Below are 112,620 nucleotides of genomic sequence, written 5' to 3'. Positions count from 1 at the left end.
AAGGGATAGAAGAATAAATACACCACTTTGGTCAGAGCTGTGATGCAGGCAGGGACCAGGATGGAAAGGACCCAGGAGAGGAGCCCTCCGTAGCCCCATAGGTTTCTGGAACCTGCTCTGACCTGAGATGGGATGAGCCAGCATTAACCAGCTGAGGGTGTGGTCAGGTAGGCAGGATTCTCCAGGCAGATGGCCAGTGGAAGCCAGGGCATGAAGAGGCTGCCTGTCTGCTGCAGGGAAGCTCCTTGTGGCAAGGGCTGCCCACATCCTTTGAGTGCAGGTACAGGGGTAATGGCATAGGAAGAGGCACAAAACACTCAGATGAGAGCTGATGAAGGAGCTGGAAGCTGCTCTGAGTCCTGGCATGGAAAGAAAGCCCCCAAGAAGTCAGAGAAAGTGTGGGACTGCGTGGCCAGCCACAGCCAGTCATAACACTTCAGCCTGCTCCTGAGCCCTAGCACCTGCCCTTCCTCCCTGCCCTCGGTTGTGTTCCCTCTCCTTGACATTCTGAGGAGCAGGGAGTAGCCCCAGATGCACCCACCAGCCCTTGCTCCCTGCATTCCCAGGAATTATAGCTGGGCTCCTCGACCCCACTTTGCCAAGGGTACCTTCTCCCACCATGCAATGCACTGATCCCCACGACAGTGCCAGGTGGTCCAGGGCCCAGATGCACTGAGGACAGCAGCTCAAGGCTCAGGCTGAGCAGGATGCAACACTGGCAGTGTGTGCTCTTGTGGTGCGTCCACCTCAGGCCGCATGACCTCCAGCCAGCCATGCAGGGTGCTGCAAGAGGCGCCCCACTCCTCCCAAGAAGAGAGAGCCTGCGCCTGGCCATGGGGTGGGGGCCACTGAGCCAAAGTCCCCTGCAGGAAGTGATGGAAATGAAGCACCCGGTCAAACACAGGAAAAGGCTTTGCCCTGGTCACTAGCCTTTCGGGTGTGTCTCAGAGCTTTTGCATGCTGTTAATGTCACGCTTCCGCAAGCAGAGAGAGTTCAGACTCTTACCAACACCATGGCCACCCACCCGACCTTCATCTTTCTTGGGCTCCACCCAGGTTCCTTCTGGAAGAGGTCACTGTGTCAAGAACTAGCCAAGGGAGAGTAGGAGGAGACAGGCCATGCTGAGACTCCGAGATCAAAGCGTCAAGAGAACAGCCACAGCACCTTTGGGTGCAGGGCCCTTTGTGACTGCACAGATCACACTCCATGCACGGCCCCTACGTCTGCAAGACATTCAGGTCTCAGGAGGCCACAAGGCTCACCAGGAGGGCACCATGGAACAAGTGCAGTGAGAAACCAGGGCAGAGAGGGTCAGTGCCAGGCCAGGAAGGGTGAGGTGGTGGCAGTGAGGTTGCAGGTGGCCTGAGGCGGCCCCGAGGCTAGAGCTGAAGGGGCCAGCCACAGGAGGATGCAGGCCTGGGCTGGTGGGGGTCACCTGGTGGCTGTTGCCTACTAACCTGGAGCAGGGCCCTGGCTGCCCTGCACACAGCAGCCCTCCCAGGGGTCGCCTGGGCCCGGTAAGCTGCCCTGGAGAGGGGAGCCTTTCCTCCCGTGTGTGTAGTCTCCATAGACTGTCCCTGTGCTGGCTTGCCACACCAGCCCGCACACATCCCATGCCTTCTGTCCTGTGACCATATCTTGACTTGCTTGTGGGCGCCCCTCAGTCCCTGTGGCTTGTGGTGGGCGCCTTTCCCAGGCCTGCTCCAAGCCTATGAGCCCAGGACTGTGGCTGGGTTTCCAGACCACAAGATGTTTTCCCCCAGGGTCACTAAGCTGTGAGCAGAGGCACTGTGGCCACACAGATTGGGGACGCAGGTGAAGAACAGGTTGCTTGGACCCCTGGATCCAGCCAAGCCTAAAGTGCTCACCTCTGCTTTCGCCACAGAGCCAGCATCTGTCATTCTGCTGAAGCTCCCTTTCTTCACTGCAGCTGAGCATCCTGACCACAATGGCAAAGTAGCCCAGGTTGGCCTCGAACTCATGGCGATCCTCTTGCATCAGCCTCCAAAATACTGGAATCACAGACATGTGCCATCATGCCCAGCTGCACTGGGATCCAGCAGTTCATGGCTTGGGTGGTCTACAGGGTCTGTGCAGGACGTGGTCCGCCTGGGCATAATCTATGGAGTCTCATCCTGGTCCCTGGTCTCCAGCCCTGGGCTGTGGCCTTCTTTTACGTCCAGCAGAGGGAGCTCTGGCTCAGGAGTTACCACCCCAAGGCTCACTCCCAGCCCTCCTGTCTGTTTCCTGAGCTGGCAAGCTGGGGGCAGCAGATCAGAGGCAGGGCCGGAGGGCTCGTGCCGCTGAGGTACAGCTGGGCAGTCACCTTCTGGCTGTGCCATAACTTCTGAGCTGCACTACCCTCTGCAGTAACCACCCATCTGCATAGCCACTGCATACCTGACGTTGGGGACGGCGTTTTCAACTTCAGTTTTGATAGAATTCAAACAGGCACAGATAGCTCATCCATGTGTCCCAGAAAACACTACTTAGTCCCCGGGCATTCTTGCTGCAGGGTGGTCTTGACATCCCAGGAGCAAACAGGGCACACCTGTCCCCTAGCCCCTGGGAGTGGATTTGGGGACCCATATCCCCACAGGATTCCAGGAGAGCTGACCTAGTAAGGGTTCGAGCACCCTACGATCCCCTCAACCTGACAGCTCTGCTTCTGCAGGGTGTGGATGAGCAGTATCAGGTTTGTCCCTTGCAGCTGGCACTTCTGCTTCCCCCACTCCCGGGGCCCCCTGTGGCCCAGGAGTGCCAGGATCCAGCTCTTCCTGAGGCCGAGCCCAGCAGTCGCCTGAACCCCCAAGCTGGAGTTTTGGGCCACAAGCTCACAACAGGGTGATCAGTGGACATTTGGGAACAGAATGCCTCTGCCACCTCCCTTTCCCGCCTAGCCCTGGGAGGGGCCCTTGGTGTGTCCCTGCCCCCAACTGGCGCCAGGGCTGGGGGCCGGCCGGGAGGGAGCCAGGCTCAGCAAGCAGCCTGAATAAGCTGGAAAAACCCAGCCAGGCCACATGCACCCAGGAAATACAGCTGACTCAAAGGGCCCACGGCGGGCAGCACTCGAGGAAAAGCTGCCCAGCTGTGTCCCACAACCAGCTAGATTCACACCCCGGCCAGGCCTGTCGGCCGTGGCCTTGCACCTGCCTGCCTTTCTCGAGCACCCCTGCCAGCCTCTTGGGGCTCTGGTGATGATGGCTCCCTCCCTCCCTCCAGGAGCGGGGTTGTCCAGAGCTCTTCCTGTGGCAGGGCAGCTGGGTCCCCAGGCCTGGGAGGCTCCTGGGGGATAGCTTCAGGGACACACTCACCTGGCACCAGCCCTTGCTCCAGGCGCTGGAGCCCCAGGTCTGCTGTGAGGGCTCGGTGTCCTTGTATGGTTCCTGAGCTCACTGTGCTCACCCCCAGCCTCCACCCCCTGGCCCCCACCTCATGGGAACCTGCCACCCTCTGGCTCCACACTTTTCAGTGGCTCTTCAAGATGGCAGCTCAGTAACTGCAGGCATCAGTGGGGAGCCCAGCTTGCAGCTCCCAGTCTGAACAAGGTCACAGACATCACAGGCCACCAAGCAGGACATGCAGACACCCCTGAGGGCCTGAGGGTCCCTGACGTGTGTAGCTAGCAAGCCACCTTAGGGTGCTCTGCTCCTGCCTGCCCAGGCAGTCACTCTACACCACATGTGGACTCCCCTTCCAGGGGTCACACATCTGCCCAGAGCCATGCTGTTCCCAGAGCCCTTGCTCTGGGAACAGAGAAGAGAAGGGGGCAGCTGTGCTACTCCAGCAGGGATGCCTGGGCCCCACCAGGAGAGAGGCGGGGCAGGGCTTGAGGCAGGCACCCAGGCCCCCTGATACAGAGCTCCCATTCCCCACTGTGTGGGCCCTGAGAGCTCCTCCCAGGGGAGGGACCCTGGTGAACAGGCCGGAGTCCTGGGAGGCTCTCCCCACAGAAAGGCAGGGACCACGAGGACCCCAGACCCAGGGAACCCAACGGAGCCTGGGGCAAAGCAGCCCAAGTGGGCTCTGCCTCCCTGGCTGACCTTCTACACTCTGCCTCCCTGGCTGACCTTCAGCTCACAGCAAATCCAGTGTGCCCCCCTGTGCCTCAGTTTCCTCACCTCTGAAATGGCGCCAAGCTCCATGTCTAAATCAGAGGGCAATTGTGAGACCCCATGGGTATCTGCACAATTTGAGTTAGGGCCTTCCCAGAGTCTCTGAAAGCAAAGTAGCATCTAGCTTAAAGAAAAGCTGCCCTTCCCTTATTCCTGGAGCATTCGGACCTCTCCAGGCTGCTTCCACCCTGCCTCTTATTCCAGGTTAATCCCAGCCTTGCCCAGTACACGCCTCCTGAAAAACCTGAGAACAGCTCATCCTAAAGTGCTAATGGCTGGAGAAAAAGTGAAGAGGAAGCGAGGGGTGATGGCTCAGGCATCAGCCTGGAAGACGATGCTTTCTCTGGAGTTTTCTCCCGGGATCCCACCACAGCTGAGAATCTGTCCAGCCAGCCTTTGCACCAGTACTGGGGAGTTCAGCCCAGCCACCCTCAAGATTTCGTTCAAAGGACATCTCGAGCAGCTTTGGTCAGGAATTTGCTCATGTGTGTGCAGCCCCGGGGCAGTGGAAGCTGCCGGGAAGATGTGCCCAGAAAGAAGTCCTCACCTGGGCCTCACGTGGGCTGCTGTCACTCACGGTGGGGCACCATCACCCACCTAGCCGGCTTCAGCCACCCATGAGAGCAAGAACTCACTCCCCTGGCCGCATCAGCAAAGCCCTGTGAATCTGGGGCCAGCGAGACCCGGAGTCTTCCTCCCCACCTTCCAGCAGGCCCCTCCTGAGGAACTGGGTGGTCAAGTCTCACCGGACAAGCGGTCACAGTGGGCCCTCCAGGTTCCCGTGGGGCCTCCTCATCCTAAAAGCCAAGGTGCAACGCAGGCAAAGAGCACACTACATGAGTAGCCCCACCTGGAGGACGTCTGGAAGGACACAGCAGGACGGAAACGGCAGTGCCCGTCCTGGGGAGGGGCTGGCCGTGTGCGCCGTGTCCGAGCCGAAGTCAGTGTAGGTTCAGGACAGTGGAGCAGTGACAGGCCCCACACCCATGGTGCGTCCAGATGCATGCTGGTGCCACCCACAGACGTAGTCCCCGATGTAGCTTTAACCTCTGTATTCTCAGTGTTCCTGAGCTTTCTGAAATGAGCGTGTAACCCCTATCTTTGGCTCTCTGCTTTTTAAAGGCCGAAGCACGCATGGATAGTTCCAGCTTCCGGAACTATCCACATTTGGCAAAGTCTGCAATGCCTGCCTGGCCTCTCCCTCTTTTGTCCCTCTCGGTGTGGGGTGCGGAAGCTCCCAGAAGGGCAGCCCTGGTGGTGCCTCTGTCCGGTGGTCAGCTCAAGGTGCAACTCCTGCCACTCGGCCCCAAGAGGGACCTTCCTTCCACTTTGAAGTTAGGAAAGTGGTTGGAGTGTGCAATGTTCTAAAGTAATCAAAACCACGTCTCTTGTCCCAGCCCCAAATACACAGGGGACAGGCCCCTCCCTGCCCCTCAAAGGTCCCCAGATGGTGAAGTTGGGAGATGGTGCAGGTTATAACCTGACCCCTGCTGTACCCTAGCAAAAAAGAGCTTCTTTTTATATTTGTATTATACCAAAATACCTGTAACGTGGCCCTACTGGTACTGTTTTGTATGCGTTTTCTCCCCTTCTGGGTGACCTAATTGATATGTTAATCAATGCTCTCCCCTGTAAAGAATTGTGAATCGCTAGGAACCTAACCTAATTGATATGTTAACCATTGTTGCCCTCTTCAAATAACAGATGTGGTGCTAAAATAAGCCAACAAAAGATTGTTAATTACTGCTAGACTACCCTGTCCTCCACTAAGGAAAATATTTCCTTAGCAGATTTCCTGATCCACGCCCATAACCCCTTACTTTGTAAACTGTGATATGTACATAAAGGCTGCAAGCTTTGAGGGCGACACACAGCTTTTTCAACTTAAACTGCACCGTGTCACTGGGCCCAGGATAAAATAAATCAGCGCTGCTTTTTAAAAATATGTTTTTGCCCCATTTTTCGAACTCGAGTTTGGGGGGCTCATTTGTGGATTACAAGAACCCCCACAAGTAAGGATAGGTTCAGGCAGAGGAAAACCCACCAGGCTGAGGCGGCAGCTTCAGGGGTGGGTGCTAAAGTGGTTGCCTTAGTCCACTTTTTTGTCCCTGTGACTAAATACCCAAGAGAAACAACCTGGAGCTCATTTGGTTTAGGGTTTCAGTCCATGCCTGGCCGGGGCCACTGTGTAGCAGGTAGAAGCACCGTGGTGGCAGAGTGCGGATGGAGGAAAGCCACTCACTTGTAGCAGTCAGGAAACAAGGAAAACAAGGGAGCCCAAGAGAAAGCGGCTGAGGTCGGGCCCCACTCCCTCACCTGGGGCCACCTTCATGGCTGCCACCTCCCAGCCAAGGCAGCACTTGGTGTCTCATTGATGGATTAGCCAGGGTCACGCCAGGGATTAAGACACCAGTAAATGAGTCTTTGCGGGGGCCAAAGGTCACTGGGAACTCTACCTGACCCAAGAGAACCAGGCACTTCACAGAGGACTAGAGAGGTCAGAGAGGGAAAACAGCCCGGCGACCTTTAACCCATTCTGGACCAACACACGGGGGAGCTCCTCCTGGGCCCTGCCTAGCTACTTGCGTGCTTTTAAAACTTCCCGCAATTGCTGAGCGGCTGGCCCGAGCAGCTTTGTCTGCATCTTCCCCACACTCTGGTCCTGGCCTGGGACCCAGTGCTGTTCTCAGAGCCTGGAAGGGCCCAGCGCAGGCAGCTGGTTCTAGCCACAACTCTGTGTCTATTCACAGTGGCTCCAGCCTCTGAGAGAAGACGATCTAAGGGTCTTGCAGGGAGCAGGGCAACATCAGGGCTGAGCAGCAGGCACAGAGGCAGGATGTTCGCTCAGGGCTTGGACAAGCTAAGCCCCCACAAATGGACCTTGTGACACCCTGCTGCAGAGGGCACATGACCCAGCTGTCACCCTGGTCCCTTCCAGAAAGGGCTAGGCCCCCTGGACACTCCCTCATGCAGGCAGGACATCTGTGGCAGGACAGAGGCCACTGCTGTTCCCAGGGAGGGCCAGGGCTGACCCCTGAGGCAGGCCAGCTGGGCACGCTTGGGCACATTCCAGGGCTGGCTGTAATCTCTGTGGCAGGCCCAGCCAGGCCTGGTGTTCTCTCATGGGGCCTGAGGGCAGGACCAAGTGCTTGTGCTATAACCCAGAGCTGGGCCACTGGGCAGCCAGCAATGACCTTGGGCAAGACCAGCGTGGATGTCCCTGTCAGTGCTCCTGTGTCCTACACCAGGACCATGTGGACGGGCAGATCCTGGGCCAGCTAAGCCCCCTGACAGAGCAGGATGAGGAGGAGGGCACAGGGGCCACATCGCCTGCAGAGCCTGCCTTCCCTGGGATGGGCTCTGAGGAGCTGCGGCTGGCCTCCTTCTACAACTGGCCACTGGCCACTGGGGTTCAGCCCGAGCTACTGGCTGCTGCTGGCTTCTTTCACACAGGTGAGTCCTGGGTTGGGGAAGTCCTTCCCACTGAGGGCCAGCTGCTATTCCAGCCCCTCCCAGCCCCAGGACCCTGCCCATCCCCATGCAGGGGGTCTGGCCAATGAAGAGTGGGATCCTATAATCCCTCCATGGTCACGCCCTGGTGCCTACCCTGCTAGGCTCACTGTGATGAGAACCCGTGTACACAGGGGAGGGGGTGCTCTGGCCCTGGCCAGGGGCTTCTCATCGTGTGGGGTTTGGGGGCTTGGTGGTTGCACATGGCTCAGGTGGGTATGTAGGACACAGGCTGCTCCAGGGTCTGCAGTACCATCAGGGCCTGCGCCACGTCCCAGGGCAGCAGAGTCAGGGGACAAAATCAGCATGTGGGCAAGAGCTCAGCTTTAGGCACCTCCCATGGGCCTCTCTGACACTGGGCTAGGCTCAGGTCTGACTCTGCACAAAGCCCCTCCGGTGCCCGTTCCAGTCGCCCACACTGGGTGGCAGCATGGTCAGGCTGGAATGCAGGTGTGGCTCTGCTCCTTCCTAGCTGCAGGGCACGGTAGCAGGGTCCAGCAGACCCTGTGTGGGAGTCCTCGTGTGGGTACTGTCTGCAAGAGGCCAGGATGGCCACCAAGTGGGAGGTTCAGTGGCAGGGTGGCTTGGGGGCCACCGTGACCAGGGACCTCTCTGAGGCCAGTGGGTGGAGGTGGGGAGATTCGGGGTCTGGGTGTCTGCTGTGGGCTGTGACCTTTGCTTCACAGGGGGCAGGGCCCACAGAGGGGAATTGCCAGGGGGAAGCCAAGGGAGGAAGTGAGCCCCTAAAGCCAAGTCTGTGCTAGGATGTCAGTTAGGGACACCCCTTTCCTCCCACCACTGGAAATCCATCCTGAGGACCCTGAAGTCACCTAGAGGACCCCCAGGCTCCCAGGCTTCTTGGACTACCTGCTCTGTGAATGATGCCAAGGCAGGCTGGACCCCATCCTGAACATCCTTCCACTCACCTGGCACATGCCCCAGAAGCTGTCCCCATTGCTCTTTACAACAAATGAGGTGCCATGAAGTCACATGCTAGGGCCCTGGGGCACCCTCCTTCCCTCCCTGGTTGATTTTCTGGCTGAAAAGACACCCATTCCTGCTGGGCCCCCAACCCATCCCAGCTTCTACAGCATGGGAGGGGTCGCCCTAGGGCTGCTGGCCCATGCAGGGCTCCTGCATGCATAGGGGCTGGGGGCAGCTTCTCTGCCACACGCAGGCCAGCAGGACAAGGTGAGGTGCTTCTTCTGCTACGGTGGGCTACAGAGCTGGGAGCACGGGGACGACCCCTGGACTGAGCACGCCAAGTGGTTTCCCAGGTAACCACCCCTGAGGGTCCAATCCAGGGCTTGGGCAGGGAAGGGCCTCAGGACCATTAGGTAAGACCAGGACTGGCCCACCTTCGGTCACTTGAGGACAACAGGCTTTCCCAACCCACGTGTCACGTGATCCCCCTCCCTGAAGGGCTGTGAGGGAGATTCTGCTACCAGGCCTCTCCTGATGCTCAGGGCCTGCCTCCCAGCCAGTGGGAACCCCGACAGCTCGGCCTCAGGCCCAAAGGCCTGCTCCAGCTTGCAGTTGGCAGTGGGGCCCTAACTGTGGGACTCAAATCTACTTGTCAGGTGCCAGTTCCTGCTCCAGTCCAAAGGAAGGGGCTTTGTCCACAGCGTCCAAGAAGCCTATTCCCCACTGCTCAGCTCCTGGGTGAGTCTCTCTCCTTGGGGCTCTGGCGGTCAGAGACTCCCCTCACACGTCTGTTTACCCAAGAACGGTGTCTCCTAACAGGACCGATGGGAAGAACCAGAAGATGCAGCCCCTGCTTCCCCCACAGGTGAGAGCCCTGGGGCACAGCCCGTGCTGATCCCTTGGGTACCTGCAGGTGTAGTTCTCCTGTGATGGGGAGCCTCTCAGTCTAAGAGGAAGATGCAGACCTCAGGCGGGTGCTGATGGAGCCCACTAGCAGCTCTGCCCTCTCCTGCTTTCTGCCTTGCAGATGCCAGGGGCAGGCAGGAGTGGTCAGCATGGGAGCAGGACCCAGATGTTCCCATCAGCACATCTGCATCACTGCTAGGGGCTGGCCTGCTTCAGGAAGAAGACAGGGACCAGGCGGAAACGGCCAGAGGTACTTCCACCCCTTGGGACGCTGTCCTCTTCCTGTCTCTCTCCTTGCCCACCCCCTGTGCACAGCCTGTCACCACCACACACACACACACACACACACCCTGCCCCCAGCATGCGGCATCTGCGGCTGCTGCCTTAGGGGCTGGATGGGCCAGAGGGACAGAAACCTTGGTGCTCCCTCCAGAAAGCCTCCAGCCTCGTTTGTCCTGCGTTGGGGGAGCAAGTTGTGTCATTCTGCTTTCCTGGTTATAAGTGGACCTGGCAGGCTGCCAGACCTGTCCCTAGGCTGGGCCTTGTTTCTCCTCGGGGCAAGGCCTCGAGTCTGTTCCTAACTACCCACAGCTTCTGTCCATGGGGCCCCTGAGCCACTCCCACCTAGAAGAGAGATCTGGCCTGAAGATAGTGGGTAGCCAAGCAGAGCCGAGATCCACCTGGGGCAGAGACAGGGTGGGTCCAGCCTCCCGCGTCTGGGGCAGGTCAGGAGGCAGGGACACTGGGCACCTGTAGGGGCTGGTGGATACCAGCCTCCCACCAGCCATGCAGAAAGGGGGGCCCATGTCACAAGCCTGTGCCCCCTGAGCACCCTGGTGGGTTCTCCAGCCCCAGGAGCTGGGGATGTGCAGGAGCAGCTGCGGCGGCTGCAGGAGGAGAGGAGGTGCAAGGTGTGCCTGGACCGCCCTGTGTCAGTTGTCTTCGTGCCATGCGGCCACCTGGTCTGCGCAGAGTGCGCCCCCAGCCTGCAGCTGTGCCCCATCTGCAGGGCGCCCATCCGCAGCTGTGTGCGCACATTCCTGTCCTAGGCCAGGTGAGCATCTCCTGCAGGCCCAGATGTGAGCTGAGTCCGTCCCTCCTCTTAGTGCAGAGGTCCTGTCCAGCAGTGACCAAGGGCTGACACCCCCTGCCCAGGTGGGCACCGATGGGTCAGCCAGGCCAAGAGGAAGTCTGTGGAGGAACAGAAGGTGCAGTGGGGCTGCCCGAGCTCCAGACCTGCACCCTAGACCTTAGCAGGGCCAGATGGGACTTCATGGATGGGGCCATGCCAACCTGTTGTTGCAAAAGTTATTGCTGGGGACCCCTGTATGTGCTGAGGGACAGGAGCCATGGCTTCTCAGGGCTCTCAAAAGCCAGTGTACCCTCAAGATGCATTTGAGAACTTTTTGTTCCTGAGAGCCTGGCCGAAGCTCAGGGGACAAGCCCTCGGGAGCCTGGCCTCACCCGTGCCTTCTGCTCTCCCTCTAGATGCTGCAGCTGGCCAGGTGGGCCACTGGGTGGGAATCCTGGCCTCAGCCTGTCCCAGACCACACAAGGTATCTGCTGAGGACAGTGGATACGTCATCCACCATGGCCCAGCCCTGACTCCTCGGCCACAGGCCAGTGTGGAGGAGGACGCCTGCTGGGCCTGGGAATGGCTTTACTGGCGCTGCTTGTGTGTGTGTGTGTGTGTGTGTGTGTGTGTGTGTGTGTGTACGCGTGCGTGTTCCACTGCGGGTTGACCCCATGGCCTTTGCACTTAGCTACACCCTCAGTCCTTTTAAAAAATATATATATTTTTAAATTTGGAGGCAGGGTCTTACTGAGTCACCCAGACTGGGCTTGAACTTGTGATCCTCCCAGGCTGCCGGGATTACAGGCATGCACCACCCCGCCTGGCGGGTTTGGATACTTGTGAAAATAAATATGGTAAAGCGTTTCCTCGGATGGTGCTCAGTTCTGCTTGGGTTCTGGAAACCAGCGTCCTCAGTCCCTCCCCCCACAGCGGGGCAGCACCCCCACTCCGGGCTGCTCCCCACACGGTCTCCTCTCCCTGCTTCCCTACCCACCCTGCCCATGTCCTGCTGCCGTTGGACACTCCTGGGACCCTGCTTCTGACGCCCCGTGCCACTGAGCTCCACCGCGCAGGCAAGGTTGGGCTGTGGCCACGTGCTTTTATTCACCTCCAGGACTGTTTGCCCAGGATCACTCTGAGCGATGCCACCTGTGTCACAAGAGCCTCAGGCTGTGCAGTGCCCGGCAGTCTTCTGTGCCGGGCCTCGGCCTGGGAGCAGTAGGGCTGCCTCTCTGAGCACGGCCAGCCGTCATCAAACTCCACTCCTGTGAGGCTGGAGAGCGCGTGAGGCGGGGCAGTGCAGGGTCCAACAAATCCCCAAAGGTCGGGGGTGGGGGGGCTTGTGGCCCTCCTGGTGGGGCTGCCCCTTCCCTGGCAGCAGGGCCACAGCTGGTGGGTCCGGCCAACCACAGGCAGGACACACAAGGAGGGGGCTCCTCAGAAAACCATCCCGGCCTGCTGTGGATGGAGCTGACATCCCAGCACTGGCCAAGGAGACTGGGAATGTGGTTTTCTGGTTTTCTCTTCATTTTCTTTTGTGTCTTTTCTCCCTCTTTTCTCTTTTTTTTTTTGAAAAAGGAGACTATGAACTCGTTCCTCTTTTTTGCCCGCCCTGCCCTGGCTGGCGTTCAGGGCGACATGAGCACGCACTGGTGTCACACACAGAGCACAGGGCGGGCAGGAGGCAGCACGGGTCCTGGCTGATGGGCTCCAGGGCGTGGCTGAAGCAGGAGGTCCCGAGGGCAGGGTTAGTGGCCACCTCACTTACGCAGGCCTGCAGGAAGACAGTCAGGAAGGCTGCATCCCTCCTCTGGAGAACTCGAAATGCAAATGTCTTCCTGGCCTTTGGCAAAAAGGGGCCAGGTACAAGGAGCTGGGCTCTTGCTTCCCGGGGACAGACTGGGCTCTGACTTCTGCTCACTCGGGCCAAAGAAGACATGGCAACAAGATTGGGGCCAAAGGGCCAATCTGAAAAGAAGGGGCTCGCCTGGTCCCCCTGCCCACCCAGGCTCCCCACTGTAGGAAAACCCCAAGGCTATGCTGTCAGCAAGCTCTGCCAGGCCCAGCCTCAGCCCAGGCTCCAGGCAGCTACCCACCCCTTTACCCGTGGTCAACGCTGTGGCTGCCCGGCTCAGGACGTGTGAGAGGCCCCTGTCCTCCTGAGGTCTTTACTTCCTCACTTGTTTGTCCTGGGAGCTGGATTCTGGCTACCTCCGATGACCCCGGGCCATGGCAGGCCTTTACTCACAGGAGGGCTAGAGGCTGCCAAGTGGGCAGCCAGGGGACACCACAGAAGGCCTGGGCAGCTGGGAGAGGCCATGCTCCTCACTAAAGAACCGCTCAATTCCTTTTCTGATTCTGAAATCTAGAACTGCTCTGGACAGGGCAGGGTGGCAGCCAAGACTACATCAGAGGGTGGGCTATGAGCCTGGCCATCCCACCCCAGGCTGGGGTCTGCAGAGCCACCAGCACGACCTTCTAGAAAAGAGGTCTGGTCCTCCAAAGGTAGAACACCGATGTTTCCCGCTGCAGTGGGCCCTGGAGAATCACTCAGTCATCCTCCTGGGAAATGACTTGTCACACGCACACACCCCGACCTGGGACTCAACCCCCCACAGAGGCTGTCACTGCTGGGCTCCAAGCTTGGGAAGAAGGCGGAGTCCTGGGGCTGCCTGGTAACTAATCCTGGTTACTAACTCAGTCTTGCTAACTAATTCAGCCAGACATGAGGTTGAGCTTAGAAATAGGAGGCAAGCCAATGACAGATGCAAGAATGGATGGACAAATGGCACACAGACAGACAAACAGACGGACGCCTGATGAGACTACTCAAGGAGGGCAGCCTCGTGCTGTGAATGCCCCATGGGCCAGACTGGCCACGGAGCAGGCTCAGCAGGCCATACTTACAACTGCGCCTGCTTGCACAGGAGCTTGGGTGGCTTTTCATTAACATGATACAGAGGAAATGGATCAAATCCACCAATGAAATCAACTGAAAGAAATCAAGACCCAAATAATAGAAACCCCAAACAATGGAAGAGATGGCAGAACAGAAAGAGAGCCCAATGGGAAACACTCCCCCACCCACCAGAGCAACAGGCAGCCCACAGGTAGGGGGGACAAGCCCCGCCCCAAACTGGGCCCAGGTCTGGTCTCAGACCCTGGGAGGAACCTCGCTGGGGCAATGATTGTGCATGGTCTCCTGGCTGGGAAATCGGAAAGCCTCACCGTTCCAGCGGGGGGACGGGCAGAGGGGACAGCCCAGGACGGGCTGCACCACTCCTGCCAGGCTCCTCCATTCGTCCTCCCCTCATGTCCACATTGCCTGCCCCTTGTGGCCACCTGTCCCATACAGTGGCAGGACTCACTGGGCAAAGTGAGCGCACTTCTGAGCCCAGGGCCGACTCCTGCCTCACAGTGTTCCTCACGCGTCAGTGTGCAGCCCCTTGTCTGCTCCCGACGATGGCCTGTGTTGGCCCACGCAGCACAGGGGCTGAAGGCTGCTAGGGCAGAGTCAACCACCGACTCCCAGACACAGGGTGCTCTGAATTTTCATTCAGACCCTGGCAAAGGCTCCACCCGAGCAGTGCCCACCCCTGGCCTGACCTGGCCTTTCTCTGTGGGGGCCTCCTGAGAGGCAGGAGCCTTACCACGTCTTGGGGCAAATGGGAAGTTGGAAAGGGTTCCCACGTGGAGGAAAAAGGATGCCTCCAGTGGGCCTCCTCCTACCAAGCGCCTGATGGGAACATCTGTGGCCAGCAGGACAGGTGGCTTGTGCCCCTGAGGGCTCAGACCTTCCTCGTTGGGCTGCTTCAGTCACGAGGACAGGTCTGGTGCCAGTGGACAGCAGCCCATGAGCTGAGCCGGGAGTCCATGGTACAGAGTCCGCCCAGGCTCTGGACTGTTCCTGCTCTGCTCAGGCCTGCGGCAGGGAGCAAAGGCCGCTGCTGGCATGGGCACACTGCTGAAAGGGGCCTCTGGCCCCACAGCATGGGACCCTAGAGCTGTCCCCTGACTGGCTAATGCTCCCACCCCCACAGATGTGGCCCACACAGATATCAGCTGGAGGCGTGGCTGCACTTACAGCTGTCCTCTTCCTCCATGAGCATGCTGACCACGTAGCAGCTGTAGACAAAGCCCAGGAGCTGGAAGACATCGAGAGCCAGCAGTGAGGCTGTGAGGCACGCTCACTGGGGCGCCATCGAGGGTGTGTGTGGCAGCACCAAGGCCCTGCTTCGCTGGGGCCTCAGTTTCTTCCTCTGTGAAATGGAACCGCAGATGGATCTGCATGGCCTCCTAAGTCCCTGCTCCAGGCAGCACCTGCTTCTCCCTCCGACCCACTCAGTGAGGACAATGGGATGGTGCCTGTGGTGTAAATGAGCCCCAAGTGAGGCTCCAGGGCACGGGGTCAGGCCAGCATTATACCCCTGTACAGTGCAGGGTGTCCTGAGCCACTGCAGATGCGGGGCTCCAGCACAAATGGGACAGGCTGTGACCCACACATGCACACAGCTCAGGAGATCCCAAGCAGGCCTCAGGTGACAGGGACACTTAGGCTGATGGACAGGGCAGGGAGCAGCCAGAGCCCAGTGTCATAACAGGACAGCAAACTGCACGGCATCACGATAGCTGACCAGGTCACCCTAGTGGGATCTCAGAGGCCACCTCAGCCCAGCTTGTCATGAGAGAAGCACACAGAATGTGGAAGTGTTGAGAGGTCCCAGAGCAGCCGAGGTCTGGTGTGGTGGCCCTCAGCCCAGGAGGGAGGTCAGGCCCATGCCCACTGGGCAATGTCCTACAACCTGCCCCTGGCCCACAGGAGCTTGGCTGGCAGTGTGGACAGATGCAGTTTCTGACTGGGTTGGCCAGTGGGGAGCCTAGAAGGTAACTGGAAGGAGACGCAGACCACATGCCTGGCCACTTTCCTGCAGGGCTGCCCCTGCCCAGCACAGCTCCTGGGGTTGGTGGCCCTCGGTTCCCACATCCCACCAGGCCCAAGGCGCTGTGACAACACAGAGCCTCAGCTTCATAACCACCCCATCCTTCCCCCACGCCAGCCACAGGCTCCGTCTGCCTCACCACCTCCCCAAGGACTCGGGACACACAGGAAAGACACTGGAAGGGGTGCTGGCTGGGGATCTTGGAAAGAGAAGAGGTGTCCTCAGGGGCACCACAGCCAGCGGAGCACCCGCTAGGCAGGAACACAGAGAAAGGTGGCCACACTGGGGACTGCACAACTGAGGGCCGTCAGAAGGAAGCAGGACTTCCTGGGTGCCGATCTGGCCCCTCCACTAAGCAGCACTAGGCCTTAGGGAATTCGCTTGCAGTCATGAGAGCTGCAGTACCAGGGCACCAGGCCCGACCACCATGGTTGCTGTCATGAGAGAAGCACACAGAATGTGGAAGTGGTGCCTGGAGAGGCCAAGTCTTGCAAGGTCTGGTCTCGGCCAGCCTGCGGCACCAGCGCCAACCCCACTGAGGTCCGGGAGGCACAGCCCGGCCTTGCCTTCTCCCCAGGAGATGAGAGCTTCTGAGCTGGGGCCCCCAGCGCTCCTGCAGCTCTGGGAGTAGGACTCTCCGTGCCCACTAGGGCAGCACAAGTCCACCAGGCCACCTTAGGAACAAATGTGTTGCAACAGGGCTCACTGTGCAGCCACACTAGCCCGGCTGGGGTCTCTGCCCCTCTCCCAGCCCAGCTGACATCTGCCTCGAAGGTGGCCAGGCTTCTCCCTCCCTGCCTGTGCTGCCCCTGGAGCTGGAGATACAGGAGCCTCTGTGAGGACCCCCAGCCTGCTTCCCTCACGCCCTGGATGCGGCTGTTTTGGCCTGCCTCCCACCCACAGCAGCAGCAGGAGGCCAGGGTGAAGCCTGAGGTGTGTGTTCAGCTGGGAGCCACAATACCTAACCTGCTGGGAGGAGCAAGAGGGAGGCTAGTTCCTCCACACGCAGCAAAGGCTCAGCCCCAAGTGGGGCAGGCTAAGGCCCCGGTGCCTTGTACCCTCTCTGTTTCCTCATCGCCCTTCCTGACGCTCCCCACTCACCGCCACCAGGATCTGCAGGCTGCTGTGCAGGGCCTCCACGTGGCCAGGCTCCAAGGAACAGCCAGTGCTGGACACCAGGGCCTGGCCATGCAGCGGCCTGAGTCCAGCTGGGGATGCTCCCTCATGCAGACAGCCCGGCCCATGTTCTTGCCACCAGGAGCGGTGCCTGGAGAGGTTGAAGGTCAGGAGCCCACTGTCCTGAGGGCAAGAGGGCAGGACTGGTCAGTGCAGAGGAGGGCAAGGGTGCTTCCCATCAGCACAGGTTCCAGCCCTCAGCCCTCGTACCCCGGGTTTTGGGAGGCTTCCTGTACCTGCAGACCTAGGGTCACTCTCACAGTGACCCTGCCCCCAAGTCTCCAGCCAGAGCTGGGCTTGTACACACACTCAGCTTCCTTAGCCTCCCCCTGCAGCTCCTGTGTGGCCCCACAAACCAGGGCTAGTCTGTCCTGCTGGGCATCGGTGTTGGTAGTGGTCAGAGCAGACAGCAGCAGGAGCCCCAGGCCACCCTGGGCCCCAGGGCCCTGTGCAAGGTGCCTGGAGCAGCTGGCTCACCCTGAGGTTCGCCCAAACAGGCGACCACAGATGGCCAGGACAGGAGACGCACTCGGTTACGGAAGGCAGAGCCCACTCTCCGCACCCTGGCCCTGCTCAGCCTTTCCAGTTTCTTTTCCGCATGCTTCTACCAAGCCGGCCTCTCCCTCCACACCGTGAGGCCTGGGCTCCAAGGTCTCCCCCTCCAGGAAGGCTTTGTGGTGTGCTTCGCAGCCAGAGGCCCCAACCTGCCTGCTGTCCCCACAGCAGCCGGTCCACACCTTCCACCGACCATAAATCACTTTCTCACTTTACTGGCACCAACTTGGCCAGGGAGGTCTCAGTGTTGGAGACAGAGCCATGCACTGCCCAAGTCCCCTCCACTACAGAGAGGCGCACAGTGAGCAAACACACACACACACACACACACACCCCTAGTGTCACATGGTGACCAGGCCAGGGGTCCCCGCTGACAGGTCTGTTTGCAGCCCCCTCCCGTCTTTACTCACCCTTGAGAGGCCCCCCACTTCCAGGTAGAAGCAGATGATAAAGACATTCCAGGTGACCCAGACGGCTGCCCACACGACGTACTAAAGAGATGAGAGAGGAGAGGGGAAGAAGGTGAGCCCTGCGGTCAGCTACCTGCTTTTATATAGCCCCTTGGAGATCCACAGCAGGGTCTGGGGCTCCTGGAGCCTGGGGCACTCAGCTCAGAGACTTCCTCGAGCCTTGCAGTGCCCTCAGAAGCACCATCTTCCAGAATTCCAGGTGTCCAGGCTGGAGGAAGTCTGAGCCGAGGTCTGGATCAATATGTGTTCTGGTGGCTTTGAGGGGAGCAGGCCAGGACAGTGACAGGGGACACCCCATCCTGGTCACCACCCACAGTGGACTTACCACCATGATGTAGCGCGGCCGGTACTGGATGGTGCCAAAGAGCCCCAGGATGACCACGACACTGTGCACAAAGTTGGCCAGGATGGGTGCCCACTGGTAGCCCAGGAAGTCAAATACCTGCCTTTCCAGAATGGTGACCTAGAAGCAGGAGGGAAGTGAAGGCCAGCGACCCTAAAGGAGGCCTCAAACCTCCCCGCCAGGCCTGAGGTCCAGGATCCCTTAGGTCCAGGTCTCTCTCCTAACTGCCCCCTCTGGCTCTATTAGAGGAGCTTTGTCAGCCACACTACAAACTCCTGCTTAACTCTCACAGACACAGAGGACCTGCTGCTTTTCTCTTCTAATGAAAATCTCCAAGTAAAGTCAGGCATAGAAGCATATATGTATAACTACAGCACTCAGGAGGCTGAGGCAGGAGGAACCTCACAAGCCAAGGCCAGCTCAGACTACATAGGGAGACCTTGTCTCAAAAAACAAAGAAAAAATGAACAAACAAACAGAACCAATCAAAAAATACTCCAAATATATTTGGGAGGCCCTGAGTGTCACCACTGGAGCAACCCTCCCCGTCCGCAGCTCTAAATTCCAGGTGGCAGGGGCAGATAAACAGGAGGCACCAGCCCACACATGACGCTCAGGTGCTCCAGGGCAGCAGAGACCCGACTCCCCCCATGGCGCTGGGCCTACTGTCTCCAGCTCTGTAGCTGCCTGGGGGACAGTGAACCTAGGTGAGGTGTCTATGCACAGACAGGCTGGCTGCACCTCCATTTCCGGTACACTCAGGAGACCTCTGAGGGCTCTGCAGACACTGCCCTTTGGGGAGGTAGACAGAGGGACCAAGAGGAGGGAAGGAGGAGTCCAAGGGGTGCAGGGTTTTATACCTCGGGGAGATGAACTGATTTAGCAAAGCCAGGACACTGAAGCATCCATCCATCTATCTATCCACTCACCCATCCATCCATTCACCCTCCACCCATCCACCCACCCATCTGTTCATCCATCCATCCATCCACCCACCCACCCATCCATTCATCCATCCATCCACCCACCCACCCATCCATTCATCCACCCATCCATCCATTCACCCACCCATCCATTCATCCATCCACCCACCCACCCATCCATTCATCCACCTATCCATCCACTCATCCATCCATCCATCCATCCATCCCACCCACCCATCCATCCATTCACCCATCCATCCATTCACCCACCCATCCATTCATCCATCCACCCACCCACCCATCCATTCATCCATCCATCCACCCACCCACCCATCCATTCATCCACCCATCCATCCATTCACCCACCCATCCATTCATCCATCCACCCACCCACCCATCCATTCATCCACCTATCCATCCACTCATCCATCCATCCATCCATCCATCCCACCCACCCATCCATTCATCCACCTATCCATCCACTCATCCATCCATCCATCCATCCCACCCACCCATCCATCCATTCACCCATCCATCCATTCACCCACCCATCCATTCATCCATCCACCCACCCACCCATCCATCCATCCATCCACCCATCCATCCATTCACCCATCCATCCATTCATCTACCCATCCATTCATCCATCCATTCACCCATCCATCCATTCATCTACCCATCCATTCATCCATCCTCCCACCCACCCATCCATTCATCCATCCATCCATTCATCCATCCATCCATCCATCCATTCATCCATCCATCCATTCATATCCATCCATCCATCTGTTCATTCGTTCATCCATCCACTCAAGCCATCTTTCACCAGGCTCCCCATCCATGAGCTACGACACAGACAGCAATGGAAAACACCACTAGACCCACCTTTGGAGGCTGCTTTTGGGAGAGAAAGCTGTGTCCAGCAAGGGCTGGAAGGGGCTGGCCACATCCAGGAGGGACAGTAGGGCCAAGGGCAGCATTCCCCAGGTGCTGGGGACTCCGGCTCCAGTGCTAGGAGACACTGGGACAGCTAGAGATGGTCCCCAAGCCAGCATGATATCTGGTGCTCTCAGGAAAAAGTCTCATGGCTGCTGAGGGGTCCCCGAGATGGGCTGAGATCCAGCACTGGCCGGGATGGGCGGCAGCCAGAGCAGGGAGAGCAGAGGTAAGGGGCAGCCCCTCCAACATGGTCTCATGGCGCAGTGGCTGGGGGCGGAGCTGCCTGCAGTCACAGGGTCAGCAGGCTGCAGGCATCCACCCCAAGCAGAATACTGAATCCTTCCTGCCAGCTCCACTCCACTGTTCTAGGCTGCATCCTCCAGCCCAGGAAGCAGCTGCCACGGGGACACCTCTAGCCACAGCCCAGAGCCCAGAGCCCAGGGTTCATTTGCAGGAAGTCTCAGGAGGAGCCTGCAGAGGCTGGGACTCCTGGAGACCACGGAGACAGCTGGAGGGCCTGCTGGGTGGAACAGCAGGGGCACAACTGCTGCCAGCACCAGGTCCTTCCAGGGGACTCAGTTTTCTTGGAAGCCATACCTTCCAGTCACAGAGAGCTCAAACCCACACATCCAGCCTCTCCTCAGTGGCTCTGGCTGTCAGGGGTGGAAGTACAGCTCACGTAGGTTCCCCGGGCTGAAGACACCTGTATTCTCACCCTCCCCAGGGCAGGGTAAGCCCTGGTGGTGCATACTGCAGCTGGAGCAGCTCCTGGGGGGCAAGGCCTTGTACATTCCCTAGCTTAGTGCCAGCCAGGCAGCACCTCTGTCTTGTTCTACCCACACTGGTGCCTCTGCCATCCTGGGTGGAATTGCGCCCACAGCAGCTCTGCCCCCACAGGTGCTCTCCCTAGGCTGAATGGAGCGTGGAGGGTTCCCTCTCTGTCCCCCACTCTTACAGCATCCAAGTCTCCAGCAGGGAGCCTCAGAGCAGGAGCCACACCCAGGGAGGAGAGAGAGGGGACAATTCCCCCTAAGGGACAGGGAGTCGGTGCTCTGGCCTCCCGATGAAGCCTGCTGTGTCCTTCCTCAAAGCATCACTAACAGGAGCACACAGAAGGGACCATAGGGGAGCTCTCTCATGTCCCAAGAAGCAGGTGAGCCTCCCTCAGTAGTCTCAAGCACAAGGAACTGGAAGTCATAACCTCGCCATGGCAGGAAGGCAGGGAGAAGCCACCCTGGCGAAGGTAGGGTCTTCCTGCCCGTTGACCCCAGAGAGAAGCAGAGAGGTGCCGTCAGGTAGATTCAGAATGACCCAGGCCACCCAGGATGAAAAGAGCCAGGCAGAGAAGCATCCCTAGGAAGCCTCAGAGGCTCCCCCAGAAGATGATGGGAACGCTGACTCTGAGTACCCCACACCACACAAGGAGAGGACGCTGAGGCGGTGAAGGGCCGGGCTTGGCCACTCACTCAGCAGGCTGGGGGGCCATAGAGGCCCTGAGCAGGGTCTGTGCACCACCCATCACCTCTTAGACATGGTTCAGCCGGCTCGGCTCTTAGCCTGGGTCGGGAAGTCCCTGCAGCTGCTGAGACAGGGCCCGGTCGTCACACTCACCCCCCTGCTCATGGTGGGACTTGGAACAGCCCAGATGAGAGTCCATCTGGATCTCTGGCTTCCCACAGACATGGGGCACGCAGGGCCCTGTGACCCTGCAGGGCACGCAGACATGGGGCTGGGCCCTGTGCTCCAGCACCACTGGCTCTGCAGGGAAAGCCTGGGCCTGCACAGCGGCCGGTGAGAGGAAACAAGGCCTTGCACTCCATGGACATCCTGCCCGGCCCTTGCAAGCTAGCCCCAATGGTCTTCTGCATCCTAAGGACCAGGCTGTCTGTCCAGCTTCCGCTCAGAAGTGACCAGAGGGCTTGTCTGGGAAGAATGTGGAACCTGCGTGTGCATTAAAGTATAGAGCACAGTGTGCACAGGCATGTGAGTGTGCATGTACACATGTGTAAACAGATGCCTGAGGAAGAGGCAGACTGACGCACCATGTTGGGTCACGGGGACTGTGGAGCTTCTTTGCCCTGCTGTCCCCAGATGTTCTGTCATGTGGTGGTGTTTATACTTTTTCTGAGGGAAAGATTCTTTCCGCAAGCCACTGAATCCCAGCAGGTCGCCCCTCCTCAAACTCAGGCCCATCCCGACAGCTGGGCCTGGAATGTGGGTTTGGGACCCATGACTTTGACCCAGATGGGGGTGGTGTTCAGCAGAGCCAGGACCACACAGCCTGGTGGCCAGCTGAGCAAGGATGCCACTGCTCAGCATGGGCCCTGGATCTCAGCCACTCGAGGGGAAGTGCTGCTGGGCCTCCTTAGGCAGCAGCTGGCTCCACTGCTGATGGGCCCTCCAGACTGGCCCCCAGGGCAGTCTCAGCCTGGCCTGGTCTGGATCCAGGGCCTTTGCACAATGAGCTTTCAGGGAGCAGGTGTCACTAAGGCCCACAGCCCTGGGCCACAGGCCTACATCCTACATCTATGGCCCTGTCACCCCCAGATCCACCTGCCTGCTGCCCCTGCTTGCCTCAGCCAAGCAGACCCTCAGATGACTCCCTCTCAAGCCCAGTGCTCCTTCCCCAGTGCCCTACGCAGCTGCCTTTCTCCCAGACCACTGCCTGGGAAAGCCCAGTGGCTCTGGCTCCGTGTCCCAGCAGACGAGGCCAAGTAGCTCTGGTCTCCAGCCAAGGGCCCCATTCTTGGCAGGCAAAGCCCCTTCTCTTTCATGGACCAGGCACCTCAGTCAGTTCCCAGCTTGCCTTCCAGGTCCTCCCCAGCTCCCGGCACCAAGAGCCCTTGTAAAGGACAAGCCCTGGGCGTGATGGACCTGTGGAAGGACTGGTGTCCACCCTCGCAATCCCACCCCCTACCAAGGTTGGCACACCAGCCCCTGCTCTGCGCTGTCCAGCACCTGCACCAGGGAGGAGACCTCAAGCTGCCGTGACCAAGCTCCCCAACACCTGCCCCTCAGGAGGTGGCAGCTCCACAGCTCTAAATGTCCTGACCCATGGCCACCTCGAACAAAGCCCCGAGTGGTGGGGTGTGTCAGTTCTGACTGGTTCAAGGGGGTTGAGGGATATAGAGGTCACCCCAGGACACCCACATGGGCAAGGCAGGGGCCTAGGACTTCAGGCCCGGGCTTCCTCGGAGGAGGCTGCAGAGGCAGTGAGCATCACAGTAAGCCACAGCTCAGAGGTCATGGGTCTTGACAGCCGCTGACTGTCACTGCCAATAGGAAGCAGAGGAAGTGGGACACTGCCCATGGGTCCAAGCTGGCAGCTCTCTAGTGCAGCTGGAAACACCATGGCTGGGAGAGACACCTGGGACCTACAGCATCCATCGGCAGTACATGGTAGCAGCAAGGATCCTCCATGCCTGCCCTGGGCAGTCACACGGTGACCTGCGCATTGCTGGGCAGCACTAACCAAGGCCAGAGAGCATCTTCGAATGCTTCATTGCTTCTTGGCCCAGAATGAGCCTCCTACATCTGGAGCACCCTCCCTGAGGGCTGGGCTCTGCTGGTCCCTTCCCCACAGCAGAGGAGACCTTGCACAGAAGTTTGTCCATTGTACTCATTTTGGGCAAAGAAAACAGCATCTTCTTGCCTCTGTGCCCCGAGCCTGTGAAGCAGCCATGAGCAGGATGGACTCAGCCTTGACCCCGGCCGGCCTCTACTGACCGGCTGCACCATGCCACTGAGGGGTCAGACCCCAGGGATCCCATAAGTGGGGAGGTTCTGCAGGCCCAGATGGGTGTGGCTTGGAGACTCCAGGGCACAGGTGTGACGGGGAGGGGTGTGGGACCCCGGGGCAGGGATGAGTGTGAGCGAGAAACTGGAGGGGGCGGACAGGACCTATGGGACCTGCACATAAGTTGGATTCACTCACACACAGCTGGCTAATCCCGAGCCCCAGGGCTCCCCTCTCCCCAGAGGACATTACTCACAGCAGGGGTGCCCACCCTGCCTGTGCCCCACCATGAGGATCAGAGGATGGGAGGATGAAGATGGCCCCAGCCCATCCCTGGGGCACCCGAGGGCCCACTTGGCTTCCCCTGGCACTGTCAAAGGAAGCCGCAGACAGGTACTGGGACCAGCTGCATACAGCCTCAGGGTGGCCTCAGGAATGGAGACCTGAAGCCTAGGGGTGTCCCAGAAGTGGGGTTCCGTGCTGGGCCCTTCCTGTCACTTGGCGTCCTTGAGGCTGAGTTAGGCAGGCGATGGAGAGCAGGAGGTCCTGCCAGGCCCAGCCCCAAACCCCTTCATGGGCCCCAACTCCCTGGGCACAGCAGAGGGAGGTCTGGGAACGGCTGAGCAGGCCTGGATGGCTCAGAATGGTCGAAGTTCACACTATTCTTTCAGGAGAGATGCTTGGGCCCTTTGTCCTGTAACTTAGTAACAAGAAAACTCTCCTGCTCCTCCAAAAAAGAGAGCTCTGCTCCTCAAGACACACCCCTAGCTTTCCCCTGCCCCACACTCGCAGACAGTGTACAGAGTGGTGGGTGGCAGTGACCAGCTTCCTCCCAAGGCAGGAAGGGATGGCCCCAACTTCCAGCTGGGCCAAGACAGCCTTTGACAGCTCCCGCTGCACTGGCCCTATGCTCCCTACGCTAACAGCAAGGGGACAGATCTGCCCAGGCTCTGGCTTGCACCCTCTCCCCAGGAAGCCCTGTGCCCTCCAGCCAAGATGACTCTTCCCTCTTGGGGCCAACCAGATTTCCAAGTGTCTGTCCAGAATGTCCATCTGTCTTTGGTCCACAGCAGACAAAACTAGCAATGTGACCCAACCTGACCGCTCCACACCTCAGGGCCACATCCTTCTCGGGCTCCTATTCTAGTTGAACACCTGTTTCTCTAGCCTGTACCCCAGCCCACATCTCAACCAATGGAGAGCATCTTCATACCAAACGCAACACAGGAAAACCAGTTAGCAGCCCCCCAAATCCACTGCACTTCCTCTCGCCTAGGCTGAGGCAGGCTCCAAGCCTCTGCATCAGCAGGGCTCATTTCTGCCCTCCCCTGTGGTACAGGGTATGTGACCAGACATTGGAGCCCCTCTGAGAGACAAACCCTGCAGGGTCCCAGGGCCCCCAAGCCAGGCCTCTGACTTGAAGGGGGGACTCAGCACCTGTGCTGCTCCACACCGCACAGCCAGGTTGCTCAAGTTTTCTCTTTAAAACTTCTTAGAAACAGCCATTCCTTGTCTGCACCCTCTAGCTCCATAAGGAGAAGCAGAGGCGGCCAGCTGAGCCCAGGGCCCACCCCAGCCTTGGAGACAACAAAGCAGCATTTCCTTTTTAAGACCGGATCCAGCGCCCATTAGCATCCTCTGGGCCTTCCAGGCTTAGGCAATCCACCTTTGTCCAACCCCCTCCTCCCAGGGCAGCCAGCACAAGGTCCAGGTTTCTGGTCCCCGGGGATCCAGACTGACTCAAGGACCGTAGAAAGTTGGCCAAGTGGCACCAAGTTCTCTGACAAAGCTCTGACCCAGGGGCCAGGGCATCTCCAGGCACGAAGATGTGGGCACAGCCCTGGGAACCCGGCTCGCCCTTTCTCATCTCCCTCCAGGACCAGGACCCTCCCACGCAGCTGGGGCAGGGCACTCCCACTCCCGAGCACACCCCCTCCTCAAGGCGCATCGCAGGCACGGGACTTGCTGCCCTTTCTGCATCTGGGGCTGCTTTGGCAAAGCTCCTGGCGCACACTCGTCACATGCACCTTTGGACACTTGTGGGCAAGGCACACAACAGGGTCCCTCGCTGACTGCGCGCGCCCACGGGACTTGTGACGCGGCCCGCCGAGGGTCGCCCCTGCCGAACGGCTTTTGTCCTGGACAAGGCCCTCCAGCTACTCCCTGGCACCTGTCCCCGCAGCTCGGGACGCAGCGGCGGGGTTCCTCGCTTCGCACAGGCGGGGCCGGGTGCCCGCTGCCGAAGCAGGTCCGAACCATCGATTCCGGAGCTCCCCGAGCTGGCGCGGAACCGCGGGCCCTGACCCGGCACTCACCAGCTGCAAAGTGCAGAGCGCGAGGAGCGTGCAGCGGCCAGAACACGAGCCCATGCTGTCCACGCCGCCACCGGTTTGCACCCGAGCCGGGTGGGCGCGCCCACTCCCCAGGCCCGCCCCATAGACCCCGCCCCACTCCGGCTCCGCCCCGGCCAGCGGGTCAGCCGCAGACCCCCAACCCCTCCAGCTGACAGCTGCACCCGCTCCACTCACCCCTTAGCACTGAGCAGCCCCTGGGGCTTTGGCAAGAATGGGGCTTGGACCGCTCCTTAAAGCGGCGATGAAGCGGCTGTCGGGCTGCATAGGGCAGTGGGGTGCTCAGAGGCTCCGACAGGATCTGCTGCGAGTGGTGCCTGAGACTGCCCTGGGTCCCTCCAGGAGGACCCCCCATGCCTCCCCATGCCCTGCCCCCATCACCGCAGGCGCACTGGGCATCATCATCTCTGCCCCGACCCAGAGCAGTGCACTGGCTGGGCCCCCTGCCACGTCATGAATCTCTTGGAGCAGCCCTCTCTGGTTTGGTTGATGCCCACAGGGTCCACAGAGCAGCATGGAGGGCAGATGTGGGGGCGGGCAGGGTGAGGAAGGGCCCTCAAAACCTCAGACGGAGGCCCTCTGACAGAGTGCTCAGTTGCTGTTCTTCAATTGGGCAGTCAGAGGTGGGGTGTAGGCAGTGGCACACAGATGCCATCAGAGTCCCCTAGCCTTTGCTCCAGCGTAAGGGGTGGGGACATCATGTGCCTGTGTCTCTGGGCAGCATCACGGACATGTTGGCCACTCTGGCCCCGGATGGTAGAGTGCCTCTGTCTTCCACCGCTGCAGACGTCCCCCGACATGAACATGTGTCCACTGGGATGGCCCCTCACTGTGTAGGAGGCAGGCTCACCACATCAAAAGCCAGATAATCACCAAGTTCCCTTCCTCGGGAATGTCTGAAAGTTGCGTCATTTGTAACTCTGAGTCTTACGTTCCTTGGATACATACATGTAGTGTAGAGCAAAGAAAAAGAAACACACAAAGGCTGTGAATAAACCACTTTCACTTTTACAGGTACCTTAAATGGCGGCGCAGGCCAGGGAGCACTGCTCCAGCCATCTGTTTGCCTGTACGCGTTCCTCAGGTGAGGTCCACTTGCGTCCATGGAAGTCAGCACCCCAGGACTCACTGCAGCATGTATGCAGTGCTGGGTGGCACAGGCGGGCTGGCAGTGTCACACTCCCCGGGTGTGTTCTCACATGGCCACTGGCAATCACACGTGGGCAGTGGCCTTTGCTGCACAGCCACAGGAGGGAGGAGGCGACACCCTGCCGTCTACCTCTCTGCCTCTGGCTGCCAAGGTGGCCAAGCTCATGTCTGAGTGCTGGGCAGCAGGGTGGTGGCAAGCATAATGTGGTCCCTTCTGAGAGTTTGTGTGGCCCATGCCTGCGTCCTCCTGGTCACTGGCCGGGGGGGCCCAGCTTGTGTGTTTGCTGGTTCTCCTGACAGACAGCTGGCAGCCTTGGGCTCTGGTGCTTTGCAATTCCATGGTCCTGGTGAGGCCTCTGCTAGGCACTCCAGGCCTCTCCCACTGGGTGAGGCAGATTCCTGCTGACAGGAGAACAGACACACTCAGGAAACAGAGAGCTCGTCCGGAGACACACCAGGGCCCAAGAGGCCAGGGCCTCCGCCTTGGGCCAGTTAGTTCACCTGTGGAGCCTGGCTTCTCAGAGCCAAAGCAGAGGCCTGGCATAGAAGGTTTCTGGGCTTGATGTGGAGCTCAGATCACTTAGGCATGAGGAAAGAGCAGACTGAAACTTAGGGGAACAGGGTCTGTGCAGTATCCCTCATTTACCTGACAGCATGACTGCACGGCCCAGCCCTGTCCAGCCCCTCCACAACACCCCACCATTCCACCCATCTCCTGCTCCCCACCGGGCAAGCCCTGTGGTCTGGTGACAGCAGTGGTGAATATGTAGGGATGAAAAATTAATGATGCTGTGGTCACAGGGGCTGGACGTGCAGGACCAACATACATCGGTCTACTTGTCCACTGACCACCGAGGCTGGGGATCTTGTCTGATCCTCAGTTTTAGGGAGATCACACCCTTAAGAGGAAGATGAGGAGGAGGAGTCAGAGGAGACAAAGGTGGTAAGAATAATAAGGGTCAAAACAGGATGTGACATTCGAGGTGCCAGAGTTCTGCAAACTGCAGGCGTGGGCCTCCCTGGGTTCCGGTACAGGCATGGGCTCTTCCCACACAGGCACGGAGATCACAGGCTATTAGGACAATGTACAGAGCGCAACCCAAGCCACCTGACACTGGCTGATGCCACAAATGGAAACAGACACCAGACAAGGGCCATGCAAACATGGGCAATGACAGGCAATACCAGGGCCTTTCGAGGACGTCTAACGGCAGGACTGGCTGGCCACACTCGAGACACTGGGCTGAGTCCTGGAAGCCTGGACGGACTCCCTGCAGGAAGCCTGCAGCAGAAGAAGGCCCCACTGCCTGAGGCCCTGCAGGAGGACAAAGCACACACCCTCCAAGCAGGTCCACCAGTGCTCCCAAGAGCCTCTCTGGGGACCCTGCGGGCTGGGAGCTGTCCAGGATGTTTTAAAAATTCTCTTTTGAAACTTCTTTACTATTAGCAACTCAGGGATCAAAGAGGAAAGGCAGTGTCAGGCAAGGCTGGTGTTTCTTTCTTAAGCACTTGGTTCCTTAAACAAACTGGAAAAAAAAAATCAAAGCGATTAACAGCTGGGCGCAGGCCTGTTTATGTCCGCCCTCTCTGAGGGCCACTGCCCAGCCCTCCCTGGTTCCCTACCTAGTCCTCCCTCTCCTGTGCCAATGATTCCCCAATGTCACAGAAAGAGAGTGTTTCCACTGCTGTAACAGGACATCTGCCCCAGGTCATTTATAAAGAACAGACTGTTTCCTACCATTCTGGATCTTGGGAAGTTCACAATCAAGGCACCAGCGGGTCTGGTGTCTGGTGAGGGCTGTTCTAGCTCTACGGGAGTGCCTATTATTGAGTCCTTGCTGGAGGAGAGCAGGAGAGCCCACTTCAGCCTGGAGCCTTTTGCAAGAGGGCAGATGGCACTTGAAAGCTAGAGCCCCGAGACTCATCTGCCCCTGAAGCCACATCTCTGAGCGCCTTCAGGTGGGGGTTCCCATTCAGCATGTACACTGAAGGGGTCCACAGCTCTCACCACAGCAGGGAGTCCGTGGGAAGACTCCTCCAGCCAGGGCTCCCGCTTCGGAAGCACAGTAAATATCTAGCATTTGGCATAGTCTCCCTACCTCCATTGCTGAAGTTGTGCAGGTGAAGAAACCCCGAGACACCCTCCCTCAGTGTCTGCTCGGAGTCGCTAGACAGGGCCATTCCCAGTCCCTGCAGGAGCCACAGAAGGGTGCCCAGCCCTCTTCCTCTTCTTACCTACTGCAGTTTGTTTTTTTTTAATCGGTACCGGGGATCAAACTCACAACCATACGCTTGCAAGGCAGGTGCTTATGCCACTGAGCTAAATCCCCAGCCCCTCCTCCTGCAGTTTTACAAGAGTCTTTGAAAGAAGGCACTGTCTGCGCTCCTATTTTACAGATGAGCAAACTGAGGCTTGGGCATAAGTGACTTTCCTGTAGCCTGTAAATGGAGGAGATAGGATTTGACTCCAGGTCTCTGCAACCTCACAGCTGGGCTCGGGGGACGGAGCTTTGGTGCTTGAAGGAAATTCCTGGGTGCCCAGGCTGTGGGCATGGGAGGGCTTTGAGAGGAGGGTCCCAGGATAGTCAGTGGCCAGCTAGCACCCTGGCCATCCCAGTACACTTGCTGGAAGGAGAAGCGGCCCGCCTGGGGCTGCAGCAGTCAAATCAGTGTGGCTGCCTGGCCTGCAGTTCTCGTGGCTGATCGCAGCTCCAGTGGACTCCTTGTTTTGATGTGCTGCATACTGCCCAGTCCTCTTACAGCCTGGCCCTCAGGGTGTCCACCGTCAGCTTTCCTGAGTCTCCTCTGACTGACCTGGGTGGCCCTCCACAGACTCCTCCTGGGCTCTAGCCCTGTGTCTGCGATTGATGCAGTCCCCAGCACTGCGTCCAGGGCTCTGCTCCCTCCCAGACCTCACTCCAGCCTGACCTCCACTGTGAGCCAGCCCTGGACACCAGCAGTTTGGCATCTTCCTGCTGCCCCTGAGGGGCTCCACTCTGGTCACACCCAGCTCCGAGCTCAGGGCTCCTATGTTCCTGTCTGCTTCTCTTCCTTGGTCCTCCCTGTCCCACCGAAAGCAAGTCCCACCGAAAGCAAGCCCCACCTTCGGCAGAATCTGACACCCTGTCTGACACCCTCTCCCCCTCCAGCTCCATGCTGAGCTCCTGCCTCCCCTGACAAAGGTGCAGCTGCCTCACCTGTCACTGTACTGCCTGCCTTCGTCCCGGCAGCGGTCCAGGGAGCAGAGGGTGTTGAACTGGAGGCCTCGGTGGCTCCCTGAGCACTCAGAATGAGACATCCACGTGACACACCTGGCACCACACCGGATGTACATGCACAGCTGCACCCCCTGGGCCGGTGCTTTCACCCAGCCCCACCCCAGCAGCGTGCACCTCGTCGACATCTCTGGAGGAAGTAGCAGCCCAGTCTGAGAGGCCTGCAGACATGGACAGAGACCTGCCCACCCATCATCAGCATCTGGCCCACCCTGTTGGCAGCTCTGCTGGCCCCAGGAGGGGGGCCTTCCCACCTTCAGGAACCCCAATGGTGCCCTCAGGCGACCCACTGAGGCGAGTCCCCCATACAGCATCTGGCATCTGCTCCCCAACTCAGTCCATTCTTGCTGTCGAGGCTTGAACCTTGCCACCATCCCCGCAATGACCCAGGCCCAGGAGTGGAATCGAGAGGCTTATGGGGGGTGCTTCTGTACAGGACCCTCACAAAAGACAGCAGGAGGGTAGGCCTGAGCCAGCCCGGGGACGAGGGCCCAGGGGAGCTGACGGGACTCCCGCAGCTAGAGGGAAGAAGAGTGTGAGGAGCCTTCAGGGGCTGCAGGGCCTGGCAGCAGGGCAGCAGGGGTGGGGCCAAGACCAGGCCAGAATCCAAGTTCCCCAAGGCCTCCAGTGCCGCCTGTAGGACTGGCCTTCATTCCGTGGGTGGACTACGTGGTCTTGGGGTGTGGTGGAGAGGAAGTTGTCCACACAGCACTCGGGAGGAGGGTGTCGGAGCGCTAGGGGCACAGTGGTTCTGCCCCAAGGAACTGGCTCCGGTCCTCACGGCACTCAGATGAGTGTGTGACTGAGCATGATGCCCTCCCTGCCTCTTTGGGTTTGGTCTCCCTCCTCTGAGCTTCCTGCCTCTGGGCTTGAAGGGAGCATGAAAACAAGCCGACCGGGGAGAGTGCTCTGCCCACACACAGTGCGGACACAAAATCACCAGCTCTCCCACCCAGAACCACTCAAGGTGGCTTGGGGCCTTTTCCAGAAGACCCACCTGACCTGGCAGGTCGACATTGGTGATGGTGAGGGTTTGGGACATAAAGCAGAGCTCTCTTTCCTGCACTGAGACGCTGGCTCCTGTCCCAAGAAGGACAACTCTGTGGGCCCACTCAGAGGCGGCAGGCCTAGGGCAGGCTCTCTGGAGGCACAGCCTGGGTGGGGATTCCTGTGTTAGGGTTCAGTGGAGGTGCTCAGCTCAGTGCGCCCAGGCTGCTGCAACAGGACACTATAGAGCAGGTGGCTTGTAGGCCTGGAGCCTGGAAGTCCAGGTCAAGGTGCCAGCGGGTTCACGGTATGCGGAGGGCCTGCTGCCTAACACTGGTCTGTTCCCTGTGTCCTCTGGACCGGCTGAGGTGAGGGAGTGCCCTGAGGCCCTTTTACAATGGCACTGATCTCTTCATCCTGAAGGCCCTACCTTCTAACATTGTCTCTTTGGGGGTTAGCATTCAACAAAATAAATTCTGGGAGGACAGAGGGGGCGCTCAGGAGGAAGGTGGGTGTGACACAGGTCAGGCAAAGGCAGGGGGAGGCCAAGAGGGGCTTGTGGCTCGAGGGCAGCAGCTCTGGAGCTTGAGACACCAGGGGTCAACCCCACCCACTGAGGGAGATCCCTTGTGCCCCCATCCGTCATCCACTGGGTACAGTCTGGGGGGAACGTGGCCCCAAGGCCACAGGAACCACTCTGGAAAAGGAGGTGCTGTGAGCTGTAGATGTCAGTGGATCCACATCTAGGGTGGGCGCACTGCTGAGCAAGGGGTCTGGGTGGGCAATGCAGCATCCACTGTGCCAAGAAACTCTGCCCAGGAGCCAGCACTTGCCCACAGGTATCTGCCTCTTGTCCTCCAGGATTCCTGCGTTGGGATTTGCCACATGGTGCACATGCAGCTGGGGAAACATAACAGAAGGTCAGGGGTGGGAACAGAGGGTTACCAATACGTTTGTCTCTGGACTGTGGGTCCTAATCACCGGGTCCTGGCATGGGGAGGCTAGCTCTTCCCCCTGGCCCAATGGTTTCCTCCTCAGGCCATGCCAATTCCTGTTTCCCCATGCCACTAGGCACTTCCTTTTGTTGTACATACATGCAGGAGGCTGCAAGGCCAGGGGCCTAGGCCACTTCCATCCTGCTGGCTCGCTGTACACACGGCCCCAGGTGCACCCTAAGATGCAGGTCCCAAACCCTGCAGCTGTCCTGAACCCTCTACACCTCTCTCATCTGCTGCAATGTTGTCCTCCTAGCAGCTGTCAGAAGGCAGCAGGAACTGTTGCTGATGAGGTCTCACATGGGCCTAACCGCACCCTGGAGCCAGCAAGTGCCACACACTCACTGAATGCTCAGAAGAGATGCCTCTAAACAGCAGGCTGAGGTTATTGGGGTCCTGGCCCAAACCCAACAGGCAGATGTTTTCAGGATGCACTCACTGTCCAAGGGAAGGCTGAAGGCTCTGACACCTGGGCCTGGCTGATACAGAGCAGCCTTCCTCCAAAAGGGGGAGATGCCCTGACTGGGAGGGGAGCAGCCCGGCCCCGGACCCACAGCTGGGCTGGGTTAGGGACTAAGCTCCTTCCCGTCTGCCTGGGAGGAAACAGAGAGTGACTTCCCGTGCCTTCAGTGTGACTGCAGATGGCTTCTGTCCAGGGTGTACAGTGTAAAAAGAGCAGACAAGCCTAGTGCTCTTCAGCCAATCTGGTAATGCTTGTTACACGGCACTCTAGCAAGGCTGACCAGGGCCTGGGGTAGGCGAGGCCAGGGGCTACATCCTGTGCTCCTCCGTCAGCGTCAGGACCATGTACCTTGTCCACATCTAAGCCACAGGCCTAGCAGCTGTGCAATGTGGACATGGCGGGACCTGCTCACAGGGCATCCTGGGCAGATTCCTGCCCTCAGTATACCTGTCTGCCCCTGTGTCACTGTCACTGTGCTGAAGGAGACTCACTATGACAAACCTGAGCCAGGCATGTAACCATACACGCAAGCCCCGCATACCCCAAACGCACACAAACCCACACTTTGCATGTGCCCACGCACAACAGGCTGGCCTCGCCGGCCCTGCACAGCAGCCCTTGCTGAGAGCCGCCTGCTCCCCTGGACTGGGCTGGCCTGGCTGTGGAGCAGGGTTACTGAGAGCCTGTGCCCAAGGCCATATCCACTTCCTCTGTTATTCTTTTGGGATGAAACACTGAGTTCTGACCTCCAGGACCCCGTACTGGGTTTCCCTGTGCAGAGGACATGCCTGGCCCCAGGCCTACATGCCCTGCTACTCTGAGAAGGACACAGCAGACTGCTGGGTGTGAACCTTGGGCTTCACATGCACCTCAGGCCGGCCTTGAACTTGTGCTTCAGCCCCAGATGCTGGGATTACAGGTGTGAGTCACCACACCCCTGTACTGCCTTTTTGATTTGGAACAAATTGACAAATTTTTCTGTACCTGATTACTTATCTGAGCAATGAGCTGCTACCATAAAAATGTGTACAGCTACTGCAGGTTAAACAAGAACTTCTGTCAAGCCCAAGACCTCAACTCTAGCTGGTACGCAGGTAGTAGCCAGCACTCAGGAAGGAGAGGCTTCGGTTCACGGTGGGGAAGATGAGTCCAGGGAGAGGAAGCACTTCTCTGTGTCCACGGTGAGTGCAATGCAATGCCATCTGGCTAATAGCACCCCTTCCCAGCTCCTCGTGGCCACTTACTCTGGCGACCATTATTCCTTGCTCCTATTATTCCATTTGGTGTCACAAGCAGCACTCAAGAGCCTCAGGGTGGAAATCACAGTAATGATCACATTACTATAACTGAAAATTAATGAGTTTCCCACAGCTCTGAAAGAAAACAAAATTATCTGGGTATTTTAGGAGGAGTGATAAAATGTTTCAATTGCAGCTCCATGTTCTGCACTGTACACTACTCTACTGCTGATTCCTTGTCACCCGCCCCCGTGTGAGCCTTCAGACTGTACAGGGAGCCGCAGCTGTGGAAGCTGAGGCTGCAGGCTTGCCCTGACTTTGAGAGGGCCGTATCTCTGCCTCCATGCCCGGCACCTGTTCTCGGAAAGTCCCAGTCCCAGACCGCCAATGCTGAAGGGCTGCGTGATGCAATAGCACCACGAGTTCTCTGCTTTATGATCACAAAATTGGAAGGAGCCTCCCTAGCTGGTTATTAAATGCCAGAAGCTGGCACCACCTGTGCCCTTACTAGAAATGCCTTTTTCTCTTTCACTTTCTCATCCTTAGAAAACTTAGAAATGACCTGTGTCCAATAGGTAAGTGGATAAACCAACGTGGCATATTTATTCAGTGGAATTCTACTTCACAGTAAGAAGCAGTAAGTTATTAATACATAACATGAATCAATCTCAAAAACATTATGTTGTATTGTCTCAGTAAAATAAAATAAAATAAAATAAAAGGGCTGGAGACGCAGCTCAGTGTGACGGCCCTGGGTTTGATCCCCAGTGACAGTGCCCTCGTGAAAGAAGCTATTTTAAAACACCTTTCAGTGATTATACTTTATAAAGCTTCAGGTCAGACAGAAGGTGGATAAAGAGGCGGAAACCCCACCAGGGCGATTTTCAGGGACTCTAACACTGGCTGTGATGAAGGTCCCAGGGGCTGCGCATTTGCCAAAACTCATCGAACCGCTGATACCTAAAAGTGGTCACTCTAGGTCATTCCAAAAATTACAGACAAGTGAAGAATAACACGGAAAGGCACAAAGTGAATGCAAAACCCAACATCGCTTGCAGTTAACCTCCAGGCAATCACCGTCACAGCTCACGGGAGCCCACGGTCACACCTGGCTCCCCCGGGCGGAGCGAGGCAGCACTTAGGGCCCAAGCTGAGCGAGAGCTTATTGCCACATTTTCGGCACACCGCGTGCCAGGTCCCGATCTGCCCGCTGCCTGGCTGTCTCTGTACGCCTAGTCGGAAGGGCGGTGGCCCCGACAGCGGCCGCCGGACGAACCCGGCCGCCGGGCTCCGGGTCGCAGGCGGAAGTCCCGCCCCGCCGCCTCCCGTGATGCCGTGCGAAGGGTGACGTAGCCGGAAGCTGCTGGCGGCTGGTGGGCGCCCCGCATTCCCGGTGCAGCCCGGCGGCTCCCTGCTGGAACGTGGCCTAATCGCCACCGACCCCGACCCCAGCCCCGCCCGGCGGCCCTGTCCGCCTCCTGCCAGGTGAGCGCGCGGCTCGGCGCCCCGACGCCGCCTGACTCCGCTGCGATGCCGGCGCCCCCCGGGCCCAGCCGCGTCCCCAGCCCTTAGCCTGTGTCCCCGCGAGCTCCCGGCGGTGTCGCGTAAGCCTCCCAGCCTTGCTGCCCCGCGAGACCCCTCTCCATGTGAGGCCGCCCTCGTCCCACTCGGGATCGAGAGTCGCCCACTAGTTAGCACCCTCTGCCCGAGCTCGTGCGGACACAGACGCGGCCCGGCACAGTCCACTCATCGCCTGGGATCCCACGGCTTCCACCCCTCTGGAGGAGGAAAGGGTTGTTCAGAGTCTCACAGGCTCGGCTTGCTTTCTCGTTTCCGTTTCGTCCTTTGACGTGGGTGATTGTTTTAAGGGAGGGAGGGAAAGACACAAAGACAAGACTTTTAGCACTTTTTTCATTTTACCAGTGTTTAGAACTGTGCACCTTGTCTGCCCTGTTAAACAACTCCAAGCTGAGAAATCATTCTGCTCATTTATCTTAAGTCTCTTATTCCTGTCATGCGCAGTTAGTGATGGCAGCAAAGGGGCCCCTAACTGTTGGTCCAGGGGATAAGGTAGCTCTTAGGTGTGCTTTGGCATCTGTTTCTGGGGCCTTGTCATCCCTTTCAAAGTCAAGAAATAATCTGTTCTTTAGAATGAGCACCATGTTCTTAGACATGGGTTAGTTGAGTGCCTCATTAGACAGTTCTGAGAAAGACAATTATTTCTCCCTATTAACCTTTAAATAGCCCAGGACTAAGCAGTGTCCTGAAATGTCCCTTTAGGTCTCAGAGATTGAGAATGCCCCAAGTTAAAAAACAAATGTTTTGTGGTCTGACAAGTGACTTAGTGAACTTAGTAAAAGTGAACGCATTTGCTTCTTCACACAGGGAGAAAGGAACATTTTTACCATCTGGGTTCCAGGTGTTGAGTTGCTGGACTGTTTTTCAACATAAAATAATATTTACACTCTTTTGGTTAAGATGCATTTGCTTTCATGTTATGAAACTTAACATTTCCAATCACTGAACACCTGACAGTCACCACACAGGAAAGTTCCTGTGGATCTAAGTCAAGTCCTTTACTCTCCGCGCTTTTTCTTTGTCCAGTAATTCAGCGAATATTTCACACATTTAGAATTCAGAGCAGCTTCGCAGGGTCTTGACTTGCTTTGCCTCTGTCCTGTTAACAAGGTCACGGCCCCTTTGGGCAAGCTCAGCACCATGGGAGGTTGGGCTGAGAGAGCAGCGCTGGTCCCTGACCACTGTCCCCCTACCCCAGTGTCACAGGCCCTCCTGTGGCCGCCTTGAAGAGAATGGTGGGAAACTCAGAGCGGCTCCAGCATCTGTGTGTTTATCGTTTTCAACCCAGTAAGTAGATACTTAGTGTGATTACAATATTCCGGCTGAATGAGTCAGTGTAAGTCTGACCGCTGCAGGCAGGAATAAGCATTCAGGCGTCCACCCCAACATGTGGTTTCAGGGCACTGTCCTGGCAGAGAATTACGGAGTGGAAGGGAGCCTGGGGTGAACTTTTGATTTTGTTTCCTGCAAATACAGGAAACAAATATTTCCTAATTTCAAATAGCTGTGTTAATAAGCGGGGACAGAAGGTTTGGTATGTGGAGGATCTGCATTCTTCTCAGTGAATACCTTATTTTTGCAGACTTAATATTTAAAGTGACTGAGCCTGGTGGCACATGGCTGTAATCCTGGCACTCTGAGAGGCTGAGACAGGAGGATCACAAATTCAGGCCTAATCTGAGCAATTTACTAAGTTAGTGAAGACTTGTCTCAGAATTAAAATAAGGATTGAGGGTGTAGTTTAATGCGAAGGCCCTGGGCGCAGTCCCCAGTACTGTGATGATGATGATGGTGATGATGGTAGTATAGTATACAGGGTTTTCTGATTGTTTTAATCACTCTTCACACAAGGCTTCACCTAACTGAAGGGAAAAGCCAATCTAAGCAGTCGTCTTTAGCACAGCAGCAGAGTAGCAAGGTGAGAACACTGAAGGTGTCAACAGTGCAGCTGCGTGTAACTTCCGTCCCCTCCTCGGTGCTCCTGTACTGTCCCTGTTTCGCTGCTCTGAGAATTGGCTGGGGCCACACACGGGTCTGCCTGAGAGGTGGATGAGCTCTGGAGAGGTGACCCCTCCACCCAGCTGGGGGTTGGCAGGGCAGTAGTGACCCTGACCTGCAGGCCCTGCCTACAGCCCAGGCCCAGAAGTGCTGGGCCTTGCAGAACTCAATGAAAGTTAATGTATGTCTGACACTGCTGTTGGTACTGTCCTCTTCCTCTAGCTTTGATTTTCCTGGTTGTGAATTAAATGGGTCTCCAGTTGAAGTTGACTTTGCTACAGTTGCTAGTTCTATAAAGAAATGAATAACTTTCCAGCTCGAGCCTTTTGCTGCTGCCCCCATCAGTGTCTCCATAGATCTGGTGGTTTGGAGGCCACGTCCCTGTCCTACAGCAGTCTCACCATCTATTATTTCTGTCCCTCAGGATGACCCCACCGAGGACCTGCCTGCAGATCCTCCAGCAGTCTGGCTTCTTTGCACCATCAGTCAGGGACACCTCTTTGCCCAACTCACAGGCTGGAGCCCCAAGCCCCTGGCATGGTTCCCTTTCAAATAGAGTCACATTTAACAGGGCATTTGTGTGTGTTTTGTAAAGACCACCCCTTGTGGTAAGAGAGGCCTTTTTGTGAACCGTGGAGTCTTGGAGGTACTCAGTACTTAAGGAGTGTGGATGTTACCAGTTATTTCTTGGTATCCCTAAGCTCCGCCCTGGCATGGCCTGGGGCACGGCCGAGGGTAGAGAGCAGGAACCTCAGTCAGTGCACTGTTACACTGTGCCTCCCAAGGGACTCCTTCAGGGTCCTCAGAGTTACCACTCTGTAGTGTAGTTGAGCACCTGTGTATCTACTTATAATCCATCTGTGAGCTTAATGGTTTGTTTTCCTCCTTTGCAGCAGCATGGCCAGCCCAAGGACCAGGAAAGTTCTCAAAGAAGTCAGAGTGCAAGATGAGAACAATGTGAGCCTGCACCTTGGTGGCTTGGGGTGACCTACGGACTCTGGGCCACTCTCTGAGTGGCTGGCCAATAGCTCTGCCTGGTGTCATGGGTGCTCTCTGATGTGGGTGCAGGGAGCATGGTTCCTCCTGCGGTGCTCAGGCTGCATCTGCATCATCCTCCTTGGGAAGGTTTATGATGTGGGGCTGTCCTCCTGTACCCCAGTTTCCAGGGGTCAACCGACCCCACCTCCCTTGGCCACCTAGGCAGCCCTGCTGTGCTTGTTGGTGCTGGTTCTCTCCTCAGGCCTCGCATGTGCTGCCTTCCTTCCTCTGTAGGTGTCCCCTTTTGGGGACACCACTTGGGTCTTTGGGGTTTAGTTCTGGCCTGAGCACCTGGTGAATCGAGTGTGGCCTTTTGCAGGTTTGTTTTGAGTGTGGTGCCTTCAACCCTCAGTGGGTCAGCGTGACCTATGGCATTTGGATCTGTCTGGAGTGCTCTGGGAAACACCGCGGGCTTGGGGTGCATCTCAGGTCAGTGTCCTGCTGCTTGGCCCCTGGGATTTTGTCTGACTGCGCATCTGTGTTACAGTGGGCACCTGTCCCCACAGCACTGTCTCACCAGGGGCTACTTCCCTCCCTACCAGGCAACTCCCCCTCCAGTGCCACTGTGGCAGGGCTGGTCAGCCCTGGGCTGTCCAGCCTCCCTGTAGCCTCCTTTGGCTTCCGTCTCGCTGCAGGAAGCACTGTGTGCAGTTCACAGTGCACCCCAGCTAGGGAGGCTGCTGGTCTGCAGGCACTCGGTAACCAGGCGTCCCTCTCCTTCTCAGCTTTGTACGCTCTGTTACGATGGACAAGTGGAAGGACATCGAGCTCGAGAAGATGAAGGCTGGCGGCAATGCCAAGTTCCGAGCGTTCCTGGAGTCCCAGGAGGATTACGACCCCTGCTGGTCCCTGCAGGACAAGTACAACAGCAAGGCCGCGGCGCTCTTCAGGGACAAGGTGAAAAGGGCCCGGCGTGCTCTTTGCAGTGTCTAGGCTGTGCCACCTGCTCATGGTGGCTAGAACGTAGCTTTGGTGGCACTGAGGTTGAGAATGGGCGTAGTTCGGGTATAAGCAAGGATGTGAGACCCTTGCCCCATCCAGAGCATACTCTTCCTCCTGCCCGAAGGGGGCCACGTGCCCTGTAATTAACTGAAGGGATGGAACTGATCACTCACACATCTTGGCTGCAGCGCCTCTGAGACTCTGGCAAGCCTGCTGGTTTGGGGCCAGATGAATGCATCCCTGAGCACTGGAGGCTTGAGCCACACTGATTCCAAGCTCTCCCACCCTGTCACTCATCACAAGCACCGTGAGGGCCAGGGAGCAGCTGCAGGGTGCTGGCATGTGAGGTTGAGCACCATGAGGGGCCAGGGTGTGCATCCTAACGGTCTCCTGTCCCCTTGTCAGGTTGCCACTCTGGCTGAAGGCAGAGAATGGTCTCTGGAGTCGTCGCCTGCCCAGAACTGGACCCCACCTCAGCCCAAGATACTGGCACCAACTGCCCACCGGTAGTTACACCCCCAATGGTCCTGCTGACCCTGACCTTACCTGGAGCTCAGGACCTCAAAGATGCTTCATGTCCCTTACAATTGTGGAAGTGACTCCAACAGAGTTGTCCCCAAAATCAGCTTTTTAAACCTGCTGGAACAGTACACGGTTTTGGAGCAAATTCACCCAGTGCATTGCACCCCGCTCGGGCAGGTTTGGCACGTCTCCCTCCTATGCCTCACGCAGCCATGGGAGTGGTAGCAGGTGGCATGCGGATAGGTGCCGATCGTCCTGTAGTCGCAAGTCCCACTGTGGGACTGTCCTGTGTGGGTGAACAGGGCACAGGCAGTCACGGGTACCCTGGGTGCCAGCGTGACCTTGCTTCTCTACAGGACCCGTCAGGAGGCCCTCGACTGTTGGTGGCCTCAGCTTGTTCCCCGGCTCAGGGCCTCCTGCTTTTCCCAGCTAGCAGGTCACATTCTGTCTACTGGTCTTACTGGGACTTCAGCCGCTGAGCCCAGGCATCCTGTAGGGCAGAGCTGGTCCCCGGCTTGACCCTGGTGCCTTCCGGGTCAGTGGGAAGGGCCTTCACACCAGGACACGTGATTCAGTTGGTGTCACTGGGCCATGTGCTAGGTTGCAGCCCACTGCCTCCCACTCCTGGTGTTGCCCACGCTGACCTTTGCTCTCCATTTCAGACCCTCTGGCCAGCCACAGAATGCGACTGCCTCTGCTGACAAGGCTTTTGAAGACTGGCTGAATGATGACCTTGGCTCCTACCAAGGGTGAGGCAGCACCGCACGTGTCTGGGGGCTACTTGGGCAGGCCACCCGGCAGTTTAGGGGAAAAGGACAGGCCTGCGTCTTTCTGAGGACGATGCAGAGCCAAAGTGCGTGTTTGTGTGTAAGGTGCCCACCGCCAGCCCCGGCCAGCTAAGTGTAAATTAGGAATCATGTACCAGCCTGGCCCGTGAATGAGTTTTTATCCCTAAATCCTTCAGATTAAGTTGTGTTGGTGCTTCCTCCAGAAACCCTGCCTACGGGGACCCTCTGGAAGTATGGCAGGGGGCTTCTTACTGTGCGTGCCCATGACTTGTGTGGGGTCAGCATGGCTGGGAGGTGAGGGGCCAGGGTCGGGGCTGAGTAGGAGCAGTGAAATTCAGGCAGCGGCTTCTGTCTGTCTGTCTGTCCTTCCCTCTCAGGGCCCAGGAGAACCGCTATGTGGGGTTTGGGAACACAGTGCCCCCACAGAAGAGAGAAGATGACTTCCTTAACAACGCCATGTCGTCCCTGTATTCGGTAGGACCCCTGTGGCAGGTGCCCCTGAACCCAGGCAGGGCGGCCCTCCATGGCCTGTTCTGATGGGTCTGATTACAGGCTCGTCTCTCTATCCTCAGTGGAATTTTCTCCTAAAAATATGGTTTCAATTATTTAGATCCCAAATATATTACAAAATACATATTTTGAATTTAACAAGGTGCATTCTTTCAGAGAACTGAAGGTTTCCTATGGGACAGCCTAGGGGTGCTGCCTGGCGAGAACCCAGCCTCCCTGAGTCATGTGGGAGGGGCAGGGGATGAGGTGTGGGTGCGGACGCAGGGTGGGGAGCAGACAGGCCTGGCAGCGTGCACTCTGTGTGCCTGCCTGCTTCCAGGGCCACTGTTTCTGCCCGGTGCCTGGAAGGCCAAGGTCAGCTGTTCCGGCTGTGACAGTCCAGGCCGGCTGTTGATTATAGGAATACAATTTGTCGACTATGCTTTTTCTCCCCCTTTTACATGATTTTTAAAAAAATTTTGTCAAAATTTGCTTTTTTGCAACTCAGATTTCTTCCCAGTGTATTTCCCTTTGGACATGTCTGTAGTGCGGAATGATTGCAGTTCCCGGGGAGTGGTCCGGGTCCGCAGCACGCCTTGACTCCTTTCCATCCCTCCCCTGCCACCCTTCCTCACTCTTCCAACTCTTGGTTCCTTTCCCATTCGCAAAAGGTCTGTTTCCAGTTTTCACTTGAGTTCTTTTTTCCACCCCTTTTCCTCTCCTCCCTCCCGCCATCAACACTTCCTCTTCCCAGTTGGGAAAGATCTTCTTACTTTCATTATCTATATTTTAGGTTTCTTATGTAAGAGAAACCATTTTTTTAAGTTGCTTTTTTCCCCCATGAGCTGTCATATGCTATAATCCCAGCTGTGTGGGAGGCTGAGGCAAGAAGATTGCAAGTTGGAGGCTAACCTGAACAATTTAGCAAGACCGTCTTTTAAAAAAGGGTTAAATTTTCTTTTTTTTAAAACATAAGCCAGGTGTGTACACACCTGCAGTTCCAGCACTTGGGAGGCTGAGGCAGGAAGTTTACTGGGGGTTCAGGTCAGCCCAGACTATATAGTAAGAATCTGTCCCAGACAAAGCTTAAAAAAGGGTTGGAGGCCACTGGGGACACAGCTTAGTGGAAGAGCACCCCGGGTTCAGTCCCCAGCTCAGTTTGTTCAGTGAACTTTGGAAGGCCTAGGAGAAAACCTTGGACCCCCAAGAAAGCCTGTGACCCCATTCACCCCACCAACTGCTCCTCAGAGAGGGGAGAATGCAGAGGAGAGTGGGGCTGGCGCGCAGCGGCCTGCTGGGCCCCTGGAGGCACTGCCTGCCAAGCAGCCAGTTTCTTTGTGGCAGCCTGCCCTGGCAGGGTGGGCGTGGGAGAGGCGGGGGCCAGGCTCATTCTCTAGCGGCAGGAGCCGTGGGGGCTATTCCAGGCAGAGCATGGTGCCCGAGGGACCTGGGCATTGCCAGAACTGCTTCCTCCTCTGTTGCCTCCTCAGGGCTGGAGCAGCTTCACCACCGGAGCAAGCAAGTTTGCCTCTGCAGCTAAGGAAGGTGTAAGTAACCTCACAGTGCATGCTGGCTGCTGCTGGCTTGGGCCATGGGAGACAGAGGTACCAAGGGTCCTGTGGGTTCTCACTTCCCCAGTAGAGTGGCCCAAAGCCTTGGGAACCACAGAACAACCCAGGCATTCTTTTTTTTTTTTTTTTTTTGGTCTTTTTCCTTTTTATTGGTACCAGGGATCGAACTCACGACTGCCTGTTTGCAAGGCAGGTACTTATGCCACTGAGCTAAATCCCCAGCCCCCAACCCAGGCATTCTTGCTGTGGTCCTAGATTTTCTAGGATTACCTCCTTGCAGAGGTTTACCTGCCCTTTTGTGTGAGGCAGATGTGATCCTGATCGAGCCCCAAACTTCTGCTCTCACCCCTGAGTAGGCTGTAGGTGCCTCTGGGTCTTCGGTGTAGTGTCAGGCTTTTCTTTCTGGCCTTTGCTTGAAAGACAGACTCAGGGGTTCAGTTGGGACGGATGATGCCGTCCAGGAAGAGTATGGCCTGAGCAGTGATCTGACAGGCACTAAAGGGAAGGAAGTGGGCTGAACCCAACACGGTCCCAGACGAGGAGCAGGCCCTGGAGAGGGCGCCTGGGCTGGGCAGGTGGCCATGGTGCTGAGAGGAGCAGGGACAGAGGTGGCGTGGCCAGAGCCAGAGCCAGCTGGAAGCCACGGGGTGGGTGGCTCTTTCCCATGCACTGCAGTCTCCTGCTGCAGCTGCTATTGTCTTTATGAGGCTGAGGCCCTGGATGTCCCCAGGTACCTGTCCCCAGGCTTTGCTCTGTCCTTGCTGCAAGGGATATGCAGGGCACCAAGCTGCCACCACAGTGGGACAGAGCAGAGCTAGGATGGGGGAAGGCCCACTGAAGACAGCGTGGGGGTAGCTGCCAGGCCTGGCATACAGTCTGGAGGGTAGACCTGGCTCTGATCTTGCCCAGCCTCGGTGTGGCCCGGGTATACTCCATTCCCCAGCAGTGCCTGGGGCTAGGTGTTTACGCCAAACCAGGCCTTGCTGCAGTCTCTGGGCATCGTGGAGATGCCGAGTTTGTGCTGTCATTGCGGGTGGCTATCTGGAAATGGTGCTGGGACCAGACCCATCCTAGCTCAGCAGAGATGGAGCTTAGTGGTCAGGTTAAAGATTATTGACTGGCCAGGCATGGTGGCGCACTCCTGTAATCCCAGTACTTGGGAGGCTGAGGTAGGAGGATCATTGTGAGTTCAAGACCAGCCTGGGTCTTGCTACAAAGTGAGCTCAAGGCCAGCTTGAACTGCGTAGGGAGACCCTGTCTCAAAAAGACCAAAAAAAAGTTCATTGGCTAAAGTGCTCTTTGTGTTTCCTTTCAGGCTACAAAGTTTGGATCCCAAGCAAGTCAAAAGGTAAAAAAGAGAAGCTATTTTCCCACCCCTGGTTCTAGGGATTGGACACAGGGCCTTCACACTGAGCTGTGTCCCCAGTGTGAATAATTTTTTTTTTAAGTTTAAGGGCAGTGTCTCAATTTGCCTTGGCGGGGCTTGCACTTGTAATCTACTTGTAATCCTGTTGCCTCAGCCTCCCACAGAGCTGAGTGGGGTTATAGGTGTGCAGCAACACACCCAGAAAAAGAGGAGTTTTCTCCTGGTGTTTTAAAACTCTTGGACCAGGGTGTCGCTCAGCAGCACAGCACCTGACTGACAAGCATCCTAGCCGAGCAGTTTGATTTCCGGTACCAAAAAAACCCACTCTTGTGAGTGTGTGATGCCACGTGCAGTGTTGGAAGCTCCCTAGGTCATTTGCTGGGGACCTGAGGGTCCCTTAGCACGCATCTGTGTGGCCCTTGCAGTGCCTCACAGGAGGCTGCCCATGTAGGCCTCCTCGTTCCTGGGCAGCTAGTGCAGGGTGTGGCCCTGGGCAGCTGGCCTGGCTGGGCATGGCCGCCTGGCCACAGGAGGTGGACCCCAGCCATTCCCCAGGGTGACGTGATCTCTTGGATGCAGTAGCAGGCTGTGATTGTGGTGTTTCTTTTTTCCTCAAAACCTTGTATGTCCCCGGCATTGCCTTGAGTTGCGTGAGACTTGTCAGGGCTGTGCCGTGCCGTGGGAAGGTGCTCAGAGCCGCCCTTGTGCCCCGAATGGGGAAGGGCAGCTTGCACACGGCCCCTTCACCCTGCGATGCCCCATCCACTCCCACAGGGCTTTTCGCCCTGCACACCAGTAGCTGCCCACCCTGGGGACCCTTGCCTGGCTTGTCCCAGAGCCTCTGTCTGGCCGAGTCACACTTGCTGGTTATGGAATGGGGTGAGTTTGGAGCAGGCTGGTTAGAGGTCTGGTGGTGTCCATCTGCGATGCCATTAGCCAGAGTTCAGCCAAGGGGTGCATTCTCAGGTGTTTCCTGGTTGCTAAACACTGCTCCTGCCACTTTGCTCTCTCTCTCTGCTAACCTGTGTCCGTGCCATCTGGGTCAAGTTTTGGGGTTACAAGCAGCAGCCAGAGCCGGTAAAGCCCGTGTCTACCGGTGCATGCTGCCTCTGCCCACGCCTACCCTGCGTGCCTGCCGTCCTCTTAAGCTGTGTCCACACCGTCTCTGCCTGCGCTTCCAGGGCCTGTGGAACAAGGTGCACTGGCTGGGCCAGGCAGAGCCCCGAGAAAGGGGCCGCTTGGCAGCATTCTGATTTTATGGCTTAATCACCTCAAATCAGATAATCCAGGAGAGTTTCATCCTGATGGGGATTGTGCTTCCTGTGTTGTGGAATTCGTCCCCTTAAAATCTCTGTTTTCCCTTCCTTGAGAACATGTGACACCCCAGGTACCATGCAGCCTTATGGCTGTCTCCCCAGCTGCATGGTGCCCCAGGACAGGCCGGGGCCTCTCTGCCCTCTGCCCTGCCTTTGTGCCCCTTCCCTCCCTGCGGGACCCGGTGCCTGTGCCTGGGAGGAGCCAGTAGGGTCGACCCTGCTGCCCCTGTTCACTGGCTGACTTCTGGTGGGTGGCCAGGCCAGAAGGGCTGTGGGCAGCTCCCTTCCTGGCGCAGGCCGGTCCTTCTCGAAGGCTGCCTCTTTCTGCTGTCACCTGTGCCCTCCTGTGGCCCGTGGCCTGCTTCCCTGTGTGCCGTGCCCTGCCGCCTTCCCATCTGTGGCAAAGCTCGTGCTGCTCTGTGCTGACCATATGCAGTGAGATTGCTGCCCCGGGCCTCACACAGCGTCCCTCCCCACAGGCTTCAGAGTTGGGCCACAGCCTGAACGAGAATGTCCTCAAGCCTGCGCAGGAGAAGGTATGGGCAGCCGCAGTGGCCACCTGGTTCTGGGGGAGCAGCTGTGTGCCGGGGGCATTGTGCCACTCTGCACTCACCTCAGTGAGATGGCTGAGCTCCTACCCACTGTCTCCCAGCCCACCCTGCCTCTGCCCAACATGCTGGCAGCCTGACCTCAGAGAAGGCGCGAGCAGGGCAGAAACCAGCCTGCGGGTGCCCCTCCACAAAGGAGGTAGCTGACCCGGCCCGGGGAGCCCAACCCAGGCAGGAGACGCTTCTTGAGGAAGGATGGGGCCCACAGTCAGGATGCCAAAGCCAGTGTTGGGGTCATAGGTAGTTTCTGTCTGTGGTACTGGGAATGAACCCGCGGCCTTCATACCAAGCTACATCCCCTGCTCTTCTTTACATTTTGGGACAGGATTTTGCTAAGTTACTGAGTTGCTCTGTCTGGACTCAATAACCTCCTCCTGCCTCAGCCTCCCAGCCTACAATCCTGCTGGGATTGTAGGTGTGTGGTACTAAGCCTGGTTTATTGCCATTTTGTAGGGATTTGGTGTGACGGGTGCCTCCCTGGCAGTTGTGTTAGGGATTTCACATCTGAGGTCACTGTTCTCTGAAGCTTTAATCTCCTAACAGTGCCCTTTCAATCCATGCAGGTGAAGGAGGGAAAGATTTTTGAGGATGTGTCCACTGGGGTCTCTCATTTGGCGTCCAAGGTAGGGCAGGCCGGGCCTGCCGTGCGGGTACAGCCAGAGCCAGTCTCCATATTCCAGCTCCGTGGCTGGGCGCCGGCCAGGAGGATGCCCAGGAGCCTATGGCTCCCAAGGGCTCGGCCAGCTGTGTTGGCGGCTGCTGCCCTCCAATTGCCTGAATGCATGAGGAATATGGAAACAGCTTGGCTGTGGGGACTTGGCAGCCACTAACCTGTCGTGCTCCTTTCCCTATTCTCGCTTGCTGCCTGTGGGCCTTCCCGAGGTAAGTGCTGGTACTGGTCCTTGGCTGGACTGACTGGGGTGTGTGGTGTCCCGTGCGCAGCGCGAGGTGGCCTGGGTGGGGCAGCGCACTGGGCACCTCCTGTCGGCTGTGTAAAGATGAGGCCTGTGCCAGCCAGTGGCAGCCACTGGCAGGAGTATGTGTTCATGCTGCCCCGCAGTGCAGCAGCGGCTCGCTCTGTGCAGGGGAGCTGTGGGGAAAGTGGGGTGCCGCTGATGGAAGCCCAAGCGTGGGCGCCTCACACATGGCCCGGGCACCACTGCTGCATTGCTCTGCGTGCACCTGTGCCTCGGGCTCCTCAGTGTCACCCAGGTCCCAGCAGGACTGTGTGCGGTTGGGTTTGGGGTGAAGGCAGAGGCCCACATGGGAGTAGCCCTGCCCAGCCTCTCTCGTCTCCATCCAGGTCCAGGGAGCCAGCAGTAAGGGATGGCGGGACGTCACTACCTTCTTCTCTGGGAAAGCAGAAGAGCCCTCAGACAGGTACTGTACCCCGCCCGGGAGCCCTTGCAGCTCTCCCCTAGGCTGAAAGGCCGTCGTGTCCCTCGCCCAGGATCCCCAACCCAGTGTCCTGCCTTTGTGTGGGTGTGGTGTGCAGTGGCCTTTGCCTGGGGCCACTTGCCTGCATCTCACCCCTGACCGGTGCAGCCCCTGCTCATAGGCAGACAGCCACATTCTCCTTCTTGTGTCTGTCTGGTGGCTGACGGCTGAGGCGGCAGGAGACCATCCGAGTCCTTGCTGGCCAGCCCTGTGGTGCCCTGGGCCCTCTGCAGAGCCTCACCCGAGGCTAGGTTTCCCCTGCTCCAGAAGAGGACCAGTTCCCACCTGGTGGCTTGGCCCCAAGAATGTGGGTGGGGGTGCCAGGCAGGACCTGTCCTTTAACCTGTCTAGGTGCAAGCATGATGAAGCCACGGGGTGGGAGGCGGTGGCCACGCTTTGGGGTGTGGGCTTCCAGGAGAGGGCTGAGCTCACAGCATGCGTGGTTCTCCACACCCCTGAAACCTGAGCATGCTGCATCTTGGGGGCAGTGCCCGCATGACTGTGCAGTTTGTGACATCTGTTAAGTGTCTCCCTCTCTCTATGAAAAGACCTGTCGAGGGCCAGAGCTACCAGAACAGCGGCAGGGATGACTTCCAGAACAACACCATAGACCAAAGCTTCTGGGAGACCTTTGGGAGCGCCGAGCCTTCCAAGACCAAGTCCCCGAGCAGCGACAGCTGGACCTGCGCAGACGCCTCGACGGGCAGAAGGAGCTCGGACAGCTGGGACGTGTGGGGCTCAGGCTCCGCGTCCAACAACAAGAACAGCAACAGTGACGGCTGGGAGAGCTGGGAAGGCACAGGCGGGGAGGGCAGGGCCAAGGCCCCCAAGAAGGTGGCACCATCTGCGGCTGTTGACGAGGGCTGGGACAACCAGAACTGGTAGTGCCCACGGCATCCCACCCAGCCCCACGGGGCAGCTGCTGTGTGTGTGCTCTGCCCCCTCCACCCCTCCTTCCATCCAAACCCAGCCAGAGAAGTGGCTGCAGTGCCAGGAGGGCGTCCAGGTGCCACCTGCTCCGAGCCGCCTGGCCGCACCCTCCAGCCATGTAGGGTGCCGAACCCAGGACCTGGGTCCCCATGCAGCCCTGAAGATGCAACAGTCCTCAGGATGGGAGGCCGTCTGGAGGGCCTGGAGGTGGCCAGGCCCAGAGCAGGGGCCTCAGCCGCAGGCAGTGCTCTCAGCAGTGCCCCACATCTGTTTCTGTGAAATGTGTTTCTAACTTTAAAGAGTTGAGCCAGCTGTTTTTTTCTTTTTGAAGAAGATGCCTGAAGTCTTAAAAGTGGAAATGCTGAAAACAGTACCAGAGCTCGGCCTGCTGTCGGACCTCTTCCCTCAGCCCATTTCCGTGGCTCATGCTGTGAAATTCGCCACTACCACCTGTGGCTTTCCTGGGGCCGTCCCTCTCTTTCTCTGGATGAACTTCACAGCCTGTGGCTCCGGCCTTCTGATGCAGAGCTGATCTCAGCACTTGACTCTGCCCTCACAGAAACAAGGACACGGGAGGGAGCAGAGTGTATCTGCCTGTCCCATGCCAGGGCAGGGCCTGCTGGGGAGGGTGGACATGAGGCGGGGACTCCTAGGCTACTTTGGGGTTCAGGGTGGCCTTCCTGGAGCTGCTCCCTAGCTAGAGGGCTCCTAGCGGTTGGGGCCTGTGGTGGCCAGGCCCTAACTGAGGCCGAGCCCTGCAAGGGTCAGACAGGCAGCGCCACACCTGCAGTCGGTCCCTCCGGGCACTGTCTTCTCGAGCCTGGCGCTCGGGTCTTGCTGACCATGCGGAGCCCTCAAGGCTCTGAACCTGCTGGCCCCTGTGCAGCGTGGGCTTCTTGGACCGTGGGTCATTAGTGTCTTGTGGGTGCCACTGCCTGTGATGCCAGCAAATCTGACCGCCTTCCCCCAGGATCCAGTGAGCATGCTGCCACAGCATAGCTGGAGGGTGTGTGGGACCCCCTGCCTGCAGCTACCCCATGTGCCCTCAGTGTGACCAGCAGTGCATGCACCTGAAGTGCCTGTGTGGTTTGTGTGTGGTGAGCTCGCGCCCCTCTACTGCTGTACTCCACTGGAGCCCCTCAGCCCTGTGTTCGTCCTGCCTCGGGGCTCAGCTAGCTACAGATGGGACAGGCCTCACTAGGTGCCACCCCCAGGGCTTCATCCTTTTAGGTGGTCATGTACCCTGCAGTGTCCAGACCTCAGGAAGAGGCAACTCCTGGGGCTCTGTCCTGGAAGGTCAGGTTGGAACTCGGCAAGAAGAGCCACAGGACTCAGAGCCCGTAGAGTTCTCAGCAAAGAGCCCAAGAGGCCTCAGCTGGCATGGACATAGCCGCTTAGTGGATCACAGGGCTTGGGGAGAAGGGACGGAGCTCGCTGGACCAGATGGGTGGTATGCAGTGCCAGCACTCGATTCCCACAGTGCCAGTCTGCAGGGCCTGGCCTGGCTGGCCTGAAGCTGCGCGTATGCACACATGAGGTCATGCACACACACACAGTGAGCTCCAGGCCTGCCCAGGTGCAGCCAGATCCAGGAATCCTTGGCAGAGGGTGTGGCCTGAGCAGTGCCAGATTCCTGGTCCTGTGCACAGGCACTGCTGAGCAGCCTCCCAGTGAAATGCATGGGCACACATCAGTCACCTAGTAACCCAAGGGGCCACAGCAGGCACTCCTGCCCCCTGAGGTCCAGTAGCTATGGCTGTCAGCCCTGTGGAAAGGTCCGCTGCTCCTGCGTGCCTTTCCAGGGTCCTTGGTACTGCATAACCCACCAAGGGCTGAGCAGCTTTGGGTAGCCATGGTCAAGGGTAGTACAGGACATACAGCAGGATGTGGGGCGCACAGGGGCCTCTGCTCAGGTCCCAGGCTGGCAGGAGGTAGCTCTAGGCACACACACCCGGGGCATGGGTGACAGGAAAGCTCTCCAGAGATGATTCTGATCCTGCATGGGGCAGTGACAGGAAGGGTGCTGAGGGCATCTCGGCCATGTCCCCATGTCCAGGGTGATCTTAGCCTGGTGGACCCTGTGCTGTCTCTGTAGCCCCAAAAGGGCATCCTGTCTTGGGTAAACACAGATGCTGGCCCCAGGCCCAGACCCAATGTGGTTCCCGAATCCCTTTGACTAAAGCCTGGTCTTACCCTCTGGCGGAGAGGGTGGAGTGAACCGCTTTAGCTCCACAGGACCCTGCTGACCACTCCAGGGCCCGCAGGAAGTGTCCACACTCAAACTGGCCTCTGCAGTTTGTCCCAAGGCACTGGCATGCCCAGTAGACTCCTCAAGGCCAGCACTGGCCCTGCCCTTTCAGGATCTTTTCTTAAGACTACAGTGCCGAGGATCCTCCTGGTAGCCCTTGACACACTATTGCAGCGGTGTCATCAGTCCTGGCCAGAACTCCTACGGTGACCCATTGTCACAAAGGGCCCGTGTTGCCTCCGACCCTAGCACCAGCCTGTGTCTGTGAACTGTGGCCGCACACACATCCCCGGTGACTGCTGAGCTGGTGTCCATCGGGAGGGGCAGCCCAAGCGGCAGGACTGTGCTCTCCTCCCTCAGAGTGCACCACGGATCAGCTGCTAGGCCCACCGGAGGTACCAGGATGCCAGGAGCCACACAGCCCTTTCAGGTGTCTCCCAGCAAGTGCAGTACCCCAGACCCTGGGAGTCCAGCTCAGGGGAGAGCATCTCACGTACCCCAGCAGTTGCCCAGAACAGGCAGAATGGGGCTCTGTCCCCAAGGCCACACAGTAGGGTGGTCTGAGGGGCAGGGATGGTGGTTCTACTGCTTGAGCCCTGCTGGGTTCCTCAATGAGGCTGGGGCCAAGGCAGGGCCAGTGTGAGGTGGGTGGGGCCTTATTTGGTGCTTGGGGCTGCATGGGGATGATCTGGGTCCAGTGGGGTACAGCCAGGTGGAGGCTAGATGGAGCCTGTGGAGGGTCGGGAACTGTGCTGGCTGGGTTGGAACAGTTGCCACCTCACTGTCCCAGGTAAGGAGTGTGGAATGGGCCAAAGCCGGGGGACAGCAGATTTGGGGTCCTAGAAGTCAAGGCTGTGAGGTAGGTGAGATCCAGGTGCTGCTGCAGGCTGCTCATGCTGCATAGACTGCAGCTCCGTGCCTGGGGCTGCATAGAAGGCCTTTGTCTCCCAGCAGCACTTCCTGTAGGCTCCTCTTAGGGACAGACCCTCTGGATGTGAGGAATAAAGGTTCTTGGCCCAGCTGTCTCCTGTAGGACTTACAGCCTAGTGTAGTGGGGTCCCCCCTGCTGGGACCACTGTGTGCCATTCTTAGCCCTGCCAAGTACAGCAGGGGAGGAGCCAAGGAATGGGCGGGGCAGGGACGGAAGGAGAGGGGCCTCATGAGCCTTGGCTCCCTTGGCCACAGCTCTAGAGTGGGCCAAAGGGCCCCATTGGCGAGCGGCACTGTCCTTGGAGGCACTGTCCTTGGAGCGGGAGGTTGGCGACTCATCTGCGGGCTTGCCAGGTAGAAGAGGGCCCAGAGGAGCCACTCAGGTCTTGCCCTGAGGACAACCTTGACCTTTCAAAGAGGTTGAGCCAGGAGCTGAGCTCCTGTGGGCTGCAGGAGCAGGACACACAGGACCAGGGTGCAGTGAAAGAGCTGCGCTGCCCCGTGCTGTCTCTGACGGGTGGGGGTCTCACTGCCCTGCCATGAAGCCGGGAGGGTGTTGTGTAGTAGAGGGGCTTGTGCTTGCAGCTCTGACCACAGAGGAGGGGTGAGTCAGGAGGGTGCAGGGTCCAGGGAGAGTGCTGCGGCGCTCACCTGGTACCTCTGGTGGACCTAGCAGCTGATCATGGTGCACTCTTCCAGGCTGCCTGTGCCTGGGGCTCCTGGCCTTGGCTCATTGCTGGACCAGCACAGGGGAGTTGACCTGAACTCCTGGTAACCTTCCCACTGGGTGGGCTCCTCCTTGGGGGAAGGGCTGGACCCCTGGCAGGCAGTTCAAGCATACAGCTGAAAGGGTGGGGCCCTCTGGGTTGAGAGGTGGGAGTCCGCATAGTGGGCAAGGGCCCTGGAGGTCTTGAAGACTCTGGAATCCCACTGAGGGGCCATGGGCTGCACTCAGCCTCTGCTTGGCACAGAGGAGCTTGGGGTCTGGGGTGGGCCTGCACCAGGGGTGGACCAGGGACTTGGTCTGTACTAGGCACCACCTGTGTTGTGCCTGAGTCTTGAGACCGTGGAGTCGCTCCCTGACCTGGCTGTGTCCATTATTGGAGAGATCAGGGGGCCCCCAGTGTGACCCCAGGATCCTCCGACAGTGGGCCAGGTCCAGCCTGGACCCTGGTAGGCTGCTCTGTCTCCAGCCTGTCCACCTGTTGGCTTGGGGAACCCCCACCATCTGTCACCTGGGTTGGCCAGCCCCTGGCCTTGGCATAACCTGACACGGGGAGGCAGTGAGGTTTCAGTGAGACAGAAGCCACCACTGGCAGTCTGGGCTGAGCTCAAAAGAGCTTTACCACAAGCAGAGCCTGAGGCCCCGGGTGGGCAGAGATGAGGTGCTGTGGCCCCTTCTTTCATAGGCCGCACAACATGAAACTCCAGGGCCACCCCGACCTCTGCCTCTGGCTGTGGCTGGGTGCTGTCTTGGCACATGGGCAGGGACAAGGTAAGCAATGGGTTCTGGGGGCAGCGGCCCTGGGGGTTGGATGCCCACCGATCCAGAGCTGCCCTAGTGAAGCTGCAGACAGGCAGGCAGAGCGAAGGAGCCATCTGGCCTCCGAGCCATCCTCATGGCTTCCGGCGTGACCTCATCCTTGTAGTCTTCCCTTCTGCTCGGTCACCCGTGAATACTTCCCCCAGCCGGAGGTAGCGGCCCTCCCAGTCCCGCTGTCTGCAGGGCAGCTCAGCTTCTGTTTGCCTCCCTTGCCTGCAGGAAGCCTCTGTGGGCGACTCGGGCCTCATGGCTGGATTGGGGGCGCCCACGGAGGGCTGTGCAGCAGACCTTGCCCTGGTGACACTGCTCAGGTAGACCCTGGGAGGGGCTTCCTGCCAAGGGGAGCCAGCCATCCACGCCTGTCACGATCTGGCTTCCCTCTTTGGTGCATGTCTCCATGCAGCAGCTTTGCTCTTGGTGGAACCTCCTCCCTGTCAATCTGTGTGTCTGAGTCACCTCCAGGGGCTGGCACTGTCTGGATTATGAATACCTCTCCCACTATGTAGCCCTCAGAGTGGCAGGTCCCTGGGCCAGGTCCAGCCTGGACCCTGGCAGTCTGTTCTGTCTCCAGTCTGTCCTCCAGTCTGTCCAGCCCCCCTACCTGTCACCTGGGTCGGCCAGCCCCTGGCCTTGGCATAACCTGACAGGGGAGGCAGTGAGGTTTCAGTGAGATGGAAGCCACCACTGGCAGTCTGGGCTGAGCTCAAAGGGGTTCTACCACGGGCAGAGCCAACTGCATTTCTCCCTGGCCAGGGTGCAGCATGCCAAGGGCTGCCGGGCCACTGGTGCCCCCTGGGTCTGTGGAACCCAAGAAGGGCTGAGGTAGCTGCAGCAGGGGCCAGGGAGCGGGCACCACGGGGCTCTTCCCAAAGCCCCCACCCCAGCATGTCAGGCCAGAGCAGAGAAACAGAGGGCTCTTCATGGGAGGGAGTGGGGACCTTGCCCACATCTGGCTCTGCAAAGCCCCCGCCTGTCCCCAGCACATTCCAGCCTTTCAGCGGGCTCCTCTCAGAGCAGCTGGGCCCCATCCGGAGCTGCACAGCTGCTTCCGCCTCTGAATGGCTCCTTGTGTCTGTTGCAGCCATCCCAGCCCCGCTCTCACCCTGTACCCCAGCTCACAGTGGAGTGGCCAGAAGAGACCCCTCTCTGTCCCCATTCCCAAAATAGCTGCCCATTACAGAGCCTCCAGAGGTCAGGCTCAGGCCCCACTTTGCCCTGCTCCTCCCAGCTGGCTGAGGGCAGCACCTCGCCTCTCACCACAGCAGCCCCCCAGATGAGGGCTAAGGCTGCACACACACAGCGACGCACATGTGGCCACCATGTGCACGTGCTTTCTGCCAGGGTGGCCTGGAGATGGCAGCCTAGTGTTGTGGAGGTGGCAGAGAGGGGCTGCAGTGGCCCCACAGCTTTTCCACTTCTAGCTGGGAAAGCCGAGGCCCTGGCAGGTTGGCAGCCCTGTGCCCATACTGCCTGCCCTGCGAGCGCTGGCTGCCTTGGCCCCAGGCTGACTGCCCAGGCATGAGGAAGCCCCTGGACTGGAATGAGGCATCCTCTCACGGACGCTGCCCTGTGGCGCTGTCACCAAGGACCCTGAGGAGGGGCACATTCCCCGTCCACACAGGCTCACCTTTCCTAGACACCAGGGCCTCCCCCAGTGTCACACCGGGTCATGCTTCTTCAGAGTCCCAGGCCCCAACTGTGCTTCTCAGCCTTGGGACAGGTCCTGGGGCCCCAGCTGGCTGGGATGGGGGGGCATCACGCTGGGTGCGTGGAGTCCATCCTGACACTTTGCGCTGGTGTGCAGGAGGTGGCCGGCTGAGGCTGGCAGTGCTGCCTGAGGACCGGCTGCAGATGAAGTGGCGGGAGCCTCGGGGTGGTGGCCTGGGCTACCTGGTGCAGGTGACGCCCACGGCAGGTAAGGCTCCTGGGCTGGCCGCTCCCGGCGGTTCCCCAGCTGTGTGCCACAGCCTGCAGCCCAGCATCCCCTCGGGCGCAGCTCTGCGCTCCTTTTCCTTCCTTCTGGTCTTTGTGTTTGTCTATACTGCTCAGTAACTGCACTCCTGCCGGGGTGGTGAGTGGACACAACAGACCTCGGTTCCTTCTTCACCCTTTCCCTCCGCTTCCTGTCTCTAGGAAATGGGAAGGATCCCATTCACAAAAGGTCTGTTTCTGTTTCCTGTTATCTAGCTTTTATTTTCCTTCTGTTTTCTTTGGGCAGGGGTGTTGTTTTGTTTTTTGTTTTTTTGGGGTGGTTTTGAGATGGGATCTGACTGTTGTTCAAACTGACCGTGAACTCATTATGTAGCCAGGGTGGTCTCAATCTCATAGGGAGCCTCCTGCCTCAGCCTCCTGAGTGCTGGGATTTCAGGCACGCGCCAGACACCTGGCCTATTTTGCTCCTTAACGACTTGTGCTTTAGATGTCTCATAATAAGGGAAACCATGCAGTATTTAAGCTTTTGGACCTGAATTGTTCTCACTTAGTTAACATGGTCTCCAGGTGCATCCATTTCCCCACAGATGACTCAGGTTTGCCCTCCTTACAGCACTGTGCCCCAGTGTGTGAGTACTGCCTCTCTTTGTCCACTCACCCAATGGAGGACGCTCAGGCAGGTGGCTTTCGTGGTTGTCAATGAGCTCTGTTGCTGTGAACACGGGCGTGCGTGTGTCTCTTAGGGGTGACTCCTGAGCCTGGTGTGTGCAGCTTTGAGCGAGCCAAGTCCTCTCCAGAGATAGACAGTGTTCAGATCTCTACAGTTCCGGTCAGGTTTGCTAAGTCGGTTTCTCCTAGGAATTTGTATTTCAGATGACTTGGTGTAAACTGCCCTGTTACTTTGATTTTCTGAACATCTGTGAGGTCGGTGGTTATGCCCCCTTTTGTTCCTGGTTACTTGAATCGTGTCTGTTTTTATTATCAGCAGTTTAGAGGTTTATCTATTTTATCAGTCTTCTAATAAAGCTCCTTTTGGCTTTGTTAAGGCATTCATTATCTGGCTTGATTTCATCAATTTTGTCTTTTTATTTCCTTTTACTCTCATTGGATTTAGCTTTCTATCCTCACAGTTGATTATTTTTTATTTTTTCCTGTTTTCAGTTTCGGTTTTCTGAGGCTCAGTCTCAGCGCAGGGCCCAGGCTGGCCCCGAACTTGTGGCTGCGCACGCTGGCAGCGGCGTCTTCCCAGCAGGGAGGGGAGCCCTGCTCTCACTTCCCTGCGTCTTCCCTTGTTTTCTGCCTGCGGTAGTGTTTGCAGTAAGCAGCTTTTCCATTCTTAGGCCCTTAACCTTTCTCTGTTCTAAGCGGCACAACTGGGCATTGTTTTTCCATCAGCAAAATCTTTGTCTTTTAACTGAAATGTTTTATCCATTTATATCAGCAAAATTAGTGACCCAAGTTTAATCTACAATCTTCCTGCTTGTTTTCTTTTTGTGCTACTTGTTATAAATTTTTGTTTTCTCCTTTTTTGTCTTCTGAGCTGACTTTTATGGAAAAATTTAAACACACGCAGAGGAGACAGCTCCGTGTCATGAAGCCTACATTAGCAGAGATTTAACGTCAATGGCTACCAGCATATGGCGAGACTGCTTCACGTCTCTCTGCCCACCCCGTCCATGTGTTGTATTAAAAGCAAGTCCTAGACACCATCAGATCCTGTCTGTAACCATTTCAGTATGTTTCTCTAAAAGACTAAAAAGTGACCTCACTACACTCATTAAATATTTAGTTGCCTTTACATTTCTGGGCTCTTTGTGATTGACTGGTGTGAATTGGGATCCTGAAAGAGCTGGCTCTTCTCCTTCCTTTGTTCCTGTGTCTGTGGCAACTGTTTTTCCTCTGTCCCTCTCCCTTGAGCTTTACTTACTGAAGAAACAAGAGGCTCACATTCTTGTCTGAAGTGGGGGCTTCCTCCTACAGGGCAGCCAGGTCCCGGCAGCCTGGTCAGACTCAGCTGTGTGTTTGTGACAGGTCTTCCTCAGTGGCACTGGGTCGCCCCTGCTGTGCCCGGCAGGGGTACTTGTGTAGTCTGCTGTGTCCTTTTGTGCAAAGATAGGAGTGGTCAGTGCGTGTTGTGTCCCCAGCTTGTCGGGCATGTGTTCACCGGCCCTTCCTCAGTGACCACGCTGGTGGATGTAAGAACTCGTAACACATGTTCCAGCATCCAGTGCCGCGTCTGCATCAGATTTTGCAGAGCACTTTTGTTATCGGAGTCAGTTGTCAGAGACAGATCTGTGTGGGGCGCACATCCCAGTCCATTTGCTTCACTGCTGTGCAGCCCACAGACGGGTGCTGGTGAACGTGGACCCTTGAGCTTCCAGGAGCTGGAGTCCCAGAGCCCGGCGTCAGTCCTGGGGGCACTGCGGCTGTGTGGGAGCACGGTGGGCAGAAACAAGACAAAGAGGAAAAGCGGGGTGAAGCTCCTGGTACCAAGACATGTCCCATGTCCCCAGTGACAGTGTTAACCCGTTCCCAAGGTGGCGCCCTGGTACCCTGGCCACCTCGTCATGCTCAGCGCGACTCACACGTGTCTGGTCCGGAGTGGGGGAGACAGGGGTCTAAATCTGGTCCTGTCGCTGCTTAGCGGTGTGGCCAGTCCTTAGGGCCCCTGGTTCCACACCTACAGAGTGGGGTATTGAGGCTGTGAACCTCATGGTACACATGTGTGCAGCCTGGGGCTGGTACTAGGTGTAAACCTGCCTCACCGGCTCTGTGTGCTCCGAGAGCAGCGGGCCTTCCTGCCCGTGTCTCCCCGCCCCAACCAAGCTGGTACAGGGCGGAGGCCTGCTTCCCTGCACTGCACAGGGTGGGCCCAGAGGAGAAGCCTCGTGTCTGATGCTGGCGCCCTGGCTCCATCCTCTGAGGGTCCTCTTGGGAACCACTGCTGAGCACTCAAATCCGTCTCTGTCTTTTTTTTTTTTTTTTTTTTTGTCTTCTTCCTTTTTATCAATACCGGGGATTGAACTCACGACTGCCTGCTTGCAAGGCAGGCACTTATGCCACTGAGCTAAACCTACACACACGCACACACACACACACACCCGTCTCTGTCTTTAGATGGTAGAGCTGCACAGCCCCATGGAGGCCCTGGGGAGTGTGAGAAAGCACACTTCCTGCCAGGGGCCCCAATCATCAGCTCCTGGTTCTCTTTCTTTCCTCTGACCTCAAGGTGAAGAAACGGGGAAGACCTGAGACACTTGTCCTGTGCGTGTGTGCACACACACATGCACATGAACATGCATGTGTACCCATGCTGGCAGCCCTAATAGCTCTCTCACCCACCCCAGGAGACTCAGAGCAGGAAGTGATGTTGACCACCAAGACCACCAAGGCCACAGTCGGGGGCCTGAACCCCTCCAAAGGCTACACCTTGCAGATATTTGAGCTCACCAGCTCCGAGCCCATCCTGCTGGCGCGGAGGGATTTCATGAGTGAGTCCTCGGTTCTCCCCACCCCAGCCAGGGTGGGTGTGAGTGACCAATCTGGGCGGGGCTGGGCATTGGGTTCAGGTCCCAGCTCGCACACAAGTGTCCTGGGGTCTTATTTCCTGCCCACCTCCCTGGAACCTATAGCTGTGCCCCGGGCATTGATGGAGCCAGGGCCCTCAGTCCCTTTCCTGACGGCCCTGCCTTCTCTTTGCAGTTGAGGATCTGAAGAGCAGGAGCGGCCAGAGGCCCCTGGGGGCAGCCCTGAAGCCCACCCTGTACCATATGGGGGCCCCGAACCCCAGGCAGACACCTGAGCCTAGAGGCACCTTTGTCCCAAGCCAAGAGCCTCCCATCCTTGGTGGAGCAGGGCGGAGTGAGAGTGAGCTGCGGAGAGGAGGGGCACCCAGAGCTTCGTGGGCCTCCTGCCCTGTAGCCAGGAAGTCCTTGTTCACAGCTGACCTCATGCTCCGCAGCTTTAACTCAGGCTGGACTCTCGGCCCCCAGGTCCCTCCAGCCAGGCACTGGGGAGCCCCAGCCTGGGTATGGGAGGTGAGAAGTCACAGCTGTGACCCCGCTCCTCTTTCCAGGAGCCCCCGGCACAGGTGGGGAGCAGCTGGAGGAGCCCACTCAGCAGACCCTAGACCCGACAAGACAGAGCCATACAGTGGCCCCTGCTGGAGGGAGAGAGGAGCCAGGTGAGGGGCTGCTCTGTCCTCGATGACTTTACTTCCTCTTCAGATTAGGGTCCCCAAAGAGGTCCCTGCTTTCTCCACCAGACCTGGAGCCAAAAGAGCCGCCACTGTCCCCAGGCGTGGGCACTGGCCCTCTCAGGAGAGGGCCTCAAGGACAGGGCGGATCCTCTTTCTCCGGGTGAGGAGGTTGTCTGAGCCCAGGTTGCCCTTGCCGCTCTGACCAGGCTCGAGAGTCACTCTGGTACTAAGGAGCGGTGTGCACAGATATGGGGGTGTTGCCCGGGTCAGGGGATTGGGGGTGTGGTCTCCAAACAGCTCCAGGACATCAGGACATGGAAGCTGCAGCCAGGAGCTGCTAGGCAGCCCCAGCCCCTCCCCACCTCTGTCTAAAGTGGTCTCAGAAGTGAACCCTACCCAGGGCTGCTGGGCCTGTGGGGGGAGGTTGCTTGGCCGGGGAGGCAATGCTGTGCTGCTGGTGGCCTGTGTACCTGGCAGGCAGCTACTGAGGGCACATGTAGCCCCTGAAGCCAAGGCTGGCAACACCCCACTTTTGGGAACACCAGAGAGGCTGAGTCCATTGATGAGAGTCTATTTGGGATTTTCTAAGCCTGGGGGACCCGATGTCCTCAGGGTCCCTGTTCCCCAAAGAGCAGACCCCAGCTACCAAACCCTGGGAGGTGGTCCTTTGGGACCAGGCCCAGAGTGGCCCAGAGGACTGTGGAGGCCGTGGCCCTTCACCTGCCCCACTGCTTGCCTGCCCAGTTGGCACCCAGTTCCGCTGCACACCTCCTGTGCCTGCCGACATGGTCTTCCTAGTGGACGGATCCTGGAGCATCGGCCACAGCCACTTCCAGCTAGTCAAAGACTTTCTGGCCAGCGTCATCTCACCCTTTGAAATTGGGCCAGGTCAGGTCCAAGTAGGTGGGTACCGAACCCAGCAGCTCCTCCGGAGAAGGGCTGGGAAGTATGGCAGCCTCTTGGGGCTCATCACGCAGCCAGACGGAAAGATCCCTGCTGACCCAACCCATGTGGTCTGCATGGGTCTGCAGCTGTCCCTGCCCCAGCCAGGGCTGCTCGCCTGGTGTGCTGGAATAGGGGCCCCTCTGGGCTCCGAAGGACCAGGCTGCTGTCGGCAGCTGTGTGCAGTGTGGCCCTGGGCAGTCTCAAGTAAAGCCCGACCCTGGAAACTGAGCCCAGCACCCGGCCCTCCCCCAGGCCTGACTCAGTACAGCGGAGACCCCCAGACCGAGTGGGACCTGAACTCCTTCCACACCAGGGCGGAGGTGCTGGCTGCTGTGCGCAGCCTTCAATACAAGGGAGGAAACACATTCACAGGTTCGTGTCCTCCCTGCCCTCAAGGGTCTGGCTGTGCAGAAGCCCCGCTGCTTCCTGCTGCCCAACCTTCCTAAGCCCCTGTGGGACCTGAAAGCCCGCATGAGGCTGCAGAGACGGAGCCTAAGCTGCAGCCCCACAGAGGCCAAACCACCCCGTGTGTTTCAAAGGAAAAGTACAGGCCTCTGCTGGGACCCAGCTGACAGCAAGTAGCTCCTCCCACTGTGTGCCTTGCCCTCCCCAGGGGGCTGCCAGCCTCAGAGGTGTCCCCCAGGGGGCTGGGTGTGGCCTTCCCTGGTCACAAGTACTCCCGAGAGTGGAAGAGCCATCCCTGACCCCCAGCTGGCAGCCAGCTCTGTTGGTGGTAGACAGAGACCCCAGTACAGAGCTGAGCAGAGGCCCCGAGGTGGTGGTGCAGGTCACTGCCTGTCACTTGGTTCCTGCTCCCAAGGCCTGGCCCTGCACCACGTGATGGGGCAGAACCTGAAGCCTGCATCGGGGCTCCGTCTGAAGGCAGCCCACCTGCTGATCCTGGTGACGGATGGCAAGTCCCAGGATGACGTGCTCACGGCCGCACGTGTCCTCAAAGGCCTGGACATCGAGGTCTTCACCGTGGGTGAGCCCCATACAGGCCTTGGTTCTGGGTAGGTCCTTGCAGCCCGTGGGCTCTGGACAGCAGATGGGCGTTTGTACCTGTGTTCCCCTCACCAGGTGGCAGGTGGTGCTTGGCCTCGGAGCCAGGACAGCTGCACGTGGGGCCAGCCACCTGCCTGGCACCAGCGTGCCTGCTCCTTGTCACATGTGTCAGTTTTTGGCATCATCTGCTGAACCCCCCAACCCAGCTGCTCCTGTGCCCCTTAGGCTGGTCCCTGCCGGGCCACTGCCCCTTTGCCTCCTGTGTCTGGCAAGTCTCTTGCCTCCAGGCCATGGGCACACTTGATGTACAAGCCACTCATCAGTTCTGTCCCCCAGCAGGAGCCCTAGATTTCGGGGTGTCCGGGGATCTCCCAGACATCCTCACCCACAAGCCCTCCATCCAGCACCCACGTGGCCACCTGGCCTAGCGTGGCTCAAGCACGTGGGCCTCCCTTGGCCCTAGGCCCTCTCTCACAGGCTCTTGGGCACTCAGCAGCCCACCCCACAGTCCTGTTTGTGAGTAGGATGAGGGTGCACACGGGGCTGGCTGCACACCTGCCACTCTCCACCTGAGCAGGTGTGAAGAATGCCGACGAGGCTGAGCTGAAGCTCCTGGCATCCCAGCCGCAGGACATCACCGTCCACAACGTGCTGGACTTCCCTCAGCTGGCCACGCTCGCTGGCCTACTCAGCCGCCTCATCTGCCAGAAGATCCAAGGCTGGAGCCTGAGCAGGGCCGCCGGTGAGGGAGCAGGGATGCTGCCAGGCCTGCCCAGCACTTGGGACAGAGGGACACGGAAGCTGGGGCTCCTGCGTGGCACGCTTCGAGGGTCTGCCTGGCCTCCACGGGTCTGCAAGCTGAGCTGGGGCCCAGACCACCACTTTCCACCCGCAACCACCCTGGCCCCAGCTGCTCCAGCCCTGGATGCCCTCCCCATGTGCACCAGCCTGGTGCTGGGCCAGGTCACCCCCTCCAGCATCCGTGTGTCCTGGACCCCGGCTCCTCAGCCACCCCTCGAGTATCTCATTGTGTGGTGGCCTTCCAGGGGTGGCGCCCGCCAGGAAGTGAGTGGCACCAGCTTCTCTGGCTTGGGGGACCCTGCTGGGTTCACCCACACAGAGCCAGGGCAGCTGCAGGAACCCGGCCAGCCACACCTTGGGAAGGGCTCTGAGAATTGTAGCTGTGTTGGGATTACAGGCCCACGTAGCCAGGTCACCCTGAGAAAGGACGGCTGGAGTGGAGACAGGGCAGGGGTGCATGTGGGCACCATGGGGCAGAGCAGGCCAGAGGAGGTGGCCGAGGGCTGAGGCCCAGGGAGGTGGCCTTGACAGGACAGGTAGCCACGTGGCTGGCTGTGTTGATTGTCCCACCCACCTGCGCCTCAGCAGGTGCCACTGTGCTTGGTGGTAGACTGCACCAGTGCGGAGACACACATGGCCCCAAACCCCTCAGGGAACAGTGCCCTGCTCTGTGCCCTGCCCAGTCTGGGTGCTGTTTCAGGTGGTGGTGGAAGGCTCTGCTGCATCCGTAGAGCTTCAGAACCTGACCGCCAGCACTGAGTACCTGGTGTCAGTACTGCCCGTCTATGAGGGCGGGGTCGGCAAGGGTCTTCGTGGCCTGGCAACCACAGGTGGGTGGGTGTTGGTGGTCCCTGCCCTGCCCTCCCTTCAGGGCCTGGCACCAGCCATCTCTGACCATCCCTGTCTCTCTGACCCTGGGTGTCCTCTTCTGACCACAGCATCCACCCCTGCCTGGCCCATGGCCGAGGTCACTGCCCCAAGCCCCGGAATATCTCTGTGGCTCTGTCCGGTGCCACCTGGCTCACCCATTCACAGTGGCCATGCAGAAGCTGGCCACCATGCATTCCAAACTGTATGACCATCTCCTCGGTCCACTGTGGATCTCTCTGGTCCTGAAGGACGCTCTGTTCTCCTCCATCCCCAGGGGGGCGCTGTACACCCCTTTGTCCCCAGAAAAGCACTCTGCACCCCTTCAGTGTCCCCAGCCCCTTGCCCAGCCCTGCTCCCCTCTCTGGGTCTGCCATGTTGTCATAGCAACAGCATCATGTGGTCTTTGTGGGGCTCTTTTCACCCCCTGTGGCTATGTCCTTCCTACTGTGGGCACATGCCCTGGTAGATACAGGGGCTCGACTTCTCTAGAACTGTGGGCCAGGACAGGGTCCCTGTGAAGCTGGGGAAAGCGGCTCAGGACCTGCCCTCCCCTGGGCGAGTGCCACCCTCTGCTAGTCCTTCCTTAGAGGACACCACGCATACGGTCAGGTGCTGGGAAGTCCTTGCAAAGCATGAACAGGGCTACCTTGCTCACGGTGTGACTTCTGTGTGTGCTACACCCTCAAAGTGCCCCTAATGGTTGCTCCTCCCCAGCACCCCTTCTTCCGCCCCGCACACTGACTCTGGCTGCAGCTACACCCAGGACCCTCCACCTCACCTGGTCGCCCTCAGCTGGGGCCACCCAGTACCTGGTGCGGTGCTTACCAGCCTCTCCCAAGGTCCAGGAAGAGGGAAGAGAGGTGTGTGGCCTGGGAGGGAGACGGGTCGGGACAGATGGGGTGGGGCAGATCGGGCCCTGACCTGTCCCTCCAGGTGCGGGTGGGGCGGCCTGAGGTGCTGCTGGACAGCCTGGAGCCAGACAGGGACTACAAGGTCTTGGTGCAAAGCCTGCGAGGGCCAGAGGCCAGCGAGGCCCGGGGCATCCATGCCAGAACGTGTGAGTGCCTGCCCAGCTCCTGACCCCACGGCTGGCACCCTGTGCTGTTTCCTAAACCTTCCATGGGTGGGCTCCTGCATCCTGCCCTAGCACTGCCTGGCTGCTCCCCAGCATCAGGCAGGGCAGAAGGGAGCGTCAGCTCCAAGGTCTTGCTCTGCTCCACAGCCGCCCTGGCCCCGCCAGGACCCCTGGGCTTCTCGGATGTGAGCCACGACTCGGCCCTGGTAACCTGGGGGGATACTCCACGGCCTGCACACCTGTTCAGAGTCAGCTATGTCTCAAGCGACGGTGGCCACTCAGGACAGGTGAGGGCGGGGACTTCTGGGCTGTGGGTCCCAAGGGACTCCCATAGTCAGTGTCCCAGAGCCCAGGGGAGCCTCAGTGCCCCATGTAGCCCCTGCCCTGGCCTCTCTCTGGGCTGGTGGGGCACAGGGTCAGCATCACCCCAGCCGGTAGAGTGCTTGCTCGGGAGTCCTGGGGCGAGACAGAGGCATAGGAGAGCAGACGCATGGAGAGCAGTGCCTTGGGGTCACAGGCGCTCCTGGTGTGAGGCCCAATCCGGTGCAAGAGCTGGTGGGGCGTGGGGAAGGGAGCTGTCCTGGGCTCCCCTGGTCAACCCTGTTTCCTCTGTTTGGGGCTCATGCGGTCCTAGCTGCAGGTACTGGGCCTGAGTCTCTTCCCAGCAGGGGCTCCGGTGCCCAATGTGTCTGCCTGTGCCCCCTGCCCCACAGAAAGAGGTCCCTGGGAATGCCACCTCGGCCACCCTGGGCCCGCTCTCCTCCTCCACCACTTACACCGTGCAAGTCACCTCCCTCTATTCCGGAGGCGTGTCCTCCACACTGACCGGCCATGTGATCACAGGTGAGTGGGAGGTAGGCGGGGCTGGCCCAGGGTGGGCTGCACCTTCTGTCCAGCCACGCAGTTTGGGTCCACTTGTATGTGGTAGCTCTGCCCTGAGCCAGGATTGAGCCAGGTGGACAGGAGGACAGGAGGACAGGAGCCAGGGCTGCTTGTCTCAGGGCTGCCCTCCCCCACCCCCGGCTCTGCCTCCTGCCTCCATCTTCCAGGGAAAGCACCCAGCCCGAGCCAGCTGTCTGTGACAGAGCTGCCCGGTGACTCGGTCAGGCTGACGTGGGCAGCCTCGGCCCCGTCTGGTGTGCTTGTCTACCAGATCAAGTGGACACCCCTGGGAGAGGGGAAGGCCCATGAGGTGAGGATAAGGGTGGGCAAAGGGATGGTTGAGCCTCAGGGGAGACCTGCCAAACCCCGGCCCCTGGCTGGACCAGGGGTCAGGCCCCGCTTGTGCCCACCCAGACCTGTGTCTTGAGGTCACCTGCCCATCCATAGTCTGGGATCAGGTCTCCATCAAGGCCGTGTGTGAGCTGGGCAGATCCCAAATCCTCCTCTTCCAGGTCTCTGTCCCAGGCGTTCTCAGCACTGCTGTCCTGTCCGGCCTGGGGCAGCACTCGGAGTATGAGATCACCATCCTGGCCTACTATAGGGACGGGACCCGAAGCGACCCTGTCACCCTGCACTACACGCCCGGTAGGCATCGCTTCCTCCACCTTGCTGAGCTTGGGCAGGCTCAGCCCAAGGGGGGCCCCAGATTCACCCAGCTTTGCAGGCCTAGAAACTCAGACTCCCAGAACCGCTGGCGGATAGACCCCTCAAGTCTCAAGGTCTCCTGGCCTTGATAGCCCATGCAAGTTTCCTGGGTCCGGATGACATGGCATGGCTGACACAGGCTCTAGGTGGAGGCAGGTCAGGTGGAAGGGCCCGCAGGGGCACAGTACAGCAGTAGACAGGGCCCGGTGTAGGGTGGCACAGCCTGTGGCAGTGCAGGGTGCGGAGCGTGGCGCAGGGCTGCTTGCCTTGTCCTCGGGTCCCTAGGGTGCCCCTTTATGCCAGCCCTGAGCCCCACACTGCTTGTACTGTTGTCCAGCTTCAGTGAGCAGGAGCCCCCCCTCGGGCCTGGCCCTGTCCTCAGAGACCCCCAACAGCCTGCACGTCAGCTGGACACCCCCAGGCGGCCCTGTTCTCCACTACCGGCTCACTTATGCACCAGCCTCGGGCTCAGGACCTGAGAAATCGGTGAGTCTGAGAAGCTGGAAGCTGCTGGCTTCAGGGCCCAGCGGGTGAGTCGTGGCCTGCCCTGTCTGCCAGGGCTCCTGTCCCCCTGTGGGGAGACAGACAGGCCAGGGGAGCCCAGCTTCACAGTGAGCGACACCCCAGCATAGCGACTCAGGCAATCCCTGCCCTCCAGATCTCTGTGCCAGGCCCCAGGAGCCATGCCACGCTGCCTGACCTGCTGGCTGCCACCAAGTACAGGGTCCTGGTCTCAGCTGTCTATGGCACAGGGCTGAGTGAGGCAGTGTCTGCCACAGGCCGAACAGGTAAGCAGACGCCAGGCCCCAGAGCCAGTCCTGTGCCAGGCCGTGCCAGGCCCGGCCAGGCCCCAGCAGCCTGACTCAGGCACCTCCAGCAGGGTTTTGGGGGATGCTGGGGAAGAGGCTGGGGCCATCTATACCCTCAGTCACTGCTTGGCCACCGCCCGCAGGTTTCCCCATGGAACCTCTGTGGTCTGGGTGCCAGCCGAGGTCAGGCAGGCCCATGGCACCCGGACAGCACCACCCCTGAGGTGCCCTAGCCCAGGCCCTGCCCCCACACCCCTCACTGTGGAGCTGGAGTAGAGGCTGGATCACCAAGGTCCGGGATGACTGGGACCAGGCTGCCTGCCCTCGGTGCTGCCAGCGCCCGGTGCATCTCCCCCGGCTGGAGCACCCCTCCGGACTGGGGCCCAGCTGTCGGTGATTCTCTGCTGTTTCTCACCATCCACAGCCTCCTGCCCCTCAGAGTGGACTCTCAGAAAGCTGAGTCCCCTGCCCCGCATCACCTGGCATCGCCTAGCTGGGGACGGTGCTCACCAAGTGGACAGCCACCAGGGGGCGGCCATTCCTGCCACTGCCTGCATAGTCAGTGGTCTGGCAGTGGAGCTAGCAGCATGCCCAGCCCAGGCTGCATGCAGGCGCCCCCCTTTCCCTGCACCCAGGAGGCTCCCTGCCCTGCTGTAGAGGCCGTGTCTCACCTGTAGCACTCACAGAGCCCTTGGTGTTGGCCCTGGACTTGGGAGAGGCAGGCCATTCCTGTCTCCTTCGCAGAGTGTGGGGACTATAGGCCTTGCGTGCAGGCATAGGCAGGGTGGCATAGGCCCAGCCATGCCCGCGCAGGAAGACAGGCATTTTCCGTGACGTGACCCTCCTCGGGTGGCCAGTGGGCTTGAGGTGGCTCACGTGGCCTCTGTCTCCTCACAGCAGCCTGCCCGGCCCTGCCCCAGAACAGCTCCCTTCCAGGTAGGTCTGGGTACCTGGGGCAGCTGTGTCCTGTCCTCTGCTGCCCTGTCTCTCTTGGGCTCTTCCTAGTGTGCAGGAGCCCAGGGTGCTGTGACCAGGGCCTGACATAGTATGCCAGGGTGTGGCCTGTAGCTTCTTGGCTGGCCCCAAGAGACTGGCAGAGCCACTGTACCCTGCCCTGGGGACTGAGGCTTATCTGAGGCAGAGTGGGGTCCTGTCCTTCTGGCCTTGGCAGGCTCACTGCTGACCAGGCACTGAGGTGTGAGGTGCTGAGGCTGGAGGTCTCCATTATGCTTTGTGAGAGCTCAGCTCTCCTCAGAGAGGCTGGAGGGAAGGTCCCTGGCTTGAGGAGCTTAGTCTGCCCAGCAAGGCCAGTGTCCAAGGGTACAGGGCAGGTCCAGGCCATGGAGGGTTCACAGGCCACGTGGGCTGCCTGTGGGAGCAGCAAGGTCTCGGGGGGGGGGATGCAGGCTTGGAGCAGAGCAGGCAGAGCAAGATGCTGAGGGTCAGCTCCCTGGGACAAGGGGCAGCAGCTGCCCTGCGCGGCCTGGGCTCTGGGCATCTGAGCAGGGCTGCCTGCCAGGGGTTCCCTCCTGGGCCTCCCTTGCTGGGCCATTTGGTAAAGCGGTTTCCCCAGTGTCAGGACTGGGGCCAAGGGACAGGGCTTCGCATGGCCAGTGCAGGGCTGGGTTCTGCCTTGTAGCCCCCATGCTCCACCCCTCCCTGCCCAGGCTGCCCCTTCCTCCCACTGCCCACAGCCCCCCAAATCTGAGTCTCCACCCCGTTCCTCCCCTTCCTCCTGCCTGATTATCCCTGGTCACCCTTCCCTGTCCTGCCAGGGTTTGACCTGATGGTGGCCTTTGGCCTGGTGTGGAAGGAGTATGCCTCCATTCGAGGTGTGGCCATGGAGCCCTCCACCTGGGGTCCGACCCCAACCTTCACACTCTTCAAGGATGCTCAGCTGACACGGCGGGCCAGGTGCGAGAGGCGGGGGGCTGCAGGTGGGCTGTGTGGGACCAGGGGACAGAGGTGGATGGGGGAGGAGCCCGGTGCGGCCCCTGTGACTCCTCAGGCCCAGGAGCCCTGGACATCACTCAACAAATCTCAGCCTGGCCTCCGCCTCATGCTCTGGAGATTCTCGTTTTACAGACACCTGAACCCTCAGACTTAGGACATGGCCGCCCATGGGGCACTTCTGCAGTTGTACCCCGGTCTTTCTCCTGCATGTCCCAGGGTCACTCGTGCCAGAGTGCTGCGTGGTTGCAGGTCTGCTGACCAGCTGTGCTTTTGCTGTCTGTGGTCACGGGGCGACTCAGCCCCTGTCCTCAGCTCATAGTGACAGCTCCGGAGTGGCTGTGAGAGCACTTAGGAACACAGGCCTCTGACAGCCTCCATCCCACTTACTGGACAGTCAGATCACAAAGCCAGCCGACCTGCAGTAGACACAGCTCAGACTCATGGCAAGCACAGGGGCTCGCCCTGCAGACCCCAAAGGACTGAGACGAAGCCACAAAGTGAAAATGAGTCTTGAGGCCTCCTGGGGCCGTGGGGCGTGTGTGGATGGGGCGAGAGCTGGCTCTCCTTGTGCAGTGGAAGGGGAGGTGCCTGGAGACCTCATGTGGCGTCCGTCCCTCTTCTGTGCCTCCAGAACTGGGGGACCAGGGACACTGGCAGAGAGGCTGCTAGCTGGGAAGGGGACACGACAGGCCCCAGAGAACCATCCACACCTCCAGGGAGGGGAGCTGAAGCAGAGGCAGCCAGGGGCCTTCCTGTCACAGGGTTCAGGTTTATGCAAGGCCCTTAGGGTTGATCTGTTCTTTTTTTTAAAAAAGTGATCTAATTAAGTTTTTCTAAATTTAAATTTACATTTACATTGGTGCATAAAAGCTTGCATTGTACTGTGGAGAGTCTCGATCCCTTGCTATAGTACGCACTAGGAAGTGTGTAAATCAGCGTAAACATGCCTGTCTCCTCCAGCACTTACCAATCTTACCGTGAAACCAAAATCCCTTTTTGTCTGTGATGTGGAAGGCGGGTGGTCCCCTACCCTGCTGCAGGAGCACCCCGGAGCCTGCTGCTCCACCTCGCTGGCCTTAGGCCCCAACCAGCCTGTCCCCTCCCTCCCTGCCCTCTGTTCCCAGCGCTGGTCGCTGGTCATCACCACTCTGCTCTCCTCCCAGGAGACCGACCTTTGAACTCTGCTGGGTTTGCTCCCACAGGCCTGTCTCTCTGACCTGGGGAAGGTCCCCTGCTGTCCATGTGGGGGCGCCCCTTCTTCTCCCGGCCCTGTCCTGCTCTGCTGTGGGCGAGTGCCGCATTTTCTCTCCCCTTCCTCCGCTGCCAGCCCTTGGGCTCAGGTCTTGGTCTTGTGCTGTGAAGGCAGAGTCCGCTGCACCTGCCAGCATCACATCCGGGTGCCAAATCTCAGAGTCGCTCAGTCGTCCCCTCTAAGCCTTTGAGGCTCCTCCATCCTATTTCCACGGTGACCGGACCACTTGCCTTCCCACCAGCTGAGCAGGGGCCCTTTCTCCACCCGCACGGTCACTTTCTGCTTCTTGCTAACAGCCTCCTGCGGCGCGTGGCCTCCCTCCCCTCTGTGGCTCTGCCTTGCATTTGCCGGGGGCTCAGTGAGGCTGAGCTCTGCTCCTCTGCGTGCAAGTCCTGAGAAAGGTCTGTGTGGGCTGGGCGGTCTCGCCACGGAGCGTGTCTGGTACCTATGTCAGGCATGGCATTTTCCCGCTGAACCATGACCCCCTTCGATTTCCTTCTGCCCCTCAGCATCTGTCCCCACTGTCCTGTGGCAGTCCTGCTGCCCAGGCTCAGGCCTGGCTGCCATCCTGTGGCCTGGCGGATGCCCAGAGCCCAGGCCGCGCAGGGCATCGTCCCTGTGCCTGTCTCCCTGCTCCTGTCCCTGGCTTTGCTGTGAGGACGTGCAGTGCTCTTTCCCTCAGTTGTCCTGGACGGCTGTTATGGATTAAAAACTGGTGTAACTTAACACTAGCAGAATTGAATCAGCATGGTGCTGAGCGTAGATGTTCCACCTGAGGAAAGCTGCCAGCGTAGAGACGTGGAGAAGACAAGCGAAGTGTTGTGGGTTTCTCTAAGCGTTGCTGTTTGAACCATTGGTTCTCCTGGAGGAGCTCATCATGACTAGGCTCCCCAGTGTGAGTTTGACCATTGTCATACGAGGAGCTTGGGGCCTATGTGTCGCTGAGGATGGCTGTGGTGCTTTTCAGGGCAGCCCTGGTCTTTGTTGTGAGTGTGATTTCTTGGCTCCAGTGTAGAACCCTCAGCCTACCAGCACAGCTCCTTCACCCCACTGGCATAGACTTTGGAGCTTCTACCGCTGACCTTTGGGCCTTCCCAGGACACCCGTAAAACAAACTGGCATGAGTCCTTCTTGTGAGCTCTAGACCTCCAGGTGGACTCCTGGGAGGCATTGTCATGGGCTCTAGGTTTTCACCTGGACTCATGCAAGACATTGTTGTGGGATCCAGGCCCTTGGCTGGATATTCTGTGTCTTTGGTGTTGTGGACAGATTTCCTGTACTTTCTTGTGTTTAACTGTGTGTGACCATCATAATATAAATTTTGTGTCCTGATTCTAATTCTTCTCCTCACAACCTCTGACTACAACAGTGACTGACCCTTCCCAGGGCCTACAGTGTGAGTGGTGCTTCGCATTTGTCTGTTGGCTGGCATACAGTAACCATACACTGTGATGGTCACTGTGAAGGGGACCCTGGCTAACCATAGGGGGGCCCAGAAGGCTCTCTGAGGAGGCAGAGAGTAAGAGCCATGGGGAAAGGGAGATCAGTAGGCAGGAAGAGCATATACCAAGGCCCTGGGGTCAATGTGCTTAAAGAATTGCAGGCATGTACCTGAGCTGGGGTTTTCTGGATCTTTGTTTTTATCCTAAAAGCAAATGCAGGCCAAAGAGGAAGCTGCAGTCCAAGGGGAACAACTTGGCTGGGTGGCCCCAGGGGCCAATTCCTGCCCCTCCCTACCCCTTGGTGAACCTAGATCAGCAGGGCAAGGATCTTCACACCTCCTCTGGTATCAGACATGCATGGATGGTGAAGCAGCTCCTCAGGGCAGAGCTGTGTCGGCTTGGGCTGCTGATCCCAGGGTGACCAGGGACCCCCGGGGGTGTCCTCATCCAGCACCTTTCCATCCACACAGAGGCCTTTGCGGTCCTGCCCTTGGGTTAGAGGTCCCCCAGCACTTCTTGCTGAAGCCAGTGCTGGGGGGAGTGGCTGTGCCTTACATCTCTGATGTTACTCCTGGAGAAACTGAGGCACAGAGACTGCAGCTTGGCCTCAAAATCCTGTGCTCTGTAGCACCCAGTCCCTGCTCAGGAGAGGACAGCCTGTGCCCTTCTAGCAGCTGGGGATGCCCCACGGCCAAGGCTGTGGCCGGCCTGTGTGCGGGGCGCAGGGCTCCCTCCCGCCCCAGGCCCCGTTGCTCACACCCTCCCCCGGCCCACAGCGACGTCCACCCAGCTGCGCTGCCGGCAGAACACACCATCGTCTTCCTTCTGCGCCTGATCCCGGAGACACCCCGTGAGGCCTTCGCGCTGTGGCAGATCACAGCCGAGGACTTCCAGCCTGTCCTTGGGGTTCTCCTGGATGGTATGTAGCCCAGGGTCACCCTTGGTGGCAGGGAGGGAGGGGGCCAGGGTCACCCTATCCCGCACATGGTGTGGGAGTCAGGCTCTGACGGTGCGGGGTCGCCAGTGTAGGCACCGTGCTGTGCGGGCATCCGGCAGGGACCATGGAGGGTGTGGGGAGGCGCTGCACCCTCAGGGTGGCCCCTGGACCTGGTGGGAGCCCTGGCCGGGCCTGTACCGTCCACGCTCTGTCTGTCCCTTTTCTCGGGCTCTGGAACCGCTCTCACCTGCTCTTGTCCCCCCTGGCAGCTGGCAGGAAGTCACTGACTTACTTCCACCACAACCCCAGGGCAGCCCTGCAGGAGGTCACCTTTGACCTGCAGGAGATGAAGAAGATTTTCTTCGGGAGCTTCCACAAGGTCAGCCGTCCGCCTGAGCCCGTGGGCCCTGCGCTGTGCCGTCCCCTCGTACACAGTGTCCTCCTCTGCTGCACCAGATCCCAGCCCTGAGCCCCCTTTGCCCCAGCTATTCCACTATACGTGGGCCAATCCAGCCTCTCTGTGGGGGAGGCACCTGTGGCAGGCATCACTGAGAAGCCGAGGCCAGCACCGTGTCCCCAGGACCCAGAGATGAGGCGAAGAGCAGGATCGCAGCCCCACCCCAGGTGTGGGCCCATGGCCCGCGTGTTTGGGTCCAGACCCAGCAGCCAGGACAGTGCCAACTATGGCTGGGGCAGCAGGGGACCCCTGTGGTATCCTGGCAGGTACACGTGGCAGTGGGCCGCTCCAAGGTCCGGCTCTACGTGGACTGCCGGAAGGTGGCTGAGAGGCCCATTGGAGAGGCTGGCAGCTCACCTGTCTCTGGCTTTGTCACCCTGGGGCGACTGGCCAAGGCCCAGGGGCCCCGGAGCAGCTCGGCCGCAGTGAGTCTAGGTCTTGTCCTGCAGGGTGTGTGGGTCTGTCCCATGGCCTGCGTGGGGCTGACCTGCTCCCCGTGTCAGTTCCAGCTCCAGGTGCTGCAGATCATGTGTGGCGACACGTGGGCAGATGAGGACAGGTGCTGCGAGCTCCCCGCCTCTGTGAGTGCTGCAAGGCCAGGAAGGGGTGCAGTCAGCAGAGCTGGAACTCCAGGGCTGCTGGGACCCAGAGGCCAGTGCTGGGTCCTTGCCGGGTCCTCGAGTGCCAGCGTTGGTTCTGGCCATGGGTGCCTGGGAGGGAGTAAGGGGGCACTCTCATCCTGCCTGGGGCTCCCAGGGCTGCTTATGCACACAGGGCATAGCGCCCATGCCAGGTGTGGGTCGGTTTCCCTGGAGCCAGCATCCTCTCTGTATGGAGCCCTGGTCAGAAGGACCAGGGGATGGTCCCCGCAATGCAAGGTCTTCTTTCTCCTAGAGAGACAAAGAGACATGCTCAGTCTTCTCTTCTGCCTGTCCCTGTTCCTCTGACACCCGCGGGCCTCCAGGGCCCCAAGGCCCTCCGGTGAGTCCCACAGTTGTCCCCTGGTGGGGTCCAGCTGGCCTATGGCTGCCATGGCAACATAAGGCAGCCCTCTAGCAGGAGCCCAGGCCTAGCCCTCCCTGGGCCCACTGCATGGAAGACACCTGTGTGTCTGCTCCCTTCTGTGTCCCCACCAGCAATCAAGCCAGGCCCGTCCTCCCTACCAGACCTCCCTCTCCCAGCCAGGGTCCTACCTTCAAGGCAGGCACCCCTCTCCCTGCCTGGTGTGGAACCTGCATTTTCCATGAGTCCCTGACAGGATGGGGCCTCCAGGACTGTGTTACACAGCCTGGCCGGAGAAGCAGCCCTGCCCATGACTTGTGCTGGGTGCTTCCGATGGCTGTGTAGCCACGGGCCCTTCCTGCCAGGCTCTCCAGTTCCTAGGGCCTGGTGAGAGGTGGGACCCAAGATGCTCAGACTGGCCTGCCATGGGCACCTGTGCCACCTAGCCAAGTTCCCCAAGGGCCCCTCTGTCAGGGTGCTCCCTGAGTGGGTGTCCCTAGGTCTCCCCATACAGCATGCCAGGGACTAAACCAGATCTGCCTGAGTCTAGCATATGCCAGCTGGAGGGAAAAGGAGCCTGAGTGTCCCCTCCTTTGGAAGTCCCTTCCCCAGCCACAGGGACAGAGGCCAGGGCTGGGCAAGGCTAGAGGGTAGGGGAGCCTTGGGGGAGCTGAGGGTTAGGGCGGGTTTGGGGCTCAGTCCTGCATGTGCCTTCCCAGGGCCTCCCAGGGAGCAGCGGTGTCCCAGGACGGCAGGGCCTCCCAGGGCCTAAGGTGAGTTGGCTGCCAGTGAGGGTGGAAGGGCGCCCTAGACTCCAGGGAAATTGGGGATTGTCAGGGCTCTCCCTCACCACGGGATGCTGGCCCTTCGCCTGGTGTTCAGAGGATGCCCCCTCCCACCACCCTGCCCTGTGCAGGGTCTTCCCCACAGGCTGAGTGGGACGAGGCTGGGGGAGCTGAGTCACTGCCCAGTGGTAGCCCGGGCTGCCTGCTCTAAAGCCACGTGTTCCTCCACTCTGGACACGTGCTGAGGAGGCCAAGCTCACAGAGCAGCTTCACCCAGGCTGAACGTCCACACATGGGGCCGGGCATGCCTGGGACCCAGGCCTAGCTCTGCAGAGAGGGAAGTCTGTGTCCTCAGCAATGACAGAAACACCTCACTAAGTGACGATGCTGCCTGGGCCACGTGTCCTGAAGCGGCCCAGAGGCTGCAGAGCCACCGGTTGTCAGGTGCAGTGGGGCTGCCAGCTAGTCTGCTTCCGGGCGGGGCGTGCATGTGGTTCCCCTGCTGCAGGTGGCCCCTGCGCACGGTGCCGAGCTGGCCCTTCAGAGGGGACACACAGCACTGTCAGCCACTGCCACCCTTGCACCTTGTGAGCTCTGGGTCCTCCGACCCTGCCCTGTGGTGGCTCCTGCTGCGTGGGATCGCTGTTCTCAGGGAAGGGTGCGCCACACCCGCCATTTGGTGTCCTGGTCCTCCGTGCAGACCTCGCTGCACTGTCCTCTGGGGCTCGAGAGTCGTGCAGCAGCTTTGAGAGGCCTTCCGCATTCTGGGGCGGGAAGTTCTCTCCCAGGCCTCGCAGGGCCTCGCCCTCGTACCTGAGGAAGGGGAGGGCAGGCAGCAGCTCTTCCCAGATACCCCACGGCCCCACTGGGCTGCTGAGGAGCTGGCTGTCTTCACCGTGTCCCTCTTTCCCTTGTGTGCTCTGTCCTACCACGATGTGTCCATCTCACATGCGAGGACCTCACCCACATCCAGCCTTCTGAACCTGCAGCGTTCATGTGGCTGGGTGCCCTCAACTGCAGATGGAAAATATTTGGGAAAAACGTACAAACCTTTTCTTCCCGACCACTGTGGAGCAGTAATCACTGTGTACTTAGCACACACACTGTGCCAGGAATACGTCACTCAGAGATGATTTAGGCCCATGGGGCGTCTGGCAGGGCTGGGCGACACCATGCCACTTCACACATCACCACCGCACCTTCTCCTGTCTCCTCCTCCTCTGCCCCACACGAGGGCTTGGAACTCACCAGACAGCCGCGGCGCAGATTCCGGCCTGTGCCGGCTGAGCAGCCGTGCCCAGCTCCGCCTGCCGAGCGGAGAGCAGACGTGGAAAGGAAACAGATATATTTTGTCACATGATAGTAAAACCCACTTAGCCTTAATTTATTATGAGATTTAAAGATCAGGAACGGATGTTAAGTAAGATTTAGTGCTCGCGCAACAGTTGTGGACACAGGAAAATGGTTTCCTCTCCGACCGTTTGCTATTAATTTGGCCTGTCCCTGGATGCCCGCTGTTCTCGCAGCCGATGAAAACCAGCTCTATCGCTGGTCCTTCACCCCTCGCCATGCAGCTCGCGGCACACTCTGCCAGCTGGCATCTTATTTGCAGTTGCGTAGCTGCGGAGTTGGGAATGGTGACCGGCGTAATTCAAAAACAATTGGAAGTGTGTCTCCCCAGCTTCACACAATTTAAGCAGTGTTGGTGTCATTGGTTCCTCAGATTCGGATTTCCAGTGAAATCTGAGTGTGGTGTTTTTTGGGGTTCAGCGTTTAAGGGACGCCTTCCTGTTTCTGTGTGATTGGCCTGTAGAGCTCCTGCCCCTCTTCAGGAGCCTGCCCAGCGTCCTGGGGGCAGTGGGTAGCCCTGGCCTCACTTTGACTCTGTCCTTGCTCCTTGGGGGCCCTGGAGGGGCAGCCTGCTCTGTGGATGCAGTCACACCCTGCCCCCCAGGGCGGGCCTGGGGCCACCTCTGAGCTCTGGCTACAGCACCTTGTGGCCTGGGTCCCAGAGCCACACAGCAAGTCAGAGGGCTGGAGGGCTGGCAGTGAATAGGAAGGGGCATGGGGCCAGGGGGGCTTCTTAATCCCCCACTTGTGTCTCTAGGGAGAGCCAGGGCCACCAGGACAGACAGGACCTGAGGGCCCTGGAGGACAGCAGGGGTCACCAGGGACCCAGGGCCGTACAATCCAAGGGCCTGTGGTAGGTGCTGCCTCACCCCCACCCCCACCCCACCCCACCCCTCCTGTCTGCCCTCCCTCGATCTGCTGAGCCCACGTTCCCCTCCAGGGTCCACCAGGAGTCAAAGGCGAGAAGGGAGACCACGGACTCCCAGGCTTGCAGGTAGCGTGGGCTGGGCCACATAAGGGCAGGGCTGCGTGGTACCCCTCCTCCAGGTACGACTATGGGCCCTGTCTGGTCCACACCTGCTGCCTGGCCTTTCTTCCCTTTCAGGGCCACCCTGGCCAGCGAGGTGCTCCTGGGAGAGTTGGCCTCCAGGGACCAAAGGTACTGGCTCTGACCGCAAAGGCACCCATGGGTGGGTGAGAAGTGGGGAGAGAAGGGGGCGTGGCTCTTCCTGCTCTGTCTGCCCTAAGCACCTGCATCCTGGTAGGAGGGAGGGAGCCCCAACTGGCACCAGGCCAGGTGCCATCACTGCCTGGGGTTGGGTGAGGGCAGCAGCTCAGGGCCTGTGGCTTGCAGAGCCTGGGGCAGGTGTGTGGCCGCCTTCTCTGTGAGCGTGCCCAGCATGTCCTTCTCTTACCAGGGAATGAGAGGACTGGAGGGGCCCGCAGGCCTGCCTGGACCCCCTGGCCCCAGGGTAGGCACTGATTCTCCTGTGCCCTCGCCGGCATCCCTGAGGCTCCTTGGGGCTGGGCAGCCATCCAGGGAAGAAGGGACTGATGCTGCCTGCCGTGTCCAGCCATCCCTGGAAATGACCTGGAGGAGGCTTTGTGCCTGCTGGAAGCGTCTCCAGGGCTCTATGTCTGGGCCTGGAGCATAATCCTGTGGAGATGCAGCACTCACACGGCCTCGACGACACTCCTGTACCCCAACTTTGTGGGGCAGCAGTATAGGGCTCCTGCTTGGGCCAGCCTGGTGGGGCCAGGCTGTCTGTGGGGACAGCTCCCTGCTGCCTCCACCTGCTGTGAGATGAGCCCAAGTCTGGCCAGCTGTGCTAGAGGCGGAGGGCTCTGCCCTTGGAAGGGGGTCTCAGGATCGCAGCCAAGGCACAGCTGGCATCTTCAGGTTGTCCTTGGGGGTGGTTATGCCCCCAGGAGCCAGCAACTTGGATACCCAAAAGCTCCAACAGACAGCTGGCTGGGGATGGGAGGTTCTCCCTGGGCCCTGAGCGAGGGTGGTGAGGCTCTGCCCAGGTGAGGAGTATGTGGGGTACACCCTTGGCTCTGGGCAGGGGTACAGGACCTGGACTGGGCTGGGGAGGTTGAGGGCAGCTAAAGTTGAGCTCAGGGCTCTGGCCTCAGTTGAGCAGCAGGACCCAGGCTACTCAGGAACCAGAACCACAGGGGCAGACTCGCCAAGGCCCCAGCTGAGCCCAGGCTACCATTTTCTGCAGGGGTTCCAGGGCTTGGCAGGAGCCAGGGGCACCAATGGGGAGCGAGGGCCACCCGGGGCTGTGGGACCCACGGTAAGTCCCCTCTCTAACCAGCCAGCCAAGGGTACAGCAACCTGCTGTGTCCAGGCTGACTTCCTGCTCCCACCATTCCTGCAAGTTGGGGGTCTCCAGCAACTTCGCAGGTCCCAAGGTCCAGTCCCTGCTGCAGGACATCAAGCCTGATTTGCCTGCTCTGGGGTGCAGCAAGGGGCTCATGCTCGTAGGATCTGAGAATCCAGGCCTGGGCTTTGGCCTCACTGCTGGCTGGGTCCTACTCACCAGCCATGCACCAGAGCTGGGGTTGCCAGTGGGTCCAGTGCCTGGACTCAGGCCCTGTTGCATCTGCCACGGCCTCTGGGTCACTGGGTTTCCTCCTCTGCCTCCTGCTGCAGGGGCTGCCAGGACCCAAAGGAGAGCGAGGCGAGAAGGTGGGTGCAGTTGAGCATCTGGGGCTGTGGCCCAGCTCTGGTGGTCGGGCCTCCCCGGGTGATGCCAGTCACAGGTCCCAAAGCCTTGTCCTCCCTCCAGGGTGAGCCTCAGTCCCTCGCCACCATCTTCCAGCTGGTGAGCCAGGCGTGCGAGTCAGCCATCCAGAGTGAGTGGGGCCCCGCCCACCAGCCCACCATCCTCGTCTGTCGGGCAGGGTCCTGCTCAGGCTGGACTGCCTCTCCTACAGCGCACATGCTCAAGCTGGACTCCTTCCTGCACGAGAAAGCCAGGCCCCCAATGCCCATCATGGCAGAGATGGCAGAGCCAGGCAGGCCTGGGCCCCTAGGGATCCCCAGGCTGCAAAGCAAGGCCTCACTTCCTGGAGACCAGGGATCAGGGTACCATCGCCTGGAGCATCAAGGTCAGGCTGCCTGCTCTTGGGCGGGCCTCCAGGGTGGGGATGGGTGTGTGCGTGTGTGCATGCGACTTTTCTCAGGAATTGGGTGAATCCCACTGTAGCCAGAAAGTGTCTCGGGAGCAGGGAAGGTACAGGGAGCCACAGGGGCCCCACCAGAGGAGCCTGCCCTGCCTGCCCCCTGGGCCAGCTGAGGCCTAGAGGCCTGGCGTGCTGCTGTCCTGAGCTCTTAGCCCTGCTGAGGTCCAGGCCTGCTACCCCTCTGGTCAGAGCAGGGTCCCAGGAAAGCAAAGCTGTGGCTGCCGCCCCTCTGGTCTTGGCACATCCCCTCTCCTCTCAGGCAAGCCTGTAGCCGTCAGCCAGCCAGGAAGCCCTGGGCTGCGGGGAAGTTGGGCCCCAGGATCCCCGGAGGTGACAGGTGAGTCTGTCATAGCACCCACCGAGGGTCACACACATTCAGGAAGGAGGAGTGACCAGGTGGGGACACACAGAGGGTGCAATGATCACTCCACAGCAGGAAGTGCCTGGCTCCCACAGGAGAGGACCAGGGTGGGGTCCTGAGAGAGGCCAGCAGCAGGGTAGGAGCAGGGCCAACCTGTGAGCCACAGAACGTGAGGAGCAGAGGCGGTGAGGGACCATGGGTCCTTGGGAGCTGGCGATGGGAAGGAAGGCCTTGACCAGGCTTAGCCCTGCAGGGAGGGTGCAGCCCAGGGGCACCCCATAGCATAGGGACATCCAGCCCAGGTGTGAGGCAGCTCTGCTGAGGCCTCAGGGGCCTTTCTGGGAGCCTACAATGTCCCGAGGCTAGGAGGTGGGCCCATGGCACCAGGGGACCCTGTACTTCCTCCACAAGGACTGCTGTGTAAACAGTCTCCGGGGACCACTTCCTGGAGAACAGAGGAACAGGGCAGAGGTGGATGCAGGGTGGGGGGGGCAGAGCTTCATCCTGTCCAGTTCTGAGCCAGAGGGTGCTGAGGAGAAGACGTGGCCAGCACAGCCACAGAGAAGGCCGAGGAGGGAAAGTGTGTGGATAAGGCGGGTGGCCCACCCTCGTAGGTGGGGGACACTGCCTGCAGGAGCCCAGGGTGGGCAGCAGGCCAACCAGAGATGAGCAGGCCATGCCATGCCTGCGCTGGGACCTCAGCTCTCAGAAAGCCTGAGTCGACGGTGCAGGCGGCATCCTCAGCTGGCATCCAGCTTCTCGGACCCCCTAGTTTCACCTGCCCCTCTCTCCCAACAGGATGTCCCCCATGCTGCCCCAAGTGACCCTGCGCCTTCTGCCCGCACCTCCCCCGGCTCTGTCTGGACTGGGAAGGAGCATGTCCTGCAGAACCAAGAACAAGTCCCCAGGAGGACAGCGGTGGGGGGGGGGGGACGACACAAGGGGTAAAGCATACACCGAACTCTGTACTCAGCAGCATTACCAAGTCAAATAAACTGAGATGGCTCATCAGACAGTGCCGTTGGTGCCACTGCGGGCGGGGTCTTCACACCTGCTCAGTGTCACTTTCAGCTCACACACGACACCGTCTGGGTTTTTAGCTCCTTCCTCAGAGCCCAACTGAATTCTATGCCACCCCTCACCAGGGACAGCTGGTGGCTCACCTGCTTACCCTGTCACCAGCACCCACCAGCATGCTGTCAGCCCTGTCACCAGCACGCTGGCCAGCACACCAGCCAATGTCCTCCACCCTCCAGGTTCCTGTCCCACCAGGGCTACAGTCCAGGCTTCCTTCTTGTCAACCCCAGAATGCAACAGCTTCCTGCCATGCCCATCCCAGGGCCTTTGCACACACGGTGCCTTCTACCACGCTCCTCCCCAGGTGCTCATGGTTACCAACAGTATCCCTACCGTACAGCAGTGCCCCCACCCTGCCCCAGCGTCCCTTTGCATCTGGGTGTGTGCAGGGCTTTACTCCCACTTTGTCCCTACCCAGGTCCAGATTCCTGTGTGAGTGACGCCGTCGCTCACAGGCTCAGCCTCTGCACTGGGCTCCTTGTCCTCAGGCTCTCAGAAAGCAGTGCCTGTGCCTGCTGTGCTCCATGGCATGTCTGCCCTGGCCCCTCCCCAACACTTGTGGACCCCATGAGGGCCAAGAGCCAGGACAGAGCACCCTGCGACTCCGCCAGCCTCAGCCAACACAGCACATCCCAGCACGGCACGGCTCACTCTCTGCCGACAGCTCTCAGGTCTGCAGGCCCCACCAGCCAGTCACAGACCGGAGGAGATGCATGACATTCAGATGGGCTTGGCCCAAGGGACCATGAAGCATCAGGCTGGTCAGTGTCACAGCTCGCACATCTGGAAGCTGTGGTAGCTTGTGTGCAGCGTCACACATGGTCACTGAGAGTAGTGACCCACGCAGGCCACTGGCTTGTGTCTGAGACCTGCACAGCAGGGTTCAGGGTCCAGCTAGTGACGTGGCTTGGTTGGGCAACTCTGTCTCTCCAAAACATTTTATGGCTTCTCCAGCAGCGGAACAGCTGCACTACACCGAGCCCCAGGACATTCACAGCCCTGGGAGCCTTGCCATGGAGGCTGGGGTGTGACGGAGGGGAGACCCAGGTCAGCTTAGCGAACTGGGCTGACAGCCAGACGAGGCTGCTTGCAAGTGCTGGAGGTGGGTCACCCCACAAGGCCTGAGGGCTAGGGCTGTCGCCCCCCACCTTCCAGAGCCTGGGACAGCCAGCCAGGACCCAGCTAGAGCTGAGTGTGGAAGGCGCTGCCGCAGTGCCAAGAGCTGGCCACTGGGAGGCCGCAAGCTCAGGAAAAATTCAAAGGCCAGTGCCTGAGACAGGAGGGGAAGGGGACGATGTTGGGGTCCACCACAGCCCCACCAGCCACGCCTGGCCAGCATGCTGGAACAGAGAACATGCAGCGGGTGGGTCAGCGTAAGAAGAAGGTAGAACCGCTGACGGGATGGGGAAGATCACAGAGTGCTAGGAGCCACCCGGGGCCAGCAGATCTACAGACAAGTTCAGGTCTCATCAGCTGGGCAGGTTTTAGAAAACTCCCAAAGACACTTGGCAACAAGAGAGCCACTTTGCAAGGGGCCTACGCTTCCCACTCGCCTCCAAAAGGCAAGGATGGGGTTTGACACATCTGGGAACCTTCTGTGGCCAGGCACAGTGCGCACACCTGCAATCCAGGACCCTGGGAGGCCAAGGTAGAGGCTCTGCAAGTTCAAGCCCAGCTATGGCATGACCTAGTGAGACCCTCTCTCAAAAAACTTATAAAAGAAAAGAAAAGAGGGCTGGGACGCTGCTCAGTGCAGGCCCTAGGTTCAAACCCTCATACTGAAAAAAAAAAAAAAACAAAAACGAACCTCCTGTAAAGTATGTAGTACTCGGAATGGGCACATGTGTGCCTGCACGTGTGCGTCCCTGTGACATTAATCCTCAAGAAGCTGTTACAATAGGACAGCTGCTTCCTCTTGAAATCACACACGTGCGTGTGCACACACACATGCATTTACACACACCCGTGCGTGTGTGGTAGTGTCATCCAGGTTTAGGGGAGGGGCTGGCAAGGTGAAACTGAAGTATCTGAGAGGAAAAATACAGATGGAGACAAACCGAGCAGTCTACACCACACCGAGATGTACCCATGGTCTCCTCAGCCCGTTCACCTTAAAAAATCATGAAGTGCCAAAGACGAGGAGGGATGTTGGTAACGCAAAGCCAGAGACCGCAGGTATAAATAAAGGAAGCCAGCCAACAAAGGAAAGATAAGTCAGTAAGGAGGCCCAGGAGAGAGGTGGACACCGCTAACATCACTGAGCTGCAGCGGCAGGCCTGAGAAATCTCCAGAAGCTTGAGGGTTTGAAGAGTAGGAAATGGGCGCAGCATACCCACAGGACAAGGAGGGACTCCGCGGGCGAAGGGATGCGGCCTGACTGTTTTAGTGAGCATTAATTAGAGAGAGATTTATAATTGCAGATTAAAAGGCCTCCGACACCGCCAAACAGGACAGATTCACAAATGCACTTATGCACTGGGGGTCGGGGCCAAATGCTCCCAGGGAACCTGGCCGAGCCTGGGAACGGGGCTGGCGTCAGCAGACCAAGGGCAGCGAACAGCACTGGGTTCAAAAGCACCCAGCAGAGTTACCACCTAAGTGACCGGGAAACACTGTGTGAGCATCACAGGGCGGCAGGTGGGGGACCCCTTCCCAGGTGGGGGGTCCTGGTGCTGAGGTCAGCATGGCCAGAGCAGCCAGGCCCTCTCCGTCTGCAGGGGCCAGTACTGAGACGCTGGGCTGTCCCAACAAGGCGGACGCAAGGGCAGTGAGGGGAGCTTCTCTGGACCAATTCAGTGAGCCCTGGAGAAACGTTAAGTATTTAAGTCAGGGGGCTGGGGATTTAGCTCAGCGGCATAAGCGCCTGCCTTGCAAGCAGGCAGTCGTGAGTTCGATCCCTGGTACCGATAAAAACAAAAAAGACCAAAAAAAATGTGGAAAAAAAAAGTATTTAAGTCAGGAGCAGCCACAGGAGTATAAAAACAGATGAGCAAAGCTGACTAGGTCAAATGTTCTTCTTCAGAGGGGGCATAACAGAGACAGAGACAGCCCAGGGCCGGGGATCCAGCTCAGGGATACAGCGCCTGCCTGGCCAGTGCGAGGTCCTGAGTGTGAGTCCCAGTACCAAAAGAGGAAAGAGATGGCTCAAGTATTTGCCAGAGTAGCAGAATCTGTAACAAATGTGCGCTTTGCTTACTGAGAGAACTTCCAGCTCCCAGCCACAATGGAGTAATTAATCCTGGACCCAGAACCACCCAAACGTAAAATAAATCCACGAGGCACTCAGTGTTCAGCATTTCACAGGAAAGGACAGTGTTTTTAAGAAACGGACACAAAACAGTGTCTGAAGAGCAAAGCATGAGGTACCCACAGCCTACCCCATACCCGAGCTAACACCACAGAGAAAACCACACGTTCTAGAGGAAACACAGGACACGCACTGCTTTGGGAGGGGCAGCGATTCTTAGTCGGGGACACGGCAACAATAAAAGGGAAAGAAGTATCTCATTGAAATGAAAGGCTTTTCTCTGAAAGACATCATTAGGAAGACAAAGAGGATCCTCTCGGTAGAGGAAGGACTCCTGCTGCCTCTCTGCTGACAGCCTCCTGCCCAGATGGACAAAACTGGGAAAATACTGGGGGGGAGGCCTCCCCTAGGACAGTGCTGGGGGGCACACTGGTCATCAGGGAAGTCAGTCGTCCCCTGTCTGGGACAGCTTAATATTAAAAAGACCAAAGCCACCAAGTGGGGGGAGAACAGCTCGGCAGGGCTTGGGAACGATCAGAATGGAACCACTGTGACACCTGGTGATTCCACTGGGTATTCACCTAAAAGAAATGAAACCAGGTTTCCACAGAGTCTCATACGCAAGTGTTTGTGGCACCTGCCTCCGTGGGGCTCACGGTGAAAGCCTTCTGAGTGTCCATCAGCGAGTGACCACTTGCACATGCGCCTTCCGCATGGGTCCGAATCACAGGTAGTGATGTGGCCGGAGAAGGAGCCTCTAAAACACCCACAAACAGACTCTGCAATCAAAACTGGGCACAGAGGGACAGGAAAGAGCTCTGGGGTGGTTGAAAGGCTCTGAACTTCCTCAGCTCTGTCTGCAGGAAGCCCGCGTGCTGTGCAGGACACGGAAGGTAAAGGTGAGGAGGAGAAGGCGGACCACGCGGACACCACTGAAAGAAAGCCGGCCATGCAGCTGTCAGAAAAGGTGGACTGTGCAACACAGGAAGCTCCTGGGGGCACAGAGAAGCAGCCCATCAAGGGGACACAGCTGACCATCAAGCATGAGAAGCAAAAGCCATCAGAACAGGGATAAGGGCAGATCCACAGTCATCCTTGGGGACATGGGCTCCCCCTCAGGAATCCACAGAAAGGACAGGAAGCCATCAAGGGAAGAGAAGACCCGATACTTCTGTCACCTAACGGGCCTGGCCAGCATTTCCAAAATGAAACAAATTCAAGTGTATTTGGGACATTGACCAAGACGGCGCATTTGCAGAGACCAAAGACACGTGCGGCAAATTCAAAGGGACTGGATCAAACAGGCTGCTTCTCTGACTATCAAGGAACCAAATTAAAATCAATTGTGAAGATGGGAAAACCTACAAAATGAGAAGAGGCGTTTTATAGAAAAGAGCACAGCCCAATAAACATGTGCCAGGGTGCCCATCAGCAGTTAAAAGTGTTACCCAGATCCAGGGCAGTTAAGCGCAGTGTAAGCCACAGTCCACCAAGGGCACCAATCAGAGCCCTGGTATGGAGGGTGCGGGGAAGGAGGGGACAGAGGGCTTCTCCCGGATACCACCACTCTGAAAAACTGTTTGACGGCAGCTAACCAAGCTGACGCCATGTGCCTCCTGCAACCGAGCCACCTGCCCCTGGGTCTGAAGCAGGCACAGCAACACCCCCCACGGCAGCTCCACCTTGGACCACCCTCATGTCCGGCTCCAGAATGGAGTAACGGGTGACACACAGAGAGCCCAGCTACATGCAGCAGCCCAAACAGGATGATGGAAAGGAGCTGGCACAAGAGTGCACCCTGAGGGACCCACACTTGCACCCCAAGGCAGAGCTTGTTGGATGCTGGGGAGAGGCCCCGGGCACCAGCAACAGGAGCGGTCCGCTCTGAAAGTCGGCAGCCATCGTGCTGCGGAGAAGTCACACGTACTGTGTGCACGTGACCCCAAAGACAGGCAAATACCAAGAAATGTCAGCGGGATTAGGGTAATGGAAGAGCCCGCTACAGATGGTGAGAGTGCAAACGGCGGGGTAATCACATGGAAGCATTTTTGCATTATCTCCTAAAACCCAGTGCAAACCCCACAGCTGAACAAGTCTGTGCCAGGTATTGCACCTGAAGCAAGGCACTTCCAACTGTGACTCAAGAAATCAACCTGGTAGACTGCAACCAGTATTTTTCTGTAGGTTGAAATGAAAGAGAGTAGAATTTAAAATGCCAGAGCACAGTGCATGCATGCAGGTTGTAACCTGCGCTGTGCACGCAGCGGGCGTATTTCAGGGACTGAAAACCTGGTGCAAGGAAAAGCCAGACAGCAAGAGACTCAGCTGTGTGACTGTCGCTTGCTCATCTGGGAGACCAGCTGGACAGGGCATGGACACACAAAGTGGTCTCACACCAGCACAACTTGCTCCATGTGAGCTGCATCCAGCGTGCTCCACTCACATCTGTCTCGGACACAGAGTAACTGGACTTTCACACATTTGCAGTAGGAAAGCACAGGCATTCAGCCACTGTGGGGTACAGAGAAGCTACATCTGGCTCGGGGACAAGCCGTCCACACAGGACCCAGGACAGCTCCAGCTATGTGCGCACCAGTCTTTGTAAGGGAGAGTGGCAGACTCTGGAAAGGCCACACTGTTTCCTGAGAGGAGTGGCCTGGCCTGTCGGGCAAGGCCGGGGGGAGGAGGGCAGAGCACCAGGTTGGTCAAGAGGTGCAAGGGGACCAGGAGGCTGGGCAGGACAGAGGAATCAGTGTGGGGGGCAGTGTGGACACTGCAGCATGTGCTGAGCAGGGAGGCGGTCTCCAGGGGCTGGCAGGGCCCCAATGGCTGGTATGGGTCTGGAGCACGGCGGAGGTACAGCCCTGGAGGCACCTGCCTGTGCCCCTGGGAATCGGCCAGCTCATGGGTCTGAAAAGCCCCCTCGATCTCAGAATGTTAAAATGTACAGAAAATAAAGAGATGTGATTACACACAAGAGCAACGGGGACCTGCGCGCAGAGAGACGGACACACAGCACCTGGATCCACAATGACGGTGACAGAAAGCAAAGCCCACAGGTAGACACGCTGCGACTCGGTTTATTCAGACAGAACACTGCTTGGCAACAAAGAACCGAAATGCAGCACGACAGGGAACTACGATCACACAACACAGATGGATGTCAACATTGTCACACTGAATGGAAAAAGCCACCCACCCAGGGTTCTGACGTGCCATCTGTGTCCATGGCGTGCAGGGCCCAGTGCTGCCAGGCTCAGGTGGTCACGTCAGAGCTGCTGCTGGCTGGGAGGGGAGGGACAGAGGCACGGAGGCACTAGGAGGCCAGGGCAGGGCCCGTGCTCTTTCTTAACACTCACTAGCCTGAAGGTCTCTGCTCATGCATTTTGCCACAAACTTTTCAAAAGTACAGCTCAACATGGGGGGGGGTGATATGGGAACCTGGGGGTGAGGACACAGCTGCTTTCTCCTCTTTCCTAGAGTCTCTAGGTAGCAGCAGAGCTGCCTGGCAACAGTGCCCTGGCTACTCACTTCTTCTGACCCAGAAAAGAACATCTGCAGCTGCCCTGCCCAGGGGCGCCACAGCTGCCACACATCTGTCAGCCGGATCTGCTTATGCAACTCGGATCTTGGAGCTCATGTCAGAAATCTGCAGTCTCCATCCTCCTCTCAGCCTGCATCCCAACCCCAAGCGATGTGAACTCACCTACCCAGGGTCTCTGGTAACATCCTGGGGGCCCTGCTGGGGGCAGGCTGGGGTGGCTGGCACCAGTGCAGACCTTGTTGAGCAGGTGGGGCCTCAGTGTCCTGGGACAGTGCAGAGGCCTGGGGATGCCCAGGACTTGGGGCTTAGGCCTCTGCATCCCTCTGCTGGCATGAGACTCGGGATGCCTTTTCACAGGGATTCTGGGGGTGTCTGCAGGTGGGAGGGTATGGGTGGCACTAGCCCCAAGTGGCTCCCCCATCCTGACATCACTGTCCAGCAGAGACCAGCAACTTTGGGTGGCAGCTGCCGCACAGACTAGTGTGTGGCGTGTGCCAACTCCAGGCTAGGTTCTTTCCTCAGTTCTCCCAAGCACCTCCTGCCCAAGCTGGGACTTCAGCTCAGGCATAGGGAGCAGGGGCACCCCTGGCTAGTGGGCGCCCATGGAGGGGCAGGGCTGGGGCCACTGCACAGGAAGACATTTCCCATCCTGGCCCCCGGGCACTTGGGATAGCTGTCTGGTGGGGACACCACCTCAGCCCACACACTTCTGGACAAGCCAGGCAACTGGGTAAGTCCATGTCTTCGTCTCAGGCCCTGGCCTGTCTGGAAGTCCCAGGGGTCCCCATCCCATGCAGCAGCTCTGGCTCCTATGCAATGTCCCAGGTTGCACTGAGGGGGACTGTGGCCTGACCACAGCGACTGTAACAGGAAACCCCTTTACAGTCCGTCAGGCCCTAGGGGTGGCTGGGGATGTAAACAGTGGGGGTGTCAGAGGAGAGCCCCAAGGGTTGACTGCTCAGGGTCCTCCCATACAGGGAAAGCCCAAAGCATAGATGCCCATGGGATGCTGGGCTCACTGGACCTCTGAGACGTGCTCACCACGGGTCCCTGAAGCTGGACACTCGGGGCTGGACGTGGCTTCTGCATGGGGTTCCTCAGCATGGCGCTTGGTTCTCAATAACAGCCCCCGAGATGAAGAGAATGCACCAGGTCTCCCTGGTGGGCTGGGTGGGGTGACGTCAGCACAGTATGGGAAGCTGTCTGGGTGCTGGACCCCATGGTGACAAGGGAAAGGGCACAGAGAGGGGAAGAGCCTCACGGCCTGTGGCAGGACGATCCCGGGAATCTGGGAGGCTCAGGCAAGCATGGGATGTCTAAAGTTCAGGAAGGACATGTCATCTGCTCTGGAGAAACTTTAATGGGCTTAGCCAGGACACAGGACTACCCTGTGGACAGAAGGGTCACTGCAACCCCTCCCTGGCCACTGCGTGACCAGAACCAGCCCCGAAATCCAGCTCCCTTGGGAGGCAGTGTCTCTTTCCAAGGTTGTCTCACAGCATGTACGGAAGATGGGGACAAACAGCAAGTGGTGTGGCCCATAGAACTGGGGGCTCAGGAACAAGCAGGCCCAGCCACGCTGCGTCCTGGAGGTGCGTGGGCCACACCAGCTCCAGCCCTAGATCATGCCAGCCAGCCAGGGTGGCAGGAACAGGCCCACGGTGCCCAGCAGGCAGACCATGATGAACATCCAGAGGAAGATGCGGTCGATGACCATGGCCACGTACTTCCAGTCCTCCTTGACCTGCAGACACAGACTCCGAGTCACTCCCTGCCTCAGCCTCACAGGTGACCAGATAACGTTCTAGAAGCTGGGGCTCCAAGGGCAGATTCTCAGGTCCCACCTGGTGTACACCCGCATGCTCACTTACACAGCCACCTGCACGTGTGCACACACACCTGTGCACACACCTGCACCGAAGTGATGGGTGGGGCGGGAGCACGTCAGAATGACCGTCCAGCTAACCCTGGAGAAGCCAGTACTTCAGCTCAGTGTGGCTGCTGCAGGCAAGGCCCACACAGAGAAGCTGTGAGGAGCAGCCAGGGCATGCGGGCTGCACACAAGACACTCATGTGGGGTCCCTGGATTCAGATGGAGCAACACTCCCTGACACTCTGCAGGAGACTGGGGGCTCAAACTGTGCCCAGCTTTTACCAACCTGGCAGGCTGCCTGAGAACAAAGGAGGCAGAAACCAGCTGCTTGGGAGGGCTGCATGGCTGCCTGATGACATCTGTCCTCACCTGGCTAAAGCTGGGGGAGACACCATGGAGGCCAAGTCTACCTCCCCAGTGCACAGATGGCAAGAGCATGGCCCGGGGAGCTGATGCATGCCCAGGCTGTGAGGGAGTGGTCAGGGGCTGCTGGGTAACACACCAACTCCCCAGGAGGAAGCCCCATGGCAAGGGAGGTCCCAAGAGCCTGGGCTGCCACCTGACTCCTGCCCTGGGTGGATGCTCACAGCTCAGCGTATGCAGGACCTGGAGCAGGTCTGAGCAGGGCAGGCTGCTGAGTGACAACTCCACGGCAATAGACGTGCCGTCAGGGCAGAGGGTGGGCTGTGGCAGAAGCCATGCGTGAAGCCCCATCTGCCTGTTCCATCCCCACAAGGACTGTCCTGTGAAACACAGAACATGGAGGCGCGAGCAATGAAAGGAGGGGGCCCCAGCTGCACCTCTGTGAGAGCAGACCCCAGCCCAGGTACCTGCCTCTGCTAGGGGCTAATGCAGGGCAGCTCCTTCCCCCAGAGGGACCCCAGAGCAAAGATCCAGGGGAGACTGATGCATTGTCCTCACCAGGCCTGGGGCTTGCAAGTCCCTGGCAGACACCACTGCACATGGCCCTGGCCTCGCCCCACTCTGCAGCCCATGGCTGCTGCAGTCCCCTGCTCCAGCATCCATCCTGCATGGTAGTCAGCTGTCAGGAAGAGGGTGGGACAGCACCCAGGCTTGACTGGAGTGGCCTTTGGGATGGACCCTGGGAGCCAGCAGGTTGATGGACAGGGGTGGCCGGGAGAGGAGGCAGCAGGCACCAGCTCCAGCCAGCAGAGGGATGAGCAGGGCTGGCAGGCCTGGGACAGGGACAGAGGTTAGTGTTCCTGTGTAGGGCACCTGCCCTGATTTTTCAAAGCGAGCTCAGGCATCCTGATGGTTCTAAAACAAAGCTACATGGCTGTGTTGCTTTCAGAATGCCTTAGTGTGAATGTAGTCACTTCTAAATAAAAACCTCTCTGGGATCCAGTTCTGGGAGAGGCAGGGCAGCAGGACTGCTGGGCTCCTTCTGACGACCTTGAACTCTTCCCCTGTGCCCGGCGCTCGGCCCACCCTAAGATGAACCAGGCTGCAGACTAGAGCCTCCCTGCTGTCCAGGGACCTACTGCCAGTGTTGCCCACCAGAATCAGAACCAGGTCAGCATTAGCGGGTCAGCATGGAGAGGGCCCTCAAGCTGCAGCTCCCCTGCTCCAAGCTGACAACAAGCCAGGCTGATAAAGATTTTGATTAAACTTCTGATGGTATCAGTGGTACTCACTGGCTGTTACAGTTTGTGTCTGAGTGTCCCCCAAAGCCTCATGCAGTCATGGGGAGCGGGCTTTTTACAGGTGGCTGAATCTACAGTTAGTGATCAGTTTAGGGTCCAACGCTGGGATTATGGGTGTGAACACTTGACAGCCCTCGGGCGGGCAGCCTGCATATGCTTTAAGGGACAGAGAGTGGCTTGTCCCGTCTCTCTCCTCTCTCTCACTGCTTTTGCTGTCTTCTACCACCATGAACTGCTGCCTTCTGCCATGTGCCACCCTGCCTTGGAGTCAGCTAGTTATGGGCTGAACCCTCCACAACGGATTTTGTCTTGGCAAGAAGAGAAAAATAACTGAGCCAGCAGCCCACCACACGTGCCTCAGGAGCTGCAGCAAGGCAGGTTCCAGGGCTGGCACCTCCCAGGCAGGTCTGCACAACCCAGAACTTTCTGGAAAACTCCCATATAGGTTCACAAATTCTCAAGAGTCAGCAGGTTGACTCCAAGGGGCCACAATCTACTCCCTGGGGTGTGGGCACAGCTCCCCTTCGGCTCCAGGAAGCAAGCATCTGACTGCTGGGGGCCCTCGGGTTGGGGAAGGAAGCTGGCAAGAAGCCAAGGGTCCCTGGGAGGGACTGCGGCAGCAGGAACTGTGGCAGGCACCAGGCCAGGGCAAGGTCACTGTGAAAGGCAGTCACTGGCTCTGTGGAGATGGTGCAGCTGACACGGTAGGGGCCACTGAGTGGGACCTGACCTCCCCACTCCTGACCTGGCCTCCAGGTCTTCCCTCGCCCCGCCTGGCCCCCCAGCAGGCAGATGCTACAGCAGTGCAGCCAGAATCCCTGCCAGCCCCACGGAGCCCTGAGCCCCAGGCTATCTGAGCCATGACCCCAGCCCTCGAGGCCCCCAGTGAGAAAGGTTGGCAAATATCACAGAAGGAAAGAAGGGCAACACTGGTGGCAGGCAGAGGCTGAGGCAGTGCTAGCCCAGAGCTGGGTCCACTGCCTGCGGGAGCCTAAGCTGCTTGCCTGCCTCAGATCAGGTGGCCAGGATTCTCAGAGGACACAGCTGAGCCTCCACCACCAACAGGCTCACATTGAGCGGGAAGAGAAGGTAGGGTGGGTCCCCAACCTGGGACCTGGTCTCCGGAGTCCCCAGGTCCCCATGACTGTGCAGCTTCTCTCCCTGGCTCTGCCATGTGTGTTCGTGTCCAGACCCCAACTTTTTCCTCTGGGCAGCCTTGGAGATTGTCCAGCCATGCCCTTGGCCTCTGTCAGCCCCATTCCAGTCGTAGGCCCCAACACCTTGTCCACCCAGGCAGGAGCTCATCCCCACAGCTATGTGAGCCAGAAACACCTGTGTTCAGGGAAGGCGCAAGTGGACCCAGCCCTGTCACTGAGGCGAGGGTTCTGGGAGAGTCTGAAGTCAACAATAGCCTGACCACTTCAGGAGACCTGTGCTAAACGCTGCTGCTGGGCGCCACCTCCACTCTGCCACCCAACCTCCTAAGGCATAGCATCTTGGTCCTCCACCGTCCACCAGCTACTCTGGACACCTCTGTGTCCCATGGGGCAGTGACCCATGGGGCTGCCAGCCAGAAGCCACACTGTGTACTCAGAGCTGAGCAGCTGGGATCTTAGTCTCAGCCAGAGACAGAGAGCATCTGCTCATCCCTCTGAGCCAGGTGCCTCTTGGACACAGCCACAGGGCCAGGACTCACCGAGAAATCTGAGTCTTCTGCCTTCAGGTGATCGGCGATGTACTGGACACCCTCCACTGCACGAGTCAGGGCTGGTGACAGGGGTAGGTGCCGGGGTGGCACTTTGGTGCTGTGGGCCTTGAGCACAGTGATCGGGGACACCACAGGCGGCTCCTTCTTGCATGTGCACTTGCACGGAGAGGGCTGCTCTGGTGGCAGCTCGGCTGAGTGTGCCTTTGGAGAGGTCGGGGAGACAGCCGTTGGGCTGTCAGCCTGGGAGGCAGCGCCATCCCGGGGACCACAGTACTGGATGCTTCGAGACCGGCACCGGATGCCGCTCTCTGCTGCTTTATGGGGACTGGACATGTGCTGAGCGCTCAGGGACCTGGCTTTGGTGAGCCCCAAGGCCCCAGTGCTGCTGGGTGGGGGACAGGAGCTAGGCAAGGGGCAGGGGCTTCCCTTCTTGGCCCCTGAGGGCTGCAGCACAGGGGCCTGACTGGAGGGCGACGTGCCAGGAGGCTGGGATTCTTCCGGTGTCTCCGCAGGGACACCAACTGACAGGGTAGGAGATGGGCCTGGACTTCGAGAGCTGCTCAGGATGTTGGGCTCCTCCTCGGGCTCGGGCCAGAAGCGTGGGGTGCTGGCCATCTTGTGCATGGACTCGATGAGCCGTCGGCAGTTGTCCTTGACCACAGACGGCCGCTGCATGAAGAGCAGGCGGGGCACGATGTCCAGGAAAACCCTGCGCACCCAGGCGGGCATGGTGTGTGTGCGCGGCGAGCGGTGGTGCACGTTGAGCACGAAGACGGTGATGATGATGGACAGCGTGACGAAGATCATGGTGAAGAGCAGGTACTCGCCGATGAGCGGGATGACCAGCGAGGTGGACGGGATGATCTCGGTGATGAGCAGCAGGAAGACGGTGAGTGACAGCAGCACGGAGATGCACAGCGTGATCTTCTCTCCGCAGTCGGATGGCAGGTAGAAGACGAGGACCGTGAGGCAGGAGATGAGCAGGCAGGGAATGATGAGGTTGATGGTGTAGAAGAGCGGCAGGCGCCGGATGATGAAGGCGTACGTGATGTCGGGGTAGATCTCGGCGCAGCACTCGTATTTCCGCGTGTTGTAGGTGCCCACGGCGTCCACGATGACCCACTCCCCACTCTCCCAGAAGTCCAGCTGATCCACACGGCTGTGCATGCTCACCAGGTCGATCTTGGCCTTGTCGTAGGTCCAGGATCCAAACTTCATGGTGCAGTTCTGCTGGTCGAAGGGGAAGAAGGTGACGTCGATGCTGCAGGAGCTCTTGTAGATGGCGGGGGGTGTCCACTGCACCCGCCCATCATGGAACAGGTGGGCCTTGGTCAGGTGGGTGACTGCAAAGTCCCCGTCTGCACTGCACAGGAAGGAGAGGGGCAGGTGAGGCCCATGCACACCCGCACCCGACATCCTCCCACACACCTGCACGCCAACATTTCACCAGGAAGGCCTGGGGCCTCAGGGGCAGAGCATGGGGCTCCGGGGATTGGGGTGCGTGGCCATGGGTACCTCGGTTATCACCTGAGTTGAGGCATGTGGTTCAGAGAACGCAAAAGACGCAGCCGTGCCAGCCACACCACGCTGTCACTCCTGCTGGTGATGGCTGTCAACTCCCACAGTGGGACCCAGGACCAGTCTCCTGCTCATGCTTCCATGGCTCCTGGCATCCCCCCACCACGCACACCTCTGAAGGTGCCCAGATGCAGCAATGCCTTTGCCTTTGAGGCACCCAGACACCACAGGGACCCCACCTGACAACCCCTTCTGCTGGCTGACACTTGAGAGTCACAACCACTGGGTGCCAGGTCCTCCTTGGCACCAGCTCTCCTAGGCACTAAGGCACAGCCTGGAGGTCACAGGATGGGGCTGTGTTCTGTCCACTGGATGCAGGTGTCCACTGGGAAGGGCTGGGAACACCCTCTGGGCCCATGACCCAAAGCCCATGCACACTACTGCCTTGGGAGGCAGGTGACAGGCCACCTGTGACACATGCACAACACGCCCTAAACACCATGCAACGAAGCTTCATCAGGCACTGCCATGTGTTCTGCAGGTGCCATCAGCCCATCAAGGGCCTCGGCAGGGACCAGGGGAATGGACAGGCCCACTGCCCTCAGCAGGGCTGTCCGTCCCATCCGTGGGAGCCCAGACTCAGCACGACAACCAGCTCCACTGGGAAGTGTGCTTGCTCCCCCGCAGCCCCCAGAGACTGAGGCTGCCTCCCTGAGCACAGGGTGAGGGCACTGAGCCCCAGATGCAGGCATAGTGCTGGACAGCACAAACGAGCTGCCTGCTTCGAGGGTCTCTGGCCTCTCCCTGTGCTTTGAGGGTGTTATCATTCCATCCCCAGGCCAGGATCCTGTTCCTCAAGCCCCTCTGCCAGAGGGCAGAGCCCCAACCCTGGCCCCTGGGCTTCACAGTGATGTGTGTGCCCCCTGCGCCTGCTGTGGAAACTCGGGGTGCCGGCTGCAGCCCCAGGAAGCCCTCCCTGCTGCTGTGCAGGCTCTGCCCCCTCCACAGTGTTGTCTCCTGAAGGGGAAGACCATGATGCCACTGTGCCCTGTGCAATCTGGGCTCTAGTGTTCCACTCTCCAGGCCTCCGTTTCCCCACAAGGCCTGGTCTGGCAGCCACAGAGTGGCAGGGGAAGCAGCGGAAGCCTGAGGCCTGCTGGACAGGCCCCGCCAGCTCAGTCCAACCACTGAGGAAGTGTTAATGAGTGCTTGAGGCCCGGTTAACTTTCCCATTAACTGTACCAGCAGTGCTGTGCTGGGCCCGGCACCACGGTGCAGGACAGCCCTGAGCCACACACAGCCTCCTGCGCTGCGTCACCGAGATGCTCTGCACATCCCTTCTCTCACTCTGTCGCCAGGACTCAGCCTGAAAGCCAGCACCTTTTACGGTTCCCAGGCAGAAGAGGCCCAAGTGGACCCGACACCAGCCCCCACTATCAGGTCCTGACCAGTCATGGGCAGAGGCAGGGGACGAGCAGCAGCCCAAGGTCACCAAGCCCGAGTCCCAAGGTCTCCCTGGCAGGCCCTGCCCAGGCCCAAAAACATCCTGGGCTTGCCTGGCTCTGCACACCACGCATCCCAATGAGGCTCCTGGGCCGCAGGCAGGCTGGCTCTGTGAGAAGCGAGGCCCCCTTGGGGTGGTGCGGAGCGGAGGCGGATCCTGCCACACATCTCAGCCACTGTGCTCCTCTCTCCCAGCCCCATCTCTCCAAAACTCAAAGCCTCAGCCCTCAGGCAAAAGCTCAGTGCTTCTCTCGCGACAGCGAGTGCGTGAATCCCGCGTTCAGTAAACATTCTGCAGTGGGGCACTGAGCTCACTTGAAGCAGTACCCAGCCGGGGGCATGGTATCTCGATTCAGATCCCCACCCACTGGACTCTGCTGCCCCCACCAGGCAGCTCGCCCTGCCAGCCTAGTCCGCGGCCTTCCGCCTTCTGCACAGGGCACTGCCTTGAGCTCGAGGGGGCTGCATCTGAGACTTTCCCACGTGGACTGCCTCAGGAAAGAGAGGAACTCCTGGGACGCAGGGCAGCTTTGTCCTGCCCCGCATGCTCTGGGCACTATTGAGGCCCCATAGCTGTGCAGAGGGGCTGGAGGAGCCCGAAGAGCTCCTAGCACACTGCACAGCAGTTCTTGATTCTCTATTCTTCTGCAAGTGCCCAGAGCACGGCCCCTCCAGAGCTATGGGACAACCCTGCCCTCAGACTAGCAGCTTCTAGGGAGCGGCAGGCAACCAGCCTGACAAGCCCCCAGACGAGCTCAGAGGTTTCCAGGCCCACATTGCTCCCCATCATCCCGGGCACTTAGGGCAAGAACATGTGGATCCAGCTGCCTGACTCAGACTGTGAGCCTGTTCTAGACCAGCCTGGTCCTGCTGCAGCAGGAGACCTTCTGCCCGCCCACTCCCACCAGGCCAGTTGCCCTGGGAAAACTGCACCATGCTGGGGGAGTGGGCTGGGCTCATGGTTTGGACTGGACAGTTGCCAAGGGCAGAGCTTCCACTCCACAGGAAGAGCAGTAGCCACAATTCCCACTCACCGCTGGCCGTTTTCCCTTAATGCGTCCCGGAGAACCTTCCCAGCCCTTTCACATGCCAAGGCTGCAGCCATTACTGGACTCAATTAAGTAGGAGGGGAGCCCAATCATTCCTAATCAAATAGGGACGTTTGTAGGTCAGATGGATACCCTGGGGCCTGGAGGGGGCTGTGGGCAGATGGCCAGGGCCAGGAGGACAAGGGGCTTCTGTTTCCTTTATCTGTAAGTGCTGCAAGAGCCGCCACCAGCCGGGACCTGCATTGAATAGCTGTCCCTGGGAGGATTCAGTTTACAAAGAGCTGGCCACTGCGCCTCAAGGACCAAGGGCACAGACGTGCTGCTGAGGGCCCACAGGACAAATGGGAGAGGCCACACCCTGCCACAGCCAATCCCTGGAAATGCCACACTGGCTCCCAGCTACAACAAACCGTCTTCAGGACAGATCTCAGCTCGGTTCTCAGAAGGTGACAACAGCCTGCTTCACCTGACAGCATGGTGCACCCCAATCGCCAGCAGGCACGGTGCCAGCCACCCTGGTGCCCACCCAGAGCACCCTGTGGCTTCATGCTTTCTCCAGAAGGTGGATTTCAGCAGGCACAAAAATCACTACAGTAGAAGGGAAGCAGCCTATGAGCATGTGAGCCCGTGAGCTCACACAAGTGTGGACAGGGCAGGGGTGTGATGCCCTTTCCTGCCCACGGGAAGAAGGCTGGCAGAGACCAAGAGGAGAGCCCTTGGCATCAGGCTGCTGCGGGCAGGCAGGACCCAGGCCCTCTGGCTCTGACCATTCAGAGCTCAGTCCCCCAATATCCTTGAACTCTGCCCTGCCCGGGACCCCTACCACAGACACTGGACTCTCCCTGCAGGGCTGAGGCCCAGCCCTAGCCCACCTGGCCCCACAGGCTCACTTGTTATAGAGAACGATGTCCGGTCGCCAGATGAGCTCAGAGGGAATGCGGATGGAGGTGACGTTCTCGTAGTCCCTGGGGTCCCAGCGTAGCTTGTAGTCGTGCCACTCCTGGGCAGGACAGACAGCCGTGGGTGAGAGGGGCTCAGGGAGAAGGCAGGGGCAGGGCAGGCCCTCCACTCACCTGCTTCACCCACACGTTTGTGGTCATCATCTGGTTCTTCTCATCCTGGGAAACCAGCGAGAAGGCAGCTTGGATCTCAGAGAAAGTAACCACCTTGCCGCAGAGGCAACCAAGCCCAGAATCGTGGCCCAAGTGGATGTGGGGGGCGGGGGACGGGAGCCGCACGTTTCCAGAAAGAAACTGGGGACAAGTTCTGCTGACTCCATTGACCTCCCCAGCCACTGTTGGTTGAGCTCCTTCCCAGTGCTGTGAGCCCCATGCTGCCCCCCCCGCCAGCTTCGGGGGAGGTCGCTGGAGCCAGTCACTCTCCACAGGACGCAGAGCACAGAGTCTGCTGTCTGGTCTCTGTGCAGCGGCCGCCCTGTGCTGCCTATACAACCTCCACCCCACATGACAAGGTCCCTGCACATTCCCGAGTGACTTGGTCCCACGTCGGGAAGCTGGAAGTGAAGAGAGCCTTTCCCACCCCCACTGGGGCTCCAGGATCCTCAGAATACACCGCACGGTGGCTGTGCCAGGCCCTTCTGTGAGGCATCTCTCTCCTGTGGTCAGCTGTCACTCCCCAGTGTCCTTGGAGCCAGCGCCCGTGTCACTGAGACTTCACCAGGTCAGGAAACCACCGGGGATTCCATGGCCTGCTCGGCAGCTGGCACCAGGGTGTGAACTCACACATGCACCACACCAGCCCCCCTCCCAGACAGACACCCAGGAGGCCCAGGAGCAGGCACCAGGGCTGGCACAGGCAGGGTGGGCCAGATGCAGCGAGGCCTCTTTCCCCACAGACTCAGTCTCGGGCTCCAGACAGGGCCCATGGTGTCCGCACACACAGTACCAGTGCTCACTCATGACCTCTAGTGCTGGGAGCCTCAGCCCTCACTGGGGTCTCGGCTGTGCTCTAGGCCTTGAGGTCTCCTGACAAACCTGGATGCTGTGGCCTTAGGGGAGCGTCAGGGATTCCGGATAGGCTTGGCTAGGAACCCAGGCAGTGTGGCAGGCCGGGAGCCGGGAAGAGCAGCCAGCGGCGGCCTCCTCCAGCCCCCACTTTGCAGCCATGTTTGCAAACCTCAGCAGGGTAGACGGAGCACACACATCTTGCATTGTCCTCTGGCTGGGCTCCAGCCAGGGACACTGCAGGAACATTCAAGGGCCAGCTCTGGGACACTACACAGGCACGAGTCTGAGTGGTCAGCTCAGAGCAGGGCTCCCAGTTGGGGTCACTGTACAGCCCTGTGCAGGCCAGAAACTCACTTCTCAAAGCCCCAGATGCTGCCCACTGGATTTGTCTGACAAGAACACTAGCACAGGAGTGGGTCACCCAGCTTGTAGTCAGGCTGGAACCAGAACCTCCTCCACACTGGCAGCCCTCCTTGAGTATGCTACAGCACCTGTAGTGGCTGGCTACCCCTGCCCACATCCAAGCTCTGTCCCTGGGCCTAACAAGCTGGACTTCACAGTGGGGCTGGAGCTTGCTGGATTTCCATATGAAAACTCAAGTTCTTCTAACCAGATGGCCTTGGCCCCCCTACTGGCAAGGCTGTGGCCTGTCCCTTCCTCCCTCCGAGCTGCCAGAGCCCAATTCCAAGGCCTAGCACGCCAGGCAGGGTTCCAGGTGCTGCTGGAACACAGCAGGATCCCCAGGCTGTGCAATGGTACCCAGCCATTGACCCTAACGGTCGGTCCCACTCCCAGCAGAGCAGCTGAGCTCTCTGAGAAATGCTGGTGCATAACTGAGCTTCCCTGCCATGCACAAGGCCATGGGCTCCTGCAGCACATTTCTAGGGGCTATGCCGTGGTCTCTAAATGCTCCCTGACCACACACTCCTCACACTCTGACCCATGCTGCAGGCCTCTCCCTGGCGAGACCCTACCTGCCCTCTCGGACCTTCCTGAGAAGGTCCACAGAGCCTGAGGCTCGTCCAGGCCCTACAACAGAAAGCAGATACTCAAGAACCTCTGGGGCCCACTCCAGGTCAGGAGTAAGCAAGGGTCCAGCAGTGCTTGCCCCCGCCACCCAGTACCACAAGAAAAGCCCCTGCAGCCTGACTGTGCAAGGCCTGTCCCTGCCTACAGAAGTGTCTTCCATTCTTGGCTCCAGAAGGTGCCACGGCCAAATGCCTGGTCACTTGGTTTTCCTCAATGGAGCAGGAAAGGCAGGGCTGGGAGCAGGGCTGCCAGGAAGGTCCACCTGCTGGGCTCATTCTGGCCAGCTTGTCATGGCTGGACACAGCTATGAACTTCAAGGGGCCCTCCAGCCACCCAGCCACCCTCCTACAGGGGCCTTCCCTGCAGGACCACTCAGTTGCCATGTCCACACCTACCACGTCAATGAGCTGGGCGATGGATAGGCCGAAGCGGACAAGAACCACATCTGAGATGTTGGCTACGGGCCGGGACCACTTGTTGTAGCCGGAGAAGAGGGTCTTCAGGAGCCGCTCCTCTGCGTGGGCCTGGGTCTCCACATGGCTGCTCACTGCGATGGAGACCAGCAAGTGGCTCTGGTGCACACGGGCTGGGTGCTGGTCCATGCTGCCACCTCACCTCCAGTGTTCACGGGTACCCCAGCCCCTTCCGTCCAGATCCTCACACCCTGCCCAGTGAAAAGCCTTCCACACACTGAAAGCTCTTCCTCCGGGCAAGTCCTGCCCCACTCTGGGCCTCAGCTTCCCCTGCTTCCAGAACTGTAACTTCCTCAGGGAAGCCTTTTCCAGACCCTGGGTGGCAGGGGAGGCCTTCCAAGCACGCTGCCCCTCACCACGAAACCAGACAATGGCTCAGGCATGGGCACAGTAAAAGCTGCATCTCCCCGGCAGACGGTGACTGCCGAAGGCAGGACTGTATTAGTGACCAGGGGAGACAAAAGACAAGAGGTGCCAGCATCCTGGGGACAGCAGGAGCAGGGAGATGGGGAGGTGGGGAGCAAGGATCCTGCCCCAGGAGCACCTGCTTCCTGCGCTGTGGGGACCCAGAGTTACTGCACAGAGGGAGCTGTGCCTGGGGGAGGGGTCAATGCTGACCCTTGGGGGACCCCTGAGCCTCGGGGCCACAGGCAACCTATGTTCCTGGGTGGACACACAGGGTACCTTCCCTGAGCCCTCATGAGCTTTCAGGGGCGGCCCCCCTTCTCTGCCCAGCCCCCCAGCCCATCTGTGTCCGAGGGCCCCTCCACGGACTCTTGTGACCTCGGGGCTCCCTGCCTCCTCTGGGCGTCTGCATCATGAAGGGGAGAGCCCTGCTCCCTGCTGGGTCCGCTCACCTGAGAGACGCCCACTGGGTCTTGCAGGAGCCAGTCTTAGACGCCTGGGAGCGCAGCAACACCCCCACCCTCCCCCACCCCCCAGCCCCTCAGGCGCTGCCGTTTCCCCAGTGCCTAGGAGCAGGAAGCCGCGGTTTCCTCCTCACTAAGGAGTGGGGTTACATTCTTGCCAGAAGCCCCACTTAGTCGGTGCTTGCAGGGTGGCTGCCCAAGGAATGGGAAGAAGGGGAGGTGGAGGGAACCTGGGGGAGTAGCGAAGGTGGGGTGCGGGCCTCCAAGGGCAGAGGTTGCACCACTCTGACCGCTAAGCAGTGGCAAAGGTGGGATCTGCAGCTGGCCCCACCGCCATCCCGGCTGGAGGCGCTCGGTCCGTTTGAACAGGCAGTCGGCACCCCTTCTTCTCTCCCCAAACCCCACTCTCGACGTCAGCGGAGCGAGGCTCCTTCCTGGCCCGGCTCAGCCTGCGCCGAAGGACAGCGTGCGCCTCTCGCGGGTGGGGACGTCTCCGTGGCCGCCCCGTTGCGCGCACCCGCGGTTTGGCACCGCAGCTAGCGCCTTCTCTCTGTTGGCTTCGGGGTCCCGGACACTGGACTGGCGCAAAGGGTCTGGCTCGGCGCCCCGAAACTTACCCGGCAGAAGGCTGGTCCCCAAGAGCAGCAGCAGCCCACGCAGCAGTGGGGGCGGCGTCCCGGGGCCCCCGAGCACCATGGCGCACCGAGCAGCTCTAGACGCGAGCGGCTCCCGGCTCCGCCGCGCCCTCGCTCGGAGGCCCGCGCGCGCCCAACTTCATGCCCCGCGCTCGGCCGAGTGTCCCACGGCCCGGCTCGGCTGCGCGTCCTGCAGGGCGCGGCGGCGGCGCGGGCGGGGGCGCTAGGCTGAGGGTTCCGCGGCGCGGCCCCGCCCGGACCTGCAGCCTCCAGCCGGCAAGAGAGGGGGGAGGGGGAGACGAGAGAAAAGGAGGGGGGAGAGGGAGGGGGAGGGGGAGGGTGGATCACGCAAGGGAAGGGACTTGGAGGCCGAGCTTGGCTCAGGCCAGGGTGTGTGCATGCTGCGTGTACGTGTGTGTGTGTGTGTGTGTGTGTGTGTGTGTGTGTGTGTAAAGTTTCCTTGTCCTCCAGGGCATCGGGACTTGCCTGAACCAGAGGTGAGACCCCATGGCACTGTGTGGTGGGGAATCCCTACTCCTCCCGCGGAGCATCCCCATTCCCAATCTCCAGCCCTAGATCCCAGTGCCCTGCACCTGGGGCTCAGGGGACCAGATCCAGTCCCCTCTATCAGCCTGACCCCGGCTCGTCTCCTTGCCTTAGCTCAGATGTTTGCGGTTTGCAAATCACAAATCTTCTTCCCCAGAGATGGTGGGGAGAGAATCTGCTGCTCACTGGTCTGCCACCCTCATCCCTCTCCAAGCATGAATGTCCGTGGACAGCCCAGGCCCTGCTGCCTGCCTGCCTGGGAGGAACCCTGCTTCTCCAGCTCCGCTCAGCCTCCAAGCACAGCCTTTGAACCCTGTCCCACTCTCAAGAGCAGTAGACCAGGGACAGTGACGAGGGACCTCAGAGAACAGACCTGTGATGTCCCCTGTGAAGACGCCCAGGATGTCCCAACCATCCCCAGGGAGGCGCTGCACCCTCACCTGGGGTCGAGGTGGCACCCAGAGAGCAGCAGGTGCTGAGGAGGGGGCTCTTCATGGCTGAACTTCTTGGGGGGGTGAGGGCAGCAGGACTTCAGACCATCTGATGCTGCTCCCCAACACAGAGGTTCTGCAGCAGCTACTGATCCACAGGATGGGGGCTAGAGAAGATGGGGTGCAGCAGCTCCTGCCCCTGCAGCTTTCATGCAGCTCCCCCAGACTGCTGTGGGACTGCTGTGGGACAGAAAGAACCTCAGGACTCCCTGCACCAAACGTGCAGGCAGTGGCTTCTCACCTCTGCCCAGCCCCTTCCAGGCCTCCACCTTCCTCCCCACCCTCTGCCTCCCTGCCCTGTGTCTCCAGCCTTCTAGCCTTAACATGACTCCTTGGGACCGTGGGGCTGCTCCTCTCCACAGGACCCCACTACTCTGGGGGCAGGACCTGTAGTCAGAGCTGCTGAGTGCTGTGGCCCCTGCTTCCCTGAGTGCTCCCCAGAACTGGGCCAAGCATTGCGGACGGGTGCTCACCTGACTCCCAGGCTCTGCTGCAGGTGGGCTCTTTCCTTTCCCTTGAAACAGGTGAAGAGAAGTTGAACATCTTGCACAGTACCTGACTCCAGTCCAGGCCCCTGGCATCAGTCTGTCTCCAGAGACTCTAGTCCTGGTCCCAGGGGATTGTGTCCTGGAGGTGCCCAAAGCCTGTCCACCTGCATCCTTGCTGGAGCCCGGGGAGGTCCTTGCTCCTGGATCCCCACTACCCAGACTCCTCAGCAGGCCTCCCTTGGAGCCAGAGCCAGTCCATTGTCTCTCTCCATGAGCTCTACGCTGGGCATCAGAGCATCTCCAAGCAGAACTGCAGACTGAGCCAAAAGCCCCTGTGGCTGGTGTGTGGGGCAATGAGGCCAGGGCTGGGCTGGGTGGCGGGGGCGGTGACTCCTGCAGGGAGAGAGCAGCCTCTGAACTTTGCTCCTGTCCCTTCCTTTGGTGAGACTGCCCTGCTCTGAGGTACTCGGTGACTCAGCAGTGCTTGCTCAGCAGTTTGCAGCCCCCACCTCACATGTATGTGTGGGACTGTGCAAGTGTGGTTGGGTGCACTGAACCCAGGGCCACCCACTAAGCTGCGCCCCCAGCCTTTGTTTTTATTGTGTATTTCTGAGCCAGGGTTTAATTAAATTGCCCAGGCTGGGTTCAAACTTTCAGCCTCCCAGGATGCTGGGATCACAGTCATGTACCTCAGACCCTGCTCCATTTGCTTATTCATAAGAAGGCCAGCCGTGCTCCCAGAACCCTGTGAAGACATTTGGACCCACTCTGCTGCGGGAGTTGGGGCAGGTAGGGCAGAAATAGGGGCTCCCAGGTTCAGCACACAAGGGCTGCTGGGTGCCTCCCGCTCTGCACTCTGGCCACGGTTTCTTCCTGTACACTTCTCAAAGCTGTGGCCTCCGAAGTGGCACAGGAGTCAGAGGGGGCACAGGGGTGCATGGTGGGCCAGTGTGCATGGGGCCCCTGGGGGAGGGTACAGAGGAACACTGCACTGAGGCTTGGGCATCCTCTCAGGTGGGCACAGGGAGCCGCCCGGGAAGTCTGTTTGAAGTCCACTGTTGGGCACACTGGAGCAAGACACAGCCCTGGATCTGCAATTCTCAGAGCCATCTCCAAGCATCTGGTTCCAGAGGCCTCAGACTGCTCACTGAGACCTCACTGGAGGCCCTGGCCAGGCCTGGTCCCGCCCAGGCAGAGCTGGGACTTGTCCTGAGCTGATGCAGGGCAGAGCTGAGCTGGAGCTCCCGGGCGGCTGCAGCCTGCTCCACCGATGGTTTCCTCTTCTCTTGGATGTTTATAGCAAGGAGACAAGCGTCATGCCCAGCCTTCCAGGCTTTCATGGTGCATCCCCCAGGGATCACCCAGCACCCAGTGAGGCCTGAGGAGAGGCCAGGCTGGGTTCAGCTCCACCCACGGGGTCTGATGATATGGGCCTGTGGCCACATGCGCTGACTGACACACAGCTGTCCTGCCGGAGTGGCTCTCCCTATGGATCTGCTAATGCAGCGAGATTAATCGGGTCTAACTCATTAATTTGCTCAGCCCCTCCCGCCCCACCTGGCACCCTAAAGCACTGTTTCAGAGCCATTAATCAGGGCACATACTTGGATTCTAACTGCAGGTCTGGAAAAGGAAAAGCCCGGCTCAGCCATGCATGATTGCTCTGAGGAAGGGTCTGGTGGTCCTGAGCAGGGACTGCTGCCCCTGGGGGGGGGGTGGCACTGACCCTGCATGTGCCTCCCCTCGCAGCCACGCCCCTTCCAGGCTGTTACTGCCCCACCCGACAGTTGACTGTTGGGCACAGGCCTGAGGGGACATGCCCCTCCCTCTCTGTCCTCTCTACCCTCCACCCTGTCCCAAGGACATTTCCATGGTAACCATCTGCTGGCGTAAATGGGGATTCATGTAAAGGTGGGTGCTTTGGGGAGCATCAGCTGAGTGTGAGTCCAGGCTGCACCGAGGAGCCAAGGGAGAGACATAGCTGAGCACGAGAGACCAGGCTCCACCTGCCAGGGAGAGGTCACGCCCTGGACACCCCGCAGGGGACCCTGTGCCAGGTGCACCTCCATTTCTCCATAGTCACCCCCATACCAATATGGAGAGCCCAGCTGGTTCCCAGATGTGCTTTCTCCAGCTCCCCCTGCACCAGGAGCAGACTTTCATCTCTTCATCACCAAAGTCCCCACGCAGGAGCCCACGTTCGGCAGGCGGCTGGGCCAGGCATGCACATTGGATGTGAGGATGGATTAAGAACTGAGGGGAGGAGGGAGGAGTGAGTATGACCCTGGGCAGGTGGCGAGGGGAGCAGCAGTGTCCGTGTTTGGTCAGTCAGGGGTGAGGTATGGTCCTGGGGTCAGTGCCATCGGCTGGTGTCACATTCAGCTCCCCATGGTCCTCTGGAGCACCCGTCCACTAGCTTGATAAGGCCCACCGTCTCCGAGCCGAGGGCCAGCCCCAAGATATGCTCCTGCTCTGCACCAGCCCCGGATGCTCTCTCTGGGCGTCCCAGGGGCCAGGGCGCCCCTGTGGGTGTGACAGCATAGCTTTGCTCAGAAACACCCCCTCCAGTCCCCCAGCATTGCTCCTCCAAGGCAAGAGGAGTGAAGAGGCCACCATGCTGTGTCCTGGCCAGGCTATCTTGCCAGGTGTGATGATTGCCTTCTGAGTCAGAGCCCTTGAGCACCACCCAAGCCCCCTGCCCTCACTCAACTGCCAGCCAGTGCTCTGCAGCAGAAGCACTTTCCTGTTGAGAAGGGACCTCGGAGCCCCAGCTCGCCCTGCCTCCACCCACTTTTCCAGCAGAAGTTTCAGAAACTGTTAAGTGCACCAGAAACAGAATGGGCTGTGCCTCCACAGGCAGTGCTTCCTCGAAGTGCCCTCTGCCTCCCCTGATTGCTGGTTCTTCTAACCCAGACCCTCATGAGAAGATGCTCGGGTGACGGGGCCGGGGAGGCATGGGCCCAGAGGTGCCTGTCTTTCCAAGCACCAGTTTGGACACGGCAGATGTTTTCCCTGTAACAGGCAGGGACAGTGTCACAGAGGAAGTGAGGCCCAGATCTTTCCAAGACTCCAGCATCACCCAGTTTCTGGCAGAGGCACCGAAGCTGACCAGGGCCTGGTGCCACGGGAGTTCCTCCTGGCCTGAGTCTTTGGTGTGCTGCAGCCCTGCCTGGAGAGACAAGCCAACCATGCCAGGAGCCACATAGGTGACTGCGCTGGAGTCTCTCCGGTGGGTTCACCTTCGGGTTTTCCTGGCCACTGGGCTCCCTGCGGGGGGAGCTGTCTGCAGACAGGCATTGCCAGTTGCTGCACCACGGCCTGGGCCTGGCGGTGCTCTTACCCTGCCCCCACCCCGACGCTAGTTCTCGCTCTCCCTAAGTAGTTAATTATCTATAAACACTCCAGAGGAGGGCTCCAGCCTGAGCGAGCACTGTGGTGATGAATGAGAACGATCAGCTCCGGGTCTGTCTCCAAGTCCTGCTCTTGGCCCGGTGACAGAGCTCCCGGTGGCAGGTAGCCAGAGCTGTGTTTAAATCCTGCTCTGCCCCTGCCGCGCCATGACTTCAGGCAATCATTCGTCTCCCTGGCCTCAGTTTCCTCAGCTGTCCCGTGACAATCCCATGTCACCACTCAATGTGAGGGTGGAGCTCATGGTGACCAGGCTTTGGTACCTGGCACCTCTGGCACTGGGCTCACTGCTGAAGCCACTTGCAATTCTGCACTCATGGGGAAGTCACTGTGCCAACCTGTAAGGGTCACAAGCAGAGTCTGAGTGTGGTGGCCAGGTTTAGAACAGGTAGTGACAGGGTTGGGGTGCCTGATCAGTCCTGTGGTGCATCAGTCAAGTGCCCGAGCCAGGGCCATGCACCCCACCCAGGGCAGCAGGTCTCCAGGTCTCCAGGTACCCGCCCAGCCCCCATCTGGTACACAGCCTGGGTCTTTCCTGCAGTTGGCTGTGAGGCAGGCAGTAGGAGAAGGTGAAAGCCTTGGGCTCCCTCTGAAGAATCGCATCCCGACAGGCCACCAGCACAAAAAAGCCCTTTGTCCTAGCCAGCTGGCTGCCTGTGAGTGATTTCCAGCCTGAGCCAGCTCTGCGTCAGGGAGGATCGATGCAGCTCCAGCCCAAGGGATGAGAAGAGGCCGCACATCCCGGCCGGAGAGTGTCCTGAATCAGTTTGCTTGGCAGCCCCTGGGCCAGCAGAGATGCAGTGACCCCAGGGAGCAGCACGCTCCCTCCTCCTTCACCTCCAGAGCACCTCCTGGTGCCCTAACTCCTGGGCTGGGTGGCAACGAGGCCCTGAAACCCTCGTGGAGCTGGGCTCCCCTGGAGAGTAGAAATGCCACGCCTAGGCCCAAAGCACCCCACAGGATTCTGACACAAAGCAAAGGCCTTGCCCTGGCCCCCATGTCACCTGGGGCTCCACAGTCTGCAAAGCCTCCATCCCTTGGAGCTCTGCCATTCTCCAGGAGCCCACATCGCTGGCTCATGGGGATTCAACTCCATTGGCACAGGGTATGGGTTGGGGTCACCCAGTGACGAGGGCAGCCTGGAGGAGACTAGGACTCACACTCATGTCCTACTAAGACCAGGGTTTGGTCACTGCCCTTAATGAACTCAAGGCCAGACTCTCAGAAACTGCCCACCTGCACAGTGTATGTATGCAGGGAATATGTGTGGTGTACGTATGCACAATCTGTGTGTGCATGAGTGAGTGTGATGGCTGTCTCCTTGGAGGTGGCCTCTCTTATTCATGTGGCCCTCTCACCCACCCTGCCCCAGGAGGACAGACCCCCTCCCCCACCCACCCCCAGCAGCCACATTGCTGTTCCTGGAACTGGGCTTGGGGCTCCCTTGGCTGCCCTTTCCAGCCCGTAGTTTTCTCCAGGCCCAGAGCTGCCAGGCGAGTGGGTTTCAGTTCAACAGGTTCCTCAGGAAAGGGAAGGAAGGCAGGGCCCTGACAGCCCCCACTCCGGCATCCATGGCCTCCTCCTCCCAGCCTGCTGAGGGCCCTGGTGGGGCCACAGCCTGCAGAACAGGTGCCTCCTGCAGTGTCAGCATCCTTGGTGCTGCTCAGCCAAGTGTGAGGCCACTGGCTCCTCCACCGGCTCTTCCTCAGGGGTGCACTCTCCCAGCACCCCTGCAGCCTGGCTCCACTGGGCAGTCCAAGGTGGGGGGCTGGTCCTCTTTCAGGACCGATGTCCCCTGAAAGCCCCCAGCACTGGCCAGGTCGTGCAGCTCGGTGGACAGCATCAGTGGCAGGGTGAGTGGGGTGTCCTCTGTGTCCTTGCGGCACGCACAGACTGCGAAGGGGATGCCCAAGCCCGAGAAGCGTGGAGCAGGGGCCACTCTGCTTGAGAGGTCTGTGTCCCTGCGGAGGAACTGAGCCTGTCCTCACAGGTGGAGGGCCAGGAGGGAGAATGGGTTTCTGGGTGCATGTCAGGGCTCCTCCCATGAGAAGGGAGTCAGGGAGCTGGCCCTAAGGGTTTGGGGCATCCAGAGAGCTGGGCAGTGTGCAGAACCGATGCCGGCAGCATCCGGGGCCTAGAGGTGGGAGTGGCCGAGGGGTGTGGAAGAGGCGCTGTCACACCAGACCAGACCTGCAAGTGGGCACAGAGGCCCAGCCAGACCCCTCCCTGGCAGCAAGGGGCTGCTAGACTCCTAGGTCCTCACAGCAAGCCCAGGCCCAGGTGAGGATACCTCGGGCTGTTGAGGGGGGGAGGCGAAGCTCACTGGCCAGGACCCAGGCGTCACATTCCTGGAGGACCAAGTGTGGGCCCTTGGCCCCGGAGGTGTTGAAATGCCCACAAGGAGGCGCTGCTCAGCCTCACCTGCCTTGGGAGTCTGAGTCCATCCCACCGCGCTGTAAGAATCAGCACTGTGGGAGCACTTCCTCTGGTTTCTGGTGTATTCTGACCTTTGTCATACCAGCTGGATTGTCGAGAGCATCTGGGGTGACATTACTATTCTGTTACTGCCATGAGGTCAAAACCAAGGTCAGGTGGCCTACAATCCCAGCACTCAGAGGCCAAGGCAGGAAGATCACCACGAGAGGCCACGAAGTAAATTCAAGGCCAGCCTGAGCTATACAGAAAGATTCTGTCTCAAAACAAAACTAAACAAAACAGAGCCATGAGGTTGTCTGCCAGGGGAGGGGCCCTGGCCACCTGGGACCAGGCTTCCTGACGACCCCGACACCGAGGCCTGTCAGCACTCCAGGCCCCCAGACAAGGGCACTGACCCCAAGCATGGGCCCCAGCCCACACTGCCCTTTCTCCCCCAGCAAAGCTCCGTCCTCCCTGAGCTGTGCTCAGGGGAGCTCTGAAACCCAGTGTTCTGCTTCCTCATTGACAGAGACGCATCTACAAATAGCTCCTCACTTCTCCAGCCCAGAAGTGCTGGTGTCGTTTCAAACACGAGCCCAGAAGCCAGCTCAGCGGATGCCAGGCCAGCTACCTGGGCAAGGCTGCAGCTCATGAATATGCACACCATGAGAGTGCATCTCCGAGCCTCCCAGATTACCTCAATTAATCCAATCAAGCTTCCTCGTGCAACTGCAGTGGCTGTCATCTCCCCCTCCTCAAATCTCTTCCCTCCAGCAGACGGGGGGGGGGGGGGCGGGGCGGGCAGCAGACTCAACCTCCCTTTCTGCGCTTGGGCCGCTCCGGTCCAGCACCTCCGTTCCGGCCTGCTGGCTCTCCAAGGAGTGCCTGACACGTCCCACCCTATTCTCTGGGAGGCCTGGACTTCGTCCCAGTCCTAGTGGGGATAATTACTGTGACGTCTGTTTGCAGAGTTTCAGTACGATTTCTCGGCACTGGAAGCACAAATCTGGCTGTGATTTCGATGGGCTGGCACGTGCCTTTTCCTCTGGCTGGGTCCCCTCGGGGACAGCCATTGCCACTGCTGAGGGCCTCGAGCTCCTCTCATTAGGCAGGTGGCACCGAGCCCAGCTGTGGATGGCACACTGCCCATCAAATGCCTGCTGGAGCACCTGACATCCCCACAGGTCTGTGCTGGCCAGCAAGGGCAATTCTTGCTGCCCCAGTGACGGGAGTGTGGGCCCAGCTGCCTGTGGGCCCCATGCTGCTGCATGCTAGCTCTGTCTCAGGGAAGAGGCAGCAGAACAGGGACTTGGGGGTTAGGGCTGGTGGGGACAGGAAGCCACAGGGGCAGGTGGGCCCGGCAGTGGCTCTGCGCAGACAGGGCAAGGGGGTGGGGTGCTGTGAGATCTCTAAAATAGAATCTAGGGCAGCAGGGACCTGGGGCTCAGGGTCCTGCTTCCAAGGGAAGGAAACCCAGCAGGTCTGCAGGACCCTCAGAACAGGCTGCTCCTCCAGCCCGCAGCAGGCAGGGTGAAGCCCAAGGCTGAGGACCAGAGCAAGACTGTCCAGTTCAGGGCTGCTGCCCGCACTGATTCCATTCAACTCAGCCAACACCCGGGCATGCTGCCAGCCCCACAGGAAACAAAACTGAAGCAGATCGGTTCACTTGAGTCCCTGAGCTCAGGTCCAGGATGACCTTTAGGGTAGGAAGAAGGACAGCTCGGCTCTCAGCCCCGGGGGACCCCAGTGGTCTGCTGTGCCTCGCCCTTCCTTGCCCTAGAACAAGCCACACCCCTCCCTGCACACCTGCCCCACACTGCCTGGCCTCGGCATGGCTGGCCATCTTTCCACATGCAGCCTTTGACTTAAGTCCCCCTCCACAGAAAGAGCTCCCTGGTACCCCTCAGAGGACTGTTCCCTCCTTGGGGAAATGCTCCACTGTCTCCACCGTCTCTGGCAGACTGTGTACCCAGCGGGCTGCATCTGCCTCTGCGTGGTCACTCCCAGCCTGCGCCCAGCCCAGCACCTTGTGCACCATCGAAGGCAGAATGGAGGGGTGATGCCAACAACGTGGAGGGCAGAGGCACAGTGTCCCCATGATCAATGGGGAAGGCTCCCTGAGCCAGGGGCTCCACAGGCCTAGTGGAGAAGGCCAGCTGGGCCAAGAAGGCTAAGCAGAGAAACACGGAATTGACTTTTTATATTGAAAATCCTGCCTAGGAAATCAATCCGGTCAGTCCAGCCCTGGGCTCAGTGTGAGCCAGTGGTCCCCAGGTACGTGACCCCAATCTTCTCCCGCTGCTAAAGAGCTCTGCAAGGCTTTCAGTCAGCACCAGCTTCTGTGGGTTTTGGCTCTAGTCCGGACTGCACCAAATGTCAGGGCTCAGAGACAGCTCCCCTGTGCCTCGTGCTGTGGCCCAGGCTCCCCACCCTGCTGTCACATAGGCTCTCACCTGCACAGCCCAGGAGTCCAGGACAGAGGCCCCAGATTCAGGTGATATTCATCGGCCCTGGAGAGGAACCTGGGTCCAGTCCAGCAAGTAGGGAGAAAGACACAGGACACTTGTCCCTGCTGCTGCCAGAGCATCCCAGCTCCACACAAGACCACCTGCAACTTCCCTCTTTGTAATCCCAGGGCCCAGCCCGCAGTTACACCTCGGGGGAAACGGAGTCTCCACCTGGAAGGGGTGCATTTGATGGGCAGCAACCCAGGGCCAGAGTTGGCCAGACAGTGGCAAGGCCAGGCCTGATGTCACGGTGGGCCCCGGAGGTGGGACCCCCTCTCTGTGAGCAGCAGTTCCTCATTCCTAAACTGCAGCCATCTGTGTCTAGTACTCGGTGTGGAATTAAAGGAGCCTAAAATAGTCAGGGTCTCAGCACAGGACGCTCCCCAGCCGCTCATCAGAATCAGGCTCCAGAGGAGCCCCTTCAAGGATCGAAGAAACCTGGGGAAGCCGCCACATGGGGCCGGCAGCTGGCCAGGCCAAGAGGCGGTGCAGGAAAGACCCCTGGGCAGTAGGTCGGGGCCGCTCTGGGGCCTTGGGACGTGGCCCACCTTCTCCGCCCACCATGGGGCCATTCCTTCAGTTCCAGGTGTCTTCCTCAAGCCCACAGCTGGTCCCTGTGTGACGACCTCCTCTGAGAAAAACTGCCAACGGTGCTGGACAGTGAGTTCCTTCTTCAAAGCGGAGCGCTGTCACATCGCCCACAGGGCATCTTCCTGGAGATCATTCGATGGCCTTGCCTACTGATCAGGAGCCAGTAAGTCCTCAGGGTGTAGCCCTGCATTGAGAGGGCTTTCTGGATCCCTGAGAGGTCCTTGGGATGGAAGGGGAGGCCTCAGAGCCCAGCACCACCAGCACTGACCATTGCCATCCAAATCTAACTTCTGGCTCAAGAACCACCCCCTTGAAACTCACTAATTAAGGTTCCTGCCCCTCATCTTCCAGCATAATTATCTGCAACACCCGCTGCCCCTGTGGGCTCTTTTCTGTCTCCTGCAGGGATGCTGGCAGGCCGGGGGTGGGGGCTGGGGGCTGAGGTCCCGCTCTTTCATCTCCTGCTCCGGATGCACGCGGAGCTGCCGACCTGCCAAGCAGGCTGCTGCAGCTGTGTGGCAGTTTTGGGAGGATTTCCATGCCTGTGGCTGGGCTTGCTGAATGCAGCCCTAGAGCAGCATAGAGAAGTGGGGGGATCTCCAGGGCAGGACCAGGAGCCCTCCCCCACCCCCCAGGGTGCCAGGGCTATCCCCAGGTGCCCTCTCAGCAGTGTGCAGAAGGGCACAGGGT

General features: G+C 59.2%; 5 protein-coding genes across 20 annotated transcripts; 3 read left to right on the top strand and 2 right to left on the bottom strand.

The window, feature by feature from the left end:
- Positions 1-7,067: 7,067 nt before the first annotated feature.
- Positions 7,068-11,403, top strand: Birc7 (baculoviral IAP repeat containing 7). Its single transcript, XM_013144566.3, has 7 exons — positions 7,068-7,569; positions 8,804-8,903; positions 9,207-9,288; positions 9,370-9,415; positions 9,578-9,706; positions 10,306-10,510; positions 10,945-11,403. Exons 1-6 carry the CDS (start codon positions 7,239-7,241, stop codon positions 10,503-10,505), a joined length of 888 nt encoding a protein of 295 aa, XP_013000020.1. The 5' UTR covers positions 7,068-7,238; the 3' UTR covers positions 10,506-10,510; positions 10,945-11,403.
- A 207-nt stretch (positions 11,404-11,610) lies between these two features.
- Positions 11,611-26,340, bottom strand: Nkain4 (sodium/potassium transporting ATPase interacting 4). 4 transcript variants are annotated; one of them, XM_003462833.5, is made up of 7 exons: positions 25,929-26,069; positions 17,998-18,135; positions 17,613-17,693; positions 16,573-16,770; positions 14,616-14,676; positions 13,439-13,523; positions 11,611-12,305 (listed from the first exon to the last, which is right to left on the bottom strand). In XM_003462833.5, exons 1-7 carry the CDS (start codon positions 25,980-25,982, stop codon positions 12,296-12,298), a joined length of 627 nt encoding a protein of 208 aa, XP_003462881.2. In that variant the 5' UTR covers positions 25,983-26,069; the 3' UTR covers positions 11,611-12,295. The 4 variants fall into 4 exon arrangements, with proteins under 4 accessions (XP_003462881.2, XP_063104108.1, XP_063104109.1 ...); XM_063248038.1 differs by lacking the exon at positions 13,439-13,523; XM_063248039.1 differs by lacking the exons at positions 11,611-12,305; positions 13,439-13,523; positions 25,929-26,069 and adding exons at positions 13,531-14,453; positions 26,142-26,340.
- A 9,062-nt stretch (positions 26,341-35,402) lies between these two features.
- On the top strand, positions 35,403-49,729 carry Arfgap1 (ADP ribosylation factor GTPase activating protein 1). Of its 10 annotated transcripts, none has more exons than XM_023561957.2 (14): positions 35,403-35,556; positions 38,541-38,604; positions 39,005-39,114; positions 39,411-39,582; positions 40,033-40,133; positions 40,812-40,898; positions 41,315-41,411; positions 42,917-42,973; positions 44,313-44,345; positions 45,411-45,440; positions 46,159-46,215; positions 46,851-46,910; positions 47,597-47,667; positions 48,273-49,729. In XM_023561957.2, exons 2-14 carry the CDS (start codon positions 38,545-38,547, stop codon positions 48,607-48,609), a joined length of 1,272 nt encoding a protein of 423 aa, XP_023417725.1. In that variant the 5' UTR covers positions 35,403-35,556; positions 38,541-38,544; the 3' UTR covers positions 48,610-49,729. The 10 variants fall into 10 exon arrangements, with proteins under 10 accessions (XP_023417725.1, XP_013000072.1, XP_063104106.1 ...); XM_013144618.3 differs by having other exon boundaries at positions 47,591-47,667; XM_013144619.3 differs by having other exon boundaries at positions 35,404-35,556; positions 38,544-38,604; positions 47,591-47,667.
- A 181-nt stretch (positions 49,730-49,910) lies between these two features.
- Col20a1 (collagen type XX alpha 1 chain) lies at positions 49,911-80,329 on the top strand. Its single transcript, XM_013144623.3, has 37 exons — positions 49,911-52,186; positions 52,532-52,603; positions 53,242-53,327; positions 55,180-55,290; positions 58,655-58,798; positions 59,010-59,153; positions 60,250-60,408; positions 60,703-60,822; positions 61,271-61,435; positions 62,033-62,520; positions 62,957-63,086; positions 63,841-63,986; positions 64,060-64,183; positions 64,349-64,488; positions 64,915-65,044; positions 65,251-65,393; positions 65,596-65,728; positions 66,126-66,274; positions 66,447-66,576; positions 67,495-67,533; positions 68,373-68,511; positions 72,021-72,163; positions 72,451-72,560; positions 72,905-73,063; positions 73,142-73,219; positions 73,533-73,619; positions 74,360-74,413; positions 76,533-76,628; positions 76,716-76,769; positions 76,881-76,934; positions 77,194-77,247; positions 78,004-78,075; positions 78,435-78,470; positions 78,571-78,637; positions 78,719-78,892; positions 79,227-79,304; positions 80,127-80,329. The coding sequence occupies exons 1-37, from the start codon at positions 52,062-52,064 to the stop codon at positions 80,150-80,152; spliced, it is 4,359 nt and encodes a 1,452-aa protein (XP_013000077.1). The 5' UTR covers positions 49,911-52,061; the 3' UTR covers positions 80,153-80,329.
- Positions 80,330-88,538: 8,209 nt separating this feature from the next.
- Positions 88,539-101,755, bottom strand: Chrna4 (cholinergic receptor nicotinic alpha 4 subunit). Of its 4 annotated transcripts, XM_063248032.1 has the most exons (6): positions 101,467-101,754; positions 99,903-100,054; positions 97,585-97,629; positions 97,402-97,511; positions 92,430-93,804; positions 88,539-88,940 (listed from the first exon to the last, which is right to left on the bottom strand). In XM_063248032.1, the coding sequence occupies exons 1-6, from the start codon at positions 101,543-101,545 to the stop codon at positions 88,815-88,817; spliced, it is 1,887 nt and encodes a 628-aa protein (XP_063104102.1). In that variant the 5' UTR covers positions 101,546-101,754; the 3' UTR covers positions 88,539-88,814. The 4 variants fall into 4 exon arrangements, with proteins under 4 accessions (XP_063104102.1, XP_063104103.1, XP_063104104.1 ...); XM_063248033.1 differs by lacking the exon at positions 97,585-97,629 and having other exon boundaries at positions 101,467-101,755; XM_063248034.1 differs by lacking the exon at positions 97,585-97,629 and having other exon boundaries at positions 92,430-93,799; positions 101,467-101,752.
- Between the last annotated feature and the right edge of the window lie 10,865 nt (positions 101,756-112,620).

Source organism: Cavia porcellus, unplaced genomic scaffold (genome assembly GCF_034190915.1).
Source record: "Cavia porcellus strain 051 isolate PalLab524CR breed Dunkin Hartley unplaced genomic scaffold, mCavPor4.1 scaffold_5, whole genome shotgun sequence".
In the NCBI taxonomy this organism is placed as follows: Eukaryota; Metazoa; Chordata; class Mammalia; order Rodentia; family Caviidae; genus Cavia; species Cavia porcellus.
Note: the sequence above shows the minus strand (reverse complement) of the source record. Positions and strands in the feature narration are given on the sequence as shown.

Bases quoted from the DNA above. Each gene is read 5' to 3' on its own strand.
- Birc7 (XM_013144566.3), top strand. From the start codon at position 7,239: ATGGGGCCTGAGGGCAGGACCAAGTGCTTGTGCTATAACCCAGAGCTG. The intron at 9,289-9,369 runs GTGAGTCTCTCT...GTCTCCTAACAG, and splicing joins CCCCACTGCTCAGCTCCTGG to GACCGATGGGAAGAACCAGA. The intron at 9,416-9,577 runs GTGAGAGCCCTG...TCTGCCTTGCAG, and splicing joins AGCCCCTGCTTCCCCCACAG to ATGCCAGGGGCAGGCAGGAG.
- Chrna4 (XM_063248032.1), bottom strand. From the start codon at position 101,545: ATGGTGCTCGGGGGCCCCGGGACGCCGCCCCCACTGCTGCGTGGGCTG. The intron at 100,055-101,466 runs GTAAGTTTCGGG...TCTCCATCGCAG, and splicing joins GGGGACCAGCCTTCTGCCGG to TGAGCAGCCATGTGGAGACC. The intron at 97,630-99,902 runs GTAGGTGTGGAC...CTGGTTTCCCAG, and splicing joins TCGCCCAGCTCATTGACGTG to GATGAGAAGAACCAGATGAT.
- Col20a1 (XM_013144623.3), top strand. From the start codon at position 52,062: ATGAGCCTTGGCTCCCTTGGCCACAGCTCTAGAGTGGGCCAAAGGGCC. The intron at 73,064-73,141 runs GTGAGTCTAGGT...TCCCCGTGTCAG, and splicing joins CCCGGAGCAGCTCGGCCGCA to TTCCAGCTCCAGGTGCTGCA. The intron at 73,220-73,532 runs GTGAGTGCTGCA...TCTTTCTCCTAG, and splicing joins GCTGCGAGCTCCCCGCCTCT to AGAGACAAAGAGACATGCTC.
- Nkain4 (XM_013144624.3), bottom strand. From the start codon at position 25,982: ATGGGCTCGTGTTCTGGCCGCTGCACGCTCCTCGCGCTCTGCACTTTG. The intron at 18,136-25,928 runs GTGAGTGCCGGG...TCCTGCTTCTAG, and splicing joins CGCTCTGCACTTTGCAGCTG to GTCACCATTCTGGAAAGGCA. The intron at 17,694-17,997 runs GTAAGTCCACTG...TCATCTCTTTAG, and splicing joins GGCCGCGCTACATCATGGTG to TACGTCGTGTGGGCAGCCGT.
- Arfgap1 (XM_013144618.3), top strand. From the start codon at position 38,545: ATGGCCAGCCCAAGGACCAGGAAAGTTCTCAAAGAAGTCAGAGTGCAA. The intron at 40,134-40,811 runs GTAGTTACACCC...TCTCCATTTCAG, and splicing joins CTGGCACCAACTGCCCACCG to ACCCTCTGGCCAGCCACAGA. The intron at 44,346-45,410 runs GTAAAAAAGAGA...ATCTGGGTCAAG, and splicing joins GATCCCAAGCAAGTCAAAAG to TTTTGGGGTTACAAGCAGCA.